General features: G+C 44.2%; 5 protein-coding genes across 8 annotated transcripts; 4 read left to right on the top strand and 1 right to left on the bottom strand.

The window, feature by feature from the left end:
* The first annotated feature begins 15,184 nt into the window (after positions 1-15,184).
* On the top strand, positions 15,185-16,840 carry LOC108099995 (alpha-amylase B). Its single transcript, XM_017203695.2, has 2 exons — positions 15,185-15,393; positions 15,466-16,840. Exons 1-2 carry the CDS (start codon positions 15,217-15,219, stop codon positions 16,771-16,773), a joined length of 1,485 nt encoding a protein of 494 aa, XP_017059184.1. The 5' UTR covers positions 15,185-15,216; the 3' UTR covers positions 16,774-16,840.
* A 19,567-nt stretch (positions 16,841-36,407) lies between these two features.
* On the top strand, positions 36,408-37,567 carry LOC108099989. The gene has a single exon (XM_017203686.2). It carries the CDS (start codon positions 36,518-36,520, stop codon positions 37,280-37,282), a length of 765 nt encoding a protein of 254 aa, XP_017059175.1. The 5' UTR covers positions 36,408-36,517; the 3' UTR covers positions 37,283-37,567.
* Positions 37,568-42,132: 4,565 nt separating this feature from the next.
* Positions 42,133-45,445, top strand: LOC108099991 (odorant receptor 42a). Its single transcript, XM_017203688.2, has 3 exons — positions 42,133-43,142; positions 44,789-45,146; positions 45,207-45,445. The coding sequence occupies exons 1-3, from the start codon at positions 42,367-42,369 to the stop codon at positions 45,291-45,293; spliced, it is 1,221 nt and encodes a 406-aa protein (XP_017059177.1). The 5' UTR covers positions 42,133-42,366; the 3' UTR covers positions 45,294-45,445.
* Positions 45,446-58,355: 12,910 nt separating this feature from the next.
* On the bottom strand, positions 58,356-59,856 carry LOC108099990 (odorant receptor 42b). The gene is made up of 3 exons (XM_017203687.1): positions 59,090-59,856; positions 58,674-59,031; positions 58,356-58,609 (listed from the first exon to the last, which is right to left on the bottom strand). The coding sequence occupies exons 1-3, from the start codon at positions 59,854-59,856 to the stop codon at positions 58,535-58,537; spliced, it is 1,200 nt and encodes a 399-aa protein (XP_017059176.1). The 3' UTR covers positions 58,356-58,534.
* Positions 59,857-66,310: 6,454 nt separating this feature from the next.
* On the top strand, positions 66,311-122,641 carry LOC108099994 (lachesin). 4 transcript variants are annotated; one of them, XM_017203693.2, is made up of 10 exons: positions 66,311-66,385; positions 92,886-92,915; positions 109,522-110,456; positions 115,494-115,618; positions 116,271-116,345; positions 117,732-117,899; positions 119,323-119,457; positions 119,521-119,734; positions 120,242-120,353; positions 120,415-122,641. In XM_017203693.2, exons 3-10 carry the CDS (start codon positions 110,339-110,341, stop codon positions 120,431-120,433), a joined length of 966 nt encoding a protein of 321 aa, XP_017059182.1. In that variant the 5' UTR covers positions 66,311-66,385; positions 92,886-92,915; positions 109,522-110,338; the 3' UTR covers positions 120,434-122,641. The 4 variants fall into 4 exon arrangements, with proteins under 4 accessions (XP_017059182.1, XP_017059179.1, XP_017059180.1 ...); XM_017203690.2 differs by having other exon boundaries at positions 116,271-116,360; XM_017203691.2 differs by having other exon boundaries at positions 116,274-116,360; positions 120,415-122,640.
* The last annotated feature ends 18,182 nt before the right edge of the window (positions 122,642-140,823 follow it).

Here is a 140,823-nt window from a genome sequence, read left to right as displayed (position 1 = left end):
CCACATGGGCGATCAGGCGTTTATAATCCAGTGGAGGCTGCTGGCTTTTAGTTTTAGGTGTAGTTTTTTTCATTCGATGTGTCTACGCCATGTTAGCCGTCTGTCAAGGTGTCTGCCCAGTGAAGACCAAAGCGAAAGCCTCGGATAAGATCCCCCCTTATGTTGACGACCACCGCAAAATGAAAAAGGAGTACGATTTCAGGATATGCACCTGGAATGTCCGAACCCTTAATTGGGAAGGTGCCTCTATTCAACTGTCGGATGCCCTTGAAAAATTAAAGGCTGACATTTCCGCCATCCAGGAAATGAGATGGACAGGACAATGTTGCTCCAAGAGAGCAAACTGCGAGACTCGAGGACACATACGACCGCTGCCCAGACCACGACGTGAAGATCATCGTCGGGGACTTCAACGCAAAGGTTGGCCGCGCACGCATCTTTGACCCCACCGTCGGTCGTTTCAGCCTCCATGAGACCACCTCGAACAACGGTCTCAGGCTGATTGACTTCGCCGCGGCGCGAAACATGGTAATGAGTAGCACCAGATTTCGGCACCTCGAAATCCACAAGGCCACATGGCTGTCCTACTCCACTCACCTCTCGGAACTGCTCCACCAACCTAACCCTCTCCCTGTTGACACAAATCCCACTCAATGCGAGCTGCTGCTGAAACAACCATTGGGTTCAAGCGCCACAGGGAACCTATGGTAGACGAGGAGTGTCGCGTCGCAGCTGCAGCAAAAAACGCCGCCCACAGAAAAACGCTGCAGTCTGGCGCAACGCGAGCTACGTGTGAACGTTACAGGGAGAAAAGAAAGAAAGAGAGGGGACTTTTCAGACGGAAAAAACGGGAGCAAGAAAGGTGAGAGTGCGTGGAACTTGAGGTGTTGCAAGACAGGAATAATGTTCGAAAATTCTACCAACAAGCCAACCGTCTGACACAAGGATTCAAGACCGGAGCATCTAACTGTCGAGATGAAAATGGAAATCTGGTTATGGATACGCAGTGCACGCTGAGGTTATGGAGGGAGCATTTCTCCAAGCTCCTAGCAGCCCGATACCACCAATCGATGACAATGTGGATATACCATTACCTAGCCTTGACGAGGTCCGAGTTGCTATTATGTGGCTCAAAAACAACAAAGCAGCCGGTGCTGATGGACTGGGATGGATGGGCGAAGAGCTGATAAGGTGCATGCATCAGCTTTTCTGCAAAATATGGCTAGAAGAAAGCATGCCCAACGATTGCAATCCCAGCGTCCTTTGTACTGTACTGAAGAAAGGTGACCCGACGATATGCGCCAACTACCGGGGAGTCAGCCTGATTACCATCTCATACAAGGTCCTATCGATCGTAATATGTGAACGACTGAAGCCGTATACCAGCACACTGATTGGACCTTATCAGTGCGGCTTCAGACCTGGTAAGTCCACCATAGACCAGATCTTCACATTACGCCAAATCCTGGAAAACCCACGAGAATAACATTGACACACACCATCTCTTTGTCGATTATAGAGCTGCATTCAATAACCCGACGAGGGAACGCCTATATGCCACCATGTCTGAGTTCGGTATTCCTGCAAAGCTAATACCTCTTTGCAGAATGACATTGAGCAGCACCATCAGCTCTGTCAAGGTAGGAACCTCTCCGAACCTTTTAATACCGTTCGAGGTTTCAGACAAGGCGACCCCCTGTCGTGCGCCCTCTTCAACTTCGTGATGGAAGGGATTCTGCGGAAAGCCGGTGTACATCGATCTGGGACAATTTGTTATAAAAGTGTCCAGCTCCTTGCTTATGCCGATGATATGGACATCATTGGCCGCAGCAAGCGTGATGTCACTGCTGCATTTTTCGCTATCGAAAAAGAGTCGGCAAAAGTGGGTTTGGCGGTAAACAAGGGCAAGACGAAGTATATGCTGTCTACAAGCAGGGAGGCGCGGCGCCTAGACTCCCATGTGGTAGCGGATAGCTATACCTTCGAAGTGATCAAGGAGTTCCTTGGGACTGCCATTAATACCGAAAATGACGTCAGCCTGGAGATTAAGGGAAGAATCACACTTGCCAAAAGGTGCTACTTTGGTCTAAGTAAGCAAATGTGCAACAGAGACCTCTCTCGCCAAGCAAAATTGACACTTCACAAGACACTCATCCTACCCGTGCTCTTATATGGCGCAGAAGCATGGGTTATGTCACTGACGGATACAGCAGCGCTTGGAGTGTTCGAGAGAAAAATTCTTCGCAAGATCTTTGGTCCCGTTCGGATTGGGGACGACTTTCGCATTCGGATGAACCACGAGTTGTACGAGTTGTACGACGACGTGGACGTGGTCACGATACAACGTCTGCGCTGGCTCGTGCGTATGGATGAAGAATGTTCAGCTCAGAAGGTGTTTAAAGCGAGGGTCGACTACGGACGACGACGAAGGGGACGACCAAATCTCCGATGGAAGGACCAAGTGGAGGAGAACCTGACTGCACTGGGTATTTCCGATTGGAAGATGCGCGCGAGGAGCAGAGGCGCCTGGAGGGAGACGCTGAGGTCGGCCAAAACTCGAATCGGGTTGTAGTGCCACCTAATAATAATAACCCGGGAAAGTGTGTTTTGATTTTATGCATGAGACCGTTCAGCCAGACACGGTCGAATGCTTGGGACACGTCGAGGAATATCGCGCTGCAGTATTCTCTATGTTCGAAGGCTGTGCGAATCTCTGATGTTATTCTGTTGACTTGCTCGATAGTTCCATGTAGATAGTTCCTTCTGAAGCCAAATCGATGGGCTGGGATAATGTTATGAGCTCCCATATATGGTATTATGCGTGTTAGAAGGCATTTTTCGAACAGTTTGGACAGGCATAATAATAGACTTATTGGTCTTTTCCGGGCTTCGGTATCATTATAATTATTGACTTTTTCCATTTTTGTTGGGTAGTAGCCAAGACTTTTGATCGCATTGAAGAGTTTACAGATGATCTCAAGAGCACAGTTTGGAAGTTCATTTATCATTTTTGGAGTTTTAGCCCCCGGATGACTTTGGTGATCTCGTTCGGTCGAAACGGTGTTATCGTGGATTCACTTTCAGTTTGGATTTGCGGTAGAAAAAAATTGATTCGGCTGGAAGACGCCTCTGAGATGTGAGACAAATGTTTAGGTTCTGTCTGTGTCGCTGCGCACCCAGCCACCTGAAGAATTTCTTATTGGGTAGACCGGAGAGCTTAGGTTTGGGTGAGCCCTCCATTAAGGATGCTTTCCACTAGTTGGAGAGATTTTCTCGATATATCTCAGTTGTGCGTTTTCGGTATCTTCCTTCAGAGCCCGGTTTAGTTTGCGGGTGGCTTCATTTTGACGTTGCTTTAAGCATGGCGATCAGCTGGTTTGTCACGCCCGTCGCAGACGCCTCTTTTCCAATTGTAGGTTGGTTTTGAACTTCTTTTTTGCATACATGTCGTTGTGGTGTTGAGATCCTGGCTGCTGTGTCGAGTTCAGGGAGGCGGTAAAGCAGTCTATGTCCGCTTCGATATTGAGCTGGGTGGTTAGCTCAAGGTAGGAACTCACGTACTTCCTGTATTTCATCCAGTCAGTTCTGTGCGACGTCAGCCTGTAGGGGTGCTCCGTAATTTCTGGGCTTTGAAGAAGGGTTATCAACAATGGAGAGTGGTCTGATGAGAGATCCGGTAGGGCCTTGGCGCTTATTAGGTTGCGTGGGATGTTTTTTGTTACCGCGAAATCAATTAGATCTGGGATCTTTCTGGGATCTGCTGGCCAATATGTGGGGCTACCAGGAGAAACGTAGTCCAACTTATTTCTCACATTTATATGTGCATTATAAAGTTGCCTTCCCTTGGGAGTAACGCGGCGTGATTTCCAGTGCGTATACTTGGCGTTGTAATCTGCAGCAGCTATGAAGCGATTCCAAGTGAGTTGTAGAAATTCATGAATTGGCCTTCAGAGATTGTAAAGCAAGGTGGGCAGTAGACAGCGGCGATGCAAAGGTTGTCGTTTCCTGACTGCACTTTTATGGACTTGGCTTGCAAGTAATTTGTTGAAAACCTTTGGTGAAAAGGAGTTTGATGCGTTCTCTAATTAAGATGCCGGTGCCGCCGTGGGCTTTCCCATCGGGATTATCTGTGCGGTAGAAGGTATAACCCCGTATATGGAAGTTATATCTGCTTGTGAGGTGCGTTTCAACCAGCAGCATGGCGTCGAAGTGATTTTCATTCAGGAATTATGTTATTTCAAGTTTATGCCGTGAATTGCCGTTGGCATTCCACATAGATTGGTCATTGGTTATTTGGACTGTTGTGATACAAGCAACTGCATCACAATATTCTGGTTCTGCACCAGCGTTTGCATGGTCGCTTTCATAAATGACATGAACTCCATCATACTTTGTTACATGGTAAGCATGGTTTCCAAAGTGCTTTGTGGCTCGGCTGGGACCTGTTGAGCGTTTTCTGAGTGTGGTTGGAGTGGATTTTCCATACCCGTTCGTAGAGCATCAGCGTAGGAGATGCCTTTGGTGGTACTGAGCGGACCGAAAGATGATCCAGCTGCCTTGTCGTAAAATACGTCTGGCGTAGTTTTCGGTTTCAATATACGTTTTATGTATTTTGTTGACGCGTAGCTATCGCTCGTCGCTTGCGACTCTTCAGCTCCTTGTAGACCAAACAGCTTCTGCAGTTTGCCGTATGGTTTTCTCCGCAGTTCCCACATTTTTTTGTATGGGGGTCTTCTTTGTTAGCAGGACAGTGTGCGGAATTGAGGAAGTCTCCGCAGACTACGCAAACTGACCGAAGTGTGCAGTATGTCCCAAACTCCTGACAATTTGTGCATTGCACTTGGCCGTTCCGTTTGTGTGGTTCTTCCACTGTGATCCTCTGATGCAATAAGAACTGCAGCTTATAGATCGGGTGCACTTAATTTTTCTTTAGGGTTTTGCTATCTGGCTCGAGCTCGACCTTAAAAAGTGGTTGCGGCTTTTTACTTTTGTTAATAATGTTGCTAACATTCTTAGCTGAGAATCCACAGCTCGGAAGTATTCTTCATATTTGGTTAGAATTAGAAAGCATTAATAAGCGGAACAACATGAAAATTTTCATTTTTTTGTTTGAGCTTTTTTTCCCTTATAGGTGTGGGCTTTGGTTTCTTTTGGGTCACTTGCTCCGGCTCAGCTTGGGTCTCACCACCTGCTAAGAGGGAAAATCTTTTGCTGTTGTTGGAAATCCTGGTTTTTTCTTTGGTTTGGATTGTACGGTTAATCTTTGGTTTCTTAACAACCGTGTTTTGCGAACTAAGCTTACGCTTTATCTGGGTGTAGCAATCCACACCGGTCTGTATGGCCGGAACCGCTTGTTGCTTATCGTGGCTTACGGTTTGTGTTGCAGTTGCAGTTGACGATGGAGACGTTGACACCGATTTCGCAATATCGGTCGTTGCTTTAGTAGGCTAGTAGGGCCGGGTTGCTCTTTGTAGACGTTTGAGAAATAAGCATAACAAGCGATTCTTTGGTTAAAGGAGCTTCTAGACTCATTATTTTGCTCGCCGCTCATTCATTTGAAAAACTGTATTAATAACTTATATTAGTAATTATAGGCAACAGAAGTACCCACGCGGACCCTGAGCGTCTTTTCGGGAAATAAAACTCGGCTATTTTCGAAGTATTTTTAGTTACTCGGCGGAGCGATATAAAAACACGTCTGTTGTCATTGACAGTTCACAGTTCACAGTTAGTTACTCACTTTATATGCGATTTTGGTATGTGTGCAAACGCATATGTGGAAATTTAGTGACGTATAACCTTCCTTGGGGGTGCTCCATCACACACAAAAAACCGCATTAACATCGGTCCGTGCGTTCTGAAGTTACAGCGTCAGAAAGGAAAACCTAACTTTTAGAAAACGTTTGTATGGGAAATTATAGAAAAGGGCTGTTTTAGGGTTTTCCCGGCAATTATTTGATTTTTTCTCGCCTTTTAAACCTTTCCTAGACCTCCACGAACATTTCAAGCCTAAGATAAGATACGAGTAAATCCGTTCAGCCGTTCTCGTTTTTATACCATTGCAGAGCAAAGGGTATTATAATTTCAGTCAGAAGTTTGCAACGCAGTGCAGGAGACACCTCAGAGCTCATAAAGTATATGTATTCTTGATCAGCATCACGATCAGAATCGAAATACGTCTGTCCGTCTGTCTGTTTCTATGAAAACTAGTCTCTCAGTTTTAAAGATATATATGCATGAAACTTTCCCAAAAGTTGTGTAGCTATTGCACGCAGTATATACTCTCCCTCCCGTCACCGAACACAAGTTTGTCTGACGTAGTTACGCCACTGCTTGCAGCCATCAAATATTTCGAACAGAATACACAAAGGCTAAACAACATCGAAGCTAAGAAGATTTTTCTTTTCATTTTCCATATTTTTGACTATAGATCATATGGGAGCTGTACGATATAGTTATCCGATTTTGATTAAATTTAATTCGTAATTCAAGAGTCGTAAGAAAATTCTATATTCCAAAAATCATACTTGTCTGATGAAAAACAATGATGTTATCAATTTGTTTCCATTAATTCTATATATAATTTTCGATCCCTCCTATGGCAGCTATATGATAGAGTTATCCGATTTTGATCAAATTTAATCCGAAATTCAATAGTTGTTAGAAAACGCCATCTAGAAGAAATCAAGTCGATCTGATCAAAAACAACGGTCTGAGAATTTTTTATTTCATTTTCAGGTATGGGAGCTATCCGATCAGCAAGAGAGACTGAGAGAGGTACAGATGTATTTCGATTCAGATGCTGATGCTGATCAAGAATACGGTGTCTAAGCACATTATCCGAAATCAAAAAAAAAATGTAAAGCTTATTATACCCTTGCAGAGCAAAAGGGTATTATAATTTCAGTCAGAAGTTTGCAACGCAGTGAAGGAGACACCTCAGACCCCATAAAGTATATATATTCTTGATCAGCATCACGAGCAGAATCGGAATCCGCCTGTACGTCTGTCCGTCTGTCCGTCTGTCCGTCTGTCCATCTGTCCGTCTGTCCGTCTGTCCGTTTCCGCGCAAACTAGTCTCTCAGTTTTAAAGCTATCGTGCTGAAACTTTCCCAAAAGTTGTGTAGTTGTTGCACGCAGTATATAAGTCGGAACGAGCCGGATCGGCCGACTATATCGGATAGCTCCCATACAAGGGAATGAACTAAAAAATTCTCACTCTGTTGTTTTTGATCAGATCGACTTGATTTCTTCTAGATGGCGTTTTCAAACAGTTTTTGAATTTCGGATTAAATTTGATCAAAATCGGATAACTCTATCATATAGCTGCCATAGGAGAGATCATAAAAAAATATATAGAATTAATGGAAATAAATTGATTACATCGTTGTTTTTTATCCCACGAGCATGATTTTTTGAATATCAAGTTTTCTAACCACGTTTATATTGAGAAAAAAGTTTCATAAAAATCGGACAACTATATCTTATAGGTACCATAGGAAAGATCGAAAGATCTATATAGAAATAACGGAAATAAAATTATAATATCGTTGTTTTTTATCAGATACGCATGATTTTTGGAATATAAAGTTTTCTAACGACTCTTGAATTACGAATTAAATTTGATCAAAATCGGAAAGCTATATCATATAGCTCACATAAGATCTATAGTCGAAAATATGGAAAATGAATAGAAAAATAGTCTTAGCTTCGATGTTGTTTAGCCTTTAAGTACATATCGACATATTTGATGACTGCAAGGGTATATAAGCTTCGGCTTGCCGAAGCTAGCTTCCTTTCTTGTTTTTCAAAAAATTTTGGGCTGAAAAAAAAATTTCGTGAAGAAATCTTGCCCATCGGTCCGCTTTGTCTCAAGCTTCAATTCAGAGGAATTTACTTTTATGACGACTTATTTTTAGTGACAATTTCCTGAACACAAATCAAATTCATTAGATTTGATTTGGCTTAAGTGCCGATACGCACGGTTATCTGAATAGCCGAAACAATCGATGACCAGGTCTAGGCCGTCACCCCAAATGATGGGTCATAAATCGTCAGAATTTTTCCAGCCTCAGACAACAGGGCCAACGACAAATCAATGTGGCTTGAAATAGATATAACCTCATAAATAGTTGATGTGACCCATAAGCCTATATCTACGGAGCATGGCTTCACTTGGCCATGTTTATTTAATGGCCATAACCCTGGTGGGTCACAAGGTCATCCGGCACCGTTGTGCCAACCATCAAATGGAATGATATGCCCTTGTTTTGTGGCACAATTTCTTTGTAGTTTTTCCATTGACTGGTGCATTTGCTGTTGTCCCGGTTGTCCTTGCGTTTTGGCTTACGACAAGCAATTCGTTACCTCAATAGGACTACTAGAGAAAAATCCATTGTCCATCAATAAAATGAATACAGATATTTGCCCGTGCTGCGGTAAACTCATAATGATATTGAATCTTTGCTGGGCGATTTATATCTTATGCAACAAATAGTATTTTACTTCTGGCACAGTAATTTTAAATAAATTTATCAGCTCAACGTCAACAGATTATATGATCTATTGTAAAGCGAGGCAGTGACGGTATAAGTTTAGTGCAAGAATGGACATTTGAAATTTGTTCTTTTTACCGCCACGCAAACTGAAATTTCGGCCACTAAAATATTTGCGTTTGCTGGCAGACTGACGTGTGGCTATTATTTTGGAGCAAAAAAGGGCCTGAAAGCCAGGCTCCGTTTGGGTTTACGTTCCAGTGGCTAACCACCTCTTATTGCTGCGGTTGTGGCTATCTGTAGATGTTCGAGTATTTTGCGGTCAACGTCAGCGTTCGAATGAAACCATGGTATGGTTTGAATACCCGATTGTTTATCCTGGCATGGAGCAACCATGTAAGATGGCTAGCCAAGTTAGCTTCCTTCCTTGTTTTTACAGGTTTTTGACACTTCATAAATTATAACGTCGTTGTTTTTAATCCCACGAGCATGATTTTCAAAATATTAAGTTTTATAATAACCCTTGAATCAAGAAAAAAATTTCATTAAAATCCTACAACGTTGTCATATAGCTGCCATAGAAAAGATAAAAAATCTATATAAAAATAACGGGAATAAAATTATAACATCGTTGTTTTTCATCAGACAAGCAATATAGAGTTTTCTAACGACTCTTAAATTACGAATTAAATTTGATCAAAATCGGACAATTATATCATATAGCTGCCATATGAACATTAGTCGAAAATATGAAAAATTTATACTAATATCATCATAGCTTCGATGTTGTTTAGCCTTTATGAATTTGATGAGCATTCATCCTTCCTTTCTTGTTATTATGAAAATATTTGTCACCTTATACGTCACCAACATTTAAATGTATGTATGGCTAACATACTGTTCGAAATTACTGATGACAGCAAGGGTATATAAACTTCGGCTCGCCGAAACTAGCTTTCTTTCTTGTTTACACATAACTTTATGCAAGTTCTTCGATCCATATTTTGAGATAGCAAAATATGACCGAGGGAGTAGAGGGGGTTTTCTATTAGCGAGTATCGCTTTGGAAAACGCTGAAAGGAAGCTTGTAAAGAAATCGACTGTGTTGCTTGTAGTACAACATAAGAATGAACCTAATTATTTGATTGAAACGCTCAAAAGTACTCGTCTACAGTGTTCCCTCTGTATTATTTATCTGTATTCCTTTGCTTTGGGCAATATGAATATTGGTAAAAAAATCGCTGAAATGTGAAAAATCATCTGTCAAACAAATATTTACATTTAACATGTGCGGAAAGTGTCGAGAGTGCTGCATTGCATTTCGGTGGTGGCTGCGTCGGTTTTTCATTGACACGCTGCACACACTGAATTGCAACAGAAACCACAAACTGAAATGTTCACGGTTAAAGCGGATATGCTGTTCATTATACCCTTGCAGAGCAAAAGGGTATTATAATATTAGTCAGGAGTTTGCAACGCAGTGAAGGAGACACCTCAGACCCCATAAAGTATATATATTCTTGATCAGCATCACGATCAGAATACAAAAACGTCTGTAAGTCTGTCTGTCTGACCGTCTGTCCGTATCTCTTTAAACTAGTCTCTCAGTTTTGAAGCTATCTTGCTGAGACTTTACCAAAAGTTGTGTAGTAATTGCACGCTTTATATAAGTATATATCGGATAGCTCCCATACGAGAGAATCAAATAAGAAATTCTCACGCCGTTGTTTTTGATCAGATCGACATAATTTCTTCCAGATGGCGTTTTCTAACAACTATTGAATTTCGGATTAAAGTTTATCAAAATCGGAAACCTCTATCATATAGCTGCCATAGGAAACATCGAAATATATATATGTATACAATAACTAATGGAAAAAAAAATTATAACATCGTTGTTTTAATCCCACTAGCATGATTTTTTAATATCCCTTGAATCGAGAAAAAAAATTGCATTAAAACCCGACCACGTTATCAAATAGCTGCCATAGGAAAGATCGAAAAATCTATATAGAAATAACGGAAATAAAATTATAACATCGTTGTTTTTCATCAGACAAGCATGATTTTTTGAATATGTGTAGAGTTGTCTAACGACTCTTGAATACCGAATTAAATTTCATCAAAATCGGTCGACTTGTCAAATAGCCGTCATATGAACAATAGTCAAAAATATGGAAAATAGGTAGAAAAATCGTCATAGCTTCGATGCTGTTTAGCCTCTATGTATTTGGTTCGACATATTTGATGACTGCAAGGGTTTAAACTTTAAAGCTTCGCCTTGCCGAAGCTAGCTTCCTTTCTTGTTTTTAGTAACAATACGGAAAATTCTATTTTATTATTTATGGATTTTCCTATAATTAATCGTTGTGGAATCCTAAACATTTACTTTGGTGAACTTGACAATGGATTCTTTCTGTGTACAAAAGCCTTTACCTTTTTTTTTGTCTGGTACAGAACCCAAAATTAGAACTGCACTTAATTTCTATTATAATGATGACATGCCGTCTGCGCGGCATCGCCCCAAGCTGCGGAACTGAAGCGGCAGGGAAGGCGTGACTCCTGCCCGGCAGATGCCTCGCACACACGTAGCTGGCTAGTCCTTTATTCCGTTCATTTCTTTTTAGATCTTCGCTACTCCTTTCCTGCGTCCGTGCGATTTTTCTCCATTCGGCGACGCGACGCTTCCGCTTTTATGGACATTTAGATGCAAAGTTTCTGGCATAAAAATGGCGTGGCAGATAATTTTCATAATTTTCAACTACATTTCATTGTGTGCAACTGTGTGGAGGCGTGGCCGGCAGAAGTTCTGGCTGCAGTTGCCGGCCCGCTTTCAACTAGCTCGTTATTCTCCGTTTTATTTTCGTGTGACACTAAAAAGGAAAGAGTGGGAGCCGGAATCAGACCCGGACCCGGACCCGGAGTCGGAGCCAAAGTCAGAAGTTGGTTTTTATTAGTGCTCGTTGCTTGGAATTTCATTTGGTCATTTTGTCTAGTCCTCGTTGACTTCGTTGTCTGGTTGTGGCAGTGTATTATATTTTATTGGCCGAGCCCCAGCGAAATTTATGGACTCGAATAATACACTTTAAGCATTTTACCAAGTGCAACAAATTCCCGGCCCGAAAGTATACCACAAAGCCCTTTAAAGCTCCGATGACGTCCCTCCGACGCGTAAGTTGGTGGGGTCGACGGGGCGAATAAGTGCTTAGCCCGTCGCAATCAAAATGATAATGTGACAAAGTTACAACAAACGCATTACTTTCACCCACACAAGCGTCTGATGTCTCTGGTTCGTGTCGATGCCGTTAAGTGCTTTGCGAACATGCCGCCAAGGAGGCGGGGATTGTGCCAGGTTGGCGTTTTGCACCAGTTGATTTTATGCAGCTGCGCGCAGCAGGTACAATAGGGCTGTAATAACACTGTAGATTTGCAGGCAAAAGTTGCGAAAACAAAGAACACAAAGCACATTATCCAAATGGAACGTTTGAAGGCGATTTTACTGACATGCATCGCAATAAAACATTATTTGGGGACAATGTCGCCTTAACTTAAAGACTCGAAATAATTTAACAATAAAAAACTATTCCAGCTGTTATAGACAATATTATTTAGGTCGATACAGTCGGACGACCTTGATTAGGTTTAAAATATGTTCCAGAAAATTAATAATTATCTTAATTCGTAAAACAATTTGCGTGTTATCAGTGGAGCACACTTTAAGGTGGGCAATCTATAAAATTCAGGCATTACTCACAGCAATGAAAAGAATTGTTTTTTATATACCCTTGCAGAGCAAAGGGTATTATAACTTCAGTCAGAAGTTTGTAACGCAGTAAAGAAGACACCTCAGACCCCACAAAGAATACCTACACATATGGATATTCTTGATCATGACTATTTTGTTTTTTATCATATCGACTTGATTCCTTCCAGATGGGGTTTTTTTTACTGCAATCGAAATTCGAATTAAATTTTTTCAAAATCGGATAACTCTATAAATAGCTGACATAGGAAATATCGAAAAATCTGTATAGAATTAACGGAAATTAGCGGAAAAAAATGATAACATCTTTGATTTTCATCAGAAAGGCTAAATTTTTAAAATATGGAGTTTTCTTATGGCCTCTGAATTTTGAAATCAATTTCATTAAAATCGTTGGACTATGTCATCATATGATATGATAAAATTGTCGAAAATATAGAAACTTTATAGAAAAATCAGCATAGTTTTGATGTTGTTTAGCCTATATGTAATTGGTTCGACATATTTGAGGGTATATAAACTTCGGCTTGCCGAAGCTAGCTTTCATTCTTGTTTACATATATAACAGTCAATCAATGTACTAAAATAATATTAAACATTAGTTCTTAATATTAAAACTAAATCTTCTCTACTTTAAAAGAATAATAATTTTTGAATTTGTGTAAAAGTTATGGAGAAAATTAATTGAAAACCAACAAAAGGGAATTGGGGCTATATTGTGATCCATGCTCCAAGGTTCCTGGGTGATGGACTGCAAAAAAGAAGATAAATATTACCTTCTAATACCCTGTTTGTTTGCCAACATAAACGAAAATTTTCTTGCCATATCGCTGAATGAAAGGTAGGTTTTTTCTGCAACTATTAAGACCCCTTTATTAGGGCCAAGTGGCGGTTAGCGAGTCGCGCGATGTACCGATGTGCAGATATGGTTTCAATAAGCACTCCGAATTATATTCGCTTTGCATTATAAAGAGCGTTTACGTTAGTAAACTGGGGTCCGGCCGGTAACTTAGAATGAGGTCTGTGGTCGAATGTGCAGCATGTGTGAACCGCGCATTTGTCGTATACAGCATGATTCGGTTGCATATCAGACTGCGGTAGGAAATCAATTACAATTGATTATAATCAGCAATTGACAACTTAGACGATGTTTTTTTCCAAAGGGCCAGGAGTAAAACCTAACTGAAAAATGGTTTTTGGCGTTCGCAGGCGTATAAGCTGCTAGCAAACCCGATTGAGGCAAAGTTGCACAGACTTATCTCTAACTACATTTTGTGGAAAGTTCGTTTTCATGTATAGATTACAAGTTTGGTTTGTGTTGGTCATGTTCTCTTCTCCATATTGCCCCATCTTCCTTGCTCCCCATTCTACCCCCCTTTCTTTGGTCCCTCTCCCAGAGTTGTGGTTGCGGATGCTCCCCTCTGTCCGGACGGGGCGTTGTGGCATTTAAAGTGCAGCAACCGTTTCCGCTATGAACTCTGCCATATCCGGCATTTGCTCACAATTCAAATTGGCTTCCAAGGCGTGGGATGCCAGCGGGATGAGGACACCAAGTTTCTTGCTTCTGCCTGGTTTGATGTGTCCGTCGCTGGAAAGTTTTCAACTTCAGGTGTAATGTGCGGAAGTGCACATTCAGTTTTTGGTCTTCGCTTATGCACTTTAAGGTAAATATTTGTACACAGAATCGACTTCTTTTTCCTTCTAGCCTTCGGAGCGGAGTGCAATGTGTTTTCTTGACATGTAAATCGAGTGCCAATAGAATACTCGAGTGTTATATTTTGCACCGATGCGAAAATGTTTTGTATATTAATAAATTGATTGTGTGTCTCTTAATACATACTCGAACACTGGTGTTTCTTTTTTGAATGCGAAGAATATGTGTGTGTCTCTCACTTTGACGGCATTGTCTCAATTGCAAACTTTTAAAAATTAATATAGGAGATAAATTGTTATCTGTGAGTGCACACTGTGTGCATTTTGAGATTTTAATTGCAAACTGCAGAAGTCTAGTGGTTTTTAGTTAAATTGAAAACTTATCACATTCTTGCCACTCTAAGAGCTCATTCGTCTTGCGGAGCTGTAGTTAGGGACAGGAGCTTCTGAAGCGTTTATTTTCTTTAATTGCACAGTGTTTTTGCGGAGGCGAATTGCAGAACCAATCTCGGCCAAGTAGCGCACACTTCAGATACTCTTTGCTATAGTAATTGCCCACGAGTCTACCATTTAAATTCCACGTGCCTGCATTCCGATGCAAATGGCGCACTTTAAAAATAAACTTTAGATCAAGTTGGGCCAATCGATAGGAGACTCTTCGCTTGCTAAGCTCTAACATTCGCCGGTGCACGCCCCATATATCTCATCGTCCGATAAGCGGTCGCTGTTTTCCGACCAGCGTCGTAAATGTTGGCCAAATATACAGCCCCCCACAGAAGTGTTTTCGTGTGCCTCTGGAATTCGATCGCAGGTTTCTGTGGGTTGTAAATTTTCCAGAGAACCTGCCACCACTATCAACATCGTTTTGTTTTTTTTTTTGATTGAGGTGCCTTTGTCTTTGCCAGTTTTGTGAACCTTAAAATTTGCAATCGCTGCCGAACATAAAGAATTTGTTAAAATTGGACCCCTCCGCTAATCGGGCTCATTATAGTCCATTTAAGGTGATAATCCGCCCAATCTGTCTAAATCTCGCGTGCACTCGTCGCAAAATCACAACCATCGAACTCAGATAGCGCATCGAAGTGCCGACTCCGTATCTAATCTTAGTCTAGATAGTTGCTGATATCCCCCTATGGGTACCCCAAGCGACTTGATACTGGCAATTTGCATCACAAATCACTCTACTGACCAAAGCCTGCCACCATGACGTCGATCGCCTCTTCACAGGTGCTCCAGACTGCCTATATAAGGGCCAAACACGACCCGCATCGGAACAGATTGAAACTAGCTTCCATTGGCATCAGCATGTTTCTGGCCAAAAGTCTTGTGTGCCTTGCCTTTTTGGCGATGGCGTACGCCCAGTTCGACACCAACTATGCGTCCGGCCGCAGCGGCATGGTGCACCTCTTCGAGTGGAAGTGGGACGATATCGCCGCTGAGTGCGAGAATTTCCTGGGTCCTAACGGCTTTGCCGGTGTCCAGGTAAGACCCTATTCCCCGAGTGGGCTTTTTGCATCGATGCAGTGACAGCAATCTCCCCCGCTTCGCCCACAGGTATCTCCCGTGAACGAGAACGCCGTGAAGGATAGCCGCCCCTGGTGGGAGCGCTACCAGCCCATCTCCTACAAGCTGGTAACCCGCTCCGGAAACGAGGAGCAGTTCGCCAGCATGGTCAGGCGTTGCAACAACGTCGGGGTCCGCACCTACGTGGACGTCGTCTTTAACCATATGGCAGCCGACGGAGGTACCTATGGTACTGGAGGCAGCACGGCCAGCCCCAGCAGTAAGAGCTACCCAGGAGTACCCTACTCCTCGCTGGACTTCAACCCCACCTGCGCCATCAACAACTACAACGACGCCAACGAAGTGCGCAACTGCGAGCTAGTCGGCCTGCGGGATCTGAACCAGGGTAACTCCTACGTGCAAGACAGGGTGGTCGAATTCCTTGACCACCTCATCGACCTCGGTGTGGCCGGGTTCCGGGTGGACGCCGCCAAGCACATGTGGCCCGCGGATCTGAGCGTCATATACGGCCGTCTCAAAAGTCTGAACACCGATCATGGCTTTGCCGCGGGTGCCAAGGCCTACATCGTCCAAGAGGTCATTGACATGGGCGGCGAGGCGATCAGCAAGTCCGAGTACACTGGACTGGGCGCCATTACCGAGTTCCGCCACTCCGACTCCATCGGCAAGGTCTTCCGTGGCAAGGACCAGCTGCAGTACCTAACCAACTGGGGCACAGCCTGGGGCTTCGCTGCCTCCGACCGATCCCTTGTCTTCGTCGACAACCACGACAACCAGCGCGGACACGGAGCAGGTGGCGCCGACGTGCTCACCTATAAGGTGCCCAAGCAGTACAAAATGGCCTCGGCCTTCATGTTGGCCCATCCCTTCGGCACTCCGCGTGTCATGTCCTCCTTCTCCTTCACGGACACCGACCAGGGCCCGCCAACCACCGACGGCCACAACATCGCCTCGCCCTCCTTCAACAGCGACAACTCCTGCGGCGGCGGCTGGGTGTGCGAGCACCGTTGGCGCCAAATCTACAACATGGTGGCCTTCCGGAATGCCGTTGGCTCGGACGCGATCCAGAACTGGTGGGACAACGGCAGCAACCAGATCTCCTTTAGCCGCGGCAGCCGGGGCTTTGTGGCCTTCAACAACGACAACTACGACCTGAACAGCTCCCTGCAGACCGGCCTTCCCGCCGGCACCTACTGCGACGTTATCTCCGGCTCCAAGAACGGATCGTCCTGCACTGGTAAGAGCGTTACAGTCGGATCCGACGGACGTGCCAGCATTTATCTGGGTAGCTACGAGGACGACGGTGTCCTTGCTATCCACGTCAACGCAAAGTTGTAGACAACTGCAGCCAAGTCAACATTTTATTGAGATTACTAGTTATAAATACATGACAAGATTACAAAAAGTGTTGCAGTTTAAATAGCTTTTTTCCAGGTGTTGCAAAAACTGTTTGTTGTTGTCTGTTTCCACGCGAACTAGTCTCTCAGTGTGGAAGCTATCTTGCTGAAACTATTACAAAAGTTGTACATTTATTACAGAAAGAATATAGATCGATAACCATTCCATATAGTTTCGAAATTTAACAGGAAAAAATTCTAACGCCGTCGGTTATCAATCTAGAGTCGCTAGAAAAATCAATATTCCAAAAATCATGCTTTTATAGTTAAAAGAAAAACGAAATTATAATTTTGTCCTATAAATTGTAATTAGAAGTTTCGATATATAGTATGGAGCTTTATAATATAGTCATCCGATTTTATTGAAATTTAATTACAAATTATAGAGTAAGTCTGATAAAAAACGACTTCGTTGTAATTTTTTTAGGTTATTATTTTGATTTTTCCAATTGGAGCTATATATAAATTCAAGGGGTCGAAATTATAACATAATTGTTTCTTTTTCATACAAACATGGCTATATTGATATAAAGTTTTTAATGACTCTTAAATTTCGAATTATATTTTGATGAAAATCGGGTGACTATTGCATATGGCTGTCATAGAAACAATCGTTGAAAGTAAAAAAAAAAATTAATTGGAAAATCGCTTTAGATTCAACGTTGTAAGGCATTCATTTATTTTGGCAGCAATTCATTACGACAATAGATATTAAAAATTTTTGTATAATATGTTGTACACTTTATCGCTGATGTTGTAATGATCGAAATAGAAGGCAACCAAAAAAATCTTTTAGAATGGCAATGAATTCAAGGATGCATAAGCCTATTGGATTTTTAGCATCATTTATTATAACGAAAAACATTTCTAGCTAAATTAAGTATACCCATTTTGCTAGCTTCTATAATTTTGTTGTCTTAAACAGCAGGGAATGGTTTTATCCGGACAGAAAACATTTTGTAGACTTGGTAGACTTGGGTAGAAACGTTACCTAGCCATAAGCCTCATTCTGAATTCAGTAAAATTTTTAATTAGGATATATGTCTAGCCGTCTGTCCGTTTCGTATATACAGTATATACATACATATGTATATTTTTGGAGTTGCAAGTGCTTCTCATTAAAGGAAATTAACTAGATCCAGAGAAATAGCGGAAAGCTTCTTTCTTAAAGTTTTCACGAATATTCACAAGCATTGATAGGCTTAGAACTTTATTTGTTTTTAGGGACAATTTTATTAGCAAATTGCCGTTAACCTGCTATGAGTCAGGTCCTTATGCTGCTTTGGGATAAATAATGCTAGAAATTCCGATCTTGTTTTAATAACAAACAACTCATTCCATTTAGTGTAGCGCCTAATAGAAACTTCGCGATTATGATACCGACTGACACCTGTCTAGAAATAGTCTCAGTGTCCGCCTGCATCCTCTGGAGCAGCTTGGTCCATTGCCGTGGGGTTAGCGATTCAGCCGACAAGCGTTGCGACCGCAGGAGTCACTTCCCATGTGGCATTAATTTTTAAAAGTCAGCTTTGAAACTTGTTTGACAGGCTGTCAGGACATGTTTACCAGCAAAAGGAAGCAGCGTTATCCGACTGACGGCAAATTGAAAACATGTGCTCGCTCTGCTCGGAGTGCTCGCATTCACATGACAGGCAGTTGGCGGGAACTTCAAAATAAACCCAGGGAAGCAATGGAGAGCGGGGTGTCATTCCAGCGAGCTCATCACAGAACTTTAAGGTTTTCCGAATTTCCGATTGAGGCGCTAATGAAACTTAAGCCCCCAATACCTAGCAGCAGCCGTGAAGGCACGTGTTCCTTCCACAGAGCAGCCCGTTCCAATACCGCTGGCACCGAATGCGACCCAAGTTCGCTTTGCTTCATGCTGGGTGGAGTGCTTTTGAAAAAAACAAGGCGGCGTAAACCAAGAACAAACGATGAGAGTGGGTGGGTCTTTTTATGATATTTGCATAAATACAAGAATGCTTTCCTTTGTCAGCAATTTTAAATTAATTTTGTTATACCCAAACTTATAAGGGGCGTCACAGTCGGTTCTGTTACTTCCGCTCCAAGGCCAACACTTTTCCACGAAAGCGCCCGACACTCAAAAAAATTCCGTTAAATCAAATTTCCAAATCGACTTGTGGTAAATCAAGTTCAAGAATATTTGTAGTTTATTATCACAACTTATTTTTCTTTCGGTTTTCAGGATACAATCAAAATACTTAAGGTTTGATTATTTTTGCAAGGCTTTTGATTTTTAAACGAGCGTTACAAGTGCATGAAAGTCGCGAACTCGGAAACTACAAGAGCTTTAAATTTGTATATTCATGCAGCAAAGGTTTGCCAAATGTATGTGCAACGACCACTATTTATCCACAAACCGTGAGATTCTGCGACGCCCTCAGGTGAAATGACACATCATTTTTGCTTAATTGTTTGGATTTACATTTTTAAGAACATTGCCGTGCCTAATTTTACGCACACAAGTCGCGAAACTTTGTAATGACCAGAGCTTCGGTGAAAAATGTTTGTTTGATGATTTGAATACGCAGCAAACGGCGTTGTTCAAAATTTTACACACTTACTTTTACTTTGTTACTCTACCATAAGTAACACTATCTGATAATCGCGGCACTCGACTATAGTTTTTTTTAGTGTTTTATTAAAACTTAACCTTCACATTATACAATATATTTTGCAATAAAATAATATGACATCTAATCAGTTCGGTTCGGCGTTCGAACATACATATTTGTGAGCTGTACTTTCGCTTCGCGAACCGAGCAGTGGAAATAGGTTCAGCTCCGGAGTGGTTTACAGCCCTGCAAAAAATGTGTCATCGACATGTAAGAGAGGGTCTTATCATTTTAAACCACATAAAGATAGTGTTACTCAGTGTAACGAGTATAGTCACGAGCAATATTTCTCAGCCTAGCTGATGTTGTCGGGGGAGTTGGCGCACGCAGGAATACTAATTCTCCGGCCTCTCGCTCGCCAGCAAATGGGTTGGTGTTCTTGCCGCCTCCTCCCGAAATGCCTGTGGCCATTATTAAATAATAAAAAGTCTGCGTGCTAAGCCAAGCGATAAAATTGGTCACAATCTCTCGAAACCAGATCAGCTAGAAAAAAAGCAAGAAAGAAAGGGCTCCCCTATATTTGGGACGTAGCCTGACGCGGCTCGGGACTTCCGGTGTTGTTGAAGCCCGACGTGCCCTCCCTACCATTGGCTGCTCTTGTCCAAAAAAGAATATTACTTCTCAAGCCGCCCCTACGCGTTTCAGGGTCCCACGGGGTCAAGCCTGCTAAAGGTCAAAAGTGGGGGTTCTTAAAACTTTATAAGGTTTATTTAATAACTAAACATTAAGACTTCAAAAGCTGACATCAATTTTAGAGACACACAAAAAATACTTAAATTACATATAAATAAATAAATAAATTAGAAAAATTATGGTCTAAAAAGTCATTTACGTCTTACAAACAAATCCTCAAAAACTTAATTCTTGGGGCAGCAGTCAAAATTGGATATTCCAATATCCAATGAATATTCGGACATCAAACTTATAAACGGGCAATCAAACATATAAACGACCGATCGAACATGCAAAACGAACATATAAAGGCGCACTCGAACATACAAAAGCCCAATCGAACATCCAAACGAGCCCCATTGGACTCTCGATCGTCTGCGTTACTGAAATTTACTATTTATTTCTTTGCATGGTCTACGGTCATTATTTTTACGTTAGGTTGATTTAAAATATAAAGAATAGCTAAAAAAAAGGGTTGCCTTAAACAATTCAGCCGGCAGGCCATCAGCACCTGCAGATTTATTGTTTTTGAGTCGTTGGATTGCATCCTTGACTTCGGCATGGCTTGGGGTCGGTACATCTATATCAGTACCATAGATTGGGGTTTGTGGATCATAATCTTCTTAGCCCGTGCCAGAGCCAGCTAACAGGCTTGAGAAGAGATCCCTCCATAGCTTCAGCACAATCTCTGCATCTGTGACTAGGTTTTCGTCATTGTCCTTGCATGCAACTCCTCCAGTCTTACAACCTTGGGTCAGACGCTTAACCCTCTGATAGAAGTTACGAGCTTCATTTCGGCATCTGCTGCTCTCTATGCTTTCACACTCTCGCTTTTCCTGTTCTCTTTTCTTGCGTCTGAAAAGGCGTTTCTCATCCCTTCTCCTTAACCTGTAGACCTCAACAACAGCCCGTGTAGCCCCAGCTTGCAGTGTTCTTCGGTAGGCGGCGTGTTTTGCAGCTGTTGCGTCCCGACACTCCTGGTCATACCATGGATTCCTTGTTGGGGGGCGCTGGAATCCAATGACTTCTTCTGCGGAAGTTCGCAGGGAGTGGGATATGAGCGCCCACTGATCGCTGATGTCTTCAGGTGTTGGAGTTGTTCGGCTCAATAGGCCAGAGACTTGAGTGGAGAATGCATCCCTTGTCTGTTGTGATTGCAGCTTTCCGATGCCCAGCCTTCTCAGCAGTCCTCGACGTGCAACCTTCGCAACACATAACCGTGTGCGAATCTTAGCTGCAACAAGATAATGGTCGGAGTCGACGTTGGGACCCCGACAGGATCGCACATGATCGATCTGAATTCTGGTCAGTCGATCGGGAGAGAGCCACGACGCCTTATGTATGTCCAAATGACGGAACCCAGTACTACGAACTACCATATTATGCGCTGCAGCAAAGCCTATTAATCTGAGACCATTGCTCGAGGTGGTCTCATGTAGACTTAATCGCCCGACGGTGGCACCAAAGATGTCTTCTCGCCAAACCTTGGCATTAAAGTCCCCAAGGAGAATTTTAATGTCATGAGAAGGGCTCCGCATAGAAAGTATCCTTGGTTATATCGTCTTTTTCTTCGGTTGGAGCGTGCGCGCATATCAGGCTGATGTTGAAGAATTTGGCAGTAATTCGGATCGTTGCAAGTTTATTGGCAGAAAGTGAGAGACTCGGCGCCGCAGTCTGGTGCCAACAACAAAGCCACAGCCAAATTCATGCCTTTCTGTATGGCAGCTGTAGTAGATGTCGCAGTCCTTCTTCTTAATGCAACCTTGCCCTATCCATCGCATTTCCTGGATAGCAGCGATATCGGCCCTACATTTTTTGAGGGTATCTGCTAGTTGTGCTGCTCAACAACTGTGTACAGTGTTCGTACATTCCACGTGCATACTCTCAAATCATTGTCCTTTTTTCGTTTGCCATGGTCGTCAACGTTAAATCGGTCCCGTTCCGAGGCTTCTTCTGCTTCTTTCATTGAATTTAGCTTTTTCCATGGGTGGATTTCAAGTCCTACGCCACAACCTAGTTTGAAGAGCTAGGACTCTCGTCGCGCGCTTTAGTTTGCCACTCAACGGATGTTGAATGGCAATCCAGGGAGAACCACGTAGAGGTAGTGCGTCGGCTTGAGGAGATCAGTGATAAGGATCATGCTGGCATTCACCAAGTTGAATGCAGTCAGACACTTTGCCTTGTATGCTCCCCCCCGAAGGGATTAAGGGCTAAGAATATTACTTCGAGGGGGAAGAAAATATCAAATTATATCAACGAGCCAGCATAAATTTTAGGTCATAAATTTAAGGTCACGATTACACTGCACAAAAAAAATATCACGCCATTTGGCCACTAACACACAAATAAATATTTCTTTTTTTAAAAACTTACACACTAAAACTTATCACTATGTATTTATATTTTAAACTAGAGGTCCTGTGTCCGCTTCGCTGGTCAACACAATTTAACAACATATCAGTCAATTTTGCAACATTTTTCAAATATATGGAAGTTAGAAAGATGGTGATTTAACACTTTTCCAGTTTGACTTTTCCACTTGCGCAGCACAATCCAGCCGTTTCTCTTTTAAACTTTAACGCACTGCAATATCGGTATATAGTCGCCATTGGTCCAATATCTAAATTTTCATTATCAGTGTAGTTCGCAGTGGGATCATATTGGAATGCCAAGCGATTGAATGATGCCAATGATCTTGTGAATATACTGGCTGCTGGCTTGGATGTCTGCGGCCAATGTTTGCACGTCGTCCTCTAAGCATTTTGGACTATGGACAGAGTGGTGAATTTATCCTCAAATGCACGATCCACATAATTTTCACAGTTCAACTTAAATTGAATAAAAATTCTTTTTTTTTTCACAATTTCACAGTGAACACAAAAATTGAGTTAAAATGCTATGGGAGCGTGTTTGTCAGTGTGATGACGTAGCAACCCAGCGGGAAAAAGATGTGGAAAATATGCTATTTTTCAGTGGTTTCTTCATACAAGCGGAAGGGCAAAAACCTCCTTCACCCCTCACATTTTTGCCGTCTCTCCTTTCAAAATACACGGGGGTGACACACAAATGGAAGGGGTAAAGGAGGTTTGCAGGCCAAAAACCTGTGGATGCTCTGGCTGCTGAAAGCAGGGCAAAATCCAGTGGACCTACGGCTGCTGATTGCAGGGCAAAATCCACTGGACCTACGGCTGCTGAATGCAGGCCAAAATCCACTGGGTTTTGGCCTTCCCGCTTTACAGAATTTCCACATGTAAAAAACAATACTTTCTAATTTGGTATATGCATTTATTAATCTATATACAGTCCAAGGACCTTTGTCATAAGTATTTTTGTATATCATATTTTTTGCCTCAGTGAACGATGAACGCAGATCATCTTGATATTGGCGAAGACTGTAATTGTCGTTTCTGAGTGACTCTGAAAATAAAAACCATAATATATTAATATATAACATATTAATACAAATCAAAAAATATTTAAAAAGTATTGGGACAAATAGAGAAATTTAGAAAAACAAGTATACTTACCATACAGTACGTTGGAGAAATTATTATATGAATTTAAAAAAAAGTAATTACATAGTAACAAGCGTGGCTATTGAAATTTATTAAAAATATAGTGAGTACTTACAAATGCTTCTGGATTGGCTTCGGCATCGGAGTCCAAGTGGCCGAGTTCTTCAAATGACGAAATCGAAATGTCCGCTTGCGCACGTTCAGATTTGCCATTAATATTGACATATGGGCCAGAATCTTTGATGTCGAATCTATTACAAATTTTATGAAAAGAAACATTTGTTTGTTCTTGTGAAATTGAAAAATAAATTTAAATAAAAAACTTACTTACTTACTTGACAACCGCCTCTGGCGGCTAATATTTAGTTTTCGTAAAAATGCTTATGTTCACCATATCCGTAACGCTGAAATAAGGATATACAAACAAAAATATTTATGTTATAACTTACCTTTATCTTGTTTTTTAGAATAAACTTAACTTTTTTTCACTTTTGACACATTTTGCACGACATTTTATACTGATGTGACCGTGCATATTCTGAAGAAAGACAATAATTAGTCACAACTTCGTTGTAACTTAAGGTCATATTCAGAAACCCACCCCATTTAGCGGTCCGAAATTTTCTACTCCTACCCCTACGCCTGCTAAAAGAAGCAGGTTTTCAAGCACTCTAAAAACCTCCTTCCCACTTTCCCGCTGGGAACTCACTTTATATGCGACAATATTGCAATTTTCTTACGGATCCCTAATTTTTTTCAAAATAAATTATAGCCTATTTAACTCCACGATAATATAGCTTTCTATCGGTGAAAGAATTTTTTAAATCGGACCAGAAGTTCCGGAGCCTATTCGCTGCAAACAAACAAACAAACAAATTTTACCTCTTTATAATATTAGTATAGATAAAAAAAAAGGAAAAAAATATAATCGTCGTCTTCTCTGGATTCGCCTCCTCTCCTCCCGGTGCAGCGCTCCTTCTTCCTCTTCTGCTTCTGCTTTTTTTCCGGATCAGGCTTCCGACGCGTCGTTCTCGGCCTGGCGGGAAATCGAAAAACCGCGATCCCCGACGACTGGCTTTTGGCTAGTATTCGCGTTTGGGCCCTTTTCCGCCGTTCACACTCAGGGCCCAAAGAAAACTCGCTTAAAAGGGAAACGGAGAGACGAAATCCGCTCGTCGTCGAGCGCGGTTGCAAGCGGACTAATCACCAAGCTTGTTTGCTAACGAACCTCGCTTGTAGCCCGTTGCCCTAAAATGTGGATCTCTTTGATTTTGTTTCTTTTTGCATTTACTTGACTGGGATTTTTGGGACTTACCCAGTGGACGCCGCCTGTTGTAACACAAAAAAAAACTGGTCACCACACGTTTTAGACTTTAGCAATTATAATTTTACTGATCTGCTCACTCTGACCAACTTGGTATGAATGTGCCACCAGACGCCATCCTTTTGGCGCCAACCCCCTCGATGGCTGTCACGAGTAGAATCAGAATACGTCTGTCCGACTATATCGGATAGCTCCCATACGAGAGAATGAAATAAAAAATTCTCACACAACCCTTATATTGAGAAAAAGTTTCATAAAAATCGGACAACTATATCTTATAGCTGCCATAGGAAAGATCGAAAAATCTATATAGAAATAACGGAAATAAAATTATAACATCGTTGGTTTTTATTTGATAAGCATGATTTTTGAAATTTAAAGTTTTCTAACGACTCTTGAATTACGAATTACATTTGATGAAAATCGGACAACTATATCATATAGCTCCCATATGATCTATAGTCGAAAATATGGAAAATGAATAGAAAAATCGTCTTAGCTTCGATGTTGTTTAGCGTTTATGTATTTTTTTTCGACATATTTGATGACTGCAAGGGTATAAAAGCTTCGGCTTGCCGAAGCTAGCTTCCTTTCTTGTTTTAATTTCAGGTCGGTTTTCCCACTTCTAAAGTCTTATTTATTAAGGACTTATTTAAGCAGAGCTTTAGCGAATTGTCCCTTCTTAGCAGCACAGAGGGATGAGTTTTTTGATCCCCCACATCAGCAAATGCGGTTAATTTTGGTTTGGGTCTTGTTGGACGAATCGGCTGGGTAAACATTCTGAGAGCTCAAACTGCAGCTGAACTCGTAAGCCTTCGGAACTGCTGGCACAGATGCGAGAGCTGATGTTGCTTCTGCTCCTTGGCCAGTCGAAGTACAATTTTGTTGCATAAAAATATGCACTCATAACTTTTGTCCATGGTCCGACTTGATATGAATAAATGTGAGAACCTATATCAAAGGATTTTCATGTCATTTACTGGAGGTCAAGAGAGTCTGTTAGAGCTGGGATGCAGATGGGCAGGAGGTATTCCAACAATTGGTGAAGGGAAGGATATGAAGAATTCAGATGAGGCTGCCTCATCTTTCGAGCTCAGTCGGGGAAATGCCAGCTGCTGGGCTCTCGTGTGCAGCTTGCGTATTGTAAATATATTCAAAGCACCTCATAATTCTTTATAAAGTCACAAAATTGAAAAGTAAATCAGCTTCGCAGATAAACTCCACTTTTTATTAAGCAAACGCAGATTTCAAACGTTACGTGTAATTTACAGCGGGTCGGCGTTGGTGTATGCTCGGATTCAGCTTGACAACTTTTGCTTGGTACCTCCATGAGTGTGCATGAGTAAATGCGAGAAATCTAGCAAGAGGAAATCCATCTCAATAAAGAGCAACAGACCACAATTCGCATCCAACAGTATATGGAGGTAAGCCAGAAGCAATCATATTCCTAATTCAAGTTGATATACCTAAAGTAAAGTAGGTACATTAAAACAAGAAAGGAAGCTAGTTTCAGCAAACCGAAGCTCATATACGCTTGCAGTCATCAAATATTTCGATCAAAATTCATAAAGGCTAAACATCATCAAAGCTTTGACGATTTTTCTATTAATTTTCTATATTTTCGACTATTTTTCATTTGGCAGCAATATGATATAGTTGTTCGATTTTGATGAAATTTAATATGTAATTCAAGAGTTGTTAGAAAACTCTATATTCCAAAAATCATGCGTGTCTGGTGAAAAACAACGATGTCATAATGTTATTTCCGTTATTATTTCTATGTATATGGCAGCTATATGATAACGTTGTCGGATTTTAATGAAATTTTTTTCTCGTTTCAAAGGTTATTAAAAACCCAATATTTTGAAAATCTTTCTCGTGGGATTAAAAACAACGATGTTATTATTTTTTTCATAATTTAAATACATATATATTTTTTGATCGTTTCTATAGCAGCTATAAGATTTTGATAAATATTAATCCGAAATTCAATAGTGGTTAGAAAACGCCATTTGGAAGAAATCAACGACGTGAGAATTTTTTATTTCATTCTCTCGTATTGGAGCTATCCGATATAGCCGATCCGGCCCGTTTGGACTTATGTACTGCGTGCAATAACTAAACACCTTTTGAGAAGTTTCAGCAAGATAGCTTTAAAACTGAGAGACTATTTTGCGTAGAAACGGACAGAAGGACAGACGGACAGAAGTTCAACGTATTTCAATTCAGATCTTGATGCTGATCAAGAATATATATACTTTATGGGGTCTGAGGTGTCTCCTTCACTGCGTTGCAAACTTCTGGCCAACATTTTAATACCCTTTGCTCTGCAAGGGTATAACAAACAAGAAAGGAAGCTAGCTTCGGTAAGCCGAAGCTTAAATACCCTTGCAGTCATCAAACATGTCGAACAGAATACACAAAGGCTAACAACATCGAAGCTATGACGACTTTTCTGTTAATTTTCCATATTTTGGACTATTGTTCATATGGCAGCTATATGATATAGTTGTCCGATTTTTATGAAATTTTTTAGTTCATAAAGTCGATGTTGTAAAAATCATGCTCGTGGAATAAAAAACAACAACGTTATGATTATTTTGCCATTATTTCTATATATATTTTTTGAGCTTTCCTATGGCAACTATATGATAGAGTTATTCGATTTTGATAAAGTTTAATCCAAAATTCAATAGTAATTAAAAAACGCCATCCGGAAGAAATAAAGTCAATTCGATGAAAAACAACGGCGTAATAATTTTTTTCCTTTATTTTTTTGACCTCTTGTATGGGAGCTATCCGATATAGTCGGCCGATCCGGCTCGTTCCGACTTATATACTGCGTGCGATAACTACACACCTTTTGGTAAAGTTTCAGCAAAATAGCTTTAAAACTGAGAAACTAGTTTGAAGGGAAACGGACAGACAGACAGACGGACAGATGTGCAGATGTATTACTATTCAGATGGTGATGCTGATCAAGAATATAAATACTTTATGGGGCCTGAGGTGTCTCCTTCACTGCGTTGCAAACTTCTGACTGAAATTATAATACCCTTTGCTCTGCAAGGGTATAATTATGTTCCTTTAGTTTCAAATCATTGTAGATTTAACTTTAACTTGCATAAGCCTTTCAGGGTACTTTGTTCTGACTATATTAGACTATTTTCTACTACTGACTCTCAGTAGTATCTACTACTGAAGCAATTATTACTAACATTTTTCGCACAAAATGGGCCCGTAAATTAAAAAAAAAGCAAATTTTTTGTTTCTCCTTTTATTTTTGTATCACTTTTTAATCTTTTTGTCTCTTGTTTTTAATATCGCGTCCAAAATTCCGCGAATCGTGCCGTACGATATACGGTTGCGCCCCTCGGTCGGTTGAGCGGGTGGTGGTCCGTGGGACTAAGCGAGAAAATTAAAAAAAAAAAAAACAAATAATGGTTTCCGAAATTTTCTTAGAAATCAAATACCGTTTTTAAATGCCTTTTACGATATGAACTACTATGTCAAATGTGCGTTTCTAACAAGAACGATAGAGCTGAGCGCTCTCAAAATGATATTGTCGAACATTTATCTTGATTTTTTCATGCAAAAACAGATAGTGGAACAAACATTCGACCTCAGTACGAGACTTTAGTAGAATTAAAGCAGAAAAAACTAGTTGATTTAGCTGCAGGCGAATATTAAATGCATGCTCTGCCAGTGTCCTGGTCCGCTTCCGGCTCCGGGTCCTGACTCCTGTCCGGGTCCGGCCCAGAGTAGTGAGCGGGGCTGCTCCGAAGGACAACATCAAAATAAACGGGAACGCGGCAAATGGGAAGCGATAGGGCCGAGAATAGCAACAACTTTGACACTGAGACTCGGTTTTGGGAGGGTTGTTGGTAGCAGGGGTCGGGGGCGTGGGCTGGGGCGTGGCAAGTCCGCGAGTTGTAGTCATGCTGACAGACAGCGGAAAGGACATTTGTAACGATAACGTTCGCTTCTATTTCAGAAACCCAGCGACTGGTGTATGTGGGCTTGCTCGTATGTGTGACCATTAATTTTGAGCGCGTTTAACATGAAAACTACATGGCAAAACTGATTTGGTGCAGAACAGAGCCCAGCAGATCGCACTCACACATGTGTTGTTGTTGGCCCTAGAACGACTGGCAGATAGTTCATGCCCGCGAGCCAACAATGAAACAGTTATACTATAAATAAGTAAGCAGGGCGCGGTATGAGCGGTATGGGCAGAATGGGTAGGAATGGCAAACCGAATGTAATGGGAAAAGCGCAAAAAGCGGGTCAGTGCGCACAAAATGCCAGCAATGATGATGATGGCGGATGCCACCGCCGCCGCTGCCCCAGCTCCTGCTCTTGCTCCTGCCTCTGCCTCTGCCCCTGCCGCCGCCCTCGCCCCGAGCAGCAGCGTGGCAGCGGAAACTGACGAAAGCACAGAATAAAATGCTGATATTGCCCAGGCCGTTCATCAAGGGGCGTGGCAGGGATACGGCACGCCATCGGTATGGCAGAGCTGGATGTGCCAAAATAAAACGAAAACAAGGGGAAAAATTAAAAAACAAAATGTGTGCAGACAAAATAATACGAAACGGGCCGGGCATCCCCCGACTTCTACTGTCCGCTGCCCGCTGCTTTCCCTGGCGTACGCGGCGAATGCGGATTTCGAAAATAAATAACAGTGCTCAAAAGTATGCTACGCGTAACGAAAACAAGCCAACCCAGCACACATGTACATAAGTTGCAAAAAGTGCAACGAGCAGCGGCAAGCGCAATATTTTCGCACACACAAATGCAGCGACAGCTTGTTTCAATTTCGCACTAGTTAAATGCTTATTTGCTTGTTTATGGGCTCTATGGTGTGCTTGTTTTGGGATGTTTGGTTTTTGTTTAGCAAATGCGTTGGCAAGGATGGCCAGCCAACTGAGAGATGACTGTTAGTCTCTCAATGCCAGTGATTGGCCTCAGGAGTTAATTATATCACAGTCTGTGTGGAAGGAAATTTTTTTCGATCGTATAATTATCATAAACAAATATTTCTTAGAGTGGTGCCTTGTTAAGCTATTACTGTGCTTAGGTCATGGTCTCCTAGTTGCTTTATTTTATTGTCCCTTTTATTTTTGGGAGCTACGCAAATTCCTTTTAGGCCAAGAGGCCTTGATTTTTTACGCTTTTTCTTTCACTGACTTTCTTGATTTTTTCCATTCTCTCTTAAAACAATCTTCTATTAAGCCTTTGGCTTCCTAGTTGTCGAAAACTCGTGGTTTTACTAGTAGTCAGCTTGAGGTCAGGCTTTTCCCTCCTAAAAGTACTTTTTATTGGCAAAGTAAAGAGCTCGCTTCTTGTTTTCCATTAAAACTCTTAGTCAATGTGTGGGAAGGGTGAAAATGCGTAGTCCTGACGACTATTTGCTCAAAAGGGTTTGATTTTTAGCATATTAGCCCCAAAAAACATTGTTGTCAATGTGCATTTCTGACAAAAAAGTTGCACATTCGGCAGAATAGACACATTGGTTTTGGATAGCAGGACAAAAAATCGTTATATGGCTCTTCATAAATCTTTTTATTTGGGACGTCACTTCTTGCTTCTGAGTCGGAATTCTTTGAATAATACATATTTTCGTGTCCCTTTTGTCAAGAGGAGAAATAAGTGAATTTATATTGTGAATTCCTAGCATACAGTTATCATTTATTACATTGTGCCGTTGTGCATCTGATTCTTGGCTTTATTATTACGCTCGTTATGTTCTTATTATTCGGCACAGAAGAGTTGTCAATAAAGCCGTCGCAGGACACGCAGTTCCCATTCTCCCTGTTGTTTCTTCGTGGTGCGGGAAAGCAAATATTTTTCATACAAAAGGGCGTCCTGAAATAATATATATTGTATCAAGAACAATTGCGAATTTGCATGAACATGAACAATTCAATTCGCTTCTGGTCCTGCTCACGGCAATTCTAACTATGAACGTCCAATCAATCACTCAGACAGTCTAAAATATGGTGTAATTGTTTTAGGTTATCGATGCAGCAAATGAGTCGCTTAGTTAAGGCAAAACTATTAGCAGTTAATAAGCCTGACGAAACGCAGTCGTTGGCGGAGTGATAAAGTTGACTTTGATTAGCCTTGTACTATCAAAGAAGCGAAAATTCCTGGAAAAATCAGCTGGCCCCACAACTAAGTGGATTAGCAGACTTAACCGAATTTCTCTCAAATTAAAAAGCAATTACGAGTAGAACGCAGCAATACAAAACCTAACACGAACTCTGGACCAAGACCGTAAGAAGAGCTGACAAACAAGTGAAAGCTAAACTAACACGTATCTTGATAAATCGTTTGTGGGCTGGCAAAAAGAGTTCGAGTCTGAAAACTAAATTAACCAGAAGGTGAACTAAAGTCGGCAAAAGAAAAGCTCAACTTTTCACATTAGGCACTTTAGACGTGCAGAGACGCAGTCCATTTAAATGCCTGCCACGTCTCAAATGATGTGAAAACTGGGCCCACAGACAAACAGCCCGCCAGACAGATACTCGTGGTTCCACATACAGCGGATGGGGTCCTGGCAGGCAGGCTCGCCTGTCTGGATCTGCCTGGGTCCCTAAGCTGATGCTAAATACCCCCACAACACGCAGCCAGCAAAATATTTACTGCACGTGGCAAAAATCTCACCAGCGGCCCAAGGCAAGGCAGACGTTGGAACGTTTCCTAATAAAATTATGAACCACTCGGGTAAAGTTGATGGTTTCGAAGGGGGCCCACAGAATCAAAAACGCAAAACGCTTAAAGTTGAAGTATAATTGAAAACGACAAACTGGATCCGGGCAGTATTCGTGTGCGTGTGTGGCTTTACCACCGCCCAGATAAGGCATTAATTTAACTTTATGTGGTCTAGTCCCAGTCTAACTTGCAGTCGAACCTTGCTCGCTACATTTCCCAGCTGGTCGTGAGCAGCCAGGCCGCGGTTTCTATGCAAATGCTCAGCCGGATTGGATGGACTGAGAGTTTCCTATCATGCTCACTTGATCCCAAGGCCACACTTGAATCCTCGAGGCCATTCGCGAATGCTCATCTTACGCTACACACCAAGCTCGGAGAATTATAGATGTCTTGTGATAATCAGACTTCCAGCCCCTTAAGCGGTCAAAATCGTTATTTAATAAAGTATTATATAAAAACCAAAACAAATGTCTTATCTCTTTTAAAAAGTCTAAATCCTTTCTGTGGCAGCTATGTTTATATAGATAGTTTAAAAAAAAATTGTTCTTATTTCAATCGTCGTTAAAAACTCGATATTCCAACACTCATGTTTGTAAGATTAAAATCAACATCCTTATAATTTTTTAATTATATATAAATGCTTAGACCCTTCCTATGGAGCTATGTATATGATAAAGTCATCCTGTATAACCGTATGATAAAAATTAATGGCACTATAATGTTTTTCCCGTTATAAAACGCCGGCGGAGGGTATTACAAAGTCACAAGTTTGCAACGCAGTGAAGGAGACACCTCTGAACAAATAAAGTATATACATATATTCCAAATAAAGTATATACATTCTTGATCAGCATCACGATCTGTATCGTCTGTATGTCTGTCCGTCTGTCCCCCTGTCCGTTTCTATGCAAACTAGTCTCTCAGTTTTAAGGGGTTATATCCTGTTGTAAGGGCGACAAAACGTGTTTTTTTTCCTTTTTTTCTGGAGTGGCTTTTTAATGAATATATATGTACATGTAACATATGAAAAGTTAGAAAATTTAACGTAGTTTAAGAATTTGAAAAAATATATATCCGTCGATCCTGTAGAGGATCTTCTTTAGGTCCATTTCAAAAAGGTGTCTGGCTGTGAGGATCTTCCTCTCTAATCCAAATTGATCAGAAATACAGAAAATCGAAAGGATTACTTAAATGGAAAGATAATGACACAACAAATTTCAAAAAGTTTGATTTTAGACAAAAGTGCGGCTTCCCAACCGAAAACCTTATTTTTTAGCACGAAAAGTCAAACTGCAAAGTAACTTAAAAAATCGAAATTTTTATCAGAGCCTGGCAAAAACATCTAAGAAGAGCCTGTGAAAATTTGAATTCAACCGGTCAAGCCGTCTCGGAGAAATTTTCCTCACCGACATTGAGAACTTAGTTTTGGCTACTATAACTACGTCGGAAACGGCTTTATAAATATGCTCATTACTCCGAAACTATTAACCGGATTACTTTGAAATTTTCAGACGACATTCTTAAATAAATATATGTACATTCAAAATTGGCGAAAAAAATTGTTAGATTTTTACAAAATTGCAACTTGATATAACCGCTAAAAGCTATCTCGCTAATATTTTACCAAAAGTTGTGTAGTTATTGCACGCAATATAAGTCGGAAGCTCTCATATGAGAAAATGAAAAAAACATTCTCACGCTGTTGTTTTTGATCAGATTGACTTAATTTCTTTCAGATGGCGTTTTCTGACTACTATTGAATTTCGGATTATATTTTATCAAAATCGGATAACTTTCGGATAAGCTTTATGAGCGGCCATAGGAAAGATCGAGAAATATGTGTATATGGGACATTCTTTTTACAAACCGTACGGATTCGAGAAAAAATTTTTTTTATATCTCAGAATTGAATGAAAATTTTTTTTCAGCTTCTATGGAAGATTTTATTCGACACGTGTAAAAGGATTTTACTCAAAAAAAATAGTTTTTTATTTATTTTTCTATATATTAAATATATTATCTCCGCTTCCAGTAGTCACAAAATAAAAAAATTTTTTTTATTCAATAGGTATTAATGTTGCCTTTCAAGTTTTTTACTTACAATTTTTTTATTTGTTCAGAAAAAAAAATTATAAACAATTTAATGGTTTCAAAGCTGATCCCCACAACATATATAATTAGGAAAATTACAATTTAATTCTATACGTCATTCCTAAGAAAAAACACTTGGATTTAGAGTGGGGTCTCTATTAGGTAATAAGATATAAAATAACATTGATCGCGCTGCAGCAGCATGTGGAGCGCGCACTGCGCGAAGAGTCGAAAATTATTTAATTTCTCTTGATCTGATGAAGACCCCACTCTAATTCCTTTTACTGGTTATTAAGCGAAACATAGGGATAATAAATTGATTTTTTTCAATTAAATAAGTTGTGGGGATCGGCATTGAAATGTCGATATAATGATTAATTTGTTACTAATAAATAAATAAAAAATTAAATTAAAAAATAAAATAACTTTTTGAAAGCTTAATTCTTGAACTAAATAATAAAAAAAAAATTGTAACGATACGATTAATAGAACAAGAGATAATTGATTTAACGTGTTCAAGGATAGAGAAAACCATTGATATTGTCAAAAATCATAACTTTGTAAAAAAAATTTGTTTAACAAAATACCGATACACGTGTCTTTTTATTTTGCTTCCTACACCTGGAAAAAAATTTAGACAAAAATCGGAATTGTGACGCAAAAAAAGGTGTACGATTTGTAAAAGAATGTCCCATAACATATATACTTTATGGGGTCTGAGGTGTCTCCTTCACTGCGCTGCAAACTTGTGACTAAAATTATAATACCCTTTGCTCTGCAAGGGTATACAAATTGGAAAACAAGAAAGGAAGCTAGCTTCGGTAAGCCGAAGCTTATATACCCTTGCAGGCATCAAATACGTCGAACAAAAAGGCTAAACAAGGCTAATATGACAGCTATAAGATATAATTTAATTTGAAATATAAGAGTCATTAGAAAGCCCTATTTTTAATAAAATTAAGCTTTTCTAATGAAATACAACGATGTTATCATTTTTTCTGTTAATTTTCGTAATTCTATTTAGATTTCTCGATCTTTCCGACTCTCATTAAGTGTGTATTATATTTAAGGGGATTTAAAAAACTCGAAAAAAATCAAGGTCTTGGGATAAGAACATTTTCACTCTACCATTAGCCCAAAAAATGCAAAATACTTGCCACGTTACCTTTTACGACCACAAGGCTCTGGGGAGTTTGAGTCGTGCGAAATTTTTAAAATTTTGCCATGCCTCTCAAAATTATTTATCTGCGGTATTGGTACTTTTTTTTAAATCTTATTGCACGTGTATGAAAGAGTTTTTCATTAACAAGTTTCCGCCTTTAAACTAAGAGGCCAGGCTGCGTAATTAAGATCTCTTAATTGTCTCCTTCACGGTGTTGTTAATTTCTAACTTAATATATATCAGAATACAAGTCACAATAAACTAGTCGTTGGTCTTCTTTCCATCTTAGCCGTAATTGTACAGCGACTGCGATCCAAGGCCAATCGAAATATTTAAGTCACTCAGCTGCAATAATTGCCTCAGCTGCAGCCGGGGTATTTAATTAACAAACTGTGAAAGTCTTGGCCTACCGAGAAATGTTTAAGGGAATTGACTGGAGAACTTTTTAATTAAGGCTTTAAGTCAATGGACAGCAGCTGAAAACGAAGGGTTAAACTTGCAAACAAAAGCAATCAGTGTCTGCTCTAAATTAGCCACATTAGCCAGTGCCGACGGTGATTATAAAGAAAATTTGGCCGTACGTCAAGCGCGAAAAAGAGAGAAAAATTTTCCTGAAATAAAAACCAAACAAGAAAGGAAGCTAGCTTCGGCAAGACTAAGCTTGCAGTCATCAAATATGTCGAACAAAATACATAAAGGCGATACAACATCGAAGCTATGACGGATTTCCTATTATTTTTCAATATTTTCGACTATTTTGATGAAATTTAATTCGTAATTCATGAGTCGTTAAAAAACTCTATATTCCAAAAATTATGCTTGTCTGATGAAAAACATCGATGTTATAATTTTATTTCCGTTATTTCTATATAGATTTTTCGATATTTTCTATGGCAGCTATATGATATAGTTATCCGATTTTGGTAAAATTTGATTCGAAATTCATTCGTAGTCAGATAACGCCAGGGTATAAAAAAGGCCCGTTGGGAAGTCTAGTCTTTGTCCGTCGGTGCGTTAACAGTGCCAGTCACTGCCGTTAATTTTAAAGGTAGGGCCACAAGGTAATGTACTCCATACCAAAGACTTGTGTATGGAATTCTTTTTCCAAAAGCCCAGCTCCAGTCCAGACAGAATGCAAAAATGCGTAACGGGACTCTGTACCCCGTGCTCTGCAATTCATGTGAGCAATCAGGAGACGCCTCACAAATATTTGATCTCTTCGGTTTGTTTTCATTGCGGTCTTGTCCCCGTCCCCGACTTGAAACTTTACTCGCAACAGGTAAGGAATTTCATTTTCGAAAGAATCAAACTCATTTGCACTTGAAGCCAGGGTAACAAGTCCGACAGGCACCCGGTGGGAGGGGAGGGCGAGGTCTCCAGCTAGCCAAATGTTTGTTTTCCCACCCGAGTGGGGTCACACTGTTGCTGGCTGAAATCGACAGCAGGTCCGGGAGGGAAACTTCAGAGCAACAGCTGCCCGAGCTCGCTCCACTTCAAAGCAAACAAATAGCGACTCGAGTTTTCCGCCGTTCCGTTTGCCGCTTTCATCCACCGGAACCTTCGCCGGAGAGATGACTAATCCGTGCCGCTGGTGTCGCGTGTCGCACGACTGCGTGCTGCAGATAAACGTGGTGCTGGTCGTGGTGGGGCTGATCTTCCTGCTGGACGTGTTCAGCCACCTCTACCTGAAGACGGCCATGTTCCCTGGCCTACGTCTCTACCCAGTGGCCCTGCGTGCCTGGCTTTTCTGGGTGCGCGGACTGACCTTGGTGGCCTACGTAATAAATGCGATCCTCGGGGTGCGCATGGCCCGGCGGCCGAGTATCATCAAGTTCGCCGGATACATGCTAATCGGCTGCGTGGTGCTTCTGTACACGGCCAGCATCGCGGTCACGCGCTTCCTGTACCGCCGCAGGTTTGAGTTCTTTGTCCAGATGATGGTTCTCCAGATGTGGCTGAGGGAGAGTCTGGGCAAGGTCGAGCTGGAGTTCGCGTGCTGCGGCAAGACCGGCGTGGCGGACTACCAAACCGCCTCTAGCAACCGCTCGTGGGCCAGTGGCTCCTGCTGCGAGAGGCCGGGATGCCCCGGATGCACCGCGAAGCTCACCGAGTACCTGTGGACTGTCGAGATGGACGTGGCGCGGGACAACATCGTCGTGTCCCTGCTCCTACTTGTGGGCCTGGTCGTTATGGTATCGCACTTCAAGGACGGCCAGTTTGAGGAGGACGACTACGACTCGGACGATTCTGAGGAGGGCTCAGAGCAGGGCGGAGACCACTTGGGCGCGAAGCCAACAGGCCCATCCCACTCGGTCGGGACGGCGATTAGGGACTAAATTAACGACCTCCGCCCGCTCTGGTCAATTGAACTTTAATGCAACATTGATAGCCAACGCCTATGGCCAGAACGTTTGTATGCTCGCTTGTTGCGGCTCATTAATTTGAAAGCCAGCGGGGCGCCCACACGATTCCCACACCAAGGCCAGCTTCCGTTAATGCCGCACTTAATTAGCCCTCGAAACAAAACGCCACAAATACATTTTAATGGCTCCGATTTGAGCCCTAACAAGGAATTGTTGTATGGTTTTATGGATTTATAAAGATTTATTTTCTTCATGGGAGCACACCCAATAGGGTCTTGTTTCGCCTGGCGGCCATTGCGTAGATTAATCATGTGACGGATTGAAGTTTTTTGGCAAAAGTTTTAATACTCATTTCAAATGTCGTCTGACAATAAGGACTAGCCCATTTTTGTCAAATCAAATTTTTATGAACAATTTTTTTTATAACGTACAGTTTGTGCCATTTGCTTTGTTATGCGCTTTATACTTTGGGCCTTGGCAAGAACGAAATGAAAAAGGGAAAATGCCTCGAGCCGGGAGGAGAAAATGGCATGAAAAAGTGCACGGCGGTGCTTCCGTTGCGGTTTGTCTAGAGGAAGCGCCGCCGAAAAATAAACAGTCAAAAAGGATGCGAAATGTAACGGAAGTGCGCGAAATTTTTGCACATTTTCTACGGCTACTGCAATGACTAGTGGGGGAATGGGTGGCTTGCTGCTGAATTGCTGAATGGTCGGGTGAATTGACAGTTCGAGGCTAAAGTGCATTTGAGGGTGGATGGTAACTTCATGATATTTTAATGATGTTGACGTTTATGACGTTGGCTTAAAGATTTGGAAAAGGTTTGACAGTTGGCCTTTTGGAAAGCGAAAGTACTGTTTGGCAAAAGTTCAAGGCGGAAAAATTTAATAAAAGTGCAGCTAAACAAAAATTTGGTGAAATTGCATATTGCAATTGTAGAGAGAGAATATAGTGTCCATATGAGTCACTGAAGTCACAAACTCTTAACTTACCAGAATAGTTTCTAAAGCAGTGTTTCCCAAACTTGTCGGGACCGCGACCCACCTACACAAAAAATTGCAAGATCTATATGAAAACTAGTACCCACAAAAAATCTACCCGCGACCCACCAGTGGGTCGCGACCCACACTTTGGGAAATACTGTTCTAAAGTATGTACAAATTTACTTCGAACTAAACTGGAATTTGCTAAAACTCGCGTGTAGATAATATCTAATATCTAGTAGATATGCAGCAATTTGCATAAAGTTATTATACCCTTGCAGAGCCAAGGGTATTATAATTTCAGTCAGAAGTTTGCAAAGCAGTGAAGCAGAGGGTCTGAGGTCCCCATAAAGTTTATATACTCTTGGTCAGCATCACGTCGTATCATCTGAATCGTATTTATTTGTATTTATTTCATGACTGCACGCGTATATAAGCTTGAGCTTGCCGAAGCTTGTTTCCTTTTCTGTTTAAATTTATTTCTTCAATATTTACACTATTCGACGCGATTTCTATTGGTATTGTTTCTTAAAAATAATATAGTAAAAGCTCAGATGTTGAATATTAAATTAAAATTCCTCGTGATTTTTTGTAAATAGTAAAAATACCTAACCTCATTTTAAATTTATACAAAATCATAGTAAATTAATGATAATTATAGAAATTCCAGGTTTTAAATTAAAATTTTGTCAAGAGAATTTATGAAATATTGTTATTTATATTTTATATTAGAAGCAGGGGCGGACGTAGAAAAAAATTCGCTTGAAATACCTTCTGAGCTGGAGATTCTTCATCCATACGCAGAAAGTGGCCGAGCCAGCGCAGACGTTGTATCGTGATGCGCCGGACCACGTCCACGCCGTCGTACAACTCGTACAGCTGAACCACGAGCTGAAAGTCGTCCCCAATCCGAACGGGACCATAGATATTGCGAAGAATTTTTCTCTCGAACACTCCAAGCGCTGCTGCATCCGTCAGTGACATAACCAAGCTTCTGCGCCACATAAGAGAACGGGTAGGATGAGTGTCTTGTAGAGTGACAATTTTGCTCGTCGAGAGAGGTCTCTGTTGCACATTTGCTGGTAATTGTTTACAAGTGCGGTGCACGGTAAATACAGCTCAAAAAAATAAAGTAAAATATGGAAACGAAATGTGTTTTTTTGAACTCCTTGATCACTTTGAAGGTATAGCTATCCGCTACCACATGGGAGTCTAGGCGCCGCGCCTCCCTGCTTGTAGACAACATATACTTCGTCTTGCCCTCGTTTAGCGCCAAACCCACTGTTGAGGAACCTCACTACTAATTACAATAATCTGGTATATTTTATAGCATGTAAGATATTCTTTCTTGAGATGGTTTGGTCTGTCTATAATCTCTCTCTCTCTTCCTCCTGAGCACGAGCTGTCAACATGAAATAAAGCGTAAATTCTTATTGTAAAATAATTGAGTATTATTCTATCAACCAATTTGAAAATGGTCTTACAAACCATTTAGCGTGATCTATTCACCACCATTGTCTGGTCTTACAAACCATCAGCGTGATCTATTCACCAACACCCACTTTTGCCGACTCTTTTTCGATAGCCGAAAATGCAGCAGTGACATCACGCTTGCTGCGGCCAATGATGTCAATATCATCGGCATACGCAAGGAGCTGGGTACTTTTATAAAAAATAGTCCCAGATCCAGTGGCGTAACTACGTCAAACAAACTTGTGTTCTGTGACGGGAGGCCGCCCCCCCTCTTACTTTAGAGAAAACGAAATTTTTATTATTATTATTATTATTAGTCTCATACAATAGTACAATAATTTCGTTCACATCAGATCTTATTTCATTTCCAAAAATCATTCGTAATCTTGTTCTTTTGAGGCATCGAAGGGGCCCCCAAAGATCTGAATTGCGAAAAATGTAATTTTTCATTAATTTTCCGTAATCCACGACACGCCTTTACACACAAAGGTGACGGTCACAAAAATTTGTGCAGCTTTCTAAATTTCCCATGACGAGTGTCAAGTTGAAATGTAACATGTTATTTGTAAATATTAAAACCACCTAACCTTCAAAGAAATAAGCCTAAAAATTGTAAATAAACAAAAAGATAACATAAATATTACTTACTTCGAGTAACTGCCTAGTACAGGACGACTTTAAAATTTTTCACAAAATATTATTCATAAAGTTTATTTCTAAATTTAACTCAACTACACTGCATACATCTGCGTGTACTGCAAATGGCGTTATGCCACAGATTTGCCATCTAAAGCTCTAATAACCCTGCAAGCATTTGGAAGATAAATTTATCCCCTATCGCCTAGAAGACACTTCTTAGTCACTTCTGGAAGATGGAAAGACGATAGAACACATTTTACAAAAACAAAATACACATCTATCGCCTAGAAGTCACTTCTTAGACGCTTCTGGAAGATAGAAAGACGATAGAAATTTTTGTAAAAAAAGAAAGGAAGCTAGCTTCGGCAAGCCGAAGCTTATATACCCTTGCAGTCATCAAATACGGCGAACAAAATGCATCAAGGCCAAACAACATCGAAGCTATAACGATTTTTCTATTCATTTTCCATATTTCCGACTATAGATCATATGGGAGCTATATGATATAGTTGTCTGATTTTGATCAAATTTAATTCGTAATTTAAGAGTCGTAAGAAAACTCTATATTTCAAAAATCATAAATGTCTGATGAAAAACCACGATGTTATAATTTTACTTCCGTATTTCTATATAGATTTTTCGATCTTTCCTATGACAGCTATAAGATATAGTTGTCCGATTTTATGAAACTTTTTTCTCAATATAAGAGTTGTTAAAAAACTTGATATTCAAAAAATCATGCTCATGGGATAACAAACAACGATGTTATCAATTTATTTCCATTAACTCTATATATATTTTTTGATCTCTCCTATTGCAGCTATACGATAGAGTTATCCGATTTTGATAAAATTTAATCCGAAATTCAATAGTAGTTAGAAAATGCCATCTGGAAGAATTCAAGTCGATCTGATCAAAAACAACGGCCTGAGAATTTTTTATTTCAATTTCTCGTATTGGAGCTATCCGATATAGTCGGCCAATCCGGCTCGTTCCGACTTATATACTGCGTGCAATAACTATACAACTTTTGGGAAAGTTTCAGCAAAATAGCTTAAAAACTGAGAGACTAGTTTACATAGAAACAGACAGACGGACAGACGGACAGACGGACAGACGTACAGACGTATTCTAATTCTACTCGTGATGCTGATCAAGAATGTATGTATATACTTTATGGGGTCTGAGGTGTCTCCTTCACTGCGTTGCAAACTTCTGACTGAAATTATAATACCCTTTGCTCTGCAAGGGTATAAAAAGAAAACAAAAAATGTATATAGGGTTTTTGTCGTGCCACATATAATTAATTTAATATGAGATTTTTTAATTAAAGCAGACAAATAGATATTAAACTCATAAAGTAGGAACACTTTGTTTTAAATGTTTTAATTTTTACGGATAAATATTACAACTTTAAGTTTCGAGGAACGAGTTGCCTTCTTTTAAGTGGACTTATATTATTTTAACTTTTGTTGTTATATTTGTTTTAATTGCTTATGGAAGCCAAGACTCCTTGGGCCTGATTACTGATGATGTTAATAGCACACTACTGCAATCTAAAGCAGACTAAAATTGAATCCTTTCCTTGTGAACAATCGCAGCCTGTGGGGTCTGCCTGGGTGGAGGGGGAATCATAACTTATTTATGAGCAAGTGTAAACTTTTACACTTCTGTCAAACATTAGCTACCTATCGGTATTAAATTTTGGATAGGGCATTTGAGGTATACGAGCCCGCTCCATTGTGTCATCGTAATGAAGCGCAGGGTACTGCAGGAGACTTAACGACGGACTTTGATATGGTTTAAAAGCGGCGTAATTGATTTTAACTAAGGAATTTTAGCGTGTAACTCATGAATTACCTAAGCCGTCGGTTGATGGGCTTATAATCACGCCATTGGCGACCATATAAAAGGGCTCTACCGCAGACGCATAAGTTCAATAATTCACTTCCAAGTGCATTCGCGATGGAGCTGCGAAGGATCTTTCCAGCTTTGTTCACCAAACCGGAGGACTGCCCGCCTCGCTCTCGTGATGCGACCCTGTACCTGCTGCGCTGCATCTTCCTGATGGGCGTGCGAAAGCCACCCGTCAATTTGTTCTTGGCGTATGTCGCCTGGTCCTTCGCTCTGAATTTCTGCTCCACGTTTTACCAGCCCATTGGCTTTGTCACGGGCCTTATCAGGCATCTTTCGGAGTTCTCACCGGGTGAGTTCCTCACCTCGCTGCAGGTTGCCTTCAACGCCTGGTCCTGCTCCACCAAGGTGCTGATAGTGTGGGCGCTGGTCAGGCACTTTGACCAGGCCAATGCCATCCTAGACGAGATGGACAAACGAATCACAGAGCCTGGAGAGCGTCTGCAGGTGCACCGCGCTGTCTCACTCAGCAACCGCATATTTTTCTTCTTCATGGCCGTCTACATGGTTTATGCCACGAGTACTTTTCTCTCGGCGATCTGGATTGGAAGACCGCCCTACCAAAACTACTACCCGTACCTGGACTGGCGCTCCAGCACGTCTCATCTGGCCTTGCAGGCATTCCTAGAGTACTTCGCCATGGCTGGCGCTTGCTTCCAGGACGTTTGTGTGGACTGCTACCCAGTGAACTTTATCCTAGTGCTACGAGCCCACATGTCTATCTTTGCGGATCGGCTTCGGCGTCTAGGCACAGATCCTGCGGAGAGCCAGGAGGAGCGCTACGAGCGTCTGGTTGAGTGCATTCAGGACCATAAAGTCATTTTGCAGTGAGTAATCGCTAGACTCCTACAGACAATTTCACTTATTTTCAGGGGCGGACGCAGGAAATAATTATACCCTTGCAGAGCAAAGGGTGTTATAATTTCAGTCAGAAGTTTGCAACGCAGTGAAGGAGGCACCTCAGACCCTATAAAGTATATATATTCTTGATCAGCATCACGATCTGAATCGAAATCCGTCTGTACGTCTGTCCGTCTGTCTGTTTCTATGTATACTAGTCTCTCAGTTTTGAAGCTATCTTTCTGAAACTTTCCCAAAAGTTGTGTAGTTATTGCACGCAGTATATAGGTCGGAACAAGCCGGATCGGCCGACTATATCGTATAGCTCCCATACCAGAGATTGAAAAAAATCTCACTCCGTTGTTTTTGATCAGATCAACTTGATTTCTTCCAGATGGCGTTTTATAACTACTATTGAATTTCGGTTTAAATTTGATCAAAATCGGATGCTGCCATAGCTGCCATAGGAGAGATCAAAAAATATATATAGAATTAATGGAAATTAATTGATTTTCATCACACGACTATGATTTTTTGAGTATCAAGTTTTTTAACTATTTTAATAAAAATCGGACAACTATATCATATAGCTGCCATAGGAAAGATCCAAAAATCTATATAGAATTAACGGAAATATAATGATAACATCGTTATTTCTCATCAGAATCATGATTTTTGGAATATAGAGTTTTCTATTGACTCTTGACAAACAAATAAAATTTCATCAAAATCGGACGACTATATCATATAGCTGCCATATGAACAATAGTAAAAAATATGGAAAATTAATAGAAAAGTCGTCATAGCTTCGATATTCAAAATATTTGATGGCTGCAAGGGTATATAAGCTTCGGCTTGCCGAAGCTAGCTTTCTTTCTTGTTTAATATTAATTTAAACATTTTTGTTCGGCAGCTTATTAAAACAGTATTCCAATATTTAAATAAACACCTTGGGAGGATATATTGATGTGGTATTATAATGTCAAACGAACATCTGTCCGTATGACCGTCTTTCTGTTTCTGTGCAAACTAGTCTCTCAGTTGTAAAGTTATCTAGCTAAAACTTTGCCAAACTTATTTTGTAAGGACTAAACTTTAAAAAGGAAATAATCTTCTTAGTATGGATTTTTAACAGGTTATCTGAGTTACAATTTCAATAGCCGTTCTTAAAGACTTCTTATTTTGCTTCGTATTCATACGTACTTAGAAACTGCGTCTTTAATTTTAGTAAGAGGAGGACATATTAGTAAAATAATATCAATACAAGAAAGGAAGCTAGCTTCGGCAAGCCGAAACTTATATACACTTGCAGACATCAATTATGTCACTTCCCATTAAAATATGGAAAATTAATACAAAAATCAGCATAGATTAATTAAATAGATTTTTCGTTCCTCTCTGTGGCACCTTTATGAAATAGTATTTCGATTTTTATGAACATTTTTTCTCAATTCAAGGTTTTAAAAAATCTCGATATTCTAAAAATCATGCGCGTGGTATGAAAAACAACGACGTTATAAATTTATTTCTATTAATTCTATATCCACGGTTTCATGAGTAGAATTAAAATAATTAGAAATATTTTTTAACATGAAACAGCATTTTTTATTAATTTATCTGTTTGTTTTTTCAGATTTGTCGACTGCCTGCGCCCCGTGATATCTGGTACTATCTTCGTGCAGTTCCTGGTGGTCGGCTTGGTGCTTGGCTTCACCTTAATTAACATTGTTCTTTTTGCGAATTTGGCTTCGGCTATCGCTGCGCTTTCCTTTATGGCCGCCGTGCTTCTGGAGACAACGCCCTTCTGTATACTATGCAACTATCTCACAGACGATTGCTACCAACTGGCAGATGCCCTATTTCAGTCAAACTGGATATATGGGGAAAAGCGTTATCAAAAGACAGTAATGTACTTCCTGCAGAAACTACAGCAGCCGATAACCTTCATGGCCATGAACGTGTTTCCAATATCAGTTGGCACCAACATTAGTGTAAGTACTTGTTCACCTTCGGGGATATACAAAGGTAGGCTTTAATTGGTATGCTTGCAGGTCACCAAGTTCTCGTTCTCAGTGTTTACTCTCGTTAAGCAAATGAATATTGCTGAGAAACTTGCTAGATCAGAAGAAGACGAGTGAAGTACAGATGTTACTTTACACTTAAAGCTAATATTCGGTAAATGTTGTTAACCAATAGCACTAAATTTAAAAATTTAAAACTCTAAATTTAAAAATTGTATTGCATTTGTTCCACCATCAGTGAACTTTTAATATATACTCATAGAAAAATATCAACTTTTATGCTGGCTTGCAATTTTAGATATAAGTAAATTTGGGATTTTTTAAATGTGAGCAAGTCGCTGGGAAGTTTGTATGAGTCCTCGCTGTAGGGAAGATGGGATGATCGTACCGTCAGTCGTCAAGTTCGTGGGGCGTCTAAGTATGGGTGGGGGCGTCATAGCCTAAATATCTTTGGCCTGCCATTTGTTGAGTTCTTTTCTTTGTAAAGGGTTTGTTAATCGAAGGAAAGGATGCCTTTAACTTTGTTGGACCAGCTCTGTCTTTCTAAACAACATTTTTCTCTACCTGAGTTACAAGATTAAATTTCTGACTTACGTTGTGCTGCTTGGTGCCCTGGCTGATCATCATATGCGCCTAACCTGCTTCTGCTTCCTGGGTAGCTCTGCACCACTGCTTTCTGAAGATGCCCAGAGCGTCCCCAAGCTCCGCTGCTGCCCAAATACTTTGACGCTAAGCCGCTCCTTTTTTGTCCTGCAGGGGCGTAGCTACCGCCGTATTTGCCGTATCAATTATACGGTGCCCCGGGCCACGGGGGCCCCCAAAGTGTGTAAGGAAAAAGAATAAAAACTTTATAATTTATTTTATTTTACAAATGACAAAATAATTCTGGATACAACAAAAGACTTGTCAAAAGTTGACCAACTATCTGTAGTTTTTCGATATACATATCTCGGTTACAGAAAATGATGATAATGTACCTAAAGAAATAAAAATCTGTGAGTCCTTTTTAAAATTTATAGCAGTAACCGATTGCAGTGCTTCAGTTGTGAAAACTGTCATTTTAAATTTGACTAAAGAATATGGAATTGGTTTGACTAAATGTAGGATTACAAACCCTAATAAAAGCGCATGCTCCAAATGCCGATTATGTTTATTGTGCGTTGAACGAGGCCAATTAAGAAATCAGAATTAATTTAATAGTTTGCTAAATGAATCCAAAGATTTAGCAAAAGAGTGGAGGTAACAAATGTTTTTAAAAACAGTAGGGGAAAGATAACGAAGCGTTTTTTTGATGAGTTATCACAAGATGAGAGAATTTCCGACCCGCAATCCTATTTCAAAGTCAATTTATACTATTGCTGTTTAGATATATTAATTTCTCAAACTAAAGAAAGATTTCAGAGCCTTTGCAACCTGAGTAGTATATTCGAAATATTACAACCGGAGAAACTCCTATCTTCTTCAAGCGAAGAGATATTAAACGCTTCCGGAAAAATGCCTGCTAAATACAGTAAAGACATCTCACTTAATCTTTGTGACCAATTAAAAGCTCTAAAAACATGCTTAAATTCTGAAATTAAAAATTGAATTATTGCTAGTAAAATTCAAGTCTTGCATCCAGTTTTCCCGAGGTAATCACAGCATGCTTTTTATTCTTGACCCTTTCAGTTACAACCGCAACGGCAGAAAGAAGTTTTTCAAATTTAAAACTAATAAAAAATTACTTAAGAACTTCGATGGGACAAGAACGGCTGTCAGACATCTCACTATTGTCAATAGAGGGAGAAACTTTAGAAAAACTAAAATCATCATCAGCCATAAATAATTTAATAAATCAGTTTGCCGAAAAAAAGGCAAGGAGAGTGAATATTTAAAATTCGATTTTTATTTGTAAAATGGGTAAATTATGTGATAAATAAATATTTCTTCTCACAATATTTTTTTTCTTTTGAGAAAAATCTTTATCTCCATATAAGGGCCTCCAGAAAAATTTTTATACGGGGCCCCGACAAGGCACGCTACGCCACTGTTGTCCTGACAAACTCTTGTTCCCCTGCTGCTCCAACTTCTAATTCCACACAAGCCATCAATATTGGTGTTACAGCTTCGACAAGCCTGCAAGCATGAAGCAGATATCTATGCAAGCATTCGGAAGATTCCCTAACGCCTAGAAGTTTTTTTTTGGACGACAGAAGGACGATAGAACACTTTTATAACAACAAATATACGAAAAAAACTATCACAAATCTCTTCTAGAATATCAAATGAAGATAGTTGAGCAATGTATGTGAGAATAGTTTATAGTGCTTATGATTATTTATTCGAACGTTAAATTATAAGTAAAACTGAGGGGAGATCGATTCATTCGTATTCTCAAAATAACATAAAAAATAACAAAGTATGTATCAAACAATAATTCGGCTGCTAACTGTTTCGACGACTGCTGACCACTTCAAGACGACTGCTGCTTACGACACACGACGAACGACTCTTTTTCTAGCTCTCCAATATCGCTCTCTTCTCGAACAGTTCTGCAAGCACCAGCCACCAGTCCTGCCAAGTCCTTGCCACTTTACATTCGGCCCTCCTGACCACCGTCATCCGACCTGGATGACAACAGTTTACGGCAATGTACTTCCACAGCTTCATGTTGTCACAGCTTGTCGCAGTGATCCTTGGTCCCTCGATCTCACCGGAATCTTTCTCTACATCGTACCGGCCGCTTCGCTTGATCCTGATGATTTTGTATTGCCCCAGGAATTCGCTAGCTAATTTCCTGCCTGCCACAAATTGAGTCCTTTTGATGGCCACAAGATCGCCCAACTTACTATGATACGGTGAACGACGTTTCTTATCGAAGTTTGAGGATGAGGTTGGAAGACGTTTTGTAAGTGAGAGGCGAAGATGTTGGCCTTTTCCTCGTCACTACGCGCCCAAAAACCTGTTGGTGATCGAATTGGAAAATCGGGTTCTATAGGTGGTTGAATGTTAGGGTGCGCTCCCCAGAGTGGACATTTGTTGCTTGTGGGTGAAAGCTGTGTTAAATAGGCACGTTGAGCCTGATTCTTCTCAGTTATTAAAGCTTTAGATAGCTTCCGACAGGCTTCTTTAAAGCTTTGTTTAGTGACTGGGGATCGGTGTGTCTGCCAGTTTCGGCGAAGTCTACGCTTTTCTTGAAGGAGCGATTGGATCTGCATGTTTGAGCGCATAGTATTTGGGAGGGATGTAGCTAAAGGACAGGTGTAGAGTGTTTGGCAGCTGGGGACATTACATCTTCTATGTGTTTAAGTGAGTTTTCAATGTCGGCTTCACACGAGATATTGGGTTCGATTTCAATGTGCGAGCTGATATATTTTTTATACTTTAGCCAGTTTGTTGTATTGGAAGTCAGAAATGGTGGTCGCTTTACAAGCTGTGGGTGTTCAGACAGAGAAGAACTGGCGAATGATCAGATGACAGTTCCTCCAGTGTTTTAACGCGTATCAGCCTGGGCGGCACTCTCCTAGTTACGGCAAAATCGATAATGTCTGGTTGTTTATTCGGATCTGCTGGCCAGTGTGTAGGCCTACCCGGTGAAATAAAATCTAGCTAATTACTAGGTTTGATAATAGCATTGTATAGTGGGCGTCCTTTGGGGTTAATAAGACGAGAGCCCCAGTAGTGGTGTTTTGCATTATAGTCCCCCGGGCCCGGACTTCGGAGAGGGGCCCGGATTTTTGGCGAAAACTCAAATAAACTGTGTACAAAAAAGTGCTCTGCGATATTTTAAAGAAATCACTAAGATGTGGAGCCTTAGAAATGATCACTGTTGCCAGAATCGCTTCTACAAACAACGGGCAGCGGGAATTCTGGCTTTTTATTTTGTTTAAATGATTTTTTCTGATTTTTTGTTTATGATCGTTACATTGGTTGCGTTCAGCAAAACATAATCATAATCGTTCAGAAATGTTATAACATATTCAGTACAAGCCCTCAACGATGGCAACTCCTTCAAAAGAAAATTCCCTCTTCCCTTCACAGTTTGTCCGATACGCGATGGTCTGCAAGACTTGACGCCGTTAAACCGTTCGCGAAACACCTTTCTGGAATACAAGAAGCACTTGACGAAGTGAAGGAACTCAATTTTACTGCAGAGACTCTCCGGGACATCAACGGTATTCAAAAATACATGAATTCGTTCGAATGTATCTTGATGTCGTCGATTTGGTTCAAAATTTTGGGTGCTGTTAATGAGAGAAACGTCGTCCTTCAAGCAAGAGGAGCTACTATAGACGTTGAAGTTGACAATCTGAAGGGTCTCCTTTCAGATTGGCAGTTCATACGAAATCGATGGGATCTCATTCTGAGTGAATGTAAACTTGTTGCAAGAGGGTGGAACATTCCTGAAACTTTACCAACAATTTGAAAAAGAAAACGTGCGAAAGTATTTTTGAATGATGATGACGCAAGTCCAGAAACCGACATCACTTCTGAAGAAGAAAAATTCAAGACCAGCCATTTCTTCACCATCATCGATTCGGTCATTGCAGGAATGACAAAAAGATACTCTTCAGACGAAGAAGTACGTAGCTGATGTTTCCGAAGAGTTGAAAGATGAAATCGTTCACCTCAAACATATATATGTAGATAATTTTGAAAAAAGCCTTCCTCCATTTGCATTGCTGAACGCTCTGTACTCAAAAAATCTTCAGAATCTTTTTCCAAATGTCTGTGTTGCTTTTAGAATTTTTTGTACTCTCCCTGTCAGTGTCGCTAGTGGAGAACGCTCCTTCAGTGTTTTATCGCGAGTTAAAAACTTTCACAGATCTTGTTCTACACAAGAGCGTCTAACTGGTCTGGCGATTTTATGTTTGTTAGTTAGCAAGGCAGTTGGATTTCAGCGTAATAATCGATTCCTTTGCCTCTGCAAAAGCGCGAAAAGCGAATTTAAGTGGATAAAAACTAACCGTGATAGCGACGATAACTTAAAAACTAGTCCTTTTTTTATAACCGTCATGTTACGAGTCCTTGCCTTTTGTGTTCACCCCATTCTCGAATATTGTGTCCATTTCGCAACACTTTATTTTTGTCAGAAAATAAAATTTCACATTACACTCGAAGTTTTATATTGATCTTTATTATTCGAGTAGTAGTAAAAATAAAATATATTTGAAACTTTCGTTATTTTTGAAAATATTTCTTATTATATGGGGGCCCGTGATTTGTACCCCCCGGGCTCGAAATTCGCTCTCGACGGGCCTGTAGCTATATGATAACGTTGTCGGATTTTGATCAAATTGTTTCCTCGATTCAAGGGTTATTAAAAAGCTTAATATTTTAAAATTCATGCCCATGGGATTAAAAACAATGACGTTAAAATTTTTTTTCCATTATTTATATAGATATTTTTCGATCTTTCCCATGTCAGCTATATGAAAGAGTAATCCAATTTTGATAAAATTTAATTCGAAATTCAATAGTGGTTAGAAAACGCCATATGGAAGAAATCAAGTCGATCTGACCAAAATCAACGGCGTGAGAATTTTTTATTTCATTGGAGCTATCCGATATGGTCGGCCGATCCGGCTCGTTCCGACTTACAGTCAGCATACAATTTATTCGGACACCCCTGATTTCCAATCTTATTCATTAATAACTCAACAAATATGCAACGAAAACAAAAATTTTATATTTCATATTGAGGAACAATATTCCTAACATCTATTTTAAAAACTAAATAAGAAACTTTTAACTTTAATACTAAACAAGAAAGGAAGCTAGCTTCGGCAAGCCGAAGCTTATATACCCTTGCAGTTCTCAAATATGTCGAACAAAATGCTTAAAGCCTAACAACATCGAATCTATGACGATTTTTCCAATTTTCGACTATATATCCATGTTTTCGACTACAGATCATATGGGAGCTATATGATATAGTTGTCCGATTTTGATCAAATTTAATTCGTAATTCAAGAATCGTAAGAAAACTCTATATTCCAAAAACCATACTTTCCTAAAGAAATACAACGATGTTTTAATTTTATTTCCGTTATTTCAATATAGATTTTTCGATCTTTCCTATGGCAGCTATAAGATATAGTTGTCCGATTTTTATGAAATTTTTTTTCAATATAAGAGTGGTTAAAAAACTTGATATTCAAATAATCATGCTCGTAGGATAAAAAACAACGATGTTATCAATTTATTTCCATTATAGAATTAATTTTTCGATCTCTCCTATGGCAGCTATATGATAGAGTTATCCGATTTTGATAAAATGTAAGCCGAAATTGAATAGTAGTTAGAAATCGCCATCTGGAAGAAATCAAGTCGATCTGATCAAAAACAACGGCGTAAGAATCTTTCATTTCAATCTCTCGCATGGGAGCTATCCGATATAGTCTGCCGATCCGGCCCGTTCCGACTTATATACTGCGTGCAACAACTACACACCTTTTGGGAAAGTTTCAACAAGATAGCTTTAAAACTGAGAGACTAGTTTAAAGAGAAACAGACAGACGGACAGACGGCCAGACGGACAGACGGACAGACATACAGACGTATTCTGATTCTACTCGTGATGCTGATCAAGAATATATATACTTTGTGGGGTCTGAGGTGTCTTCTTCACTGCGTATCAAACTTCTGTCTGAAATTATAATACCCTTTGCTCTGCAAGGGTATAAAAATATAAATAAAATTAACGGAAATAAAATTATAACATCGTTATTTTTCACCAGACAATCATGATTTTTGGAGTTTAGACTTTTTTAATGACTCTTGGATTTTGAATTTAATTTAATAAAAATCGGGTGACTATATTATATAGCTGTTATACAAAAGTCGTCGAAAATATGGAAAATAAATAGAAAAATCGTCATAGCTTCGATGTTGTTTAGCCTTTATGTATTTTGTTAGGCATGTTTGATGAAGAGCAAGGGTATATACGCTTCGGCTTGCCGAAGCTAGCTTTTTTTCTTGTTTTTTTGTGTGATTTATAAAATGCCTTATGTGAACGAGATTCAGCCTCAAAATGACCCTAGTTAAATAGAGTTCTTTTTGGGCCAAAGTGCAATCCATTTTGAGGCAAACCAACGCGGTCAAAATTATTTAGTGGCCAGCAATATCGACCAATTTGATGAAGCCGATATTCTTGCGCGGTTAAAATGATCGAGGCACAAAACTAGGCGTTTGATTCTGCCCAGACATCGCTGGAAAGGCTGGACTTAGCCGAGATGACGGGAGACACAAGGATGGAGTTTTCGGAAGTCGTAATGGATGTGAAGGCTAAGCTAAATCGAGGCTTAGCGGCTCAACGCAAATTGCAATTCGTTGGGGCCACAGCTGCCAATTCGGACTTTTTTGCCACTTTCACTGGGATCGAAAAACTGCAGTATTTACGGTCTAGTTCAGGCGTGGCTCTGGAGACCATACGCTCGCTAAAATAGTCCCAAAAAAATTATTAAAAAGCTTTCAATTTGATAATCAATCGATTTGATAATAACGTTTTACATTTTCAGGAACACTTTATGAACTCACATCTACCAGGAACAAATTTTGGACGGAATTCACATCGTCGCTGACAAACTAGATCAGAGGATGCTGGAAAAACGGGAAGAGGCCTTGCCCATTGCTGAGCTTCCAACATGGACTGGAGAAGAGGTGCAGAATTATGGAGGCGATCGCTCACACTCGTTTCTGGAATCGTAGAGTTTTCCATGAGCGCTGATAGGACAGTTGTTATTCTAGCGCAGTCACGGGATGCAAGCTATCGTGCAGCATTCACAGCTGTCGTGACTCATAGTATCACTGACTATCACCCTCATTTTGACATAAATGCAACGGGATGGAGGATTCCACATGACATTTCGCTTGCTGATCCTCATTTCAACAATTCACAACGTATTGACCTCTTAATTGGAGCTGGTCTGTTCTTTGAAATAACTGCTATGGGGCAAATTCATTTGGAAAACAACTTACCAACATTGCAGAACACCAAGCTTGGTTGGATCGTTTCTGGAGGGATGTCAAGTATTCCAAATCAAATGTCTGTTTTAGCTGCCGTTATTAAGGATCCAACTTATCAATCTGATATGGAAACACTTACTTCCATTGTAAAGCAATTTTGGGAAATAGAAGACGTTGGTTCAGCGAGGCTAGTTTTGTTGCCTGGGGACTTGCGGTGCGAACAACCTTTTTAAGGAAACTGCACTAGGCTTGAGAATGGTCAATACTCTGTTCGCCTCCTGTCCGCTTCAGGATTCGAATCTCTAGGTGATTCCTATTGCCTGGCTCGTCGCCGTTTAAAGAGTTTGGAAGCTAAGCTAGATAGAAATCCCGACCTGAAGATTCAGTATTCGTCCATTTTAAAGGAGTACATAACCTTAGGAAACATGTCCCTCGCAGCAAAGGATCCAGCTGTCCGTATTTATTCTTGCCTCACCATTGTGTGCATAAGCATGAGAGCACGTGCACAAAGCTTTGTGTCGTCTTTGATGGGTCTGCTGAAACGACTTCTGGTACCTCCTTGAATGATTTAAATCTCGCAGGGCCGACCATTCTGCAAAGATTCTTTTCGATTCTTTAAAGTAGCTCCTTGTGGAGACATCCACAAGTACGAGAAAACTCAACGGATGAGTTAATTGTTTACAAACTAAGCAAAAACCTATGCAACAAAGCCAGCTACTTTCTTGGCTATAAGAGCCATGCATCAGCTCTCTTATGATAAAGATAAATCATTTCCAATTGGAGCAAAGATTGTTCGTAGAGATTTCTATGTCGATGATTTAATTTCTGGGGGCGAAACGATTAAAGAGGTGAGAGAAATTTTACGTCAGGAGAAGAATCTATTGTCGCGAATCGTGTTCGAATGAGTCAACTGCCCTCGAAGGCGAGTCGGACTGCGATAAAGAGCAGCTTATTAAATTTCACGATAGATCAGATATCGCCAAGGCATTGGGGCTAGTTTGGGATCCTTCTTGTGATCAATTCCTGTTCAATTTGTCTCAGATATCGTCAAGACATCGAGTCACCAAACGAATCGTATTGTCAACAATAGCCAATTGTAACTACATCCGAAATCTTTTTGCAATCTCTATGGAAGTCTAGTGTGGATTGGGATGACGCATTGCCAGAGCCCATTCTTTCGTATTCGGGGGGTTGACCTCTCAGTTGTCGATCGACCAGAACTTAAAATTTCCCCGATTGGTAACGCGTCCGCAAAGCGTCCATCCAGTTGCATGGATTCTGCGATGCTAGCATATGGAGCTTGCCTATATTTTCGGTCGGAGGACAATGAAGGCACAAAAGCTTATCTAATTTGCGCCAAGTCGAGAGTAGCCTCTTGAAGGCCTAAACAATTCCACGATTAGAACTTTCAGCAGCACTTTTATTGGCTGAGCTTATCGTAAACGTCAAGGAAACCATAGATCTCGATTACCCCTTTCATTGCTGGTCTGACTCGTCTATCGTGTTGGCGTGGGAATGTCTTGGCATCATGTTCCAACCAATCTCTATCCGGCGGATGTCGTGTCGCGAGGCTGTACCCCTAGAGAATGGCTGGAGCATTCCTTTTGGGGTAATGGACCTCTTTTTATTTTGCAAAACTCTTCGAAATGGCCCTCCCTGCTAGATGTAGGAAAGGATCTTCCGGAGCGTCGTTCCGCGACTCTAATTGGAACAGTGTGCGTTGACATTTCTGTTAACTGCAAATTCCTTTACACGTTTGATAAGTTGCAGCGTGTGTTTGCGTACGTGTATCGATTTTTTTCGAATTGCAGGTCCAAGGCTTTACCTTCAAATGGCCATCCGTTGAGGAGATCAACTCGGGGACCGTACTTCTTCTAAGGAGCATCCAGCAGATTTGCTTAGCCAAGGAGTATGGATTTCTTAGCCAGAGCAAGCCGTGTCCACAGAAGAGCAAACTGATTTCGCTGAGGCCAATTCTTGGCACTGATAGATTACTTCGCGTTGGTGGAAGACGATTCGAAGCACCCGATATTGCTTCCCAAGGACCATCCAGTCACCAAAGCAATTATCGTGTATTTTCATAAAAAAAAAACATGCACGCAGGATCGCAGGCGTTGCTTGCCACATTACGACAAAGGTATTGGCCGATTGGAGCTCGGAAGTTCGTGGCTAGCGTCATCAACAAATGCGTAAGATGCTTTCGGATGAGGCCTGTGACTTGGGATCACTTCATGGGTAATCTTCCAGCCAATCGAGATCAACCTTACCCAGCATTTCATACGACAGGAGTCGACTATTGTGGGCCATTCTATCATAAAGCAGAGTCCCGGAACAAGGCACCGCACAAGTGCTACAGCCTTAGAGGCAGTCCGCGAACTATCTGGAGCGATAATGCGACAATCTTTGTCGGCGCTAAGAGCGAGTTAGGCGAGATAAAGAAACTCTTTTTGGGCGAACAACATATCATATAGCTGCCATAGGAAAGATCGAAAAATCTATAAAGAAACAAGAAAGGAAGCTAGTTTCGGCAAGCCGAAGCTGATATACCCTTGCAGTCATCAAATATGTCGAACAAAATTTATAAAGGCTAAAAAACATCAAAGCTCTGACGATTTTTCTTTAAATTTCCCATATTTTCGACTATTGTTCATATGGCAGCTATATGATATAGTTGTCCAATTTTGATAAAATTTAATTCGTAATTCAAAAGTCGTTAGAAAACTCTATATTCCTGAAATGGTGCTTGTCTGATGAAAAACAACGATGCTAAATAACATCGAACATGTTCATATGCCAGCGATATGATATAATTGTCCGATTTTTCGTTAGTCGTTAGAAAACTCTGTATTCCAAAAATTATGCATGTCTGATAAAAAACAAGGATGTTAATATTTTTCCGTTATTTCTTTATAGATTTTTCGATCTTTCCTATGGCAGCTATATGAAAACGATGTCGGATTTGAATGAAAATTTTTTCTCGATTCAACGGTTATTAAAAAAACTCTATGTTTTGAAAATCATGCTCGTGGGATTATAAACAACGATGTTATAATTTTTTTTTCCATTATAAATATACATATTTTTTGATTTTTCCTATGGCAGCTATATAATAGAGATAAGCAATTTTGATAAAATTTAATCCGAAATTCAATAGTAGTTAGAAAACGCCATCTGGAAGAAATCAAGTCGATCTGATCAAAAACAACGGCGTAAGAATTTTTCATTTCAATCTCTCGCATGGGAGCTATCCGATATAGTCGGCCGATCCGGCCCGTTCCGACTTATATACTGCGTGCAATAACTACACAACTTTTGGAAAGTTTCAGCAAGATAGCTTTAAAACTGAGAGACTAGTTTGGGCAGAAACGGACAGGAGGACAGACGGACAGACGGACAGACTGACAGACTGACAGACGTACAGACGTATTTGGATTCTGATCGTGATGCTGATCAAGAATATATATACTTTATGGGGTCTGAGGTGTCTCCTTCACTGCGTATAAAACTTCTGACTGAATTTTATAATTATAACTAGCTGACCCGGCAAACGTTGTTTTGCCACCAGATGACTTTATAATTTCTGTACAAAATTTACTCAGTTCTAGACTTACATATGTATTGTAAAGTCATCTGGAGCGCTGTGAACCATGAGGGAATATAAAAATAACAAAAGGCAAATATTATTTTTAAGTTATTATAATTGCGCCTGGCATAAAATGAATAAAGGGTATTATAATCACAACGTGCATTCACGCGATTGGCAAGTGCGCTTCCGGAATCCTCGCCGCCCATAAAGTAGATTTGTAAGAATTTATGTGGTTCGTTTGGCATTGGCAGCAGTGAGCCCATTTTATGATAAACTTGGCCTCTAATTTTGAATGTAGAATTGTAATTTTGACCATTTGCATTAGTATTTCGAACTATTTCTGTTGCTCCGAACGATGTCATTTGAAAGCATGAATTAAATGTTCGAATTGACTTCAGGAACACGTTAGAATCTGGATCCGTGCCGATAAGTAAGCCGTTCAATGGTTCAGCTAGTATTTCAATTTCTGGTAGTTGACAATTCCTGACGCGCAACACATCCCAGCTGGCTCATTTTTGAATTTCAGAGCATGACAATGCTAACATTCCTTGTCCATTTCTAGCACCAATTATCGGTCTCATACTGGAATGCTAGACGCAGGAATGAATCAGATATAAAATTGATCGTTGTTCCTGTTGTCGTTGTTGGTCATTTGTTCTGCGTCTATTGACTGTGAAACGGCGTGGTTGTCGTTGTTCTAATCTTCTGTCTTCATTGCGTTCAGCTCGTGTATCTTCTGGCTCTTATCTGACTTCATTGCGTTCAGCTCGTGTATCTTCTGGCTCTTCTCTGACTTCATTGCGTTCAGCTCGTGTATCTTCTGGCTCTTCTTGATGCAATTGCGCTATTCTTTCGGATCTACTATTTCGCATGTATCGAGATCTACTTGTATCACGGCTCAAATCTCCCCCTTTGCGTTTTCTTGGCATTGCTCACTGGACAAAACACTCATAAATAGAATTAATGATTTTACTTAATGATGAATGATTTTTGCCGCAGTTTAAATTGATTTAAAATTATATGGTAGCGTGTTATTGTCAGTGTGATGAGGTAGGAACTCACTTTATATGCGATTTTTGGTATGTCGAACACGATTTAAGAGGATGAAAAATAGACGTTGGGTAATTGTCAGACTTACTCAATACGCTCACAAAATTTCATGAGAATCGGTATAGCCGTTTCGGAGGAGTAAGGTCACAAAAACTGTGACACGAGAATTTTATATATTAGATTTATAATAAAAATGTTTAGCTGGGAAACTGGCCAGTACGCCCCTAGTGCGGAGTCCTATTCCCAGAACGATAGTTAATGATGTTTCAATTGAGTCCGATTAGACATATTTGATTAACTTGCTGTACCCAGATAAACTCTTTAAACAACTCAATCTTCCCCAGGAAAAAGTAGATATTCAGTACATAACGAAAATGTCACTAAAATGTAAATTGCTCACATCGTGAATCTTTTTAGATCCGCACCTATTTAGTTACTCATTTACTCATTTTTATGAGTAAGCGGTATCTAATATTTGATACACTGTACTGAAGTGTTCCCCCTGGTTTTTAGTATTAAAACGTTGCGACATAATCATTAACCTTTAAAATAATTTTTTAATCCAAGAATAACGTTTGGGATTGTTTGGTGTTTTTATTTTTTAAGAAGCAAAAGTGTAGGGGTTTTCTTGAATTAACAAGGTTATTAAGAAAAAGAAACTCCGTTAAACAGGTAAGGAATAAAAAAGGTGGGCTCTGGGAGCCGTGAAAAAGGGAAGAGCGTTATGAGGAATATCGTCAAATAGGAAATAGAGAACGAAAACACGCCCGTTAGCTTATTCTGTCTTAAACTTGTCGGCTATATTCATTTGCTTGGTTATTGTTATCACGGAGAAGGCAAACTTTGCTACCTAAAGGCGGGAAAGAATAGGAGAGTCAGTGCTTGGAGGACGAAATAGTTTCGCAGGCACTTACACTTATGTTGCTGCTCATGGAAATCTGAAAGATGCCTCCGGCAATAAACACGATGGGCTGCTGCACGTTTTGCAGGAAATACAGCAGTGTGGTCTTGTAGCGGCGACTGGCGTCCACCCAGTTGGACTGGAATATGGCGTGGGTCAGGGACTCGCAGTCCTCCATGATGAGGTTGCAGGTGTAGCAAAGGGGAAATGTCTGCAGCAGAATCGTTATGACGAACATGAAAGAGGCGATGCCCGTCCAGAGGTCGGAGAAGAAGAACACGTTGATCAGCGTCAGGCCTAGCACCAGGCCGCAGAGCAGAAACTGTGTAAAGATGGTCCACGAGATGACCGGCCTGATAATCGCACAGTACCTGCGGGGCGAGAAGAACGTTAGTCCTTGCAGCCCAGCCGGCAGCCGGGCCTACTTGCCTCACAATCACCTTGTGGTCCAAGACGCACTTGACCAGCTCCTCGTAGCTCTCTGCCTCGCTCAGGCTCTCGTCGGACCGCAGCCGCCGGATGCGCTCCCTCAGCATGTCCAGGTGGGCGCGCAGGATGAGGGTGTAGATCAGCGGATACGTGTCCGAGAGCTGGTCCTGCAGCACTGCGCCCGACATCACCAGATACTCGAGCGTGGAGGCCACCCAGAGCTTGAGCGTGCCCTCGCGCCAGTCGATGAACGGGTTGTACAGCTGCCAGGGCGGCCGGCCGCTTAGCACCGAGCTGAGATAGGTGGAGCCGGCGTAGCCGCAGTAGACGAACGTGAAAATGAGGAACGCATGGTTGCTGCGCGCCACCACGCGGTGGATCTTCTCGCGCTCCTCCAGGGTTGTGCAGCGCAGGTCCAGCTGGTCCAACAGGTCCTTGGCCTTGATCAGTCGCCAGAGCATCGAGTAGGTGATGGCCACCTTAACCGAGGAGCCGTACGCGTTGAAGCACACCTGCAGCGAGGTGAGAAACTCGCCGGGCGAGAAGGACTTGATCTGGGTCATGTAGCTGCCCAGAAAGCCAAGCGGCAGATATGTGGTCGACCACATGAACGTCATCAGCGTCCAGAAAAGGTAGATGTAGCGTAGAATCCCCGACTTCGGCGGCAGCCAGCCAATGAACTTCATGGCCCGGTACAGGTAGATGCAGCCGTCGCGGGACCGCTTGTGCTCCGTGAGCGGGGCGGGGTGTATTAGATCGAAGACCATCCTGCGGCCAGTGTGCTGCGGCTCTGCAGAACAGGCTTATATAGGCCGGTGGCCAGCACAACTTGTGACATTTTCTTGGATGAAGTTTTCAATGAATTCGAAAAGTTTTTATTAAGTTTTAGGCACTTTTAATTATTCACTTGAGAATTCCTCTGCTGCGCTGCGTTATGTTTAATTAACCTGCCAAAGCACTTGACTGGGCCTTTCCCAGCGGACGGACCTTTCTCCAGTGCTTCCCGAATTCCGATTCGCCGATTTGCAGTCCGAAACTGCATCTGTCGACCGCTGCTTGGTTCCACATGCTGGCTTTCCGGGGTGCATAAATTATGAACAAGTTAGCGAAAATCGCAGACGGCTCCTCGACAGCAATTAAGACGTTCCTCATACGCAGCGTGGGCCGCGCTGCTCCAACTTCAACAGCGGCAAATGTATGTTTGCGAATGCGTCAAGGCAGGATGAAAGCACACGGCTCGAGGTTGTCGCGAAGGTTACCGAAAAACTTTAAAGGCCGCCTCTCCGCTCGGGGGGAATGCAAAATGGCCGCTAATAGCCGTTATAACTACATTTATTAAATTCCCCCATGCAGCCTGTGAGCGTGTGTGGGTAAGCGAGTGTGTGCTGAAAGCTTTGCATAATCGTCCTTAAAGCGTAAGCCCGCACAGATGCCACATGTTGTGTGGCGTATCGCCTGGGTGACGTCTTCCTGCAGCTTTAATGAAAAATATGTTCGCCGAGTGTTATTAATATTGCTCACAATGTCTGGCAGTTGACACATGTTTTGTTGTCGCTGTCGCTTTTGTTGAGCGTACCTTCAGTGTCTGCTTCAACTTCAGTTTCAGCTTCGGCCCTAGCTGCGTGTAGGTTGACATTTTTTTTCATTACTGCAACATTTCAATAGCAGGGGCATCGCAGCCGCACCCAAAGCATCCGGAGCATCCAAAGCAGCCAAGGCACCAGCATCTACGGGGCTCTGCCGAGCAGCTGTTGCTGCTTCCCTGGCGGTGTACGAGTGCCGTGTCCAAGGAGCGCTGGCAAGGGCAAGGATAATCTTTTGTTTGCTCCTGCAGGGCTCGCACACTTGAATACGCTTGCTCTCGGGTTCGTCATTGTCGTCGCTCCTCAGTCATCTGTGCCTTGGCCCAGGCACTCAGAAGCTACCACCTCCCCGCCCACTCCGGCCAGGATGGGACTGTACATCGCACGTCTGCCAAGACTGGACCGGCTTATGTGCTGACACATCGCAGCATTTGAATAGAATTTATGCGCTGCTATAAGCCACGAGAGGGGCACAAGCACAGGTCCTTCCGAGCCGGTTCCTCTGAAATCACCAATCTGCTGTCCAGGGCACAAATTTATGATGGCTGTGGCCAAATCAATTATCCCATTAATTGCAGTGCTTTGCAGGGCCAAAAGTAGACACGGCAGTTGGCGACGGGGATGCAAGTGGCCGGGTTGGAGCGTCGTCTATTTGAAGGCGGCGTGTGTCTTTTGGACCGCTTTGAGCACGCTCTCTGGGAGCATGCTTAATATCCTCGCCATCATTTATTACCGCTTGACGTATTTATTTTAATTAACGGAAATTAATGCCACGCTGCGCAGCTGTGCGAATATGTTTGCAACAGCTTACACACATTTTCGGGATGTTCCGTGCGAGCTATCGAGGTGAGATCCACATCCACCTGTACCCACACTCGCGTCCACATGAGTGCATGCCACACAGCTTTTTGAGAAGGATGTCAGCTGCTCAACGGCAAACTCACGAAACACACAGCCTGCAGAATGCCAGAACCCCGGGGGCGATAACTGAGTGTCAATCTGTTTTTGATTTGATGCAAATGAATGGAGCCTTCACTGAGTCCTTGAGATTAGTACGTAACCTGAGGGGTCTAGACGGAGGTCTTGATACTCGATTTGCTGTTAAGATCGACAAACGCTAATAGATTTACTTACCTGTGAGTTCGTTTTCGGAAAGTCAATTATCGTTCAGGTTCAATTACAAGTGCGTGTGGTAGCTCTTATACGAGTACACACAATTGAGATTTGTTTTGACTCACAAAGTCATTCTAGTTTTACAGGATTCGTATAATTTTAAAGTCAACGGTTGAGCCAAGTTTTTGTATATTTAATATTATTTTGTTCTTTATTCTGTTTTGGTGCCAAGCTATGAAAATGCATTTTGATGAGTTACTTTTGCTGGTGCCGCAAAGGCGGTTATGGCGAATGAAATTATAATAAAAAGAATTCCCCAGCCGGCAAAAGCAGCACAACAGCCCTTGAGAACACAAGGACATGTGTACATTTGGGTGGACGTCAGTTGTATGTACATTTTGTATACCCACTTAAATAATGCCCTTCGTTGTCCTTCGGAAAAATGGAGGGAACAGTTACACGAAAGTGATGTTACACAATGACTTTAAACTTCATTGTTCATTAAAGTCGTTTCTTTTATAGCAATATTTTTGTTTTTATTGGTAGCGTAGATCGGTTCCTTTCTTAGCTTTAAGTAGCTTTAAAAAGTCGAAAGACCAAAGTACCTTTAACAATTTTCAAGGATTGAGGGGAAACAGAAAGATTTTTAATGCCAGTAATTTTCATCTCTAAACTCATTTCCCGCAAACTATATCGAAAGAATAAAAATATGTGCTACGACTGCGTCGATGGTCAAACTTTAAACAACCTGCCACCTGACTTTTTGAGCCAAGGAATATCCAAGTCAAATTTAAGAAAGTTTCAAGCGACTATTGTGACTATGTGAATATTAAATGCAAATATAAAGCCATTCCGAATTGCCTTGTTGATTAAGTGTTCCCTTTCGAATCAAGTTGTTGCACACAAAAACCTACCAATTCCGAGCTCGAAGCCGTCCACCCTAAAGTACATGCACTCACACAGCTACACATGGGCGAGAGTGCAGACCAGGGTCGTAAATGCCATTATTATTTTGTAAACATTGCGACAGAGTGAATGCCCAAAATTGTTAGCTTACAAGGTCGTGAAAATACATAAAAAATGGGAAACATCCGCGTATAAAAAACAATGGCTACAACTAACACAGACGAGCGCAAACGCACACAGCAAGACAAATAAACAAGCTAGACATTCTGTTCTGTTGCAGCAACATACGAACTTTTAATTAATTTCTGTCTGTGTGACCCGTGAGTATACGGGCACATAAGTCTAACTGATTGCTATGATACTGCTACAAGCGGTGCGAGTGTTTTGTTTGCTTGTGTTTGTGTCAGTGGGGAGTGGAAGTGGAAGTGGGGGGTGCGGGGAATGTCCTTTCGGCACACACAAACAAACAGAACAACATGAACATTTAGTGTCGCTTTGGTGGCAAAAATGGCTTGACCCAAATGTAATCAGGTAATTTGTTTTGCACTGTCAATATTTACACGGCTGCCACGCATATTTGAACTTAATAATGATTTGCTGAGCCATTGTGCTCGTACAGATACACAGATACACAGATACACGGGGCAAACGGGGAGGGGAACGGACTCACTGCTCCGGATTAGAGGCATTGATTTCCCTGGAAAGCAATGGCTGCCTGCTCTTTAAATGTTGCATGCTCAGTCAGCCTAGACATTAACTTGGCCCAGACACGAGCCCCACTCGTGCTGCCTGCCTGTCAGCCAAGCAGTCAGCCAACTTCGACTGTCTGACTGTCTGACAGCCAGCAAGTGAAAGTAGTGCAAAAGAGCAACAACCGAAATTGATTTAATAGCCCTACATTATGGGGGCTAAATGCAAACATGTTGCCTCGTGTTTCCATATGTGCTCGGTCTTACTACCCCCATCCTAATACCAACTTCCAAGCTATTTGCGTCAATGAGCTGTAGTTGTTCGGCTCAGATAATTGGGAAACTCAGGTGAATCGAATTAATTACTGCATGCTTACGCCAATCAAACAATGAGCTTACCGTCCGTTTATGAGTCGGGTTCATACAAATATCGACCCTAGATGAAATTTATAATGCTTAAATAACCTTTTGGGGCTTTTGGGGGATGTGGTGCTTTCATATCGCACTTGAGCCGTCCTTACGACTGCCATCTTGGCAGTTTTGCATTCCCCTCTTAGTGCTATCAGACAGTAAAGTGCAATTAAATTTAGGATAAACTGAAGTTTCATCTGTCACAAGGAGAACAGCTCGCCAATATATATTTATATTTTGCAAATATTCATCAACATTGGGGGGCCCCAGGTCGTTTTCAATTCAATTACTACTCAAATACAATGCTTACTCAATTGATGTATGGCCTATCCTTGCTGCAGGGCCAACAGTTTGTTTCCTCTGGCCGTGCCAACACGTTTTTTACCTTATTTGTTCTCTTGGCTGCCAGCAAAAAGTAGGCAACATTTTTCATCCGAGCTCGAATTGAAAAGAGAAACTACGTTCGCAGACAACAAAACATTACACTGATAGTGTCGACAGTTGGTTGGTGGGCGGGCCGGAAGGAGTCACTGGTCTGTAGGCAGCCGGCGGGGCGGAAAGGGGCGGTGCGGACACGAAATCATATCGAGTACGGCTGACGACAAAAGTTGAACGGGGTCAAAGTGAATGAATCGAGCATATTGACCGTTGGCCGAATTGCTGTCAAACATGCGAGCCAGGAAAAACTGCCGGCCAGATGTTGGCTCTGGTTCTGTGGGCGGGGATCAACGCGTGTATTATTTGCCGAACACTGGCCATAATTCAATTTCGATGCACCCAAGTGCCCGAGGCGTTTAGCATCTTAAATACCTCCAGGGCGACTCTGCTTCTTAATTAAGGATACTCGGGGCAAGCGCCTGCCCGCCTATCGATGCCAGCGTTCACAGCTTGCGATCTCAGCCCGGCCCCGACTCCTTTGCAATCGCCACAGCTTCCTCTTTACGGCCAGGACGAGCGTCCGGCTATCTGGCGCTCTTCCGCCCGACCGCTCCCCCCGCCAGGGCGGTCATGCAAAAGCAATTTCCTGGACTTTTACCCGGCCACTAGCACAGCCACAAGAGCAGACACACACGCCCAGACCCACTCACAGATTAAGACGGCCACCACTCGAAAACCAATACGAATGCGATTATGCCCGCCGCGCTGTGTGTGCGTGAGCAGGCGCTTGCACCCACAGAGAAACGCCGGCGCTCGAACGGCGCGCTGTAAGTAAGAAATCATTGAGGTTGGTCGGCGCACTAATGGAAATCGAAAGCGACATGTGGCCAGCGACCCTCTTCCTGCCGCGCCCTCCCATCTGCCCCAACCCGCATTTTGCGTCCGGTGTGGAGCGATAGTTGTCAGCTGGCCGGGGCAGTTGCACACGTCCGGGCTTACCCACCGCAAAAGTTTAGTTGCAAGTTGCGGTTCTGCTTGCGGCGGCCAACTGTCCGCCGACTGTCGTGGGGAGCTCATCCCGCGGCCAGCTGCATCAGGATATCAATTTGCGGGACACTGATTCACCTGCGAAGTGGGAGAGCCATTAGAGTCCCGGCTGTTGCGGTCCTTCGGCAGCAAACGCTGCGGCACGTGACATTGGCAAGTCAGTTCCGTTTGCAAATGTGACACAGTTTGGAATGCTTGGGGCCGAGGATTTGCAGTGCCTGCGAAGCTTTCTAAGAGAGCCGTCGCGCGAAGGACTCTCTTCGGCTGCCTGCGTTCTGGAAGCGATGGAAATCAGCTGTCGCGGGCGGCATCGTCGGGCTGAATTGGAGTCGGAGGAGCAGCGGGCCGCTGACCTGAAAGCTGCCGGAGCTTTCGCTCGGCCGGGAAGGGCGCATGTGCGGACGCTCCCTTCCAGCGGCGAGCGGTTCCCGAAGGCGCGGTGAGTCCTGGTCGGCGCGGTCGTTCTGTCAGTCCTCTTCGTTTGCTCGTCGAAAGCTGTGCACGCTGCGGAAGCGACCGCATCGCTCGTAGTCCCACTGGCAACAACAACAAAGCGAACTCAGGCAGACCCTTCGCCACAGCAACAACAAGGCCGCACAGAGTGAGGGGCTGAGTTTGGAGCTGAAGCTGAAGCTGAAGCTCTGGATTTCCGGCGGCAAAAGTGCGTCTGGAGTTATCGAGAACTTCATGTTGTGTGTTTCTCCGCGCGAGCAACGAGTTATCCCTTCGAACGCACTTGTGATCGGGAAAATCGGTGTGTGGCGGGAGGAAAGTTTCAGTGCCCCGCGTCCCGCCAGCGAACGCAACTGAAAGTCCACGGTGACAAAAAGTGAAAGCGGAAACGGAAACAGAAACGGCAGCGCCTGTGTGCCAGAGGAACCGAGAAACCGAGTTACCGAGTTGCCGAGAAACCGAAGAATAGGCAGCGCCAGTGACAACTGTGAAGTGTGCGGCTGCATTGTCGGCCTGTTACCACTGTGACCCAAATCGCATTGCATCCGAACGTATGTCCGACGGTAGCTACAGTGCGTGACCGATAACCCCACTGGTGGTCGCCGCCGTGCGGAGTCGCGAGTGCCGCAGCCGGATAAGCAGCCAGGACCCGCCACCGGAATCCGCTCCAGGCTGAGCCGCTCCTGGACGCCATCCACAGTTGGCCAACCTCGCATGTGAGTATGACACGTGCCTAATGTGACTTTACCCCGCCTGTGTACCGCCCAACCTGCTCGGTGGCCTACGGCTCCGAGTTGGCTTATTTATGCGGGACTCGGAAGTTTGGGCTTTGGTTTATGGCCTGCGGCGAGCACAAACTTGGCTGCTGTCAAACACACAACACGAACCTCGCTTCAAAACACATCATTTACGGCAGGTAAACGGAACCCCCTTCCGCAGGGAGGTGGCTGTCTAAATGGGTTGGCTATCACTCTGGAGGAGCATAAACGGAGCATAACTTGAGGCTGCAGTAAAATTCTCTTGCGCAGTTTTTATAAGACACCCCAAGAAGGAACAGGTCTTTGGTTTTCGGATTCAATTCAACAGTATACTGATTTTTTTTCATATAGTAGAGATTTTTAAAAAAGTATACAGCCTTTGCTGTATTTCTGTCTCAGATGACAAAAAATAAAATTTTGCACTTATGTAATATTGCTTTTGAAATAATTTTTACATTTTCTACACACATATTCGTTGTAATATGTCCAGCAGCAGCATATAAGTTGGTAAATTGAGTTTTAGCCTGTCGGTAAATGATTAAATGGACCTTTCTCACTCAGCTCCTGGCATAATCTTTATCTGCCGTTCACCATTTTCTCCTTATGCTCTAATTGCATCGAGATTAAAATTAAAGTTTAAGCAGGCTACGGTATCAATGCTGGTTTAGTTTTTGGATGTGTGTTCGCTTAACTACAACGCCATACTTGTCACCTATACTGAAAATTGGCTTGAGCATATCAGGACCCCCAATAATTACTTTCGGCAACGTGCCGTAAACAGGCCCGACGCGATTATTGTGAAGCCGGCTCAGAGCACCAGACCATACCTCAAAAGTAATGCGAATGGGGCATCGGGGGTCCGACGGCTTCCTAATATAATGACAAAATGGAGGCCATGGAAATTGGCAAGGAAAGCCAAATATTTGTTAGCTGATCCCTTGGAGACGGCGCTAATGGCAAAAGTCGTTGCCGTTTACATGTGTGGGGCGCTTGAGGTGTGGGTGGGGGGTGTCAGTTTGTGTGGGAGAGTGCAAGGACGTCGGGGGATTGCCCACGCAGAAAGCAATTAAATGTATTTCCGCTTCGATGTCAAATTTAATGCGAGTTTGATATTCGAAAGCGCGCACGCACACTCACGTGCCAAGACGGAGAGATCGCCAGGTGGCAGGACGTGGTGATTCGTGGTAGACCTATGTCAATGCTGGACTGTCATCGGGATACAACTGGTAAGGAATGGAAGTGAGGGTGGGAATAGAAAGAGGAGCATGCCTCACGTCCCTCCTACTCCGCCTGCCTTACCGCCTTACCGTTGAAACCAAATGCGGCTGACACGCCTAATGGTCCTGTTTTATGACTTCTGTTTTGACACTTTGTGTGATGGCTAATGAGCACTGCCGACTCAGGCGAGTGCGAAATGGGTGTTTATCATACGCCCCTTGGCCGCCCGACCTATTTGCTTCCCGAGTTGAGTCGCAATGTCAATATGCTAGGGCAGACTAGGCACCGCAAATATTTAAATTGGAGCTCGGCGAAAAGTGACACAAAGAAGTACTCGCCTCACTCGGCATATTGTAGTTCGTCTTGTCTTGATTTGATTTGATTGTGTGCACATGGAAGTCCTCGCTAGTGTGTATGCCGTCTCGAGCCAGCTTTTTGCCCTGTTCTGCTCATAGTTATTTATGCAAAATACCCACAGGCATAATAGCAAAGCCAAATAAAAAACAAGCCATATTTAAGTAACGGATTACAAGGCAGGGCGATGCTGGAGCTGCTGCCACAGCAAAAACAGAACTGGAGCAGCTCCGTCGGACGTCATGTAAGATTCCCATTTAGTTATGAGCCCGCTTCTTGGCCGACTGCCTACCCGAGTCACTGGATCAGTGCGTAGACTGGCTGGCAGCCTGCTGGTCTGACTCTCCCCCCAAAATGATGGCTCGTGCCGAGGCCTTTGTTTTTATGCTGGCCTGGCCTTTAAATTCATTTTTATTCATTAGACTCCGTTCGTTGCTCGATGATGTCATGTTAACCAAGCCGCGAGCGCACGTACGCTCCAATCGAAAGACGCCCCAGCAGATGTTCCCCGCCAACGATGCACTTGGCAGAGGCATTCGCGTAATCTTGAATTTGAAACGTGCGCCATTAGATGCTTTTTGTTCAACTTCGGCCACACGCACTCACTCGCCCCTTTAAAATGCGGGCCTGGCATATTTCAAGCCGCGTCGGCCATCTGTATGTCACTCGGAAAGGATGCAGTCCAATAAGGATGCTGCCAACTTTTAATTTCCATTTATTTTTGTGACTTCTGCTCGGCCAGGCCGGCTTATCTCCCGGCATTGTGATTGTGTGCAGCCCGCATTGTGCGCACTTTGCAGATAAATATCGGCTGGCAGCTTTTAGTGCTTTCCGTTTGATTGGAACTTGCAATTCGAGTTTTTCGCAAGGTCCAGAGGCCCAAGTCCGAAAGTTCTCAAAAGGAATGGGACTTGCTAGGGACTCCATTGTGGGCCCAGGTCACAAACTTCGTTCAGGGTACGAACTCAATTAAATATGGGCTCTACCGTCAAATCGGCTAGGCGAGCTCATGACTGGAAATGGGATTAAAAGCCAACGCAAACATTAACAATGGGCTGCAAGACGGGGAGCAGCCAATTCAAATTACATCGCTTGCCTGGAGCTGTACAAATTAAGCCCTTAATGAGGACTTTGCATAATCAAGCTGAAGTCGAAGGCGGGCCACGCAAATTGATGACTGGAAAATTACACGAGTGCCTGGCTGGCAACCAATCTTGATTGATGGCTGGGGTCCCAGCTGTTCGCAGGTGCCGTCCAGGTATCAGTCGAGTATTTTTCGACTCGGTTGTGAATTATTCAGGGTATTGGCTAATTATCGAAAGAGCTTGGGCCATGTCCCTGTCCTGTGATTTGGGCTTCTGTGTCATGTGACACACTCGAAGTACAAACATTCTATTAGCACTGAGTGAATTATTAATAACTGTGTCAGCCGCCTGCTAATGAGATGTTGTGAGGACGACCGTTTTTGCGTGGTGTGGGTGTGATGGGTGTGATTTACGCACCGGAAGCCTGCGTTTCTCAACTGGCCACTTAAATTTTCGCAGTGTTTGCTTAGGCCTAAGCAGAAAATCATTAGTTGAAATGTGCAAATATCTCTAACGTTTTTATTAGCCGAGCGGCAAGTAATTGCCCACAATTAGGCTTTAATAGAACGACCATAGAGCAGCACTATCCGACTGCACTGGTCCTAAGCACACACGCACTGTGCAAAGAGAGCGAATCAGGACCGAAACAAGGATTCAGGTCCTGTGGGTCCCTGAGGATTAAGCTGAGCGTGAATACGTTTCGGCTGCTCGTTAACTAAAAATTACCCTGTGTGTGGAGAAAACTTCTTTTGTCTTTTCTGGGAACCGCCTCTGCTTTCTGCTTTTGCTTTCGCCCTACTCGGTGTTTTTATTGAAGCCATTCTGTCAGGGCGGAAAACAACAGACTGACACTAAAATGTTGCCACTTGTGCCAGACAGTCGACGTAGGGAGAATTCTACATTTTTCCATGACCTCTTTACAATGATTATTACATTTACGTTGAATTTTGCCATTTTCTTTTTTGTTTATTTATTTATTTTTTCTAACAACGACAAGTATTTTCCTGGCCGCCTGCTCGCACTTTGCATAAAAAGATACTAAATATTTTGTGCTCCTTTTCAGGATAACTACACGGTTGGCTCTTTAATTTTTACTTCGAGGGGCAGGGTTTTTTTTTATAAAATTCAGCAAACTACTTTTGAAGAAACTACATTTAAACGCTTAAAATACTGGCAGGCTTAGTACACAGAAAAGTCGATAACAATAAATAAGCTTAACTAGTTCTTAATATGATTTCACTTTTCTCTCTCTCGAGTACAAAACTGTTTGAAAAATAAGAAAGGAAGCTAGGTTCGGCAAGCCGAAGCTTATATACCCTTCCAGTCATCAAATATGTCAAACAAAATACATAAAGGCTAAAGAACATCGAAGCTCTGACCATTTTTCTATTAATTTTCGATATTTTCCCCTATAGATAATATGGCAGCTATAAGATATAGTTGTCCAATTTTTAATAAAACTTTTTTCTCAATTTAAGGGTTGCTAAAAAACTTGATATATACTCGTGGGATAAAAACAGTGATGATAGAGTTAACCGATTTTGATAAAATTTAATCCGAAATTCAATAACTGTTCAAAAACGCCATCTTAAAGAAATCAAGTCGCTCCGATCAAAAACAACGGCGTGAGAATTTTTTATTTAATACTCTCGTATGGGAGCGATCCGATATAGTCGGCGGATCCGGCCCGTTCCGACTTATATACTGCGTGCAATAACTACACAACTTTTGGAAAGTTTCAGCGAGATAGCTTTAAAACTGAGAGACTAGTTTGCGTAGAAACGGACAGACGGACAAGTGGACAGACGGACAGACGTATTCCGATTCTGCTCGTGATGCTGATTAAGAATATATATACTTTATGGGGTCTGAGGTGTCTCCTTCACTGCGTTGAAAACTTCTGACTAAAATTATAATACCCTTTTGCTCTGCAAGGGTATAAAAAGGGTTTTTGGATTTTCCGTTCAAGAAAAATTAAGAATTAAAATCAGTTCAATAAGGTCAATAATATTGACCATATGTGTAATCGAACTATGTTTTTTCAAAATTATCTTTGAATACAGAAAACGGTATTTTCAAATTAGTGTTTTTCTATTTAAACCTTACTTAATTTTAAGTAGAAAACGTTTTCCAGTTGCATTATTCCCAACCCAAATAGTAATCGAGACCGATATTTAATTCGACTTTAATCCTCGGCTCTGGCGAGTGCCAAAATTTTTATTGGCGTTGCACATGCAAATCCAGATTCTGTTTCATTTTGCTGCTTTGCATAAAATAACAAAGGAAAACCGAACAAAATCAGTTTATAATGTAAATGTATTATTTCAACTTGGGGAGAGGATGACCATCATTGAATTAGGGAATTCAGTTTCAACCAGCGTCGCTGAACTCGCTTAAAATTATTAAACAGTTAAGTTGCAGTCGAAAAAGTACGTTACAAAGTCCAGATGCGCGACCTTAAACAAGAGGGAGCCTTAAGTATTCTCTACTTACACCGCTGTTTGCAGTGTCTTTTGTCTTGGGCCCCGCGTTAGAACTCGTTAGAGGGTTCAAGGTCCTCGTGACGCGCTGAGATCAAGTTGTGCCCCCTCGACAGAGGCTCAGAAAAGCGTGTAAGTGCCAACAATAATAAAAACAATGGCCGGGCGAAATGAGCACACGACATCAAGATTTAAAAATGTTTCCCAGCGCCAAAACAAAGGGGCCTGCATTGAAGGAGGCGCGCCGTAAAAAGGGGCGCAAATGAAATGTGTCCCTGGCTGAGTGTGCAACTAGCAGAAGGACGCACACTTGACAGGCTCTCCGCACTTGGCCCACAACAGGAGCGGGGCTGCCTCCCAGCCGCGCTCGCTCGACAATTTAGCGGGGAAAGTGCTCTCGAGTGAAATGACGGAAATAAACAGTTTGCACGCCTGCACCGTCTTTAAGGCGACTCGCGGCGAGCGAAAGGACCACCGGAAGGGCCAACTTCCAGGGAGCGGAGCCATTCAGTGTTATGTGATAAGCATCCGAATCTCCGATACCCCGATACCCCAGTTCTCCTATACCTCGAATCGCTGACGCGGGTGCGTGCGAAAGTTTGGCTGAGCCTCTATCAAACGTGGGCGTCGTGTCAAAACATTTTCCCGTCTTACTCGGTTTCCTCGCCGCCTCATGTAATGCGAGCTCATTACCATAAAAGCATTGCCTTCCCGCTCACATGAGTAAGTGAGTGAGTAAGCGAGCCGCTCGAGTTTGTGTGTGTGAGCCGAGCCGTCGTCAATGGCAAAAGACAACTTATAGATGTGTTCAATTTTAGTAATAGCACTTCGGGGCCTGGGCGAGTTGGTCGGGCCCGAAAGACACTGCTCCGGCAAAAGTTTTAACTGCTGCCTGGTGGATTTTAAAGTGGGAGCCGGTCGAAAGTGGGACGGCCGTCCTGCCTGCCGAGGAGCTGCTCGGCAGACCCTCCGAGGACTTGAGAAATATTGCATATGGCTGGCCGCAGGGGACGTTGCCATTAAGCCAGCGCCACAGAAAGAATACAGAGTCAATACACGCTGAGTGCCCGAGGGGCTGGCAGGCTGGCATGCTGGCAGGCTGGCTGAAAACCGATGGCTGAGGGGATCCATCAACAGCGCCATCAACATCAACTATCAACGCATGGAGGAGGCCACTCCGTGTGCAGCAACTCCGAGAGCAAGGAATTTCCCATGCAGCGTCGAGCAACTTTCAGCAATCGACCCAGGAAAGTATGCCATGGAGTTTGCAAATATGGCAAGATGTTATGGGGCGAATGCGAGGCATGCCGATGCTTTCGGGTAAATTGCTGCCACATAATCCACAGACGACCAAGAGGCATTGCGTCGCTGCTGTCGAACAAAGGCCAGAAAATTGAATTCGTATGCGCCGCAGTCTTGGGCTTGTGCGCCCGCTGAACGTCCCCGATTGAGAGCCTAGCCTTCTTTGTTTGCCGCTCGTATCTCTGCAGTCGTTTTTTATCTGCCTCGTCTTGCGGCGCAAGAGCACTCGCATGCGGTCGGTTATCCCTTTGTGCGGCGTTTTATCATACCGTGCGATTGGCCATTAGGAGTCTGGCTTTATGAACTGGAACAGCGGTTAGGTGTGGACCCGAAAGCGGACCGATCCGATCCGATTGGCGTGCTCCCAATTCCTCCTCCACTCGCACCCCCCGCGCCGCAATTATGTGCTGTGGCTTGCGGCGCGCGGACCGGAAATTAATTTCGTGCTTTATTGCAACTAATTCGATTATGAGTCGCTCTCGCGGCAAAGGACCCCCGCCAACCGACAACCCCCGCCGTGCCACACAACATCTACGCAAACAGGCAGTGTTGATTTGCATGAATGTTTGTGCATAATTTATGGCGCTGCAATGGCCGGTTGCAGGTTGTGTTCGCAAACATGCGCCGGGCCACGAGCGATTATTTGTTTTTAAATATTGCGCACTAATTTAATTTAATGCTTTATTATTTTTATGCGCATCATAAGCGTTGATGGCTCTCGCCGCGGTTGGCCGTTTCTGAATCCATTGCGCCGCTGCCGCGAATAAAACGCCATTTGAAGTTGAAATCAATTAGAATTAAAAGTGACGTCACGTGTTTCTAATTTGTTCAATTGCCGGTGGAGGGCTGGGGCAGCTGATGGCGGTCTTTAAGGAAATAAATTAATTTCGCATTCAGGGTCCCCGCTCAAATGGAGCGAAAACGGCGAACGAGCATAAAACCGGGCTGGAATCGCATTTGAATCGATATTCCCGACTCTGCTCCGACGACTTTCCACTCGCTGGGTGTACATGTTTTGGGCATTTTTCCTCGTCCTTTATTATCTCTATCGATTTTTGGCTGATGACTTTATCAACAAGCGGCGCTTGTCTTTTTGGGCCGACTTTGGTCACTTGTTGGGCAAACACACAAAGGGTCCTGCCCTCCTCTGCGGCGCCCCTGGTGAGTGATGTGTAGTGCCTGCAGCGCACATTCTCAGGGGCTGCGCACATAATGGTCAGACTTCGGGGGCGTTATGGCATTCGCACGCTTCATTTGACATAAAGACCGAAAATACCCGCTGCCAGTGGCTGACGGTCAGACTGCTGGGACCTAAATTGAGTATACGCCTCGTGTTTGTTTCGCATTTATTAAAACCCGGAATCGGCAGCAGCACACATTTGGATGAGAGGCGGGACTGCTTGGATTTAAATCACAATTTAATCCAGCTCAGCTTAATTTGCTATGCCCGAAGCCCTGTTTGCTCGGTTAATGCTGGCCAACCCGGCGTTTGCTCCTTTCGCAGTGCGGACTCCCATCCCTTCTCCAGCTGAGGGAAAACGCAAATGTTTTGGCCGAAAAGCTGCAGCTAACTCTGCTGCAGCCCGCAGTCATCTCCAGCACACCTTAATTTCCAGTGTAAATGCCGCCGCGGGAGAATGATAGGCAAATAGTCTGGCAATTGCAATTAACGTGGCCGGGGAAAACGCTATCCCGATAGCTTTCCATTGATTTTCAATTAGCATAAACAGACAATAATTGCAGCAATGTGCAAAAATCATCATCAATATGGAGCGGCATAATTATGTCGGGCTATCGGTTTCGCCGGGCCATTCTCGTTGACACGGACCGACACACACACTGTTTTCGAAACGTGAAAAATTTATTAAATTTGCCCGTCAGTTGCTCATTTCAAATTGCTTTACGTGCCGTGGGAAGCAATAGCTCTCAGCAAATTAAATTGACTGCTCGACGAGTTGACAGGGCAGGAGTGGAGCGCAGGGATGTGAGTGCTGTGAGTGCTGTAGAGTGGCAGGCTTTCCAGATTATTATCGGATGAAGTTTCCGTAAATTTAATTAATATTTGAAATATTCTTTGCCACATTTGCTAATTGCAATGACACCGCACTTTCGCCCTCCACTCGCATCTCGATGCGAAGGCCCTTGGCTGCTCAAAGGATATCTCTTCAGGTGAGTGATTTATCACTTTTCCAGGTAAGTGGCTGCGGAGGACAGTGGACGACTGTAATTCAGATAATTGCGAAAACACAAGATACGAGCGCCGACTCTCCTAAATGTCAATGAAGCCGCATAAAATGGAATGAAACACAGTAATCTGACGCACAAAAGGAACCTGGGAAATTAAAAGATTTTCCATATTTTCTTGTCCTCCACTTTGTCTTGCGCCAGTCGTGTGCAAAATTTATGTGTTGCCAGAGCGAGGAGACTGCCAGTGGCAGAGGCGAAAGGGATGCGGGGGGAAAAGGGAAAGGGGGGCAGCTTGTGCGGAGCGAAATCCGAAGATTAAATTAAATTGTACACGTCCCAGTTTAAAACTAAACAGTCTGAGCCTGCGACAGAAGCTCCGGCTCGCCAGCTGCCGGGTCTCGTCCATCATAAGGACATGTGGCAGAGTCCCTGCAAATCCCCACAGCTTGGCCAGGAGCTGGCCCAGCTGGCCCGCCAGCTGGCTGTGGCGCAATAAATCACAACATTTTCAGATGCTTACACAAATGCCTTTTTGATCCTTAATTTTCTGATCAAATACGTGACATTAAGTATGGTCGGGCGGGCCTCGGAGATGCCCGGCAACAAATCGCAGAGACGCTGAAAATTGAAAGCGAGTAGCCGGGTATCTGGGTATCTGGGTATCCGGGTGTCCGGGTATCCGGGTATCTGGCTGTCTGGGTATCCGTGTATCCGGCATTGAGCCATTGACATTTTTCCAGCAGCCCCGAAATCGTGTGGACCTGCTGCAAAACAAAGCGGGGAGCTTTTCAATCCCGGCAGATCCGAGTCCCGCAGTCGGACTCAATAAGTATCTTCCTCCTCGATTCGACTGCACCAGCCATCGTAGCAACAGAAACAGAAACAGCAACAGCGCGGCAGCTGGCATTGTTAAACTTACTTTTATGACTGTCTGAAAGTGATAGTCGCCTTGCCAATGCCAAGCCCCTGGTCCTGGTCCTGGTCCTGTTCCTGGCTCTGCAGCTCCCCCGCCATCCCACCAGAGATGGCCTACAATGAAGCTGGTGGATGTGCGTGAGTGTGTTTGCTTTATACGCTTGCTTACTTTTCAATTTATTACGCAACATTAAAAGCTGCTTTACAGATACAAATGCAAGGGGCTCAGATACGATTGTTTTCCCGGCCACATGTGTCTACGTCTGTGTATCGGAGGGGAAATCGCATTGTATTGCCATTTGACAAAATGTCAATTGCAGTGACAATGTATTAAAAGCTACAGTTGTACCCCGGCACAGCACAATGGAGCGATTTGCCAGCTGCCGAAAGGAGGTACACGGAGGTGCAATTGGGGATAATATTCCGATGCAGAAATGGATTTGCTGACTCTGGGCCATGCAGGAAATCGGATTGTGCCTCACAAGCCATTTCGATATTCGAAATTACAAGCTCCTAGTAAGCTCAGCTATGCATCTTGTTCCGAGGAACGCAATGCATCCCAAAGCGAGAGTCTCAGCAAATACTTGTTCGTCGAAGGTGGAATGCGAAACAATCAGCTTTCTCTTCTTCTGTCCGGTTTCTATCAAGTAAATAGAGAGACTGGTTCCGCATTTAGACAGCATTTAAGGTCCACCCACTCGCTTAAGAGCGTTGGGCCCCAAAAAGCTAATCCGTTAAATTGCAATGTTATTTCTTGTGCTTTTAATGGTTTCCCAGATAGTGGGGCAAATAAGTTAGTGCGTGGATAACCCAAGGAGAGCGACATTTCCATCATGTACATGCACATGCCGATAATTGTGGCCGCATTCATGAATTTATGTATATGTCTTGTCGCCCGCTCACAATTATTGAGCTTGTCGAGCACACACTTATCGCTTTCCCTCGCAAAAATGGCCAGAACACCGATGGCGGAGCTCGGCCCAGAGGAGGGGAGAGTACCAGCAGGTACCAGCCTTGTGGGTGCTTGCCGCAAACATTTCATAATGCTGCCAACTTTGCCGAGGCACAACTTTTGCCATGTTAAGCCCACAGCTGCCACAGCCAGCAAGCCACAACCCTTCCAGCCCCGCCGTCGAACCCCTGGCCCTGGCGAGTATGCAAATACACACGAAATTATAATTATTATAACATTTTGTAAATGCCGGCCCACCGACAACACAGCCCGCCACCGGAAGCTGTCAACGGCAGGGCTCTCAACACTTTTGCCGCAGAGCAAAGTGCCGAGCAAAAAGGTGAGCCCACCGAACCAAACCCAACCGACACCTAACCCATCGCACGACTTTCTGGGAAGAAGGCCTTCTATGCTGCCAAATTTTCACTTCAACTAGCAAGACATAACCGCGGGACAGTGGACCTGCCTCATTTCCATTTCCGTTCGGCAGGGCGAGCCTTATGGGCGGAAGACAAGGGATGAAAAAGAAGCGTCAGTCGGTAAAGGCAATCAAATAAAATTCCGATTTGCAGGCAATTCGACTTAATTAGCCAACTGGCGGAGTTGTCAAACGGCGATTAATAAGTTTGCTCTTAATTACTCGGCAGAGAGCCGTCGCTTTCACTTCGGGCCGAAACCAATCAACGTGAAAGTCGTCAGGAACAGGACTCATTGCGGCAAAATTAAAAATGCCTCGCCATCACGACCCCAAGCTATCAACTTCCGCCGCCTTTCGTTCGGCGGGAATTTTGAATGAATTGCGCTTAGCGTTGCCGATTGAAGGATGACAGTTACCATTAGTGATTACCCCGCCCACTTTCCAGCCCCGCGGCATCACAATAATTTGTCTATTCAAACTTTTTCGCAGCAACGTCGCTTTGCGTTCGCGTTCGCATTTGCCTTTTTATTTGCATGTCATTTATTTTGTTAATGTTCGTGAATAAACAACCACAGTGCGGGGCGGAAGGCGGAAGGCGGGCCGAGTTCTTACTCGGCAGCATTTAAGGACGACAAGTCAAAAGCTCCGCCAGAAGCAACGTCATCAATTTCAATTTCCACTCCGCTCCGACGGCCAACCAAGCCCAATACTTCGCGAGGTGGGCTCTCGAAATATGGCAACAATTTATAAGTGATTCATCATTGTTTATTGGCTCCATCGATGCGCAAACTGCCGAGGCAAGAATTATGGCTGACAATTTCGGCAGACCATTACCCAGGCGAAGAATGTGCAGCTGGTCGTGAAGGTGCCGGCTCGCCGTTGTGTCTTCATTAGCAGCGGAGATCCTGGATCAGATATCCGATATCCGAGTCGACTGTTCCCAATCCCTCGGCAACGGACTCAGCAGGCGGCCAGTGGCGTCTGGCTAGGGCTGCTCTGGAATCGACAGGCTGACACTCTGGCAGTGCTGCCACAAACTGAACGTAGGTGGAATCCGGTACGCCAACGAAACTTCAACTTCCGGCGCAGATCTCGTTTGCCGCCCGCCTCAAGCCCGCAAGAGTTCCGGAGCCAAATGCAAACACAAAACTTAAATGAAAGCCATGCTCACATGCCGAAATTGCAAACTTTTGATTATCAAGTCCCGCCTTTCAGGGCGGTGTGCGTGTGTGCCAAATAAATTCCCTGCACAATATTAAGTGCAAATTGTTTTGGCGCAATTTTCGGGATGTCTCCAACCCGCTGGCCGGGTCCTTTATGTGCTCTATGCACGCCATGGCGACGGCTTAGGACCCAAGGAGCGACAACTGCTCCTGCAAAGCGCTTTTCTATTAAAATTTTCATTAAATTGAAAGCAATTAGTGTGGGGCGGAGAGAGGGCCAAGAGCCTCGGGCTGCTGGTTTGCTGGGCTGCTGGGCTGCTGAGCCGTCGCAGAGGGGCTGCTGTTTGTGTTTTGATTATTGTCAAAACGCTGGGCAGCAGCTGCAATTTGCGACACATAAACGAGGCCAAGGCGACCGGGCGACCGGGCGGCCTGCGTGGATGGCGGCCCACACTCAATTTGCACAAGGCGCCAACTGCGTTGATAATAACAGCAGCTCCCTTGACATCGAGATACGGCATTCCACGCCACTGACGAAGAGGCTGCGAGGCGGTGCGCCCTCAAAATTAATTTGCCGCCTGCCTGCAGCGCTAAATAAATTCGTACCTGGACTCGAATCCGAAATGGGCGGGATGCTCCAGCTGCGCTTTGCCCGGCGCCATTACCGGGTTTATTGCGTCCGCCATTTTGTCAATTGCGCTAAGCACTTCCGGCTGAGAGATCAGTGAGCTAGAAATTGATAGCGCCCGACCACGGAGCAATAACTTTTGATGACCGACGTTTTGTGGGCATCGCACCGAGCGTCGGGCATTACAAAGAGCCAAAAACAGCAAGCCAAGAGTCAACGGCAACAAAATTGATACCGAACTGTTGACAGCTGCGGTGCTTATTAAGCAGTTTGTTGCCCGCCCAGCAATCAGGCGAAAGAGGGTAGTACCGACTGGGAGCTCCGCGCTGAAAACGGTCTTCGCTCGGCTGCGGAAACCACTTCCAGGGTATCGCCCAAACTGGATGCGCCAGCAAAGGCTTTTTGCGACTTTTCGAAGCTCGGATTTTGTTCGGATTCGACCGTCGACGGAGCCTAAAAAATCGAACAATAAAGAATTATTTATGGATTTCGTTTTCGATGAAATTTTTTGTACTATCACGCAGAGTACTCTGCGGTCATAAAAAATTTAAACGGACTTGAATTTAATGCAGTCATATCTGGATTTCTGTTTGAGTGTGTGCCTTACGAGCGGCTCTCTCACAAAATCAGATTTTAATTCTTAATGGAGCTTCCACATTCGTGACTGTCGCACTCGAACCTGGTTTGTCCAGCTCGGGATCCAGAGAGCCTGATTTCGGGCCGGGTTATTTGTCTGCCAGAGTTTGACAGCTGAAATATTGGGAGGCCCCCAGCCGGAGTGTGCGGGCATCGGAAGCGGGTACCTGAAACTTCGTAGAAATATTGCCGGGCCGAAATTAAATTCCAGTCCTGCTCCACCTTTGCTTGTACCGCATGCAAAGTCCACAATTTTCAATAAAAATAGCCACAGGCACAAACAAGAAAGCCCCGATGCTCTTCGCCCCCCTTTCACCCCCCATCATCCCCACTGGGATATTGGACTTTCGGAACGTCTTTTTGTGATTTGAAATTTCCCGACTACGCGCTCGAGCTGCGGTGGAAATTATTTCTATGCCATTGATTTCGCCGGCATGTGTGAGGCTCAATTGATTCGGGCCAGGCCAGCCGCAGGTATTTTCCTGGCCACGCGTGCGGCTCTTGAAGGCGCCTCTTGAACGGAGACGGAATTTCGGGCGATTGGCCCACTTTGCAGTTGCGAAGCTGAGCAACAGGAGCGCCGGGCTATGCACGCCCCCTTTTTCCCCTTCCGCTGGCTTTGCCACGCATTCCTTTGATCAATTTGCGGGCTGGGACCGACGTCAATTATGTGCGTGTGCCGGGATTCCGGGTCCTGAAGAAGTGGAGGAGAGTAGGGATGGCTGCCAGCCCGCCAGGCCGCCTTCGTCCCGTTTTGGCAATGCTTCACGGGCATGTCAACACCGCCGGCATTCCGGCACGCGCACGCACCTTTCCTTTGTTCGCGGAACGGGTTTCGTTTCTTTTCGTTTCGTTCCGTTCCGTTCCGTTTCGCTCGCGAGCTTTTTATGATGCTTCAATTTTGTCGCCACCCAAACTGGAATTCATTTGCATACTCGACAGGACATTAATAAACAATAAATCGTGCGTTTAACGGTTGAATTAAAACTCTCGACTGCGGAGACTTTTCCTGACTGTTTCCCATAATTATTTGTGCTGTTCCGGTGTGTCCGAATCACGTGAGCCAGTTCCGCTCGGCAGCGTTTGTTTTTTAGCTGCCGCCGAGCTTGGCCGTTCGGCGAACACCGCTAACACGGTATACAGCTCGCAGCAGGTAATTCTCCCGGCTCCTCTTATTCCTGGACGGACCTGCTGTAGGCCTCGGACCGCGTCTGCTAATGGCTTTCCACCGCCTCCGCCTAATTTATCAACTATGTATTTGGCGGTTGACAGTGACGAGGCCTAGCGGCTGGCAGCTGCGACTCCGGGGCTCTAATTGAATCTGCCCCTGCGCGCAGCAAGCGGGTTGAGTCGCCTCACCGCTCCCGGTTGAGAGGGCTGGAAGTACCTCGGACGGCCTTGCCACCAGTTCCGCCGTGCTGGGGGCATCAATTATGTGGCACGCTGGGCGGCATCCGATGCGGCACTTAAAGCGAGTGCAAAGACGTGCAGCAATAAATTAAAGCGGCGCGGCTTTCAGCGCCACTTCCTGAGCAGCTCGATGTTTCGCTGACAGCAGGAAGATACGTTCAATAAATAAATCTATTCATGACTTCGTTTCGCTACCGCTGGCAAAGAGCCTGCGAACATTGTCATATTTGACTGCTGCGCTCGAGTGCGGCATTAAAAATGTTACGGCACCTGCCAATTGCCACAGGCGCACCGGAAACGCTCCGTAGCTGGCACACATTAACATAAGTAAGTACATATGTGTGCAGGTGTTTCTGTGTGCGTGCGCCTCTTCATAAGTTGTATTTAAGGGACATCGATAAAAAGGACCCTCAAAGCCGAGTTGGGAAGTCGCCTGTGGAAAGTAATCAAAAACAGGAAGGATAATTTCGACAATCCGAAGTGTATACAGTTTACCTTGGCAACAAAGTATGTCCAATTTTCCTGCAACCAGGACTGATATCTGTACTGAAGACTTAAAAATTGATAGTTTTATAAATTATAAATAATATACTTTAAGGATCGGTGGCTTTCAACCATCTGCCTGGTATTAAAAGCTATAAAGCCAAAAGGTATATAAAAATTAAAAGGAAGCATTAACCCACAGGTTCACTTGCAACTTTTTTTCTCACTGGAAATGGTCGGGGCTCTCACTTCTGTTTGCAGGAGTCATAAAGTTGCATTAGCACGGTTTTTTGGCCATAACAACTATTATGCACAAGATTGCGAACTAAACGAAGTGCGGCAACAACAGCCACGGCGCAACTGCATCGCTGCAACAATGGGGCAAAGCGAAAGTTCAAAATGTCGACAAACGAACAAACAAAATTTCATTTACAGCGCCTCGTAAATTGCATGCATGTATGTGCAAAGTGCACACACTCATGCATAAGTATGGGCATCGGCGGGTGTGTGCGAGTGTGTGCGGCTGTGTGCCGAGCAAATGTTGGCTCTCTGCGCGACTGTATGTGTGTCAATGCCGTCGACGTCGAGTGAGCGTGAAACAAATGCAGGCTATAAAATCTCAACAAAGCGCAATGCCGAAGGGCGCGGGGGGTGGTGGGGTCGTTGTCGGGGCTTGGATGTCGGAGGGAGGTGGGAGGTGGGGAATGGAGGCGGTGGTGCTGCTTATGTGTGTTTGAAGCGCGAGCGGAGTATCGGCTGCCAATGCCAGAGAGCTCCAACTACCCACACTCTCACGCTCGCAGCAATGTCGTTAAGCTGTGCAAACGATTTCGAGACGCAAGGCAGAAAATTTTCTCCTCAAAGAAGGGAAGAAGGCGAAAAAGGGGAGGCTTTGCCAAATCGGTAGGAGCACATGGCGAAATAACTTAGGACCCCTTCCTCGAAAGCAGTCTTTGAATAAGTGTGGCCGCGCTCTATCTAGTCCATTAAGCAAGAAGTGTACAAGTCGCACAGCACTCAAGTGCTGATTTCGGCGACAAAACCCTTATTTTTGACCATTTGTAGGATAAATCAATGACAGCTGAACGTGTGAATCTGATAGCAGTTCGACGGGGTTTGTTTTCTGTCAGCGGACAAAGCGGATGATTTCCTTTGCACGCACGTCCTTACTTCTTAAGTTTTTCGTATTTTAACTTGCTAATACATTGCGATTGGTATTAATTAATTGGTTTCTTTAACACTTCCCATAAAAGTATGCTACGCGTTTTTAAAAAGTAGTGAATTGTGCCCCATAAGATACATTTATTTATATCAGTCTCCACAATAAACAGGTACAGCCAAAAAAAAAACTAGCTGTTATTTTGTTGCCGCTTATCTTGCTGAAACCGCCAGCCGTCAGCTGCCAGCTTTCCGTTAAATACCGAAAACTTCCCCTTGCTGTGGCGAAATCGCCGAGCTGAATTAGGCGAAACTAAGCGTAAGCCAGATGTAACTGTACCGGCTGTTCTGGCCGCCTGCAGTGCCGACGGTAATGGAACGCGAACTTGGCTTCCCCGGTTGCTGCGGAAACTTTGCGAGGCAGCGCAGTTGTTATCCTGTTGCCAGGGACCTTGATATCCACATCAACGAATAGGAAAAAGCGAAAAGAACACACATCCGCGCCAGGAGCCGTGTAATCACTTGTCATGCAGACGCGCCCCGCGACCCCGCCCACTTAGAGGTTGCTTATTTGTAAACACTCGCCTGTTATTGCCATGTTGCCCACTCACTCACCGCGCGGAGGGCGGCAGAGTGCTTGGCCCGCACAAATTTGCTTAGAGGTTTTCGAAAATATTTTGAATCGCAGACTGCTCAATTTATCGGACAGATAAATCCCCCGACGCCGGCCTGGCATCTTGTCGCTCAAAACGTGAAATTTATATGAAAAGTTGCTCTGCACACCCACTCGTTGCGGTGGCCTTTGCCAGATCAAAGCAGCGAAGTAAATTAACTTGAACGTTGGAAGCGATAAAACGCAGGCGATAAGCGGGCAACACAGGCCGCTTCGTCGAACTTTCATGGCTCTTATCGCGTCTCGGCGGTGGGGCCCCCCCGAGCACCTCCTTTGTCGCCTCCTGTTTTTGTGGGCCTCCGGAATGGCGTGTCCTGATGCGGGCTCAATGCAAATATGTCGGCGCAAAGGCCGCCGTAGCTCTCCCCGTCGCCGTGCAATTGAATTATTGCATGCCGCTGCTAATGCCGCATGTTTGCCGTCCTGTAATTAGCCGTGCGCACAATAACTGAAGTGCCCGCGACTGTCACGGGCAGTCTGACAAAACACCGGCCCACTCATTGCTCCAGCCGGTCTCGGCGGGTATTCAAAGCCGTTGCGCCACCGTGCCAGTTGCTCCACAATTGGAACAGCTTGTAATTCGGTGCATGGCAAGCGCAGTATTAACTCGCTTTGGGGACAAGTAAGCGTGTGTTGAGCAGTGTTTTGCTGGCAATTTCGCAGCAACGGATCGCAGATGTGTAACAGTAAGGCCAATTAACCCAACTGACGGGTGGTGCTGGTTTATGAATACCAGATTAAAGCACCTAGGCATAATCCGTAGTAATGCATATACAACCTAGCGGTTTCTCCACAACTTTAGCTTCTATTTCACCAGTTAAATCTGAAGACAAGACGGCGGGTTGCGATATACAAGAATTTATTCGAGCACTGTTGGGTGTGCAAAAAATCAATTGAAATCGTAGCGAATTCTGGTTAATTACGGGGCGTACGAAATACTTTTTTACAATACTCAAACAATACAACAATCAGTCGGAAAAAAGCTAATGAAGTGGATACTAATTTTGATAATTAGTTTTCTTAGCCCTTTTAGCTGGAACTTATCGCTAGCCCAGATGAGCGAGTATAAAAACACAGATCGCTAAGTGCAAATCGAGCTGGCAGTTGGCTTCCCCGTCGATTTGCGCTGTTGATTGGCTTGTTGAGTGGCACGTATCAGAGGAGAAAGTCGAAGCTTCGAAAAAGATGCTTTCCGCTGGGGTACTTCCCCTCGGCAGCACGTCTGGCCACTCGATAGCATTACAATTTTGGGCAAGACCGAGGGCTGTGCATAATAAGCGCAAATATTTGCTCATAATCATCCTTTTTCCTTGGCCGGCGTCCTCGTACTTGTGCATAATTTTGGTTTCCTTCCTGCAGCAGCACATGAAAATGTTTAAATATTTATGAAATTATGCTAAAGTTTCAACAAGTCATAAATCTCTGTTGATGTTTGACTTTTTATGCAAAATGTATTTCATTTGCATAAAAATGGCTGACAAAATATTTTCCCAGCCGAAATAAAGGGGAGTGGCAGGGCCGAGCGGGTGGGTGGGCCAGCTGAACAAAGATACACGAAGTTCAAACAATAAACACTAACAAATGCACACCTGTCCAGAAGCCGGTCAACCGAAGGCCACTCCAGGCTGCTCCCCTCGACGCTGTCATAAACATGAAAATTTTCCCAAAACTTTACCCCGTAATCAATCACGCTTCATTTATTGACACGCACAAAGGACGGCTGCTGGCTATCGGGGCAGGATCGAGCCGGGGTTTGCAGCTAGCCGAAAGTTTTGCATGCCGCAAATCTGACCCGGACACCTCATTTGCGGGCGAGGAACGCACCTGGCCTGATTTATGTTGGGCGAGGTGCGGGCATCAACACTCATTCGTCATGTGGGCCGCAAAAGGGAACGATAGTCGTTGGCTGGCCACTCGGCGCTCCGCAAATGAGGCACTAAGCCCGCAACTGTCGAACAATTGTTGAAGGGGTAATGCCCGTTTCAATTATTACAGTGTTCCCTAAGCGATGTTCGAAACGCGGCTTAGCGCATCAGCGGCGAATACATTTCGGTTTTACTTTGGAAACCGGCGGCTGATTAGCAGAGCTTCTAAAAGAGCGATGTGCGAAAATTGCATCAAAAAGATGAATGCTGGAAGGGCGGGGATCCCAGCTGCACAGGCTTGGGCCGTCATGCAGTTGGCCGGGGCAACTGGCAACTGGCCAGGTTCAGAGCTGATGAAAGCGAAACTACAAAGCCGCACTTAAACTTGGCATAAAATAAAGGCTGCTGTCACATTGCCAGCTGTCACTTGCCAAGCGACAAAGGGAGCGCGGACGTCCACACATATAACGGCAGGATTGTGTCCTGCGCAATTAATGGCCCATGGAATGGACTGTGGGCGCAGGCTCTGGAATCAAACCGAGTCTAGGCGCGTTCCTCAGCCCGATTATTCGCGGTCCCTGGGTTCCGAGACCTCAAAGTAATACGACAACAAAGGGCAGGCGGCTTCTGGCGGCCCGCCCATCGACGCCATTACGCGTTGTTGTTTTAAGCGGATTACGCAACGCAACGCGCGAAACGTGCGCGCGACTGGCGGACTAGTTGGCCCTGCGTGACGCCTGACAGTTTGACGCAGGCCCGCAGACTGGGAATTCGATTAATTTTTGATGAATCAATGTCAACTACTGCTGAAATCTGCGAGCTGTCAGCGCGGCTGCACCGCTGCAAAGTCACTCCGTTTGGCGATTGGCGGATGGTGGTTGGCGGAAGGAGGCTGCTGAAGGGCAGGTGGCAGGTGGCTGGAGGCTGGAGGTTTAAGGGGAGGACAGGGAGCTGTGGACCGGGGGGCTGGCTCGACTTACCCTTTCCGGGAGACACGTAATTTCACACACGCACTCGCATATCGCATATCGCTGGTGGAGGGAGAAGTCAGGGGAAAGAAGTCCGGGACCGGGTCCTGGTTCGGGTCCGTGAAATATGACATAACACGGGTGGAGCCCGACACAAGCACTACGTGCCTTTTTGGCCTCCGCTTCTGTCGGGTTCCGGGGCAGAAATTGGCATATCAACTCGCATTTTCCCTCGCATCAAATGGAAATGTTATGCCACCCGAGAAAGCGTCGAAAAGTATGTTCGATATTTTTCAATCAAATTTCCGTAAATGTCACGTATACGCAGCGCGCACATACTTATTAATAATGCTCGCAAGCCCTAAAGCAGCCGCGAAGTGGAGGCACTAAAAGACGGAGCCGCCGGAGCCGGGAAGCATCGCTGGCCCACTCGCATCCACATGCTCCGCACATAGTGAGTGCTGTGCCGCATTAAAGTTCATTCTTCAGTCGTTGTCAGCGTCTGTTGCCACATTTATGCCCATTAACCAACTTTGCGTTAGGAATTTTGCCGTCTTCGGGCTCGCAGCTCCTGCTTAATTTTTGATGAACCCGAAATTGCCGATGACAGTGAACTGTGCGAATTGCGAGCAAAGGATAAGGTCTCTGCGTGGAGGCGACTGCCGCCTTGTCAGTCAAAAATACTTGGACATATTCGAGAGTTGTTTATGCACAGGAGCTAAATATTTAACAGCGCCGAGCAATTTCATTAATAAATATTTCAGTCGGCCGTGAATAATATATTTGAGCGCCATTTACGTGGGTGGGTTGGCAAAGCGGCAGATGATTTGGCCTCTTCCCCCGCCACTGAGGCACGAAATTAAAGTATATTTTATCGGAATTGCGCAAATATCTGATAAATTAGTCCTGCTCGGCTTTATTATGCAAGTCTCGGGGAGCGAGCGGAGCATTTCGAGTGCCCGGCCTCCGCCTCTGCGGGATATATAAATTCTGGGCACGCCGGGATGGCATGGGAAATGGAGCCAGATTGTCGACTCTTCTGCCTCCTCGTGGCACGTCAGCACCTTTCCGTTTATTTATAGTAGTGGGCGTGGCTGGCTCCTTTGTTACGGTGCCCGCTTATGCGTGTACGGCTCGTAAATAACAACGCCGAAGACACATGCCACTTTATGTCAATTATTTTGACAGCTAACAAGAGCAAATATGCAGCAGGTCGACGTTATTATAATACACATGAGGCACTGCCGTCGAGAGAACTAGGGGAACAACCTCACTTCCGAGCTTCCGAGCTGAGGAAGGTGAGCAATAGTCCTAGAGTCCTATACCCTAGCTCAGGGTATTTCGGGACATTACTCAGGGTATGCCAAGTAATGTGATTCTTGAAACCAGCTTGTTAGTGGAAATTACTTGCCTGCATTAACGCCAGAAGCTGGAAGTAGCTTGGCAAATTTATTGTTGTCTATCTGTTAGATGCCACCGTTTTAGAAGAGCCAATCTTAATATTATTTCTTTAAAATATATATATGTACAATACAAAGTACTCCAAACAATTAAAGTGACCGAGGCTGTGCTAATCCTTGAATGATTTAAATAACACGAATTTGTTAGAGAAAACTTCGTTGACCTGAGTTTGGTTACGCTAATCTTGTTTGTTTTGCAGTATTAAATGTAGCCAGGCGATGCCCGGGCGAAAACAATTAAGCCACATCATTTATAAAGATTTAGGGTTGTGCTCGGTCGAACTCGTGGTGACCTCTTGAGATGGAGAGATGGAGAGATGGTTGGGCACCCCAGCCACCCACGTCCGAGCCTACATGCTTTCACTGAGTGGGAAAAGGCCCCAAGTAGTAACGAAGTTATTTCACGGGCCGAGCTGCCCTGGGACCATTCCCGCTGTCGATTGCGGTGGAAGGTCGTATCAAAAGGCGATTTAATGAAATTACGGTCAGTATTAATCACTGTCAAGGCTAATTGAGTATGAAAACAAGCGAGCACGGCGGCGCTTGCCACGTAGGGTATGTCGGCCTGCCGATTGCCTCCTCGAATCAGTGTCCTTGTCGACGTCAGCATTCGTTAGGGGCGAGCGGCCCGACAAAAATGCAGTCTGACATCTTAAAAGGGTTTGTCTGCCGGTGCCCCCTCCCTTTCCCTGCTTTCGCTTTCGCTTCCGCTCATTTCCCAGCAGTTTCCCAGCAGCGGATCTCGTGAGTCCGCCGTACATATAATTATTATTGTGTGGCCCGACTGTTGCGCACTCCCAATTGCTTTCCCTTGCCAGCAAACGGCGGCCACTTGCCGCACATCGTTTGTCAATCGTAAACTGTGAGCTGACAGGGACAAATGGCATTGGAAGTCGATTCTACTTGCCGGCGATTGTGGCAAATGAAGTGAAACCATTTTCGTGATTTCTTGTTTGGCCAGCAGGATGAGCCACCGAGTTATTGCGGCAACCGACGAAGAACCACCCGGTTTCACCACCCAGAGGTCCCCGGTCTAATGCCTAATGTAATCAGGGCTGATGGCAGTTGCCAAAAATAAACACTCGCCGCATGCAAAATGAAATTGTGTGCAACGAGCAGCGTCGACAGCTTTCAGCTGTCAGCCGTACTGAGCGGCAGGGGCTGCCATTAACTTATTGAATTTAAGCCAATTTGGCAGCGAGCACTTAGCAGACCGCACAGCAGCACAATTGCCGTGAGCATCCTTCGTCCGAGCTCCGAAATCCAACGTCCAGTGTCCAGTGTCCAAAGTCCGATGTTCGTGTGCTGCCACATCAAGTGGCGGACCAATTTAATGTGGCAGCCCGCCCGCCCCAACTAAATCAAGCCGAGCTACTGCCCCCGGCCACTGGCCACCTGTCAAGTGCATGTAGATAAATTTCCGAGCTAATGGTGCCGGCGCCCTAGGAGGCGCGGAGCAGCCTCTGTCGAGTTGGTTGCGATTGGAGAAGTGCAGCCGCCAGCTGCTGAACTGCTACAAAAGTACAGGCAATCAGGGACGGGTCAGCATTGCCTGCCCGTCCGTGGCAGGTCGCTACTCTCGCCGTTAACTGAGTTGAGAATCACAAAAATTGGTCATTCCGACACAATGAGCAGGCAGCAGCAACAGCAGCAGTAGCATCCTTGGCGGCTGCGATAAATGCTGGCGAAGTGCATGGAGGAAGCGCTAAAACAACATGCTCGCCAAATTCAATTCCGACGCTTTAAAGGCCGGCGCTGAAAGGCTTTTTGCAGAGCCAACGGGGCCAAAGCGGAGAGCCAGTTTGGGTTAAGCAAAGTGCGGCAAAGTAAAGCAAAGTGGAGCGGAGTTTGCCCAGCAAAAAACCCCGCCACTTGGGCTGCTCTCGCCCTGCACAGAACGAGGTTTTTCCGGCCGTCTGCCTGTTTAGATAAACAGAAAGTTTTAAGCGCAACTCAAAGAGAGAGTCGCTCCGATTCGACTTACATCCCAGGAGCCTCCTCGAGCACACACATTAATTGATTTAAGGCCGGGGCCCGGGAAAACAGCGCGCATTGTTTGTGCCCCAAAAATAAACAGGAGGAGCGGAACATCTGCAGATAGTCAAATAGTGGAAGTCGAGCTGTATGCCGCGATGCGGCCGAGTGTGCATAATTCCATTATGGCCGAATTCAAAGGCGTCCTCACACCAGCTAAGCCAAGCTGAACATGGGGCTATAAATAGACCGATCCGGGGCGGACTCGTGTTCTAATTTGCCTCACGTTTCAATAAACCCGGCCAAGGAGACCCGTGAGCTCATAACTCAGTGCGGGTAGTGGCCGGAGCACCCGGTCACGGAGCCTCGAATTTATATCGCAGTTCAGGGGCACTCATTTTTAAATCTCCCGGAATTGGTGAAAATTTATGAGTCCGAGAAAGGCGAAAGCATAAACTTGTCAGTCACACATAGGCACATAAATCGCCAAGGATCCCTACCCCACTCCCGTTTCCCAGCCGGGTCCCTCTCGTTTGGTTGGGGCGTGTAATCCGAGCTCGTAAAGTTCAATAACCTCGAGGGGATTAGGTACCGCTACTGGGCAGGAAGTGCACTTGTTTACGGAGCCCAACATATCTCCCCGGCTGACCTCTTGCGGGCCACATAAATAACAATAAAATAATCGCTGGCATGAAAAGGGGCTCGTTCACAATTCAAATGAAATTGCCCGTGCTGCTGGGCCACTTTCAGTGGTCAAGGATATGCCGCTCCTTTTTAAATAACACTCTTCTCCAAGGTGTGCTCATGCATGAATATTGCCATGGATACGGACACTGCCACGGATACGGGCGGGCTTGGGCCACGGAGCGGGGAGCGAAGAGCGACGAGGAGCCTGGCCTGAATCGGGGACATTAAGGATCCAGCCGTTGACCACTCGAAGTTTCGGCAAGGACACACCAGCTCACAATGTGCCTCATTTTGAATAAATTAAATTTGTCTGCAGCTGGCTATAATAAGCGGTCATTTCGGGCCGGAGTGTGGATGCCGGGCGGTTGAATGGCCGTACATGGATTCTCGGATGCATGACAGACATGCCTCAATAATTTTATTAGGAGCAGAGACGGGATCGGGCGGCGGGCGGTTCGGCGGCTAATTAGGCGTTTTAAATGTCAGTCGAGGCGGCTTAAAAGGGATAACACGAAATCTTTTCAAACATGGCCAAAGGCGTCCGGGTTTCCAGTTGCGAGCACAATATGGCCAAAACAAAGCCCAATATGCTCATAATCAGATGAAGCCGCCAAGCCGCCCATTAATTATGCATGTGTGTGCGAGCCCGTGGGCGCCGAGGGTGGGCGGCGGTGGAGGGGAAGAGGTAGGGGGAGGGCCGGCAGCATATGGACAGCCTAAGCCCGCAAAAGCTGTAGCTCAAAGTAGCCGTCGTTTAATGAGATTAATTAAATAAACAAATGGCAGCGCGCACTTGCCCGTGGCCGCATTAAAAGTGTATGCAACGCGAAGCGCGAGAAAAGCGAACCGGATTGGGATTGGAATTGGGATTGAGATAGGGATAGGGATGGGGGTTGGGATTGTGACTGGTAGAGGTGGTAGTGGTGGTGGTGGGAGGAGTGCGATTCGGATGCGAAGCGGTGGCTGTATCTCTGCCAAGCGCGCAACCTGCATAATGAAACGCGCTGCGAGGGCATATTAATCGACATTAATTTGTCAGTGCGTTCGCGTCGAGGAGCCCAGCGCTCCGACCCTTTCGCTAATCGAATATTTAATTAGTTTGATGCCATCCCAAATCGGCTCGTAGATTAGCATAGGACGGAGGGGACTTGGGCTCCCAGCTGGGGAAGAAGGGGACACCAAAGCCACAGCAAAGTCAAAGGCATTTGCGAGATTTCTGATCGGCCGAACAAAGGCACCGGGCGAGGGAAAGGAGGCCGCGACCCCCGGAATGACCTCAAATACAAGATTGGGAACAAGAACTAAATATCTTAAGTGCTTTTATGTGCCTGGGCCCCACGGGTTGCTCGCTGGAGTGACGGCTGTGATGGGTCCGATGGTCGCGCCAGGACCCTTCGTCCTTTCGCTCTGCTCATTCTTTGCTTTGGCTTGCCTTGCTTTATTACACTCAAATCATTTTCGAGAGTCAACTTCGCCGGTCCCTGCCCGCCGAAAAGGGGTTGAAAACAATTCTGAAAATTTATTTTCATTAATTTTAATTCGCTGCAAAACTTTTTTGCCCCAGCCGCCAACGCAGACGGAGGATGTGAGCCGGGGTCCAAGGGAAGCGGGGTCGACGGAGTCAAATAATTACTTTTTCGGATTGGGCCAGCGTGTCCTTTTTTAATTATTTGCCTAAGGCCTTGTTGCTTTAGGTTCCCGTGCGTAGGACTGGCGAAGCGAGCATAATTAATTTATTTCATTTGCGCCAGAACGATTGCAATAATTAATTGAAACAGCTCCGCGGAGTGTCTCCGCTGTGCGAGACTCCGAGTCCACTTTGCTTGTTGATACGCAGATTAGAGGATTTCCGTGGTCCGATGACGAGGCATTGATTCCATCGGACTTTGACAAGCGATGACGATGCTGACGGAGAACCCCTCCGCCCGAGGCCGCATTGATTGCACTTAAGCCACGACAAAGGCCCGGCACAGACTCCGGCTCCGATTGCGTTCTCGATCAGCCCGCACCGGAGTCGGACTCGGACTCGAATTCGGAGACGGAGACGGAGTCGGGTTCCCGTTCCCCCTCCGTGCTCTAATGTCAATAGCACGCAAATTGCTGACGCCGGGGCTGACAAGCCTGACTCAGCAGGCGGCAATCAGCGGAGCTCGCTCTGTGTCGCTGGGGGACGGAAGTGTGTGTCTGTGCAGGACTGATATGCGCACATCGTTCCATCGAACTGGGTTGCCTTGCGATGGGATTTCGTGTGTGTGGCACTTGGGCTGCAGGCCCAGCTGGCAGACACAATAGACGACGAAAACATGAGGCTATTAACTCGAATTCGGCGCCCGGGGCCTGCACTTCGAACTGAATAATCCTTAAACGACGCTCGAGTTTGCTTGAACTCGTCGCCCGCTGTATTCACTCACTAATTCGGATATTTTTCTGTTTTTGTTTTAGGTGGCGACAGACAGGCGCGTTGATTGGCTGGTAAGTAAATGAGAAAGAGCCAGACCGAGATTGATTACTGGATCGATTTGCGACCCAGACTAATTGTCGTCGCGTTGCGCATACGCCAGGTGTTCGCAGCGTGTCCGAAGGCCATATCCGTATCATGCACATTCCGGTGGGCGGGCAGAGGGGAGCGGGGATGCAGAGCTGGTCTGACACGTGGAAATTAATTGCGATACTTTTGGTTAATGAACTAGTTCAACAAGCCGATAGCGCCGGTTGAGGTCACAGTACAGCAAGAGGCCAGCACGGCAACGGCCAAAAGGACAATTTGCAATGTGACGTCAAAACAATTACGTGCAGAAATACGTTTGATAATAAAATGAAGTGACCTGGCTTGAGCTTGAGTCGGTGCTCTCTTCCCTGAAAGGCTGGAACGTGTTCAAGTGTTGACTTTTATAAATTGTGCACTCGTTGCCACCCAACTCTTCCCCCCTCACTGTGCTCATGCCGGGGGCCTGCCTTGCGCTGGCCAGGTGAAAATGTGTTGGCGAGAGCCCAACTTGGTCAGCAATTAATTACGTCAGCAGGATAGACCGGCAGGCGGCCACTCGTCCAAGTTCCGTATCTGGAGCGTCAGCTCATCTGTTCCGGACCAGTTTAAGCGGCATTTAAAGCGCATTTGGCTGGCCCAATCGACTTCCCTCGCCGGCTTGAATAAGCCCCACTCCCCAGTCCCCAATCCTCACCACCCATTGCTCACTCCCCGATCTCGACCCCTGACCCACTTCGTAGATCCCTCAATGCTCAGCACGACGCCTGGCCCACTGGAAGGCGGCAGATTTATATTTGGCTGCCACGCCTGACTGACTTCGAATGACATTTAAGCGCAGGGAAGTGCCCGCTTTAGTTTATCTCGCCGGGCTGAGCGTTAAAATAATTCCAGGCTTTCCTTACTCTTCTGTTCGGCTCTGTTTTCGCTGGCAATGCGGTTTGCAGCCCTTGCCGCAATTAATGCCAACAGATTAATTATACGCATGGCTGCACACTGTGCGTCGGAACGCGGAGCCTCTACGGCGGTCTCCGTTTCAGGTTCTGGTTCCGTTTTGTTTTTAAATTTATTTGAAAAACAAAAGCGGGAGACACCGTACCCAATAGTCAAAAAAAAAAAAAAAAAAACGAGCTGGCTCCTAATGAGAGGACATTAGCCGGTTCTCCGGCCAGCTCAGAAACCCTAATTTGGTTCGACTTTCGGGCGGGGGCTTGCGCACAATCAAGCTGTCAAATACTCGGCTTCCTTTGTTGCTCCGGGAACTTTAAGCATATTTTAAGCGACTGCAATTTGGTATTGATAGGTTCTGGGCAGCAGATGTGGCAATAATAACTTTCTCGCCCGACGAGGAAGCCGGGGGGCACTGCGATAAATCTTGAGGCGCTGGCGTGGTTGGCATTAATGCCCGGCAGCCCATGTGCCAAGATGTCAACTTGTGCCAGCGGCGAACAAAGGCAGACGCCAACTACTTCGAGGACTTCAATCAGAAACAGAGCCACTCGAAGGAGCCGAGGAACAAGGATCTGGCCAGTAGTGGGGCTCACGGAAGGCGTTTGAGCGTGCCTGGGGCCCCGGTGTCCAAACACTTTCCTGACGGTCCTCCTCCCGCGATGATTTATTTGCATTGGCCGTGAGGCCGGAGAGGTATGATTTATGCCCTTCCGGATTGTTTATTAAATCAAATAAACGAGCCTGCCGCCATTGTCGCATCATTAGTGAGTGCAGAACACATTAATTGCATATTAAAACCTGTTCGGGAAACATTTTCCTCTATCTTTGCCAACTGCGCCCATTTAATGCCTTCCTGTCGTTTAAAAGAGGCTGTTGTGCCAATGCCACAAAGATACAGTTGGCGCCTTCTTCTCGGACACATAAAGTTATATTAAGAAGGGCTATAGCCTTTTAGAGAAACAAATGCTTCGACTATTCCATACCTATTGCTCAGGTAAAGGGAATATTTGGTAAGGGTAACTGAATGTTTAAAGAACAGGGAAAAATACCAACTCTGCTGTGCTGGCATTTCAATGCTTTTTGCCTTCCAAGGCATAAATGTGTTGAAAGTTGGAGTTAAAAGTTGACATTTAATCTACATTTAATGCAGGCCAAAAGCATTAAATATCTATTAAAATAGATTTCCTTTTTATTACCAACGATCACAGAAGCTCAACTAATCTAGTAACATCAATATTGCATTATTCTGATAACAAAAACAATGAACATAGGCGAAACATATTTTCTTCTATTTTTTTGAATCGCAATAAAATAAACTGCTGTAAGCGCTTACGAATATTCTAAACGAAATATAAAAATGACCACATCGCACAGCTGCAAGGGCTTACACAAGTTTTATCGTTTTATTTTTTAAAATTGGTCGTTATCTCGCTTAACTAATGTTTGGGAATTCGAAAATTAATACTGAAGCAATTTAATAAATATTGTATTTTTTTTACAAACCAAGATAAAATATAAAAAAACGAGGAGCCAGCTTTTAGAATAAAAGATAAAAGGATTAGAAGTAGAAATTCATATGGTCAATATTTACACAAACATCAAAACGTATTAGTTTTCTCCTACTGCTGCCGTATTACATCCAAATACAATATTCCCATTCGTTTTGCTAGTGCCGAGTATAAACACATTGTGAAAGCTATAAAATGAAATTAGGAAAATCTAGCCGGGTTTTGCCAAAAATTATCTGCCAGGACAAACAGCCGGCAGCACGGAGTATTAAATATTATAAAAGGCAATTTTCGAGTCTCGTATGAAACCGCACGGCGGGCCGAAATCTCCACCACACACTTTCGAGCACGCACACACACGGGGATGAGCCAAGCACTTGGGCGTCGGCCGGAAATCATTAGCAACAAAAGGCCATAAACAAACAGGGCTAAGACAAAACAAGGGCCGTAACAAGCCCTTGCCCGCCCCTCGCAGGATAACCGCAGAGGAAGCCGAAATGCCAGGCCCCTATGGCTGTGACCTTGAGAAAGGGGGCACTGGGCGGTATGAAATATTCAACTGCATATGCCAGACGCGTTGATATCTGCGGCCGAGTTAAAAATCTTGCCAGGTTGTTGGCTCGCCGCGAGCAACTGGATTTGTTGCTGTAATTAAAGCTGCCCTCTCACGGGGCGCTGACTTTTAAAACAACTCTGCAGGTATTTAACGTTTTATGTACTTTTTAGTAGGAGAAAGAGCAGGCGGGGAGGGTCATAATTAAACTTGATTTATGCACGAGATAATAAATTAAACAATGTAGGACCGAGAGTGCAAGGAGCTTACGACCAGTCTGCGCCTCTTAATGTTGTACTTATTTTATTGCGAATTTGATAACGACGTCTGACAGAAGTGCTTTTAATAAACCGATTCCTTCTGTACGCGTGAGTTCATAGGGGCACAAATCCAACTTTAACTGCACTTATTGACTGGCATGAAATGAAATGCTTAAAGCCAACTGCCAGGCCATTACATTTATATCAGTTTAACTGCATGGATTTGTTGACAAAGTATTAAATTATCCAATTGGGCGCTGGTAATGACCCCACCTCGATTGGTATGCCCTAAATTTTTGATTTAAAACTCGTCAGGATACAATATCAATATCATTTTGGCAGTTTGTCGCCGTCCAACAAACCGAATCCGTCCATCTCGAGGGATACATGCTGTGCACGCCCATACATTTTTGACGACCACTTTTTTCGCGAACGCTTATTAAGTATTGATTGACTACGGTTGTGCGGAGGCCCATTAATGTTTAAACACTTCAAAATTGTGCCTTATTGGCGTGCACATGTATGATTTATGGGCCCAGTGAGCTGACGTCAATCACGACTTACTTTGCCGCCCGCTCCGCTAGTTCCTTCCGCGAAATAAAGCAATCAGACCAACCGCAGAGCTGGAGCGACAGCTTGAGTAGTGAAAACTCCAATCAAACTTTTCCAATAAAGTCTTTAGCCTAAAGACAGTGGATAAATCAGGCAATCAGGCAACGGAAAGGGCTGCTCTGCTCCGCTGCTGCGCTGTTCCGCAGCCCGGCCGTTCGGCTGGGCGAGAGCTCACTGTACAGACAGCCTCCGACATAATTTATGGCGTGCTTTAAGCCCGCTGCCCGAAACGAGTCTCTGGCGCAAAGGAAGGATAAAATGCGGCCGAACGAATGAATCGAAAATCAGGCCTGGGCCGTGAAGTTTCCGGCGAAAGTGCGAAATTTAACTTTGTCGATTACACCGTGGAGACCACGTTGCGTATACGTAATAATGGGCCAACTCAAAACGAAAACAGACAATCGACACGCAGGAGTTTAACGAGGGGAGCGCTGATCGGAGCCCGGTTACGTGCATAGTTTGATGCTCCGCCCGAATGGCTTCGGAGCGGGGTTGTTGTTAATAAAAAGGGCAGCCGAGCAAATGAAAAATACTTTCCCAAGTCCCACATCCGCACGTCGACATGTGTGTTGTGTGTTGTGTGGGGGAACTGGGTGGGTGTGCTGTTGGGCAAATTGACTTAATCTAAAATAAAAGTTTAGTGTTGAGCCGAAAGCACACACAGAGACCCGCACAGGCAAACAGATGGTATTTTTTACAGCCGGGGGGGCGGGCCAAGGACCTGCCGGTCGAAGCAGACGAGCTAGTTAGGACACACTGGGATGCGGGGAGGGGCGCAGCGGCATGTTAATTTCCCAGGAAACGCACGATAAAGTTGAATTCTTTCCGAAAAACTATTTGACTTTGGCCAAGGGGTAGACTTCGTCCTGGATGCACGACTAGCCCAGCTCCTTTTCGCCTGAATGCCACAAATAAGAGCCAAACAGTCGTTACATAGATCACATTTTGTGCGGCTTACGTTAAGTTTGCGTTTGCGTTTGCGCTTGCCTTTACCTAGCACAGTGGAGGGTCTGGCCCGATTCCGAATTAAATCAAATAAAAAGGGGAAAAGTTTTAATAAGGAAATAAATTTTACGGAAATGCTGAAAAGGCAGAAAGATTTACGATGCACAAAAGATAAATTTTACAAATGCCCTCTCAAACCAACACACACATGCACATGCCAAAGCGCGTTAGAAGGGAAACAAGCCCACACGAGTCCACACACACACACGAACACACACACACACAAAGTCGCTTGCAGAGCGACTGCAAATAAAATGGCAATTCATTTATTACCCGCCAGTATTTATGGGAAGCAAATAACTACAGCATACATATTCGGCGTACATCTGCATAATGTGGGGCAATTACATTTAAAAGATCATAAAAGGAGGTGGAGATAATACCGGAAACCCATTTCCGTTTTAACGTGCCCCTAAACAAGAGCTCAATCCTGATAATGAGGACTGGCGAGGGGCAGGGGACATCCTTCCGAAGGCCATCCGTATCCTTTTCGGCGACGGACTGAGCCGACTAGTGATGATTTTGGCAGTTTCCAGTGCTGCGCACAGTTTAAGTGTCAAACGGCGTTTTTCGCCCTCGGAAATATTTCACGACCTCCACTTCGAGCGTTATCAGCCATTATTTACGATAGGTTCAGGGGAATTAAGTGGGGCAGTGTTCTGCAAGCAGGACAACTCATTTTCCGCCTCTCACTTTCATTTGCATTTGCATTTGAATAATTGTGCGCCTCTGAGCCCGGCGCGTCTTTACTTTGCTCAAGACTCGCAATGGCGTCTGGTAATTAATTAAAATATTCAATGCCCAGAGAAGCAGGGACCTTGGTCGAAGCTGTGGTTGTCGTTGACCCGAACTTTATCTTGATTCCGGCCCCCCGGAGCTGACTGTAGAGGCGACTATCATTCGAAGCCCTAAAGGATTGCCCGGATAAGAAGTCCCTTCATCTCCCATTAGCCCGGCGCGATTCGAGAGTTCGCCCTTCGTTTTGTCAGCTTTATAATTAAGGGCAAAGTTAATTTTTTGCTCTGTGCATGTAGTGTGACTCGACTTCTTCCCAATCCGGGGCCCATTTTAGCCCGTTTGCTGTTTGCTGGCGTGCCAGCCGGAAAACTCATTATTTTTTAAATGGAACTCTTTCTTTGTGCCGTCCCCAGCTCGCAGCTCCGGCTCCCTTTAGTGCTGGGCTTGTCTCTACCCAGACTCCGATCCCAGTCGCAATTAACTGAAGAGAATAATGTTGCGGCAGTGACGAGCAGAAACATAATAATTCTGCCCTGTTTTTGGTGCGCCCCCGCATTCCAGCCCTCGCGGCTAAGCAAAGCTCAACTTGGCCATGTTGCATTTGTAATGACTTTGCGACTGAAAACGAAAAGAGAGTTGCGGCGCGGGCGGGCGGCTCATCAGCATGCCAATTGCATGAGCACGTATGCCTCGGCGGAGGGCCCCCCTCTGACCTCTGACCTCTCCCCTTGCTCGCCCTCCGATTGCCGGGCATAATTATAAGTACGAGTATACAGATAAAACGGGACCAGTTCCGATTCGACAGAGAAGCACTCGAGGTCGTTCTAGAAAAAGCCGGCTGCTGGACAGCGAGGGGTTGCAGGTGAGGGTAATCGAAATGTTTGGTGCTGGCTGCACAAGCTGCACAACTATGCTGGTGCGAGGGAAGGGGGAAGGGGGAGAGAACATACCAAGCACAAGTTTAATGAACCCCACTTGCAGCGTCGAACAAGTCCCCCTTGCTCATAAATGCTTGCATGTTCGCAGGAATTGCTTAGCTGGGATTTGCTTAATTTTCCCTTCCCCCGGCCACATGTGTGCCATCCTGGCTGCTTCCCCCCCCTGCCCCTTCCCCTTCCTGGGTGGCCTGCCAATCCTATTCCGGGCATATGGCCACCAAGGGAATTGCGTCGCACGCGTCGTATACGCAATGTCTCCGCCCTTCTGGTTGAGCTCGAGCCCTCCGCTCGACTGGAAGGGCTTCATACACAGAGGGGCTGTGCTCCTCGGCAGCCAATCAATAATATGTAAATATTTTGCACTTCGCTCGCATTGTTTTCGCTTAGCTTTGAAGTTCTGCATAAACACTCGAGCCGAAAATTTAATGACATCTCCGGCGAAAGGCAACAGCTGTCGGTAAGTGGGTGTGGGCATCGCAACCGCGGTGGCCCTCATATGTGGCAGTTGTATTTGATGTGCACCCCCATCCGGCTTTGACGGTCTCCGTCTTGCCGCCTCAAAAGGCCGACTCGAACGCCCCCTGTTTGCCAACCCACCTGGAGGCACCCGGGCCATTTGGCTGGACAGGGCCTCACAAGGGCACCCAGCGCAGCCAATTAGCCTGCATTCTGGCCGATGCAGATCGGGCAAATACCGAGCGTCTTTTGCACACGCTCAGAGCCGAGAAATGTCCGTCGTAAACTTCTTGATTTTGTGGCGCTGGGGGAGCAGTTGGCTGCAACCCTGCAAATCCGAGTCCTCCCCCGCCGGCCTGGATATTAGTTCAATAGTCATGACTGTCCGGCTGATGCGCCAAATCCTCCGGGGTCAACCAAAAGCTGGCCAAGCCGCACACACACACGCACAGCGGCCGAGATTTCGGGGTAGGGCGTGGCCGCTCCACTCCGATTTCTATTATTCGAGGCACACTGGTAGGCGGTCGAGACCCGGCTTACCATTTGCTTGCAGTTTATATTGGTCGCCACCGAATTGGCCTCCATATTTTGTGCCGATTCCGATTCTCACTCCGACCCCACCCCACCCCATCCATTCGCCCTGATCGGTTTTTGCAATACGTAGTACGTACAACACAAACAAACAATTGTGTATAAAAATCCGTTGGGTGTTCTGCGGTTGTTGGCGAACTCGGCGAAATCGCCTTAGGAAAAATATTGACGCTGGAGCGGCTTTGGCGCCCCGAGCCGCACAAAACCCAAAACCAAACACGTTGGGGCCCCATGTTTTACTGCACTTTTTGCCGGCAGTTTTATGTGGCCATCCATGGGCGGCTTTGGTTGTCTATGCTGGCAGCAGCCCCGCCACAATGGGTCTTATTTTTTGTTCGTTGCTTAGCTGTAAAAATCATTTTATGAGTTTGCATAAAATTTTGTGGTTTTCACGCCCATGTTTATTGTGCCGCGCTGCAGCATATGCTGCCGTTGTCGAGGACGTTGTCGTCTATTGATTTTATTTCCAGCCACATCTCGGCTCTGCGGGCTCCGGGGTAAACAGTTCGAACCGAACGGCTTCCTCGAATTTTGTGACGTCGCCGCTCGTTCGATGCTGGTGCATTTCCTTGGGGATGAGCCCGTCCGAAATTAATTAAATTCTGGCTTCCCATCCAGTTGTCGACACTTCTGGCCACACCATCGCAACCCGCAGGCCTTGACAGCCCGCATTATTGATTTCGCACCACGAGCAACTAAGTGCTCCGGACCGATAGCACGGCTCATTAAATGATTTGAGCCCGCCGAAGGCCATCAAATTTAACTTGCCAAAGGCAGGTGCAAAGGTCCTCCGGGTTAAGTCAGGCGTGCGGTTTCCCGGGGCCCCTGCACACACATTTGCCCTAGCCAATTGGCCGTCCAATCTAATGACACACAATTTTAATAAGCATGCATTAGGCAGCCCCAAAAGTTTGTGTGCTCAAAATTGCCGTTCGGCCAGCAGGAAGCCCTCCTGAGTAAGCAGCGCCAATTCAGCCCTGGTGGTGGCCATAAAATGCCACTTAAATCCCTGCCAGGAGAATCCAGCGGGCCAAGGAAAACAATTAATATTGCGTATGCAACAAAAGCCCTTTGTTTTTAGTGCCACTCCAGGCGAAGGCAAACACCCGAAGCCATCAAATTCAAATCCGCATGCAGGAGCGGGCGGGCAAGCTGGGTGGCCTGCAGGTGAAATAAATTATTATTTATTACGGTCATTAGAGCTTAATGGCGGCAATGATGTCCACCACGCAATGGCCAGAGACCAGCTCCGGGCAGCGGACAACTGGCGGCCGCGGACTTCCGCCGCTTAATCGAATGCGAAGGAGAGGCATTTGCGGCCGGACAACCTTTGTGCCAGCCGGGTCCTGATCCGCACCCTGGGAGGACCCTTTTTAATGGCAACCGGTTCGCATTATGCCTGCGTGCCGTCCTTGAAAGCGCTCTGAATGGCCGGAACGAACAGCGAAAACAAACCGCAGCCGAAATAAAGACAGAGCGAACGAAAGAAATCCGGCCTGGAAAGCATTTATCGTAAATTCAAGCCGTTATTATCAGGCCTGGAGGTGTTGGCGGGTGAAAATATTTATGCACTGCCAAACTTTCGGCCGGCCCGTCATAAATGTGGCAGGGCCGAGCGATTAGCACAAAGGCTCCGAGCCGGCCGGCCTTCCCCCTCCAACCGCCCACCGCCCACCTCCTAGGTCCCCGAAGAAAGGCATATTAATGGTGCTCGGGCTGACACATTGTAAATTCAAATGCATTTCTCACGCTCAGCATAGTCCTGGGTGGAGGAGTTGAGGGGAGGGGACCGAATGTGCCCAACGCTGTTACCGCAAAGTGAGAACAATCAATCAAAAGGCATACGTGTGTACACAGCTACACCCACTCTCAGTTGGTTGTGCAAGAGGCAGGGCTTCGGCTGAAATTAATTTCATGCATTTATGAAATATGGAAAGGCGACAATTTGCATAAAACTGGCACCAAGATTGTGGAACCGGATCATTTTGTGCGAAATGGAAACTGAGTCCTGAGTTCTAGCTCTGATGATGGACTGGGGGCCGCCCAACTGGATAATCCTAAGTTTGAGCTTATCTAAGACGACAGTCCGAAGACAGTATGAAATGGATTGCCAGCTTCTCTGATGCGCAAGGACTTGTCAACCAGAAATAAGTGTACAAGCTTGCTCTTTAAATAAGTGGTCAAAAAATAAAAATACAAAAAAGCTAGCTTATATACCTTTGTAGCCATCAAAAATGTCGAACCAAATACAAAGAGGTTTATCAGCATCGAAGCTAAGTCGATTTTTCCATTAAGTTTCTATATTTTCGACGATTGACAGCTATTTTATATAGTCGTCCGATTTTATTGAAATTTAATTCGAAATTCAAGATTCTTTGGAAAACTCTATATCAAAAAATCAAGCTTTTCTGATGAAAAACAACGCTGTTATAATTTTATCCTATGGCAGCTAACATATATGATACATATATAATATATGGCATAGTAGTTAAAAAACTGTATGTTCTAAAAATCATGCTTGTGGGATAAAAAACAATCACGTTTTAATTTTTTTTGCCAATGTTTATGCATGTAAAGTATTAGCAGGTAAAGTATCAGCAGGATAGCTTTTAAACTGAGAGACTAGTTTACATAGAAACAGACAGACAGAAGACGGACTTCGATTCAGATCGTAATGCTAATCAATAATATGTACCTATATTTTATGTGGTCTGAGGTGTCTCCTTCTGCGTTGAAATCATCTGACTGAAATTATAATACCCTCTGCAAGCGTGTAAAAAGGTTTGATGGTTCAATGACTGCTCAGAACTGTTTACTAATACAATAAACAATATATTGTTTTATATTTATTAATCCTTTTACTTACTTACTTACTTTAAAAAATTAATCGTGGCGGGCAATGCACAATATGGATTATATGAAATATTATAGATGGGATTTTCGCATCTGCTTTAGTACAAATATATATAAAAGCGTGTGGGGTTGCTTAGTATTTCTCCACGAAAGTAGATTATTTGTAGGAAAATAACAAGGAGACCGTTCTAAAGTCGCGAATCGGGGCGTGGCAGTTGCATCTTGGTCTTTTTCAGGGGCTGCCGGCAGAAAACTGCAGGGCTCTGCTGAGGCGCCTTTCCTTTGTGCGATCTGTGAGAATTTATGCTCCACGTGTGTGTGTCGAGTTTATAATTTCTGACACAAAATTACATGCACTTTTCCCCATGTGTCGGGCGTACATGTAATTGCTCTTGTAGTTGTGTGTGCCTTCGGTCTCTCGCACGGGTTTTCTTTGCCGCGCTGCTTTGCTTTTGATAAATGCGCATAATTTCAGTAGTTTTTCCTGAAGTAGCGGAGGAAAACTTCTCCTGGAGGCGCTCCCCCAGGACCTCGGCTGTGTGCTTGTGTGTGTAATAGTCTCGCTGCTGCGCTTTATTGTTCACAGCGCAGCGTTAAACATTATGCCGGCTGGCTGACTCGGGTGGTTTAGGTGGGCTGAGTCGAGTTGTCTTGGCGCGAATTATGAAGACGATTACACGACTTTATAGGTGGGTCTATACGTGTGGTGCATAGTTGCCATTGTGGGCGGTGGGCAGAGGGCGGTGGGCGTGTCTGCGGGGTGTCTGCACATATTTATGAGCAGCGATGCGCTGCGACATCGCCCGACGCTGCCTTAATGAAATACCTGCCAAGATTTATGTGCCAGTTGACTGGCACGGGGGATACACACGTGAAAGGGCAAAAAAGCGAATTTAATATTGTATGAAAACAGTGCAGACACGTTTTATTGGTTATCCTGTGGCAAGAAGTGCTTTAAAATCTATCAAAAATGGCTGTCGGGGCACACAGGCCCAGGGCCAGGATGCATAAGTTTTTCCCAGCTTAAAGGAACCGAAATCCCTGATACCCTACCCAACAGTCCTCTTCGCTCAGGGAATGACGCAAAAAGTTCTTTGTTGCCCTTTTTCAGATAACTGCAGATATTTAGTTTCAGTTTCGAGTCCCCTTTCGTTCACCTGCAACCAGCGGAACGTTATCATCTGCCTTCCTGTAAATAATTCAACTGAAAAATTCATAAAGCAGCGGCGCTTTTATCTGTGTCGGCCTCCCCCTTTCGCCCTTTCGCCTTTGCCTCTCTGTTTTTCTTTAATTGTTTAGAAAATAAATCACCGAACGTAGAAATAAGTTGACAACACCGCATGAAATAAAAACGAACGAGCCAGCCACGAAAATAGAGCAGTGGAATGCGGGGAGCTGAGGGTGGTGGGCGGTGGTGGGCAGACTTTGGTGGGTGGTGCGGGTGGTGGGTTGGTGCGGGCGAGCGTCGGGCGGAAACGGAACTAACAAAGCACAAAACGAAACAAAAATGTCCGCCAAAAAAGCGAAATTCAGCTAGGAAAGCAGGGGAAGGGATAAGGAAAAATGGAAAATGAAAAGGAAAAACAACCCACGAAGCGAGCGGAAAAGCAAAATTGCCAAACTAAAACTTTGCTGCAGTCACGACACAAAAAAACAGCAAATACTGAGCGACCAAGTAAGGGTCCTGGGAAGCGAGCAGTGTGAAGGGAGAGGGTGGCGGAGGGATCGGTGGCACAAATGTAGTGACACACACATCTAAACAATACCTAGGCGATGGCTGGGAAAGTTTCGTCCTTTGGCCTGTAACAACCGTGGCAAAGCACAAAACAATTTACGAAAATTTGTACAATTTCTAAACTTAAATAAACACCGAGAATAGTTTTATTTTTATTATTACTGCCACGATTTTTCTTGCGCTCCCTCCGTGCTCCCCATCAAGCAAAGAGGGTCCCAGGCGGAGGGCGCCTTAAATTTTTGGTGGCATACTTACGAGCTTCTCACAGAATGCACCCGCTAAATGGGCTGTCAACAACTCGCTCCCTGCTCCGGCAGTTTTAATTAAAGCTAAATGAGCAGCCGAAAGGAGCGCGAAAAGGGGAAGGTCTGGCTCAACAAACTGTCCTCGCAGTCACGCAATGGCTCGGAATAATTCAAATGTTGCCAATGCACTTTTCCGCGGTGAATTAACAAGCGAAAACCCAAAGTTATGGCGTCGCAGCGGAAGCTGCTTGGGCGAGCGGCACAGTGGGCGCATCGGGCTTAAATTGAAAAAGTTTTCAGCTCGCAAGTTTCTTTCGCTTTTAAATGTTGAGAAGTAGTTCTGGGAGGGATTTGCTGCTCCCTCCCGGGCACACACACAAGTCTACATTACCCTCTGCCTCCTTTCCGCCTGTGTCTGTGTCTGCCCCAGCCAATCCCTCGCATGAAAGCGACACTTGAAGATTTCTCCGGGTATCAGAGTTTTCCACATTCAGCACACCAATCCAAACTAGCTCGTTTTCAAAGCTCAAAAGTATTTGCTCTTGTATATCTGTTCTTGCGATCTGTTCGTTTGAAGACTAACAGCATGTTTGGCAGCAGTTCACACAAATTTTAATTTAAACCAGACTATCCAGCTATATCGGTTTCTGTAACCCATGTAAGCTGGATAATTGAACCACAAGTTACCAAGACTCAAATAGGAAAAGTGTTAAAGTCACCGTTTTTTAATGAGTAGAAAAAATTTAGTACTGACACTCACAGGTTGAAACACTGATAATTATAAATGTTGCTAAGTGGGAAATTTATGATACATACCATTTAAATATTTAAATGCTTTATAAGTTTGAATTTTGATGCAACACGGACAATCGGTAAATTATTAAGAGTGTGAAAGGACGCCGGAGATGACTGTAAATAAAAATAGCGCAAATTAAGGGCATTCAAGTGCAACGCTGCGGAAACGGAAACGTGCGCAAAACAATTACCCGCACACAGAGATGCAAAATGCCCACACACGCACACCAGGACACGAGTACACGGAATTACAGTGTAACTACATTGTCGGCACTTTAAGGGCAAATTTATATAATGCTCATTTTTATGCAGGCACTCAAGTGCAATCAAAATGCGTAACGCGTAATTTCCATTTGAATTTGTGGGCTTGAGTGGGAGGGCCGGGTCCTAGGAGCCGAGCGTTCGCACGCCAACAATTCAGCCACAGAATGAAAATTGTTATGGCTTGCTGGCGCATTTATGGCATTTGTATTGCAATCCGACACAAATAGCTTAGCCCATGCCATCCTACGCAATCCGATGCCATCCAGTGACAATTGCAATCTAGTGGCCAAGGCCAGAGTTAGCTGTAATAATTATCTAATTTCCCCGCTCGCCGCGGTAATCGCTTTAATTACGAATGCTAATTAAAAAGCCAACCAATGGGGGTGCCCACCATTTACCGAAGCTGAGGCGAAATTTCGAAACAGTAGTTGGCGGTTGAAACTTTGGCACCACCAAAATACCCCCTCTTCACCTGGACAAAATCGGAATTCGTTAAGCAGAGTGGGCGCACTGACAAAAAACAAAATGGAAAGCCTTGCTTTTTAAAATGTATGCGATACTGGGTAACCATAAAAATTTTATAGTTCACTTTATGTTATAAGGTATTCAAACCTTTCAATACATTCCTATACCCTTGCAGAGGATGCAGTGATGGAGACACCTCAGACCCCATAAAGTATATATATTCTTGACCAGCATTATGACCTGAATCGAACTAGACGTGTACGTCCGTCCGTTTCATAGGGGAGATAAAAAAATTGGAAACAAATTATCACGTCGTTGTTTTTGATCATATCGACTTGATTTCTTCCAGATGGTCTTTTATAACTACTATTGAATTTCGAAGTAAATTTTATCCAAATTGGACAACTATATCTTGTTGCCATATAAGAGATCGAAAAACTTAGATTTATTTTTATATTTGATGACTTTCTTTTCCTATGCTTCACGTTGTTTTCTGTGTCTATACCTTTTTTTACCTCCACGACAATTTATGAAACCTGAATTGGAATCTGGGCGATGCACATCAATCATACGCCTAGGTGCCAACCTTAGCCTAGTATGTAGTCGCTTATCGGCCAAATCCCCGAGTAAACATTCAAATAATTTACCGTCACTCGCAATTACTGTCAACAATAGTACATGGTCCTTTGCCGCACTCAATTATGCATGCTCCTCTGGCCAGTGTTTGTGCAGCCGAGCAACGGACAAGCGGCAGCAATCGCAATATGGCCAACTCTCGCACCAACACAGTGCATTATGCAACACACACAGAGCCACATTCCCAATGACAGGCTAAACAAAAGCTGCAAAATGAAGTATGAGGTCAGCAGCCAAGAAAACAGAACAAAACAGGGCGCAACACAAAGGGAAGCACATGATTGTCGCTTGAAACTTGAGCCACAGCAACTAACCTCATGACATCAGCTTTTTGGGTTTGCAACTTATTACAATTTCCATATAACCTCCGAGCGCCAGGAGAAAGAAAGCCCGTAAGCAGGAAGGCAGCGCGAGAGTGTGAGTGCGAGTGTGAGTGTGAGTGTGAATGCACACAAATGCGCATATGCAGTGTGCTGGTGTGCTAGTGTGAGAGTGTGAGAGTGAGCGAGTGGAATAGAAGAAAGCGCAGAGGGGCAGAAACAGAAAGAGTAGCAAACACAGAAACAGAAGGAAGAAAGGAGGAGGAGGCGAGGAGGGGGTGGGGGTGGGGGAAGGAGAAGGAGAAGCAGGGGCGAAGGCAAATGCCATGTCCTTCAGCACTTGCCCTCGCAAAACAGGCAAAGGCAAAGGCAAACGAAAGGAAAGGAAAGAAATGGAAGGCAGCAAAACTGCTGGGGGGTCTTTAAGTTTTATGGCACCATTGTGTCAAGATAATAATATGTACGTCGCTGTGTGGGTACGTGACTGCATTTAAGTGCATAGTTGTGTAGGGCAGCACTCACACTCGCATCGCACATCGCAGGACACGGACACGGATACAGATACAAATGCAGATACAGATACATAAACAAGCATTCCTCGGGCACGACATTTACTCTCCGAATTACTCTAAACTGCTGCATTTGCTGCGCTGCGATGGGCGGTTTGCGAGTGCGAGTGCGAAAGAAGCAAAGTGGCAGCAAATAACGACTACAGCCACCCATTTCAGTCCGCCCGGTATTATCAATTTAAATGAATTGTACACGAGTGGGCCATAAATTCGAGCTGCATGACATTTGCTAATGTTTGTCCATGAGAGCGGCGGCGTTAATTAAATACCATGGCGTACTTGCGGGCTGCAGCGCAAATCAGAAATTCGGAATCGCCGAGCTCAGAAAGCCACATAGTTCTGTAATTAAAATGAGCGAACGCTTTGGCAATTCTGCGGCCGAATTTCAATTTTAATTTATGTGCACAACGCTCCGCGAAATTCGGATTCATTAGCGCTGTTTGCGCAGCGAGTTGAATAAACTCTGTTCGCGAAACCGCGGAATTGAAGAGCTGCCTCTGTGTCCGCCATATAAACATCGGCATAAATATAAAAACTTGTAAAATGTAAACCAATAATAAAAAGCAGACTTAGAACGCAGACCCGCGTTGCAGATAAAAATTACGACAGGCCACAAAAGTTTGTCCAAGTTTTCAGCGCTCTTCGCTTTTATGCGTCCCAGCACAAAATTTAAATAAACTCACTCACGCGTGCGAGCAAATAAATACAAATTTATGGAAAGCCCTGGACTCAGTCCTGCTGCGTGGTGTCCAGTCCAGCCAATTGCTGGCCATTTTGCATAATCTCAAGCCCATTCCTCTCCACCTCGCCCACTCCCACTTCCACTTCCATTCTCCGACTGCTGATACCGCTGACCTATAAATAATGTGCCAAATTTGCTTGAACAATAAATAAATTTCATTCTATATGCAAATGAATGGAATCCCCGCAGCTCGTGTTCGAGGGCGGAAAGTGAGTCGGGAACAAATCTCACGAAAGGCATTGCAATTTTAATTAGGCCAGGCAATTAGTTTCCGTAGGCACTCTCACTTGCTTCCAAGAATTTGATATTTACCCGGCCATCTCATATTCATGCTCTTCGTTCTCCTCTTACTTCCAGCTCACATCGCAAGGAGAAGGACCCTCCGAGGACACTACACTGAAAACGATTCATCATCGCCACAGCTCGGCACTTCGCTTCCGACATTGTTCTTTGCAAGGGGCGAGCAGACGGAACAGCCACTACAGCAAATTGAATGTAATTTCATAAAAAGCGAGTGTTAATTTTTTGCCAGCCACACAATACAAGATAGATACAGCCAGTGATACACGGACCCCGACGTGGCTTAATGTGCTAACACGCAGTGACATGAAAAATGATGAAGAGCATGCAGCTTTCGCCCGCACCCCCCTGCTAGAGAAGAAAGCCCTGCTGGAGAAAGAAAGAAGCGCGCGACGAGCTGCAAATTTGTGAGGCAGCCGCATTGTAGCTCGCAGGACAACAGACAACAGACAACAGGCACAGACAACAGGCAACAGAAAAAAGGCAACGTGAAACAACCAAAAGGCGGCAGCATCGCATTGACAGGCGACGGAAAAAGGCAGGGCAAAAAAGGCAGCGCTGCACATCGGACCAGCATCATTTATCAGCGACGCATCGCAACGAGAAGCGACTACGACCGGCGGGGCATATGTGCGCCGGATATGCTGGCATTGTGTGGTTGCCGCAGCTGAAAGGATTCCGCGCGTTCATTCAAAAAGCCATTAACCCTAATAAGCAGCCGCAGGAGCCAGTGAGGCAGTCGAACAATACGCCGCGCCGCCCATCGATGTGCCAGCCCCTCCCGCGGCCCAGGACATAGGCTGTGGACAGTAGGCGGAAACTCGGCGGAGGAAAGCCTGCATCAGGGAGCGACTGGCCCGGGAAGCGCGCAAGGATGCCCGTGGTGCCGCCCCGCCTGCTGCTGCGTCTGCGGCGGCCCCTGCACCTGATGGAACTCCGCATCCTGCTGCTCTGCCTGCCGACGCTGCTCCTGGCCACCACCCTCGAGCCAGGTGCGTTCCCAGAACCAAATCCCAACCCCAACCCCAACCCCTTCACATTCGCCTCCTTGAGGCCTTGACCCACCTCCCCCAAATTTAATTAGGGCTGCCTCCGCGGGTAGGGACTTAGTGGAGTGCTAAGTAAATTAAAACGGAATTTATGCCAACTGCCCCGATATCCGCCCAAGGTGTGCGGCACTTTATTTTAGTATTTACACAGAGCTACAAATCGCTCCGAACCTGGCCCCCTGCCCTTGAGCCCACAATTAAAGCCCCTTAACGCGGTCCGAAAGCCAGCGCGAAACTTTGCCAATTTACGGATTTATTGTGCTAGGAATTTTATTATTATCTCCGTCGCGTTTAATTCCGCCGAAGTGCGCCAAGCAAGCACCTGTGGCACAAAACTTTTCCTAGAAATACTTTCAGCAGCGGTTGGAGGGGACTTGCCCAATATTGTGTGGGGTATTTAAATGTTTGCGATTCATTTCGCAAATGGAATGCAACCGACCATTGGGCTGCATCAAGCATGGCGAAGGGGCTATACTAGGCAATTACCCGAATGCAGGCAAGTAATTTAAGGCTGTCGGAAATTGCCCTGCAAACAATTATTAATGTTTCATCCGCAGCGCATCGCGTTTGACCTTCCGCTAATTTACTTCAAATAGGCGGCGCTTCCCGGCAGCGAGCCACACCCAAGGAACCCACTTCGGGCGCCAGTTCCCCCGACAGTGTGTGTACGTCACGTATACGCATCGTTAGAGCTCCTAAGTTATGGCCAACACGTAACATTCACAAATAATAAGGATAATGAAAAATACACAGGGGAGAGATTAGCGCCGAGGGCGACCCACCTTGTTGACGGGCCGGCGTAGTTGCTGCCCTTGCGGCTTTGGTTTTGACCCGGGGCGCCGCGAAAAGTCAAAGTCGCCGCGCTCCCCGCTATTTTCTGCCGCACGCCTTTGTTGTTCGAGTCCCTCCTTTGTTTTCGGTGCTATTTCTTGGCGCCCCCGTCGGGCAAACGCGTTACGCATAAATTATACGCCAAGCCGCGCCATCCACGACGACACCTTATCAAATCGCGCGGTCCGCTCATTACGCAGCCTCCTGCGGAAAGTGGGGGCGGGACACTTGCCCGCCAGAAAACAAACGGAGCTCGCGTGACAGTGCAAAAATTGAAAATTTATGGCGACGACTTGTGGCTTGAAAATCGTTGTCGGCAAAACTTTTTAAATTGACTTTTAAAGTGCGCAGCGCACTGGGCGTGGAAAGTGCGGTGTGTTCGGTCGGGGCGTGTGAAAATATGCGTGGTATTTGCAAATGGCGCAGGTGGGTCTTATGGGCTGGAGTGACGAAGCACTTGTACGTCTCAGCTAAGCCCCACAGTGCAGGATTAATTTCGGGCCCAGATTTTTTCCGATTCGGGTATTTGGTGTGATCCTCAAACTTGCTTTCCATCGTCAGGCAGGAGACCCAAGGTATTATCCGAAATGTGAACACGATCCTATTGAGCCAGGAAAAGGGCTTCCACGAACACACTTCTACGACTTCTTCGGCAGCAGAGAACGTGGCCAAAACATCATTTTGGAAGGGAATGACAGCAGGGCACAGTCGGCTTAGCAACATGTCGGTCCGTTTATGTGTTTGTGCCACTTCTTGTGTCTTTGTATCTGGCCTCAAGGACGCTCCTACACGCACACTTTCCCCCGCAAACATTGGACAAACGGCTGGCTTTCACCTTGATTTTCCCGCTCCCCTTCCTTGTCTTTAAGTGGAAATGAGTTTGAAGCCAGGTGGTGGTGAGGGGCGCGATGGCCCTGCGCCGCAGTCAGCTTTTTCGCAAATTTGCTTAGCGGTTTTAAAATTAAGCTCATGGGCCGTGGAGTCAGGGCGAGATCTTTCACCCTCGGGTGAGACCGGGTTATGGGTTACGGATGCCGGGCCACGGGGAGCCAGGAGCCAGGAGCCGGGAGCTTAAAAACAGCTAAGCACTCCGGCCGGGCGGACGAGGAGCGCAGACTTAAGCAGATTTGGGGATTAACACTCGCACACTAGCACGCCGCGCAAACATATTGGCGGGGTATTAAATTATTACGTATACGACGCGGGTAGACGAGGGTTGGGCGCTGACTGCTGACGGCGACTAAGACAGATAAATAATAATTTGAAACATGGCAAGTGCGCACAGCTACAGCTACAGCTACATCTACATCTACAGCTATAGCTTCAGCTCCAGCTTTGGCTTCGGCTTTGGATATAGCGTAGGCTACAAGAGCTACAAGAAAAACAGCGACGACAACGAGGACAATAACCAATGTGTCGTGACTGTGGGCCATACAACTTAAGCGGTCGGAGGGCGTGGGGCGAGAGATTGACAAGAAATATTTATTATTAATAATAAACATGCGAGAATGCCAGCCGCACTTGCTGACTTCATTATTTATCGCTTTTTAGCAGTTGGGCGGCGGGCGGCGGGCGGCGGGCGGCGGGCGGTTAACGGAATGAAAAATGCGACGAACGAAAGGAAAACTTATGTATTGCCAGTTTTTGCTACTTTTGTGCGGCATCCGGTTAGCCCAGAAATGGAATTCGCACCGAAAGCCTCGGCGGGGGCGGGGCGGAGGGAGGGGTTTGCCAGTGGCCGGGACCTTTTCTATCGTTTCTTGCGAAAGTTTTATTACAGTTGCCTACTTTCAGGCATAATATAATTCACACGCCTAAGCCGCAGGCAGCTGACATGCGCACGTACCGCTTAGTCGGGAGTCGAGTCGAACAGGATGCGTCGGAATACGCGCCCCAGCCGTTTTATTAGCAGTGCGTGTTTTTTCACTATTATCGCGCTCGTTCTTCGCCCGCGCCCGCGCCCGCGCCCCGCCCACTTGACCTTAGTCCCGAACCGTTCCTGGCGAGCAGCTCGTGGCTTTGTGTCTCGGCCCGAGCATTTAAATTCCTCTTAACATGCCCAATATATTTCCACTTGCCTTCGCCTGGGTGTGTATGCGCCTGTCATGCATACAAATGCAGAGATAAAGAATGCGTGTGTGTACAAACAATTTATGCTCGCTATACCGCCAAAAGCGACCTGACCCGTCATAAAGCCGCCTCGAGACGACTCGAGTCAAGTGGACTCGCCTTTGTCTGCCCTTGGTTCTTGATTTCTATACCCCTCGATCGAAGAGCCAGAGCGTTGTTTAGCAGCCAAAGTGGGTAATAGGATAAAGGAAACGTTTTCAAGCCCGCTCAGCCACTACATTAAATCGGTCAGTATGGGCGTCCACTCTATTCAGTCTTGTCCGCAGAGATCTGGGGAGTCAAAATAGGAGATAGAGGCAGAGGTCTAGTCTGATTTTTATAAATAATCCATTACCTTTATTTTTAGTTCATTTTTCCCTTTTTAAATGCTGAACATCTGACTTCTAAGAGCGGACTCCTGTTAACTTAGTTAACAATTACCACTTTCACTGTACGCTTGCTGAAAAAGCCCAAAAGTGGGTATCTAATAGTCGAACTAATGCTTTTCCTTGCTTGCTTCTTTTCCCAGCTCATTTATTATTATAAATAGTTGCGTATTATTCGCGAACTGTCGTAGGGTCAAATCATATGTGTATCAGATGTCGGAATAAACAAGTTCGTAGCCGGGCAAACAGAAGGAACTGAAATCAATGCAGCGTGTCTTGACGTCACTGCGGACTTTGGCCACATAAATAAAATGGCGGCGCACAAAGGACAATCCGACCACACGAACACACACACACACACGCACACGTACTCGCACACAGTACTCTCACAGATAACATACATCTGCGGCAGAGGAGCATTGCATACGCATGCCTAAAGTATGAACTATAAAAATTTACGAGGCCATAAAGCTGTGAGCTTGCTTCGCTGTGTTTTATGGCCGAGTTCAGGAGGAGGGCGATGCGGGTACGCGCTTTCCTGCAGCCAACGACACTGCGCATTTTGTGCTTCGATCCTCCTTCGATTTCGCACAACAAATTGCAAAGCAACCAAGGCCGAGGAGCTCCCGCCAAAGTTTTTGCAGTTCGCCCGTCTGATTGATTGGCTGAGTTTCCCTTTACAGCACTCCCATCATACACAACCCGGCACTCAGCGAGTTAATATTAGACGATCTACCCTTCAGCTTGCCATATTCGGGGTGTTGAGCACGCAGCTCGAGGAGCGCAAAGCCGGCGCACTCTGGCATAAATTTAATTTTGGATGCCAGACGCTCAGCTGCAGTACTCGACCGCGTTGCCCGGCAATCCGGGTTCCCAATTACAGTAAAACCCAGACGGGCGACCGTAGTTTCACTGATTAAACTTAAAATTTCTTGAGAAAATTGCTAATAATAGCCGAGCAGGCGTATTAATTGCCACTTGGCTGGTCTTACGCAATAATGACGGGCAGATTTTAGTTGCTCAAGCTTTCAGCAAATATTATTTGCCAAGTTGGCAGCTAAGAAATCCAACCTGCTTAAAATAATAACTTTTTCGCTTTCCTTTTAATATTTCCTTAGTTATTCTTTTATCAGCTGCGGTACAGTTGGGTATAATCCTGAAACGTTGCAGTCCCCTCTTAAGGAAAAAATACATTATTCTGTGCAGATTCTACAGCAAATATATTCCTAATCATCCAAAATAAATGTCTAAAATTCACTTTGTAATCCTGGCCTATTGCTTGGCAGGACGTTCGAGGAAAACTCTACTCTAACCACCCCATCTTATCAGCCATAATAATCATAAATAATGTGACGTTCTAGTACATAATATTTCACCGGACATAGGTTTGGGGGACTATCCAGGGGAGTGCACGTGAAATGGCTAGCTTAACCTGGGTTGAGATTGGATTGCCAAGTCCCGAAGGCCAATCGCATTTATTTGCCAGCTGCACCACGCCAGACACTTTTGCTGATTGCATTCGAATTGCATCAATCGGATTTGGCCCAGAAGACGGGAACCAAACCGAACTTTAACAGAATTAGCCACTGCACTTTCCGTTTTTCCGCAATTGCCATTGTCTAATGCTGGTGGCTGCTCTTTTCTTTGATTGCAGATCAAAAGTCAATACTCACAGATAACGACTGGAAGAAGCTATGGATGCGCGGCGGTATAAATGCCGATTCAAAATTGGATAATAATCTCGACTCGAGCGACAGTCCAATGTTCGAAGACAGTGAGGTAAGTCCCATTGACAGATTGTCCATTCGCCCGTCCGACCGGATGCAATGAACTGTAACTCGAACTTGAATTCAAATTGAATCGACTGCCAACGCAGATGCTACGTGCCCGGGCGCTCATCCGTGGCAAGGACAATAGCCAGTTTGTCGGCAAAACTGTTTCTTCTATCCCATCAATATGTTAATGTCCTTGCCAAAAAAATGCAGCAGAACCAAGCCAAAGAGGACCCAATCGAGCCCGCGCTTACCGGTATAACGCTAATTACCAGCGTTGCGAGGACGGGGACGGGGACGAGGACAAGGACGAGCCCGATTCGGATCTGGACTCCAGTGCCGGGACTAATTAATCTTTAGTGCTTATTTATAATTCATTCGCGCTGGCTTCGAATCTAATTATCCAAATAGCAAGCACGCCACAACCGCCAGACCGCCTCGTATCGCCCCATCCTGTCCGGATGCCTCGGACTCTGATGTATTATACGGTCTGGATCCTGGATCCTGGCCGGTGCTGTTTGGCTGACTAGTTGTGCGACTCGAGCGCGTTTCGCCTGCGAGCTCCTCCCCCTCGGACGTCGTAAAAAATGAACTTTTAACTTTTTGTCTTGTGTTTTTTCTCTCCCCTCTCTTTCTTCCGATTCTCGCATTGCCAAAAGCTGATGGCGCACAACACAACCGTCCAGCTGGGTGGCACCGCCTTTCTGGTCTGCAAGGTCTCCGGCGTGGACAGAGTGGGTGTAAATTGGGTTTGTTTTTGTCTCTCTAATTGTACCTCGTCGAACCACGTCGTCGGCGACGACATTTTCCTCTTCTGTTCCATTCTGTTCTATTCGGTTCTGTTCTGTTCTGTTCTGTTCTGTTCAATGTGCACGCCCTGCTCCTCAACTTGGCCGAAACACAAAGCCCTGTCCTGTCCTGTACTGCACTGCATACCGACCACCCTACATCCTACCAAATGCACCGAATACCCCAAATCCCGGAACCCCAAGTCCCCGGTCTCCACCCACGCATGCTTGCATGGAGGAGCGCTTTGTTTAGTGGCTGCCAAATTGAATTCCAGATGGGCAGGATCTGCGCGGGCACAGCTGCTGCTGCAATCCTATATGGATATTGTAGTCGCGTTTTTTGCACCATTTTGCTATGCGCTATTTGCGCTTTCGTTTTCATTCCATTTTCCTGTCTAATTATATGGCATTTTCATTTGCCTTTTTGTTTTCCGGAATGCGGCACGCGAAAGTCTAATTTGTTAAGCAGTCGGGCACGAACAACAGCCGAACAAGAGCTTAATTTGTAGTTGAAAGCAAACGTTTGGCACAATGACAATTTCAGTACACATTGTTTGACATTCGGTTTTGCTAACAAGCAACTAAGTACCGCACGCAATCAATTTCTCTGCGCATATATGAAACAGGCCTGAACGTCAATTAATTAATGCGCGATTTTCCCGCCTCATAAGTTTAGAGCAACTTATTCAGTAAATGTCCGTGACACGTTTTAGCCTGGCACAGTTTACAAGAATCTCCAAATAAGCCAAGCCTCAAAAAGATTATATCTTTATCTTGCTTATCATTTTAGTACTTAAGATTTCTACAAAAACCCTTTGCATGTGCCACATCCCGGTCAAACGTTATTTATTTTTGTGTAAAATTATTACTTTATCAAGCTAATCATTCCATTACCATCTAAATTTGTATGCATGTGGGACCTTACATCAGTTTCCTTAAAGCTGTTTTAGTTTACCTGCCCGTTTTCCGTTGCCCCCTGTGGAGCTGTCCTCACTTACGGGTGTGCACCTGCCAGGGACATTAAAAATAGTTTATCCACTTGTAAACCAATGTCGTAATTTAATCCCCGGGCATACCACCAAGTCCACCCGCATCCCGGGCGAACGTCATTGCGGCACGGATGTCGGTGGTGCGGTGGTGCAGTGGTGGTTGCAGCGGTGGGACTTTTGAGCATTTTTTAATTACTTTTCGGATGTTCGCATGTTTCACTAATTGCAAGAGCGGCTCTGTTTGTGCTGCCTACTTGCAGCGCTATTAATTATCCGTGTGCGTAGTACTCGATTACCAATTTGTCCGATGTTAATAACGCACGGCCCTGCCTTTCGTCAACAGAATCAAATATCTTGGATCCGCCGCCGGGACTGGCACATCCTGTCGTCGGGGGCCCAGCTCTACACGAACGACGAGCGCTTCGCGATACTGCACACGCCCGGCTCCAACATGTGGACGCTGCAGATAAAGTTTGTGCAGCGCCGGGATCACGGCATGTACGAGTGCCAGGTGAGTGGGGCGGTGGTGATGGTGGGGGTGTACTGCGTTTACTGGGTGTACTGGGTGGGGGTGTGGCCGGAATGATGGGTCCATATTTTATGCATGCGGCGCAGTTGAAATAAACTAAAGTGCATTTGCATATGCTCTCGTTTCGCCTGCCTGCGCCGTTGTATTGAGGTTTTCGGGCTTTTGCTTTCCGCTGATTTCACGTCACGTCGATTTGTTCGCCGGTGCATGATTTAATTGTAAAATGCAAATGGAATTGTATATGCAAAGGTTCGATTTAAGGCAACTGCCTCCGGGCCTCTGGTCACCTGACGTTGGCAGGGCAGTGCCGACGCAAATGCCGATCCGAGTGGGATTGACAAGTCGGACTGTGCGGCCAGCCGAAAACGTGTGACTGTCAGCCAGCAGGCTGCGACGGATATGGCCAGAACACGGCTCCCGATAAGCGGAACCCGGCCAATGGGGGTCTGCAGAGACCAGGGATCCTTCGACGAGTAATGCAGTGGGAAGCCCGAAAGTCATGCGAATGCAAATATGGAAAGGTCGTGCTCCCAGGAGGAAGGGGAAACAGCTTAGCTGGGATCCGGGGAGGGAAGACAACTAACCGAAAAGCAACAAAGTTAGACACTGCTGAAATGGACACTTGACAGTAACTCTGTTTGTGCAGCAGCACAAGTGCCACTCCGGCTGCTTTGACTAGATGGATGAGGCGAGGGAAACGGAGTGCCATTTCGGAAACGTAGCTTCAATTTCAAAATTGTTTGCATGCAATTTCAATATGAGAAGCCGCATGCCAGAACAAACCAGTCAGTCACCGAGTCGGGCTCAGGGTCGGTGGGTCGGGCAATGTCCCCTCCGGTCTCCGGGCTCCGGACTCCTCACTACGGACTACCAACTACCGACTACCGACTACGGACTGTCGTCTTCGGACTACGGACCACGGACTGCGGACTCAGGAGCCCGGAATACGGAATACGGACTATGAAGCTGAGCGCCGGACGAGAGCTGCATGCAAATGTGCCGAAATGATTATTTTCCTACTCCACTGCGGCAGCGGATCCGGAGAAAATGCAGCAGCAATCGCTGCCTGCCGGATATTTTGGAGGAGAGCTCCGAGCTGGGACGTGTAGGAAGCGCTCCACTTATATAGAATCCGTTCGTTTTTGTTTCATTTTGCGTGCCAAATTGAAATTGTTTGATTTGCATTTCAATGAGTGCAACATTTCTTGCACTCGCAACGCTTTTTCCAAACTGGCTGGGTGCGGAGGGGTGATTCTTGCTCGCAGTTTACTGAAGCATTAAGATTCGAGTTGATTACGAATACCAATCACACTCAATTGCCACACTTGCTCTTTCCACCCCGGCTTTCCGTTCTGCGTTTTCCGAACTTTCTATCACGAAAACGAAAACAAACACCTACCCACAGGTCTCGACGCCGACTGGCATCATTTCGCACTTTGTGAATCTTCAAGTGGTTGTGCCGGAGGCCTTCATACTGGGCTCCGGCGAGCTGCACGTCGACATGGGCTCAACAATCAATTTGGTGTGCATCATTGAGAAGGTAAGTCGCCAGGAGAGGTAAAGTCGCGCGCCCACTGATCCCTCCGTCTCCGTCTCGGCACAGAGTCCAACACCACCGCAGTACGTTTACTGGCAGAAGAACGACCGCCTGATCAACTACGTGGACTCCCGGCGGGACATCACCATCGAGACGACCCCGGGACCGCGCACCCAGAGCCGCCTGATCATCCGGGAGCCGCAGATCACCGACTCCGGCAACTACACCTGCTCGGCCAGCAACACGGAGCCGGCGAGCATTTACGTCTTCGTTTCGAAAGGTGAGTGATGCAACTGTCTAAATAGCAATAGGCTACAGGCCAACATAGGATTTGCGAACGGGAACGTTTACCTCAAAAACGGCGTCGTTTGAACTTTTTTTATTTTCATTCAACAACAAATTCGCAAGTTCTTCAGAAAAAGGGAGTTACCATTTTAGAAGTATCATACCTTACACGCAAGCCAGGAGACACAAATTATGATTTCCAACACCGATGAAAAGACCCGTGCACTTTTGTTCCTTAGCCGAATGGCGTTCCCTGGATTTTAGCATTTAAATAGACATCGTGCGCCTTCTGACGATAGCGATAAGACGTGTAAACGAACGAATGCAAATGGCGCGCAGCCTGCAGCTTATTAACATGAAAATGGAAAAGCGCGGCGGGCGGAGAACTATGAACTGGGACCGCCGAGCTCAGTGGTGGTGCACATAATTGCATTCGCCGGTCTGCGCTAAACAAGTTCTGGCTCTAATTCAAATTCAAATTTTCTCCCACTGTCACCTGCAGGCGACAATATGGCGGCAATCTCGCGTCGCAAGACCTCCTCGGCCGATCGTCTGACGCACATATTCAGGTCGATGCTGGCGCCCTGTCTCCTGCTGAACACGGTTGTTGTGAGGTGAGTGTGGCATATCTGCTGTCCAGCGAAGCGCCTGTCCTAATACCGCCCTCTCCACCAGACGCATCTTCCTGACCTAAGCGGACCGCCGAGGAAGCCGTGGCGAGTGGAGGCCGGCGACGAGAAATCCTACTTAAGCTATTTCAGTGTTAGACCTAAAGCGAACCGAAACAGAGTTAATAACTGAATACCCCAGTCTAGGATAATTGCTAAGCTAAGCTCAGTGGAGACCGAGCACCCAAGTGTAAAAATCAAGTTAAACCAATCGCAGTCGCCGTGCACGTATGTGTGTACTTGTACGTATGCCAGGCATTTACCCGTACATCCGTACATGCAGACAAGTCTAGATAAGTCCTAGTTTAGTTGGTAACTCACCTTCCATTGATTGTGTACAGTATGTTGAAGGACTTCGAAGTATGTGAATTGCGTTTATGAATACCGTTCGGTTTTCTTTCCCCAAACTCCTCGGTTGCCGTCGCCAGTGTTATGTATATGTGTAGTGCAATTTGCTCGCTCGGTGAGCTGAGAACAGCAACTTATTGGAAATGCCTTTGTTCGACCCAGTTCAGTGCTTTGCAACCCAAAACCCAAAACCCAAAAACTTTTCCCTGTAAACGGAATTTGCATAAGTAGCCAATTTGAGTCCATTAAAATGAGGTATATATATGAGCAAAAACACGCATTAAAAAGCTATTATACTGTTACTAATTGCTAATTGAAAACTAAAAACATAAAAAGAGCAGCGGGCACGTCCAGCCCAGAAGGCAGCAACAACAAGAGCGAAATAAATGTTAACGAGAATAAGAACGAGAGCATCAACCCACATTAATTAATTATGTTATTAAGTTTGTAAATAAATTTTATTGCAAATGGCATAGCTCGCACACGCACACGCACACACAAGGACACACACGGCATGCAGAAAAAATTAATTTAAACTGTGTAAATAAAAAGGAAATCATACAGCTCCAGCAACGTCAACCACAAGGCATACAACCGACTGAAAATGTGCAACATATTGGCCAGGGCCCGTGGACGGGATGGGAATCGGATCGATTCGGGGTAGAGGAGTACGAGCATGTGGATGCTTTATGGGCTTTGAAACTGTCAAAATCAAGCTGTAATTAATTGCAAAAGCACACAAGGGAGAAAGGAGCGGGTCTAGGCAAAAACTAACTATAGAGACAAAATAGGGTAATGTAAAATCATCATTCAGCCGAATCAGAAAATTGAAAAAAATTACTTTACATGCAGCTTTCTGGCTATCAAAAATGTTAGCTGAGATCTCTAGGAAGCGCACTCGTCTCAAGCCCCGAAATCTCATCTTTGACCTGGCATTGGCAGGGAATTCAACCGACATTTTTCCATTAACAATCTGCATTTGTCTGCTGCCCTTGCCGACTAGCTGAAACACCTCAATCACGAAAGAAACATCTACGTAATGAATTATGTACAACTTCTCGACTGTTTATTAATCTTAGGCCGGCTCCACTAACGGCAGCGGCCTGCACTTACGATAGAATACAATATAGGGGATCCGCTCCAGTTCGAATTGATGTGTTGTCAGACTTAAGCCTGCAATAACCAACATTTGTTCATTGTCGGTACGTAATTTACACAACAAAAACTGTTAAGAAATACCATTTGAAGTTTGAATAGATTCATTAGTGTGATCCCACGACAAAACCAAAAATGTAGCGTAATCATTATACTAAAAGAATAACGATATTGATAATACCGAAAATACTAAAGCGATTCCACAGCCTCCTTGATGTGTCTGTATGTGTATGCGTATGCCCAATGCTCGTTGGACAAGTTAATTGATTCAATTGAAGTAAACTGAATTAAAAGAAGCATTTAGTTGGTTCTCACTGTTAAGCATTTCCACTGTAAATATTTTGTACTAACATACGTATATCGAACGGCTGATAATGGTCCTTCGTTAATTAATGAAAATCACATATGGCAACAAAGAAAAAGTTATAATAGGTAATTGTACTCTTGGTGTAAAAACAGGCAGAGCAAAAATAAACGAACAACCAATATAGAACGATTCAAATGTTTTCAATGTAAGTGCTCGAGCAAATAACTGTAAAATTTCAACTTGCAACAATTTGACGAATATGAATTTAATAGTACAGATATAACAAATCTAAGCCCCAATACTTTGTGCTTCCACGCACAGATACAAAGGAGGGGACGACAGAAAATACCAAAGCAGCAGTGCATGGCTAACAATACGAATGCATGCGAATAAATCAAGTGATTATCATGGAAAAATAAATGTAATTTAAATAATAACTTAGCAATCGAGTTCTCATTTCCTTGTCCGGCTAGGGGGTAGGGGATGCAGGCGGTTTCGGTAAGTTATCCAACAGGGGCTGCGTCTGGGCAATAACCAATCAATCAGCCAACTTCCAGCAGGGTCGAATCGACGGCCATTGTAAAGGGGGCTCGTCAACACGCCATAATTGGACTCCATTGTTGGCACAACACACACAAGCGGCTGCCTATTTGCCGAAGTCGCCAGCTTTTTCGGAACAGCGCGCCAATTATTTTTCGACGTTTTCCTTAAGACCGGCAGTTTACTTTCTGTCAACATTATATTCAGCGCCTCGTCGCCGTTCATTTCGCTGCGAACATGTTGCACTTGGGCACTTCCCCCGACACTCGGCCTGCCTCGAAGTTCGCGCTCAAAGTTTGCCGAGTGTGTTTGTGAAATCAAATGCATTGAACGCGGCTGGCAGAGCCGAGGAGCAAACTTTTGTGGCCACCAAAGTTTTGGCAAATCAAATGAACCCGGGTAAATTTGCCATGCACAAGTGCCAGCGCGGCCATGGTCGATGGGTGGAGGCCCGAAAGTAAAACATTGAACTGCAAAAGTAATGGAGAATTTCAACAAGAAATTATAGTGTACACACACCAGAGAGTCCTGCCAAGCCACTTCGAGCGGGTCTCAGCCAGGCCAGGACCTCTTCGGCGCATTTCTCCAGTGAGGCAGCCAAACGGGCGAAATTGGCTGTTGACAGCTCCGAGTTGAGTGTGTCGAAGACTTCGACGTTTGGGAGATTGAAAACTTTGCCATTTTTATTTTCGATTTGCCGTTTTGATTAAAAAGTTTGGCCCGAAACTCAAAGCATTGGGCCTTCTCAAAATCACAGTCTAATTTCAACGTCAGCCTGTTACCTCAGACGGATAGAAAATTGTGTGAATATGTGCTTACGAGTTCGCATACAGAGCAGCACTTTCAGTCAAACGGAAGCGGCTCCTTTGGCCGCTTGTTTGCTTTTAAGCTCAGAACGTAACGTCTATTTATGGTGAAGTTATAAAATGAAAGATTATTAATTTTTCCATTGCATTCAATGTAATGGCATGACCCCAACTCACTTTCGCGAAAGGCATCTCCGCCTTGTAACCTTCTCAATTTAAGAAATGTAGAATAAATAAATTTTTAGTCGAATTTTGAACGCATTTTAAACTCTTTTATTTAAACGTAGAGTCAAAGGTTATACTACATCGTGTTGAGAAAGCATTGTATCGATTTCTCGTAGAATAATATCCGAAATTAACGTAAAAGGGCGAAGGAAGTGTTTGTAACTCCATACGGTATGTATATTTATTATCAGGATCCGGACAAGTCGATCATTGTCTGCCTATCTATGTGAATGTCGAGAACTCGGGACCTATTAATATTTTAGATTTTTTATATATTTAGATTATTTGAGATTTTGCGACGCTCAAGTTTTTTATACCCTTGGAGAAAATGTTATATTTTAAGTCAGACGTTTTTAAAGCAGTGATTATCGCAACTTAAACGAAAACTTTGTCCGAGACAACATGATACTCAAAGATTTGATCGAGGCCTTGTATAAGAAAAAAATGACAAGCGCAATAAATAAAATAAGAAAGCGTAAAAGAGGTCATGGCAAATATTTAATCTCGGCATACCAAATTTTGTATTTTCAAACGCCTCGACGTACATACAGACGGTGATTCTGATTAATAATATATACACTTAGTGGTTTCCAGGGTATGTAAGCCTCGACTTAATGAAGGAAGCCTCCTATCCGGCTTAAACTGCCTTTAAAACTCCTGACTGTTTTGGATTAGTGGCACCGATTGTTTCTATTCCATCTGCATTATATACTATTGTTTTACAAATATATTTTTTAATGTAATAAATAAAGTGATTTAAACACTTTTATAATAATAGCTATTAGTGCGCGAGAAAAGCGGAGCGTCAAGCACGAGAGCAGAGATTGCTAAAACCCTTTTAGGTTGGCTATCATTTGTATACTCTTCTGTAATAACTATTGGGCGCAGTACACTATGCGTTCTGTTTTCGTATTTTTATTCGTCATGTTAAAAAATCAACTTGTATAGGTAAAGCCACATCAATCACAGTTGAAAGGGCAGAAGTGCACACAATAAATTTGCAAATAACTTGCAATAACTGTAATCAACATACTTGCCAGTCCCAAGTGGCAAGACAAACAAATAAAACAGTGAACAGAACGCAAAACAATCATTCAAATTGCGCATACGCTCCGTGGTCACAAGGTGCAACCTGGTGTGCATGTACTCTTCTTTTGGCGCGCAGGCATTAAGCTGTCATGTTTTCCGCTGATGTTAGAAATTATTGTGCATTTCTGTAAATCTGTGCCACCCGAGCGTGCTGTTCGCACTGCGCTCCGCATTTTCCGTGCCAGTTGTAATTGATTGGAAAGCACAGGGACTAAGCTCGGTTCAATTCAGCTCAGCTACGTTCAGCTCGGCCAAAACCCGCCCGCGGATTTGCCCTTGGCCTGCCTCGTGCCTTTCTGTCGACATTTTTATCTGTATCTGCCTCTTGCACTGCGACTTCCCGAGAACTCATGGCGCCCGGCCCGCCCCCCTCGGCAATTGTTTAAAAGCTTTTGCAATATTGTTGGCCACAATGTGGCAAAAGTTTTGCAAGCAGAAAAATGCGCGTATCTCGTGTTTAGCACTTCATATTTATTACCTGTCGAGTGCACTCAAATCACTTGCAGTCGTTGTTGGGTCATCGGGCAGGGCATCGGCAAAGGCGCCTGGGTGGAGGGGGGTCCGAGTGGGCCAGCGCCCTCCTCCACAAGGGCAGCAGTTGGTCAGCAAAAGTTTAGCCCTTCAGTGTTTTGATAAGCATAATTGATGATGCAACCGGGCAGGGCATTGAGGAAATAAAAGTGGTAAAAGCAGTGGAACACAGCGTCGAGAGAAGGAACGCAGGATAGTGCTGCCCTCCTATATAAAGTAAAGCCAAATACCATTTACGAAGCTGACCATCCCTGTAGGAAGAAAAATATGTTCTCACATATTTTATAGCACATTTGTGTATTGAGAGCAAGTGCTGAAAAAAGTTATCATCAATGACTGCCGGGCACGAGGAGTGCATCATCACGTCCGTGCCGTATTTCACCCAGACACACACACCCAGTCCTTCCAAGTCCTTTCTGCGCCCTGCTCCCCTGCCCGATCAGAACATTTTCCCTCTTAGGAGAAGGTCGCTCAAAAAGGGGAATTATTCATTTATTTTATGTTCTTGGCATAATTAAAAAGTTTCCGCATGTACTCGATTGCGAACGGCTTTTGAGTATAATAATGTGCTTGCACTTTAATATTGCAGAAAAAGGTAAGTACGAAATAAAATTGTTAGAAATATTGAATAGTAGGGCAACGCCGTTTGTCAGCTGATTGCGATTGTTGCCTGCGAGCAATGTAGATCGATAAGTTCTAAGTTTGATTCTTCTTTGTTACTTCACAACGAACGGACGCGTCTTGATTTTGTATTCCAAGTATCCGAAAATAAAGCACTCAACATTTCCAATAGGTTATGGGCCCAGAGTGACTTCAATGCGCGAGAGAAATAAAGAAAGAGTTTTTGACGGTCGTGTTTAATAATCGCGGTAAAAAGTGAACTGTTCCCTGCGAGGAAAGTTCTGGACTTAAGGCTAAATTGGTAGCTTCGCGTTAAACACAGTTGCGGTTGTGTGCGTGTGATTTTTGCGGTAAAAAGTGAATTTTTCCAGCGTGGAAAGTTCTGGACTTAAGTCTAAATCGGTGGCTTCGCAAATCAACACGAAAGATGAATCCGGGAATGAATTCCATAGAAAAACTTGGTGATGAAAATTACAGCGCGTGGGCTGTGCAAATGAAAAGCGTTTTAATATACGCAGATCTGTGGGCAGTCGTTTGCCGTCGTGTGATAAAAAACGAAAATGACAGTGAAGAAGTCAAGGCTGCATTTGATATAAGAGATGAAAAGGCTCTTGCGAGCATAATGTTGAATATAAAACCGTCGCAAATAAATCATGTAAAACATTGTGTTAGTGCAGCGGAAGCATGGGATAGACTTCAAGCAATACACCGGCCAATGGGACCGGCGCGGCGTGTATTCCTACTTCGGCAACTGCTACGTATGAAAATGGCCGAAGAAGAAAGTATTGGATCGCATATAAACAAATTTTCTGATATTCTTGAGAATCTGAACGACATCGGGGTGATACTGCCCGAAGAGGTTACAGTTATTTTGTTGCTGTCTGGTCTAAGTGACGCCTTCGAAAATTTTGTGGTCGCCGTTGAGACGCGCGACAGATTGCCGTCGCTCAATTTGCTAAAAATCAAATTGATGGAAGAAGGAGAGAGACGAAAGAGCGACGAAACAGTTCATGAGAAAGAAACAAAAATGTTCGCGTCGCGAACTGGAAAAGCTGTTACAAAAACGGAATGGAAGAACAAGGATAAAAACAAGAGAGCGTGTTGGACGTGTGGCCGTCAAGGGCATATTGCTGTAAACTGTCGTGAAAAGGGACAGACCGAACAGAAAGAAGGAGAAAAGAAGGAGAATAATCGCAATTATTCAGTTTTCTCTTATGGATCAAATGAGTTCGGAGAACGCCGAGAGAGTGTTTGGTGTGTGGACAGTGGTGCTACGACGCATATTTGTTGTGATCGCTCTAGTTTTACAACTATAAAGGAACACCGAGAAAAAATAATGTTGGCTGGCACAAATAGCATCATGGCGGAAGGTCGTGGAAATGTACGCATACAATGGAAGAAAAGTACGATCGATCTAGTGGATGTACTGTATGTAAAAGATTTGCAGTGTAACTTTTTATCCGTACCGAGAGCAGTTGAAAATGGATTTCGTGCAGAGTTTTCTGGAAATAGAGCCCAAATCATAAATGAAAAGGGAAATGTTGTGTTAAGTGCCGATAAGAAAAATGACTTATTCTTATTAGAAACCAACAAAAGTGTATGTTTTGCGGCAGAAGCGAAAGGCTCAGAAATAATAAAGTGGCATCACAGGTTCGGACATTTAAATTTTGGAAGCCTAAACAAAATGATTAAAAATAACATGGTGCGTGGATTAAAGGCAAAACAGTGTGACATGCGAAATCATGTGTGCGAAACGTGTGCTAAATGTAAAATAACTGTAAAGCCGTTTCCGAAAGTTGCAGAAAATCGGGCGAACAATATTTTGCAACGTGTGCATACAGACATTTGTGGACCGATGAGCAAAAGATCAAACGGTGGATCTCGGTATTTCGTGACATTTATAGACGATAAATCGCGTTATATGCATGTTTGTTTCCTGAAGACGCGTGATGAAGTTTTCGACAAATTCAAAGAGTTTAAAGCCCTGGTGGAGAAACAAACTGGAGAGAAGCTTAAAATCCTGCGCAGTGATAATGGACGAGAATACTTGAGTGGTGAGTTTACACAGTTCCTGGTAAGCAATGGAATAAAAAGAGAGCTTACTGTGCCGTATACACCTCAACAAAACGGTGTGGCGGAAAGAGCCAACAGGACACTGGTTGAGATGGCTCGGAGCATGTTGCAGTACGCTAACTTGGACGAAGCATTTTGGGCGGAAGCAGTAGCTGCTGCAGCATACTTACGGAACAGATCGGAGTCATCATCACTGATGGACATGACGCCATTTGAAGCTTGGTTCGGACGGAAACCGAGTGTATCTCATCTCAAGACATTTGGAGTTAAAGCGATCGGCTTGAACAAGAAACATTTTCGTAAATTCCAACCAAAAGGAATTGAGTATGTGTTTGTGGGATACTCAAATACGGCTGCTGCTTATCGTTTGTATAATCCGTGTACAGGAAAATTAATTGAGTCACGTGATGTAATATTTTTGGAGTACTTTCAGAAGCAAGAACAAAATGAAATTAACTTCGCTCCACAAATTGAAGAGAAAGCAGCGTATGACGAAAATGAGTCCGATACATATTTCTGCAGAGAAGGCGAAGAAGAAGAACGACCAGAAGCGGAGGTGTTTCCAGATGACAATGTGCTAGCAGAAACCGAGGAGTTTTCTGATGATGACGTGCTACCGGAAGCTGAAGTGTTGCTGAGCGAAAGGCGGGGTCCTGGAAGACCAAAATTTGTTCGTACTGGCCGGCGTGGGAGACCTCGGAAGGAGTACCAAACTGTTAATGTCATAACCAAAAGTGATGTTGAGGTTCCAGCAAGCTTAAACGATGCATTAAGCTCCAAATATGCAGAGGACTGGAAGAAGGCGATGCAAGAGGAAATTCGTAGTTTGCAAGAAAGGAAAACTTGGACACTCGTCGAGCTACCTGAGGGAGAGAAGGCCATTGGATGCAAATGGGTCTACGCGGTCAAGCGAGATAAATACGGCAATGTGGAACGTCTGAAGTCACGGCTTGTCGCAAAGGGCTGTGGACAAAAGTATGGCATCAACTACTCTGAGACGTTTTCGCCGGTGGCCAGATATTCATCAATAAGGCTGATGATTGCTGTAGCGGTCGAACGTGGTATGTATATGCACCAGCTTGATGTTTCTTCTGCTTACCTCAACAGTGAACTCCATGACGTGGTATATATGAGGCAACCTGAGGGATTCACTGACGAAGAGCACCCAGAAAAGGTTCTGAGGCTGCACAAATCGCTTTACGGACTAAAACAAAGTGGCCGAGAGTGGAACAGCAACCTAAACGATGTCATCCTGAAGTTAGGGTTCTCAGCATGTCCGAGTGAACCCTGCATCTACAAACGGGGTCAGGGTGACCAAATGAGCTTCATCATAGTCTACGTAGATGACATCATAGTGGCGAGCGACTCGAAGGATGACCTAGACGAGATCAAGTACCTTATATCAGAGAGGTACGATGTTGTAGATGGCGGTATCCTGAAGCATTTCCTGGGCATGGAAATCGATCGCGATGGCGAAGTTGGCAGTGTTCGATTGGGCCATAAACAATACATAGAGGCTCTATTGGAAGATTACGGGATGCAAAACTGTAAGGCATCCAACCTTCCTCTCGAAGCTGGCTACCAGGCTGGATGCAGCAAGAAGGAGTGCCCGAGAGCAAATCAGGTTGAATACCAGTCCCTGATAGGCTCACTTATGTATTTGGCTATAACATCAAGGCCAGATATACTCCATTCTGTGGCAAAGCTTGCCCAACGGAACTCGGATCCACATCAGGAGCACATGGTGTGTGCCAAGCGAATCCTGAGGTACTTGCAGGGTACGAAGACATTCCAGCTAAACTATCAGCGAACTGGACAGGCTGTCTATTGTTACGTGGACGCCGACTGGGCTGGAGACGACAGCGACAGGAAATCATTCACTGGCTGGACATTTTTGGTAGCAGGAGCGGCGATCAACTGGGAGTCTAAGAAGCAACCCGTGGTAGCTCTCAGCACAACAGAAGCCGAGTATATAGCGCTATCTTCAGCTGCAAAGGAAGCAGTATACGTTCGAAAGCTTTGGAGTGAGATGGGTCTTGGTGAAGTCCCACCGATTATAATACACAGCGATAACCAAAGCGCGCAGTGTCTAGTAAAAAATCCTGTATATCATGCGCGCAGCAAACATATAGATATTAGACACCATCATGTAAGAGATGTATATAAGGAAAAGATTATAGATTTGAAGTATGTATCAACAGAAAACATGATGGCAGATGTGTTAACAAAGAATTTAAGTAAGATTAAGCACATGAAATGTATTAATATGATGGGTTTGCTGTAAATAATTATCTTGTAAAATGACATACAGCGTTGAGAAGGAGTGTTAGAAATATTGAATAGTAGGGCAACGCCGTTTGTCAGCTGATTGCGATTGTTGCCTGCGAGCAATGTAGATCGATAAGTTCTAAGTTTGATTCTTCTTTGTTACTTCACAACGAACGGACGCGTCTTGATTTTGTATTCCAAGTATCCGAAAATAAAGCACTCAACATTTCCAATAAAAATTTTATTCAAGGGCCCGTTCATGATCTATGTCGATAATACAATTACTTACTTACGCCAAAAACGCATTAAATCTATATATAAAGACCTGATTAGCATAACCAAGCGATGAGATACAAACATGCATGCAAGCCTTTAATTTCAAAACTATCTCTTTGAAACTTTTTCAGAAGACTTGTTGGTATGCAGGTAGCATATTTTTATGTCCAAATGATCGGGATCGGCCGAGAAAATCAAATAGCTGCCATTGAAAACCTTTTCTTGGGCATACAAAAACAAATTAAGCCTAAAAATTCTTAATTTTATAACGAGTTCCAATTTCAGAAATACAAAGTTTAAGTCGAACGGCTTTATCAAAATAGAGTTTTGAGTCTGAGTATGGACGCCGATATCTTTGGAATTGAACTTGCAGATGAGAATAATGATAAATTCTCAGTGAAGGAAGAGGACTTCAAAAAGGTGCCACACCATTAAAGTTACGTTTATCTTAGTAACGGTTACGGTAGTCGGGTTACTCGACTACAGCGTTTTAATAAAAATCTATGTACCTATATAATATATAATAAAAATATATAAAACTTTAAAACCCGGTATAATGCAATTAGTAGGGAATTTCCATGAATAACGCACGTTTCAACTCAGGTGAAATCTTAGAAATAGGTGGGATTAGATTTCATTCGTAAACAATAATAGTAAATCTTGCTCACACAATACTGTGGTTCTTGTCTCACATCAAAATCAACCAAGTTCATTTGTCGAACATAAGGCACATGTGAACTGAATTATTGTGAATTCTGCGTATGACATTTATGTGTTTGGAGAAAGGTGGAAAGCCCAAACCTACACATTGTTACAGCAAATAGGGGGCCCAACACTCTAAAAGTAGTGATTTCCAGGGCCTCTTGCAAATTGGGATAAGAACTATTACAAAGAAAATAATTTTTTGAAAATGTGTTTTTGACTCACTTATTTTAGATAGTTTTAGTGCAGCGGTTATACAAAACTCTAACAAATCATACAAAATTTGTTTCGAAAACATTTGCACCTCATTAGAAGGCTCGGTATTAAAGTTTTTCTTTTAACTAAAGTCGAAGTTCTCCGATACCAAAGATATCGTTCCCATCCAAAATAGCTTTAACAAGAAACGTGGCTAGGTTCGGCGAACTGAAGCTTATGTATATACCCATACAGTCATCAAATGTCAAACAAAATACATAACGGTTAAACAACATTGAAGGTATGACAACTTCTCTATAAATTTTGTAGTTTTTGTCAGCTTGTCGAAGCTAGCTTCTTTTCTTGTTTTTTTATTTTTAGATTAATACAATAAAACATAAAAGTGTTACTAAAACAAGAAAGGAAGCAAGCTTCGACAAGCCGAAGCTATACCCTTGCAGTCATCGAATATATCAAACAAAATTTTTAAAGGCTAAACAACATCGAAGCTATGCATTTTATCTACTTATCAAGTTTCTATTTTTTGGATGATTTTTCATACGACATCTATATGATATAGTTGTCCGATTTTGATGAAATTTAATATGTAATTCAAGAGTAGTTAGAAAACTCTATAATCCAAAAATTAAGCTTGTCTGATGAAAAACAACAATGTTATAATTTTATATCCCATATTTTTATATATATTTTTCGATCTTTCCTATGGCAGCTATATGAAAACATTAAAAACAACGACGTTATAATTATTTTTTCCATTATCTAATATAAACAAGAAAAGAAGCTAGCTTCGGCAAGCCGAAGCTTATATACCCTTGCAGTCATCAAATATTTCGAACAGACTACACGAAGGCTAAACAACTTCGAAGCAACGACGACTTTTCTATTAATTTTCCATATTTTTGACTATTGTTCATATGGCAGCTATATGATATAGTCGTCCGATTTTGATGAAATTTTATTTGTTATTCATGAGTCGTTAAAAAACTCTATATTCTGAAAATCATGATTTTCTGATGAGAAATAACGATGTTATCATTTTATTTCCGTTAATTCTATATAGATTTTTCAATCCTTCCTATGGCAGCTATATGATATAGTTGTCCGATTTTTATGAAATTTTTTTATACACCAAGGCTAGTTAAAAACTTGATACTCAAAAAATCACAGTCGTGTGATGAAAAACAATGACGGAATCAATTAATTTCCATTATTTCTATATATATTTTTTGATCTCTCCTATGGCAGCTATATGATAGAGTTATCTGATTTCGATAAAATTTAACCGGAAATTCAATAGTAACTCGAAAACGCCATGTGGAAGAAATCAAGTCGACCTGATCAAAAACAACGGCGTTAGAATTTTGTATTTCAATCTCTTGTATTGGAGCTATCCTATATAGTCGCCCGATCCGGCCCGTTCCGACTTATATACTGCGTGCAACAACTACACACTTTTTGGGAAAGTTTCAGCAAGATAGCTTTAAAACTGAGAGACTAGTTTGGGCAGAAACGGACAGGAGGACAGACGGACAGACGGATAGACAGACAGACGGACAGACGTACAGACGTATTTCGATTCAGATGGTGATGCTGATCAAGAATATATATACTTTATGGGGTCTAAGGTGTTTCCTTCACTGCGTTGCAAACTTCTGGCCAAAATTATAATACCCTTTGCTCTGCAAGGGTATAAAAATTCTCGTGTCACAGTTTTTGTTACCATACTCCTCCGAAACGGCTATACCGATTCTCATGAAAATTTGTGAGCGTATTGCATAGGTCTGAGAATCAACCAACATCTATTTTTCATCCTCTTAAATCCTGTTCGACATCCCAAAAATCGCATATAAAAAGAGTTACTACCTCATTACACTGACAAAAACAAATCAATTTCAACTGCGGCAAAAATCATTCATCATTAAGTAAAATCATTAATTCTATTTATGAGTGTTTTGACCAGTGAGCAATGCCAAGAAAACGCAAAGTGGAGATTTGAGCCATGATACAAGTAGATCGCGATACATGCGAAATAGAAGATCCGAAAGAGTAGCGCAATTGCATCAAGAAGAGCCAGAAGATACAGGAACTGAATGCAATGAAGTCAGAGAAGAGCCAGAAGATACACGAGCTGAACGCAATGAAGTCAGAAGATTAGAACAACGACAACCACGCCGTTTCACAGTCCAACGACGTTGTTGGAACATAGGTCGTAGTACAGTGTATGCTAGAAGAGTACGTTGCCAGGTTTGCTAGTTTATATGTATATTTTTATAGCCTTGCAGAGCAAAGGGTATTATAATTTTGGCCAGAAGTTTGCAACGCAGTGAAGGAGACACCTTAGACCCCATAAAGTATATATATTCTTGATCAGCATCACCATCTGAATCGAAATGCGTGTGTACGTCTGTCCGTCTGTCCGTTTCTGCCCAAACTAGTCTCTCAGCTTTAAAGCTATCTTGCTGAAACTTTCCCAAAAGGTGTGTAGTTATTGCACGCAGTATATAAGTCGGAACGGGCCGGATCGGGCGACTATATAGGATAGCTCCCATACAAGAGATTGAAATAAAAAATTCTAACGCCCTTGTTTTTGATCAGATGGACTTGATTTCTTCCACATGGCGTTTTCTAGTTACTATTGAATTTCGGGTTAAATTTTATCGAAATCGGATAACTCTATCATATAGCTGCCATAGGAGAGAACGAACAAGAAAGGAAGCTATATACCCTTGCAGATCTCAAATAACATACGTCGAACAAAATGCATAAAGCCTAACAACATCGAAGCTATGACGATTTTTCTACTCATTTTCCATATTTTCGACTATCATATGGGAGCTATATGATATACCTAGTTGTCCGATTTTGATCAAATTTAATTCGTAATTCAAGAATCGTAAGAAAACTCTATATTCCAAAAACCATACTTGCCTGATGAAAAACAACGATGTTATAAATTTATTTTCGTTATTTCAATATAGATTTTTCGATCTTTCCTATGGCAGCTATAAGATATAGTTGTCCGATTTTTATGAAATTTTTTTCTCAATATAAGAGTTGTTTAAAAACTTGATATTCAAAAAATCATGCTCGTACGATAAAAAACAACGATGTTATCAATTTATTTTCATTAATTCTATATATATTTTTCGATCTCTCCTATGGCAGCTATATGATAAAGTTATCCGATTTTGATCAAATTTAATCCGAAATTTAATAGTAGTTAGAAAACGCCATCTTGAAGAATTCAAGTCGATCTGATTAAAAACAACGGAGTGAGATTTTTTTTTTTTTCAATCTCTCGTATGGGAGCTATCCGATATAGTCGGCCGATCCGCCTCGTTCCGACTTATATACTGCGTGCAATAACTACACAACTTTTGGGAAAGTTTCAGCAAGATAGCTTCAAAACTGAGAGACTAGTTTGGGCAGAAACGGACAGACGGACAGACGTGCAGACGCATTTCGATTCAGATGGTGATGCTGATCAAGAATATATATACTTTATGGGGTCTAAGGTGTCTCCTTCACTGCGTTGCAAACTTCTGGCCAAAATTATAATACCCTTTGCTCTGCAAGGGTATAAAAATAGATAAAAATTAATGGAAATAAATTTGATAACGTCATTGTTTTTCATCACACGACTATGATTTTTTGAGTATCAAGTTTTTAAACTAGCCTTGGTTCATAAAAAAAATTTCATAAAAATCGGAAAACTATATCGTATAGCTGCCATAGGAAGGATCGAAAAAATCTATATAGAATTAACGGAAATAAAATGATAACATTGTTATTTTTCATCAGAAAATCATGATTTTTGGAATATATAGTTTTTTAACGACTCTTGAATAAAAAATAAAATTTCATCAAAATCGGACGACTATATCATATAGCTGCCATATGAACAATAGTCAAAAATATGAAAAAATTTGTGTAGTCTGTTCAAAATATTTGATGACTGCAAGGGTATATAAGCTTCGGCTTGTCGAAGCTAGTTTCCTTTCTTGTTTTATCTTTTGTATGGCAGCTATATGATAGAATTATCCGATTTTAATAACATTTTATCCAAAATTCAATAGTGGTTAGAAAACGCCATCTCGAAGGAATCAAGTCGATCTGAGCACAGACAACGACGTGAGAATTTTTTATTTCATTCTCTCGTTTGGGAGCTATGCCATATAGTCGTCCGATCCGGCCCGTTCCGACTTATATACTGCGGGCAATAACTACTCAACTTTTGGGAAAGTTTCAGCAAGATAGCTATAAAACTGAGAGACTAGTTTGGGTAGAATCATACAGACGGACAGACGTACAGACGTTTTTTGGTTTAGATCATGATGGTGATCAAAAATATATATACTTTATGGTCTGAGGTGTCTCTTCCACTGCGTTGCAAACTTCTGACTGAAATTATAATACCCTTTTGCTCTGAGAGGGTATACAAATATACTGTTTATTCAATAAAACCAAAACAAAATTTACTTACATATATTAATTTTAAATGGTAACGTGGTTTAAAAAGGCACATTTTGTAAATTGTTTACTTTCACCGTAATATTTTCTGTACCAATCAATGTTCCTGAAGTCTTGCAATGCACACCTCCTTAATAAAATAATACATTGCAGAATTTCATGACTTCACGTGCACTCCCATTGCCGACGATATCGTTCCTTTGCAAGGGTAAAAAATTTAATACGTGCTAGATATAGAGGCGAAATCAGAGAGAGCTTTGGGGCATTAACTCTCTAATTTGAAACATTTAGTAGCAACTAATGAAGATTCAGGTCCATGCTTCTGGTGCTGCAAATGAAAGACTGCGACGCGGACATCGCCGCGAAATAAAGAACAGAAATTTCAGGCGAACAACAGCGGATGCATTATTAATAAACGAAAGGATGGCGAATCCGTGTATAAGTCCGTTTCTGGAGCGTGGCGCATAAAGCAAGTTCGCGGAATGTCCCTCGGTAGAGTCGGAGTCAGTGCATAAGATGTCCTTCTCTGCAAACTCGCATGTCGCCTCCTTTTCGGTGTGAACTAGCGCCGAGTGTCAGATAAAATTTCCGATTCCGTAAATTGCAGTCCGACCATTGGGGCAGGGTGGTGGCAATACTTCTGGTCATGTACTTAATTGTCCAACATGGCGCTGCGCAGGTTTATGAGCGCACTTTAAATTGAACGCACTTTGGCCACTTAGGAAGAGCACACATCCCCAGCTCAGCCAAAATTTGGTGTCTTTTTCCCGGCTCTGATGCCGTGCATCAGCATTCAATTTGCCTGGTTGCTGGCAAACTTGGGCCACTATAGCAGCAGCAGCAGAAGTAGGAGCGGCAGCAGCGGCAGCTCCGAGCAACTATCTGCGGAAATTTGCTCAGTTACTTTTGCGCAATCCCTAAATCCCAGTTCAATTTTATCTATGTATCTATCTGATACTGCTCGGCAAATAGCAAGCTCTTGGCTCGCTCCCCCGACTTTCTGTGTGCAGCTTGAATGGAACTGTTGACGTAAATGGACAACAAAGCCCGGCACTCAGCAACCCGCCCTATTCTTTCTAGCTGCCCAGCTGGTTATTGTGGCTGAAGGGAAATGCATGCTTCGTTTAATGGCAACGGGCCTTGAATTCATGTTTATTGCATTTCGCCATGCTCTGTTCCGAATACATGCTACCTTCTCTGCGATCTGCCCTCTGCTCTCAGCTCGGCGGTTTTAAAAGACTGTTCTACAGCCTTCTTAATTTTTTGATTTCGTACCTCCTTCCACCTTCCACTTTCTACCTGCCTCTCGGCCCAAGGAGACTCGACTACCAAAGGCCTTGCCACAAAGCTGCAACTGTGCTGTTGCTGTTAAAATGTAGCTTTGGCTGTGTAAACAGAGACTTGATTGGCTGACCTCAACACCCAACCACCCACCGGCAATTTGCACATGGCGTATGGCTTTGAATGGAGATGTGTGCTGGGGGTCTTTGTTTGCCCAGATTGATGCTAACTACGAGTTACGAGTTCTCCGAACGCTGGCCTGCTGGTCATCCACTCAACCTCCTTTTTATTTAGTTATCCAGACCGCAGGCAAAACGGAAAGGGTTCAGGTGTTCTCGGCGGTGGCGCCAAGGAAGCGACAAGTTGATTCGGCATCGGTGCGTATAAGCAACGCCTGTCAATTAGGCATGGTTTGTGCACTCGACGCAGCTTACAAGCTTGTAAGCAATCGATTTGCAGTGCCATCCCCTTATCCGATCCACATGGCCGTTTGTCAAGCTGCAATCGGGCCATTTGCGTGCTCGAGTCGCAGCTCCGTCAACTCCTTTTTTATTTGGCTCCTTCGTCCTGGAAGGAGGATGACTGGAGGGGCGTGTGCACTGAGTGAACATCCTCCTGAGAGTAGCACAAAGCGAGCATTTCTCGCACAGTTTACGGACTTCTGCTTTGTACTTTGGCGGCGAATTTGTTTGTGCTTGCAGAACATCCTCCTTTATGTTTCGGGTAGCCAGCGATTTTCCCTAGTTTCTGTGCAGTTCGACGTATTTTATTTTCGAAAGCCAGGTCTGACTGGATTCGATATTATGTGTGCCATCGATGGCACACGGATCAGCTCCTCTGGTCCGCACATGCAAGCCAGCTGAAGTGCACAGCCAGCCTGCCCCGAGTCCCGGGGCTTTGAGCATCTCGGCATATCAACCCCAGGTTGGAAACACAATGCTTAGCCAGTGTATTCCCAAGAAATATTGCTCACGACTGCAGTATTCCTCGGTCTGCTGAAGAAATTTGAATACCGAATTCATGGACTGCACAAAGGATGCTACTTGGTTTTCCCATTCTAACGAGCCAAGGCAGAAAATGTAGCAAAACCTGCTGTCGCTCGCCGAAGGTAAATTTAACTTCACATTGGCTGGCCGTCTTCGCTTTTAATTATTTACTGAAGAAGCAGGAAGGAGCATATTAATTTTCCATTTTCATTTCCAATTAAGGCTGCTGCTCAAAGGGAAAAGAGTTTCAGTGGAGCAATAAAGGCGACATAAATAATATCTGATGGAGAACCGAATTAAGCTTTTGAGAGGGCGCAAATTTTAAGCCAGTTATGTTGGCGCCATCAGAAGAGAAAGTTGCATGAATATTCGATTAATTTGCAAGCCAATGAGGCCATAAAACTAGAAATAACAGACAGAGCAAAACAGAGATTCGTCTAGTGGTTTTATGTATCACAACTTAGATATTGTCTTCCGATTTGGCCACGCTGTAATGGTATGTCAGGGACAAAAAGTTGGCATGGCCAGGATGTCCAGGCCTCTGCTGCCTTGGCAACCTCTCAATTATTCCAACTTGGCCTCAGTCTCGGCCAAGCATTTCTTAATAACGGCTAAAGAGTCCTGTGAAATAGGGGATCTGCCAAGAATGGCAATTCCCAAACTTTCTCTGTTCACTTCTCGGGCTTTTATTTGGGTGCATAAACTACCCAAAATGTGCAAGCTAATTTCTTAGCGGGGTATTAAAAGTAAAAAAATGTAGGGCCAAATGAAAAACGATTTCGGGATGACGCGCTGCAGGAGCTGAGATAAGTTTCAGCCGAGCCAAGGAATAACTCTATAAAGGCCATTCAATGAATTGACAAGAACTTGGCAAAGTTCAAGACATAAGCGCTTATAGATGATTCTCCTTTCGAAACAATAAATTAACGCTGAGGCTTTCGAACAAAGGGTGCAGTGGATGTCGAGGATAAAAGCGCAGCGCGGAATTTCATTAAAGGGCATGTATGTGGGTGAGAGATGTCGCAGGCGGAGCAAGCAAATAGTCCTTATTCTGTCGATTGTACGTCCGCCCGACTCTGCAATATTTTCCGCATATTCAATGAGCAGAACAAGAAAATAAATTTCTCCCCGAATCGGCATTCAATCAGCTCCAAGTCGAGGACCAACGAGCTTCAAAAGTCAGAGCGGACGCAAGAGGGATCCCGACCGACGGCCATCGCATCGCAACTCCGTTCGTTACCATTCCGATTCGATTCCCCCGCCGGACCCTCGGGGACATTTCACTAAATCGCTCGTAATCAATCAGTGGCAAATTAAATTTCTGTGCGCCAGCTTCGATTAAGAGAGGGCGGTGCAGCTGCAGGAGGAGCGGGGAGAGGAGGTTGAGTTTGGCGTGGATAGCCACGGCTAAATGCTGCAGCGCACGTCGTTTTCCGACCCATCCAGCAGCGGTGTTGTCCCCAAACGGACACCCGAGTGCCTCGATCCAGTCTCATTTGGCGCTTCCAAATTCCTTCCCAGATTAATAACCGCGCCAGGAGCCAATGGGCCCGCAAGCACCGTTTACCACCAGCCGAGTGCCATTTTTTACACTGCCCATAGACGTCGCCACGATGTCCGCGTGGTGAGTGCGTGAGTTGAAAAATTTTTATTGCATACATTTGGCCCGTCAGCGTAATTTCTCACTTTTCGTGGCCCGGGACTCTGCGCGTTCCGTGAAGTTTATTGGGCGTCGGCACGCACTGACGGATGGGCTTCCCTCCAGGGCTTGGCTGATTTTCCTGGGCAATGGCCCACAATGGATGGCAATTTGAACTCGAAAAAGGACTATGTAACGTCTCATTACAGGGTATGGCCGCATCTAGTTCTCACATAAATGCAGACGGCTTTCGCCACCAAACTTTGATACGTTCCGCGCCATTGTCACTGCAAAGAAGCACTTCCTCTGGCCGTTTTTCGCAGCTTATATCGACGAACTCTAGCCGAAGCCCTCTCTCCCACGCCAAGGTCATAAATAAACTTCCAGCAACTCAAGATGATGAATTGCGTTGACGACTCTTTGGGGATCGTTTCTTTCTTTACCCAATTTACTAGGCAGCTTTTTTATTTAGACGGAAAGTCTTTTGTGGCCTTCATTCTGGCGTTTATTTAGTTTTAGACTCTCAGTTGGATGGTCAATCAAACCCATTAATGGGGTGTTACACTGGAAAACAATTCTATGAGTGTCAAATAATGTTAACGTAGATTAGAGTAGACACATCTGCATACTTTGTTATGGTTTCCAATGAGAGGGTTTTTTTGATACCGCATTTTAAAATTGTTCAGATTTGCGAATAAGCTGCACTCTTGAAAGCTGCTAATATGTTTAGTTAAAAATGTTCAATGCATGTTAGAGCTTTAGTTTTGTTGTCGATTCTACCATCAATTTGCGTCAAATTATAGAATTTGTTTTATGATAAAGGAGCTATGGAAAAGAAACTTGCAGATTGGCCAACTAAAAATTCCTCTCCTTTGTGCATTGG

Source organism: Drosophila ficusphila, unplaced genomic scaffold (assembly GCF_018152265.1).
Source record: "Drosophila ficusphila isolate 14025-0441.05 unplaced genomic scaffold, ASM1815226v1 contig_414, whole genome shotgun sequence".
Lineage (NCBI taxonomy): Eukaryota > Metazoa > Arthropoda > Insecta > Diptera > Drosophilidae > Drosophila > Drosophila ficusphila.
The sequence above is the reverse complement of the archived record's forward strand: the minus strand, read 5'-3'. Positions and strand labels throughout refer to the sequence as shown.

Coding starts and splice junctions, on each gene's coding strand:
- LOC108099995 (XM_017203695.2), top strand. CDS start 15,217: ATGTTTCTGGCCAAAAGTCTTGTGTGCCTTGCCTTTTTGGCGATGGCG. Junction 15,394..15,465: donor ACGGCTTTGCCGGTGTCCAG/GTAAGACCCTAT, acceptor CTTCGCCCACAG/GTATCTCCCGTGAACGAGAA.
- LOC108099989 (XM_017203686.2), top strand. CDS start 36,518: ATGACTAATCCGTGCCGCTGGTGTCGCGTGTCGCACGACTGCGTGCTG.
- LOC108099994 (XM_017203690.2), top strand. CDS start 110,339: ATGCCCGTGGTGCCGCCCCGCCTGCTGCTGCGTCTGCGGCGGCCCCTG. Junction 116,361..117,731: donor ACAGAGTGGGTGTAAATTGG/GTTTGTTTTTGT, acceptor TTTCGTCAACAG/AATCAAATATCTTGGATCCG. Junction 117,900..119,322: donor ACGGCATGTACGAGTGCCAG/GTGAGTGGGGCG, acceptor ACCTACCCACAG/GTCTCGACGCCGACTGGCAT.
- LOC108099990 (XM_017203687.1), bottom strand. CDS start 59,856: ATGGTCTTCGATCTAATACACCCCGCCCCGCTCACGGAGCACAAGCGG. Junction 59,032..59,089: donor GACCACAAGGTGATTGTGAG/GCAAGTAGGCCC, acceptor CTCGCCCCGCAG/GTACTGTGCGATTATCAGGC. Junction 58,610..58,673: donor CCATGAGCAGCAACATAAGT/GTAAGTGCCTGC, acceptor TCCCGCCTTTAG/GTAGCAAAGTTTGCCTTCTC.
- LOC108099991 (XM_017203688.2), top strand. CDS start 42,367: ATGGAGCTGCGAAGGATCTTTCCAGCTTTGTTCACCAAACCGGAGGAC. Junction 43,143..44,788: donor GACCATAAAGTCATTTTGCA/GTGAGTAATCGC, acceptor TTGTTTTTTCAG/ATTTGTCGACTGCCTGCGCC. Junction 45,147..45,206: donor CAGTTGGCACCAACATTAGT/GTAAGTACTTGT, acceptor GTATGCTTGCAG/GTCACCAAGTTCTCGTTCTC.